The sequence below is a fragment of the Watersipora subatra genome, chromosome 7, assembly GCF_963576615.1.
Source record: "Watersipora subatra chromosome 7, tzWatSuba1.1, whole genome shotgun sequence".
NCBI classification, from domain to species: domain Eukaryota; kingdom Metazoa; phylum Bryozoa; class Gymnolaemata; order Cheilostomatida; family Watersiporidae; genus Watersipora; species Watersipora subatra.
Window position 1 is genome coordinate 13,603,443 of NC_088714.1, and position 144,179 is coordinate 13,747,621.

Sequence of the window (144,179 nt, forward strand, 5' to 3'; positions counted from 1 at the left end):
TATCTTTTGCCATATTATTTATGGTATGCACATTTATTATAATCTAGCTCCAAGATATGTCACAAATAATTTTATTTTCTTTGCAAAAACTAGCATTTTAACCAATTGCAAAGCTACATCATAATTCAACATATCTTACTCTAATGAATGATCTTTCCAAATCTTCGCATATTCTTACTTTACTTATGCTAAATGTTATAATACTTCGATTGAAATTTTCAAAACTTTTTATGGTTTGTTTCCCCATTTTTTACAAATCACTTACAGGTTTTCAACTCATTTCAACTTACGCAATGTGAACAAGTTGCTTACATTGTCTAACAAAAGGATCAAAAATACAATTGGTGACTGCTTTAACAGTTTTCCACCTACATGTATAATTAATTTTCTTAGCAAAAGTGTATTTTCAACACTATTTGACAAACCATTTGTTTGATTTTAGTGACTGCTGTCCTTCTATTTTTTATTTTTTTAACTATTTTTATGTATAGCGCAATTTGAAAAACATTTCTATTTTAAATGAAGTTATAGCCAATAAATTAATCCCATGACCAAATGAGCGGGTGCGAAGTTTGAGAGTTTTTATGATAAATGCATGTGCACACAACTTACGAAAATTATTCATTAACAAAGTCGCAACCCTTGTACCGAAATCTCATCAACAAATTTAACCATCGTTTTGTAAAGTTGTTAAAGTATAACAACGATACAAAACACATTTAAGCATATTTAAATATGTTACCAAGTATTTGTAAATTGTCGAAATTTTTTTAAAATTTACCCATCTGAACGGATTATACACAAATAGACAGATTTATTTGGCCAAAAATTGCCACAAAACGCTTGAAAAGCTCGGTTTAATAAAAGTTAAGACCGGCCTATGATACGCCAATAAAGCCGCGCGACAGATAGTAGAACTATTTAGCAGTGCGCATTTCACGAGAAAACCGTGCTAATTTTACCAGTCTATGGCCTTGTTTACTTGTAATCGAATTTATTCGAAGGTTTCTGTAATAAACGTAGACCGTTTGAGGCGTAGACCGATTTACAGGTACGAAATTGTGGTACACAGTTTATCAGCCTATGCTTTTTTCGTCCAATCACCAAAGGTTTCATTGAATTATTTAAAACGTTAGCCGAAATTCTTTACAACTTATGTACAAGCTAGGGCCAATCTACAATGCCCCTTTATGACGAGGCATTCCTCTCAATTTAGCATGGGGTTGACAATGCACAAGAGTCAAGGTCCTTCTATGGCTAATGCTGTCATTGATATAGGCCACCACAAAATGATCACTGAAATATCGTTTGTTGCTCTCTCTTGAGTTTGAAACATCAATGACTTACTTGTTAACAACTTCGCTAGGGAGCGCATCACACGATTAACTATCAATGACCAAATCTTACAACGCAAAAGAGAGGAGACTAGACTGCGCGACATTTAACAGATACTGTATACTTATAACAGATGATGTAATATCAACAAATAACCAATTACTCGTATACCTGGTTTCAACCCAACATTACCTCCAAAATAAATTGTTAGTTGCACCTTTTTAGAGTCGTACTCCCTCAAATTTATTTTATATCATCTCAAACAAGTCTCATTTACACTATACTCTGTCAATTCCTGCGGAGAACTACTTTTTCAACAATCAGCAGTACCCTTTCTTTTTTCCATTATCACTTTAGTCGTGGGCTGTACGACAGTGAAATTTCTAGTACATACATCTATATATATAATTATTTTCTTACAGAAAGTATATGAATTGAATCTCTTTAAAGAATCTCTTTACACAATTGTTACCTTATAACGTTGAATAATCTCTCCTGTGTATGCAGGTACTTCCCAAGCAATGTTAACACACCCTTGAACTGTTCCAATTACTGTGACTTGACCAGGTTTGAATTGAGACGCTGTAGAGAATAATATACAGAACAATACTATAATAATATCTTCTTGAGATTTATATATATATCTATAAATCTCAAAGTTTGTCTATCTACTTGGATGCTCGGATGTCTGCCTGTTCAACTAGAGCTGGTAAAACCTGGAAATTAAATTGTTAAGGTCAAGCGCCTTCCCTTAACTGGCTACTGCAATCCACCCCTGTTTCATGCAGAGAAAGAGTGTATAAGTTCAAAGTGAATAAGTTTGTATTTGACTGTGAGCGCCACAATCAATGTACAACAGAGGCATTAACATCTCCACTGGGAGCCTGGCCCATCTTGCCAAGTGACCCAATTTACTACCATATAAAAAGAGTGTGGATATGTACAAAAAAAATAAAAACATAGCACACGGTCAAAACTATATATAATAACGTAAAAAGAAGTATAAGTAGGATTAAATAATTATTGGCATTGCCAATTAAAAATGTACAGGGTAATAAGACATAAGCATATACAACAGACAGGGGAGACGAATCACGATATTTAAAAGGACAAGACAGTATAAGGCATATAGCAGTAAATAAAGTAAATGCAACGTCCGCCACAAAATACTCACAGCAAGCTGGATTTAAACTCATGGTGATTGCAAACACAGGTTGGCAATCCAATTGTCTAACCACAAGTCTACGAAGGCTCTTATGATTGATACCTCTTACTGTACACTCCTATACTGTATACACACTTTTCCCGATTTCAAACGCTAAATGTCATAATAATTGAAAATCTATAAACTCTATTATCTTTATGAAAATAATTTGTTTTCCGCAAAACGATATCAACAATAATTTCTCTCGAAATTAAAATGGCAATTGTATCTCATTTCAGCGTCATTCGTTATAGCAAAAATGAGTCCATCAACAGATAGGTGGTGAAATTTTGAATAAAAGTTTACTAAAAGGTATACTAAAACTTCCTTCAAGTATGTTTTAGTAAGCTAAATTCATTTAAGTTAGATTCAGTGTTTACGTTACACGTCTGTCTCAAAGGTAAGAATTCTGCATGAAATACATTGTATAATACACGTTTTTTTGCAGACCATATATAACCACAAAATGCACTAGAGTTATTGTAAGTAACTATAGTTACTAGGGTTAGCATGTTGTATTGTTACTACTATTCAATGATGATGATTTTTACCAGGCAGTGAATGCTTTAGATAATCACTATGAGTTTCTATACTACTCTATATGTCTATACAATATTTTTTCCTTATGATGCCAACACTAAAACGAACTAAAATCAAATAATTGTATACCAGAAAATTTTTCATGGTAATTTTTAGCAAAACAGACTATATTTAGCCATTACTTATTAATGATTTCACCTTTGCATTTAAACATGTTCACAGGTTTATTTTTTCCTACTTTATTTCAACAAAACATTTCTTTCATGATACGAAACTTAGAAGTTACAGCTATTCGAAAAAAATTGAAAAAAATTACAATTATTTTCTTTTTTTGCCTAATTTATTTGAACTACACAAAAAAAACTTTTACCATTATATGAAGTTCAAAAGTTAGAATGCTAAGTGTTGTATATGCTAAGTAAAAGTAAATCTTTGGTTCAAAGACTTTTTTATTGCCTGGGCAATGCTAGGCAGTTAGCTAGTATATCCATTAATCTCAGTAGATGTCATTATTCTGCCTCTTGCGTGTCTGGTTATAACAATAAAGTGTTAGGAAGGAAGCACCAGGCATGCACATTTAATCTTCAGGTCTGCAGACAGGCATTTATTTGATGCACTATGCAGTCTAGCCTGTCTTGACAAACTGTTGTTTTTTGCGGAGTTGTCCTCCGTCGAGCGGGCGAGCAACAACAGCTTGCCACAAGATGTACTGCACCTGATGCATCAGCTGCACTTATAGGGAGTTGTTCTCTTCCGTCTATGTGGCTTGGTTGCGATGTTATGTCGGTCGCTCCATTGGTAACCATAACGGATTTCGTACAAAAATTTATGTAGAAAATTTAAGATAAGAACGTTTAACTAGCGACCCGTCTCTGCAGTAAACTTTAGTAAAATTTGAGAACTTAGGCAACAACAGCGACTAAACATGTCGTTATTTGTGCGCTCAGTCAGTTTTATTTCTATTTTTGTATCACATTATCAGTCAGTTTTATTTGTTCTTATTGATTTTATTTTCAGTTTATTTTATTTTTAAGTTTTACTAAAGTTTATCACAGAGACTGGTATTTGGTTAAACGTTGTAATTTTGTTTTTTTCTACATAAGTTTTTGCGTGAAATCCGTTGATTACCAATGGAGCGACCGACATAACATCGCAGCCAAGCCGCGTAGGCGGAAGAGAACAACTTCCTATAAGTGCAGCTGATGCATCAGGTGCAGTACATCTTGTGACAAGCTGTTGTTGCTCGCCCGCTCGACGGAGGACAACTCCGCAAAAAACAACAGTTTGTCAAGACAGGCTATACGCAGTCCAACTGGCTAAACAATGAAATAATTGTCAACATACATGTACTTATTACACCTGCTAATCTTTTATGGCTTCATGCCTAACACTTTAGCTAGTGTTATGCGTAAAGCCAAACTAGAAGAAAAATATGTGCCCATGTATGAAGGAGAATGACTAAATCCACATAGCTAACCAAACTATTGCAATTAGTATAGAATTGTAGCAGGCTGGTGGAAAAGCCGGTGGAGTATGAGTTACATAGAAATACACACAGTACACATAAATAAACCGACACTTTCTTTTAAAGTTGCTGAAAAGTAAATATTTCTGTAAAAACTTTTTATTACCCATGCAACATCTCGCATTCACCTAGTAACTATAGATATACTAGAGTTCCTAAAGTTTTGGAACAAAAAATGCATTTCGAAATGGATTTGAATTTGGCACTACCAGCTCTGGAGGAGACAAGGATTTATTAAACTATGTGTCTAACAAAGCACAGCAATTATTAATAGTGAAGGTATTCATTACACTGGTTAAAATACAAATAAAGACACTGCGTCGAACATAGCGATTACCGGCCTGCCTCACAAGTGAATGCCCGGTGCTGCATTGGTAATAAAAAATTTAGCTACATTGCCTTAGCTACTACATTATCCCTACATTAAACTAACTGCAATCGTTAGTAAGCAGTTTTTATTACTTCTGTAATGCTAGGCAGGCAACCTTAAACTTGCTGGTAAGTATTACGTGTGACATACCACTGTTATGCATATTTTAACTAATGAAATGAATGTTTTCACTACTATTACTGGCTATATGTGGTAAAAGATCACTGAGCCTAGGGCTGGCTGTCGAGCTGAGCTCAAGACCAATGTCACAATCAAGCCGAGTCCCAGTTTGGTAGGATACATGGCTGCTGCAAAGACTTTCGGTTGGCCGAAAGACTGACGCACTACCAATCGCCCAGTCAGGTGGAGCTCAAGTATGACAAAAAGAAATACAAGGAGCATTTGAAGCATAATGAACAGAGATAGCTGGCAGTCTCTTGTACGCTGTTCATTGTTGTGCACACATTGAATTGCTTGTATGCTTATAATTATTTATAAAATATTTGTTTCTCCTAATGCCTTGCACTCAGCGGTTTTGATTTTTGTAAAGCAGCAAGGGAACGTGGCAGTCTTTTGACACTGGAGGTAGCAGTAGGATTGCGAATACTGACTTCACAAAAAGTGGTAGACCTCTGAACTAAACTGAGGCCATCCTAATGATAGTAAGGGAAAGCACCAGAGAAAAGAGTGCTCCGATGTGAGACCACCTTCTGATCAGGGAGAGCTGTAATTGCCAAAAGAGCGGCCCCCGTTTTAAGATGTGCAAAGTACTCTTATAAGAATTGACAGCAGGATCAACGCCAGACGTGCTCGAAGCGTGAATCAAGGTACCGACAATCTTGCCAAAGTACGAAAGATGATGATTTTGGTATCCCAAAACCCAGTTCTGGCTCACCATTTTAAATCATCTTAGCATTCTGGATTGGGAGCTGTCAAGTATTTCATCAGTTGATTCCGGAAAGCGGCAGAGTCAAATGACTGGGTGAAAGGTGACAGCTTACTCTCCCTCTGAAAAACTCTGCGAAATGAGGTGGAAAAATGTGGACAAGCTGATTAGATAGAGGCCATCTTTGACACACTGCAAGCTTGGTTGACATCTTTTCCAGACCGGCTCAGTGCAATCTGAGCACTATGAAGACAGCCACAACCACTAATCTCTAGAACCACGATTGCCAAGTAAAGCGCCTGATCCTACTAGCCTATTGAAACTTGCCAGCGGTTTACAGGACACAAATGGCCAAGGGGCTGTTTTGCAGCACCAAGAACCACTCGGGACTACCGTGACATTTGTTGGCAGTGCAAACTCCCACGTTGACCAGTGCTATTTATCTTGAACAGAATTCTTTCAGATTAGGCCAGAGGGTTGCCAACCGATAACTGTCAAGTCTGTAAAAGAGATACAAAAAGAAAGGAATGCTGTAGTTCAGGATCAACTCATCAGATAGGTGGTACCACTATTGTAGCAACTGACAAAGCAGGTCCAGCAGCTATAGCAAAAAAGATCAGTCTCAAGAGGCCTTCAAGAAGAAACCCATGCAATGCTAGAGGTGCGGAGGACAAGGACACATTTGCAAGAACTGTTTTTGTAAAAGGCCTCTGAACCAAGAAAATGACAAAAATCCACAACACTAGTGCTGACTCCAGCTGGTTGCATTAAAGCCTCAAACCAATCTAACTCCAACAAAATGCATGCCAACCCGCTGGTCGGAGGCGTCCTTCCAAAAGAGACTCCAGCTTAGAAGAGTCTGAAAAGTAATGGAAAGACGATGTAAAAGAGGTCTGCCTCTACCACACTGGCCAAGATGGTGGTGAAGGAGAATCTGGTCATTGTTTGCCAAAAAAGCTACAGGCACTAAAAAAATTGGAACTGAACTGTGTAAATGACAGCACGGATATAGAAACATGCTTTGAGCCAGATCGAGCAACACCGTGTTGTGTTGCTAGAAGTGAGCTTAGAAATTAGCCAGAAAGACCTCCACTGGTGCAATTTTAACAGTTCATCATAAAAAAAGATTAGCCCGACACGCTTTCCAACACTCCAGAGGTCTGCTCAGGAAGTGTTTCTCCTCAGGCTGCCCTCAAAATTGAGTCTAAATAACCCCCGCCCATGTGTAGTCAGAAATTTGCCTAAAAGGCAGCAGAGCCAACTCACTTTATGCCTCCCTTCCAAATTTGGATGACACTTCAGAACGCTGCCTCAGCAGATATAAGATTGTTTGGTTTCAAGGATCTTGCCTTGTCTTGAGGCATGGGTGCTATAGAGCCGATCAGGGCACAGGCTTTAGACCACTCAACGAGCTACTTCCTATGCACGAAATTAGAAAAGCAGCTTATCCAGTTTTTAATCAATAACATATGTACCACAAACTTTCTGAAAAAAGTAAGTATGTGACAAGCTCTCTCAGAGCGCAAAAGACTTTCTCAAAGAGAGTGACATTGATTGTCTATTGGTCAATAGAACCAAACTGCTATTCTTTGAAGTTGTATGCCTGCACATACTGTTTTGTGATGTAAAGATCGAGGAAATTTTTGTAGTTAGTTGCATTAGTGAGGACGATGTCCTAAGGATACTCTTTGTGCTAACACACCAGTGCGCTGTAGAGTTTCAGCAGCCTGTGGTTTCCATAGACAGTTGACCCCTGACCTGTACAAATGAACATGGGCAGCTGACGCTCAGCAAACTGCAGGTAGTGACGGATATGGTGAAACAGGCCAAAACTGAGATGAATGTTCCATACTTAGCCGCTACCAAAAACTACTACTCATTAGGGTTAATAGAGAGTTGTCCAAAAGGCCTACAGCTGGCTACAAGTTTGAACTGGCCTGAACCAAAAATAAGCCTAATCACACGGTGCCTAAACCTCATCAACCAACCTCTATCTCTCCAGGTTTTATTTGCGGTCAGCACCTATATATGAGTGGAGGACTACCAGGTGGATGACGAATCATCCATCTCCAACTTGAGCATCACATCTCGGAGTGCAAAAGCTCTGAAGACAAGAGTGTGTTGCCACCTGAATGACCTATTCGTAGCAGCTCAAAAAAATTTAGTACATAACAGTCTAATTTTAGTTGCATACAATAATGTATCATATATTATTAATAATAAATAAAACTGCAATATGCAAGGTGTTATGAGCTATCATAAAGTAAGGTATTGCCACCACCTACTTCCTATCACGAGGGAAGGTATTGTCACCACCTACTTGCTATCATGAGGGAAGGTATTGTCACCACCTACTTGCTATCATGAAGGAAGGTATTGTCACCACCTTACTTGCTATCATAAAGTAAGGCATTGCCACCATCTACATACTTGCTATAATAAGGTAATGTATTGCCACCACCTACTTGCTATCATAAGGTAAGGTATTGCCACCACCTACTCGCTATAATAAGGTAAAGTATTGTCACAACCTTACTTGCTATCATTAGGTAAAGTATTATTACCAACTTACTCGCTGTTATCCTTTATACTGAGTTAAAACTTGTTATTGAATACAAAAATGCTATATAGTCATCATATTTCAATATGCGATATATAAATCTCACTTATTGCTAAAGAGTCACAATTTCTTGTAAATCACAGCCAAAACAAGCGTATCACATTCTACCTTCTAATGCAGCCAGTGAGGTGATAATCTATATCTTTAATCACTATGATGAAGTATTAGCACGAGTGACAACTCCCAACTTTGGAAAGGAATATACAAGTAGTTGATCATACCCAATATGGTAAGCCAGCAGTAGTGGAATTGCATCGGGTTAGTTGCGATAATGCACCGGTACTCTCCCTCGTCTGAGGAACTCACATTTATAATGTTTAAGTTCCAGCTTCGGTCAAACACTGAGACTGTGAACCTTGTGTCGTCAATTATTCTGTCTTCATTAAAGTACAATACGTTGCTCATTTTGTCCATCCAGACTAGCTGAATAACAGAAATAAGTTTGACAAATTATACATATACACAACAAATAATGTAAAGAAATATTTATAACTAACCTAAGTCATACAGTCACATAAATCACTAACCCAAGTCTTACATGGTTTAAATATGGAGCAATGTGTTGCTTTTAGATGGTTTATTGTAGACATGGTCACGATATGTTGAGTACATAGGAACCTATTTAAAGTAGGTTGAACTAAAATTGATTTCACATTATTTTTATGTTTTGGCTTTTGCTTTCTCTATTTATGATATAGAAAGTTGATATAATCATCATAGTATTTTCGGAAAAGCAAATAGATTGCTAGTTCAAAAGCAAATAGAGTGCTAGCTTAAAAGCAAGGAGAATGCAAGCTAAAAGGAAAATAGAGTGCTAGCTAAAAGCAAATGGAGTACCAGCTAAAAAGCAGACAGAGTACTAATTGAAAAGCAAACAATGCTAGCAGAACCTAGTGTTTTACTATCACAGTAATCTTTATAACAAATCAGTCAGACTTAAGTGATTGCTGCGTGTAATGAACACAAAAAACTTGATTTGATCATTTTTATACAATTCACATGCATTGGTCAATAAATAAAATTCAAACAAGTGCATAGAAGCTAAACCAGCAACCACAGTCTTATAAACTGATGATGCTAAATATGCATTCACCAGCAGATGATTTGTAGAATCAAACAAACCCGGTAATTTAGATTAGGATTTTTTAATTGTTTTATAAACATTTCTTCATTTGGAAGACTGTGTATGAGATATTCAAAAGGGGAGTCTCAATGATAAGAATTTTGGGTTTATCATGAATCATTCTTGTTCATTATATCAAATACTAGATGAATTCCTGGCGTTCTTAGTTGTATTTTTCCTGATGGTCCAGAATTGTCTAACCGAAGTCATACAGTCTTATAGATTACTAACTTAAGCCATACAGTCACATAAATCCCTAACTTGAGCAATACAGTCATATAAATCACTAACTTAAGTCATAAAATCACATAAATCACTAAGTTGTCATAAAGTCACATAAATCACTAACTTGTCATACAGTCACATAAATCACCAACTTAAGTCATACAGTCACATAAAGCACTAACCTAAATCACGCCGTCCCATAAATTACTAACCTAAATCATAGTCACATAAATCATTGCTTTAAGTCATACAGTCACATAAAGCACTACATTTCGTTTACGATTACCCATTTTAGCGCAACCGGTTTGGTTTTTTACTCAGTCTGCCCTCGTTAAAATAGACCCCATCAGTCTAGATATCAGATGAGACAGACAACTTTAGGCATAATAGCTGCAATCAAGGTCCAGTCACGTCCAAACAGTTTATAATCGGCTTATAATAAATTTTTCATAAAACACTCGTTCATTGGAGTTGTTAATATAAATCACTCCCATAAGTGAAATACACTTTTCAATCATATTATTTGTGTGGTATTCGATTTTCATGATAGTGAAATATAATTTCAAACATTTTACCAACATGTTAAAAAGCCACAACATAAGTTTGAAAAAGTAACTTATTTGATATTTACTATAGTAAGAGCCGTGTTCATTCGACCGTCCAAAGCCAAGGTGCTAATTTTAATGAACAAAGTTTGTCACACACAGGAATTGAACTCGGAGCCCCCGCTTTACAGACCAGCCCACTAACCACTACACCACTCAGCCGCCCCACTACTTCAGGGATAGTTATTAGAGATTATTCAGATACCGATTCGATATACCGATTCTTATTGAAAAATGATCCGATTCAGATACCGATTCAGATATTTTGTGTTGCATAGATAATTGTTAATTTTATTATGTAAATATAATGCAAAAAAATATAAATGTTAATGTAATTTATTGTTTGTATTTATGGAAAAATATATATATATTCACATATTGACATACTGTGCATGTAGTAACCAAACAGTCCATGTTTCTTGTATTTGTAATTAATAAAGGTAATTACTGTTAGTGGTACAGCTCTTTCTGTGATAACGAAATCTCTCTTCTATTGCTGAACAAACTGATGCACCTGTACAAGTTTAGAGCAAATCAACGTTTCTTTCAGTTACCGTTAGTGATTTAATTCTCTCAGTAAGAAGGCCTTTCATCTATCACTATCAATGTAGCCATTCGTACTAAAGAGGTACTCATTTGCCACAGATGATGGAGGACAGACTAGATACCAATAAGCCATTGGGGTTACCGTATTTTGTACGATACAAACGATACATTGTATCGTCAGGATCAAGAGAGTGATAGATAACTTTATGCATCGACTGCTTAAATTGCTTTTGTAATGCTAGTAGATAGAAATATTACACTGCATTCTTGTTTCCTATCTTTGTTATCTTGTTCGTGATTAGCTGCAATAAATCCTATTGCTGTAATTGCGGAAATACCGCACTTTGTCATTACGTCTTGACTAAAGCAAAAATTTTCCTCTGCTGTGTTGATGTTGATTAGGCTACAGACATGAAATAAATTGTGTGGCAGGCCGGAATTCATTAGGTAAAAGTAAGGAACTTGCAGCTGATGATTTTTATTAGCGTAGCAGGCAAAAATACTGTTTTCTGCTAAATGGTTGATCTGGAAAAAGTATCTGAAGTTTCAGATTTTTTAAGAAAAGATCGGTCGATACCAATTCAGATACTTGACACCCATTGCGGCACCGATACTGATTCCGATACCAAAATTGGGGCAACTCTAGTAGTTACGCACATACTGATTACTCATTACGTGAACAGGACTGCCAAGCATACTCGTCGGCAAAAACAAAACAAAACAAATAAAACAAAACCACTGTAACACTTTGCGTGGACAAATATTTCTGCAAATCATTTGCAGTGACAGGAGTTGTCTAACCTTCATTACCATTGTAAAAATGGTCACAGCTTAGAATTTTTTTTCATCAGCTAAATATTTTTAATGTAAGTACAGTATGGTGTTGTATACTGCACAGCATATAGCACAATGTATATAAGCCTTATTAATATGATTTATCCTGTAGAAATAGATATATCTATAGACACATCCGATTAAACTAGAGAATAGATTAAACAGGGCCACCCACCATCCCTATTAGTCAGTTTCAGTGAAGATCGACTGTATTTTGATTTATCTTGTAAGCACAAAGTATTTTTGTATGTGACTATTTTTACCAATAATTTGTAAAGTATTTTCCTTGAGCAAAAACATAATAATACAAATTGCTACACAAACGTTGTAGCCTTGACAAATTGTTGACAATTCATATTAAATAACAAATATGCAAATGCTACTTTAATAGCAGCATTAAACAATTCATCAAAAATTTCATAGCCTCTCCAGAATTTTCTAGAAGACAATGCATTGTATAGTAGCGCTGGTTTGTGTATCCACAGCTACTGTAATATTTACACCAAACGTCGGTGTTTATAATAATATGGATGTAGAAGTGATATGCAAACACAACTAAAGTTCACATGAATGGTAGCATTTCATGATCTTGTGTACATAGCAAGGTGTGAGAAAGTTGTGTACAAGTGCTATCACACTTTTATTAGAGTAGCCGGGTTCTATTAGGGTAGTCGAGTTCTATTACAGTAGTCGAGAGCAGCACCCTGATCAAACTCAAGAACTCAAGCAACTTGTTCCTTGTTTAGTTATGTAGGCTATTAACTCTTAGTTCATCTTTACATGCCTGACTAATACTTCTTAAACAGTGAAAAATAGTTATTGCTCTGTTGAAGATGGCATCTGAAAGCCTGTTTTGACCAGAAAAGATTGTAGCAGTTGACGATTAGTACAAAGAAAGCTACAATTGAGATGAGCAAACAGCTAGGTTGGCAACTCTAATCATAAGATAGCAGAGGTTGACAAAGTTTCTTTTTTTGAACGTCTGGGGAGAATTTGTGAGCTTTTGTTTTATAATCTGAGACTGATATTAAGTTTGTTACACAGAACAGTCAATAGACACTCTCAAAGTACTATAGGAAAATAACTTACATTGAAGTTAGATTCTTGTGAGTCAATCGAACACGGAAGTTGAGCAGTTTGTCCTTTCAAAGCTGTTACCTTGAGCTCTGATCCTCCTTCAGAAACTAAAATAATAATAATAACAAGGAATTTTATTAGTTATAAAACAAAACTGATATGGTCGGACTGAGCACAAACTGGCTATAAAACTAAAAAATCCTTTTTTAATAACTGATGCCTTAAATGCAAAGTCATAGGGTGTTAGGGTGTTGGTTCAAAGTGTCTTTTACTTTGAACTGATTAGCTAAGGCTATGGACATTCCATATTTTTTGGTGAATTGCATGTTTTGCTCACAGCTGATCACTATGTTTCTATGACCCGGTTAATTCACAAGTTTGCGGTCATCTCCAAGATGGAAATGGAAAAAATCCGCAGGTCGAAAAAGTTTTGCTACGCACAATTTTTTTCAAATGTTTTAGGCTTGTAAAGGATGGAAATAGCGCTTGCGGATGATGCACAAAAAATGCAGCGAAAGCTAGTCGATTTTATACATTTTCCATAGTTGAGTCATTATTCCAATTTGAGCAGTTCTAAATGCACCGCTATGACCTTTGACATATAAAAACCTTATATTTTTTAACAAAGCGTCCGCCTTAATCAGCATCATGTGAATGTCCATTGAAATTCGCATATGTTGACAAAGGTAATTCAATGTGCACACAGCTCCAAATCAGCACCATCCCCATCATGGAAATACCATCTAACAAACTGTGTCAATAAAGAAGCTTGATCATAAATAAAAGCAACGCACTACATGTGCTTCCATATAATTTAGGCCGCATGGCCCTTTATTGGCTCTCAAATGGCCCTGATTGGCCCTTACAATTAATTCGGTCACTCCCACTTTTCGCTCTTGGTGTTTTTGCTAACACCTAGAGTTGTCAAACCTATTAGTATTTACCATGACCTTTTCATCATTCTAAAAGGTAGGCTTGCACAGCTAAAAATACAAACTATAAGATAACTAGCTTTGTCGAGTATTTCTGCCAACACTTGGGAATCACAACCAGTTCAGCCCAGTTTGATGCCCGAATGTTGGCAGACATAGGATTTTGTGGCAAGATTATCTTGCACAAAATACGACTGACATTTTCCATGGCCGATCCATCGCAGCATGGAATTTTTGAACAATAACGAACCTCTTTTTAAGTTCGGCCGTTGCTTGGCAGATCTGCTCAATAGCTTTGACATTGGCTGGCAGACATCCTCTGACATGACTAGCTGTGAAGTTATGAAGTCAATCACCTGCCTTTTGCTGTTTATTCTAATGATGAAACTTTTTATTTGAGTTTTAAATTCCTTTTTTTCCTACTCACTTATGTTAACTGTTAATTGTTAATTGTTAGCTGTTAACAGTGAGCAGTTATCATAAAACATCTACTGCTACCTTTATTTAAAGGCTACCTCAATTTGACTACAACTTTGACATTTTTTGATCTATTTGAACCAATAATAGCAAGTGACCAGTGGAAAAGTTTCCACAAAATCGTGCTGATAATGACTAGGTTACATCAATAACAATCAATTATTTCATTGTTTTTGTTCATATTGAAGTCTGTTTTCCAACTTCATAGCTTTTCATTCTTTCATTAAAACTTTCAAAGCAACACCATAGAAATAATGAACAGCGGTGTCAGGCTAATAATAGTTCCTTGTTTAACATAATCTTAATAAGACGGCGTATGTGAAAAATGGTTTAAATTTATCTGAGCAACTAGTTTTAGGCTAAAAGTTGTGCTTTGCGCCTATCCGGCTAAAAGTTCATCATCTGGATGAAATGTAACGCGTATAAGTTTTGCTCTGCTGAAAAAAATTGGTTGGACACTATTATCGACTAGTCCAACAGTGCAGAAGAATAGTTGAGGTCAGAAGACATTGTAGAAGGTATTGAACAGCCAGAAGATGTTTGTTCCATCGAAAGCAGCAATCAGAATGCAACTGGCCAAGCAAACCATGCAAACATTTTTTCCTTCAAAAATGTTAATTTTTGTTTCTGCATGTATTATAAGTATGGTTTGTTTATGTCACTTGTTCTTGAATACATATATTTGGAGCAATTGGTAGTCTATTATTATATCACTTATAAATTTGCAAATTTATAGCATATTATTTGATAGCATCCTTGCGGTTATCTTAATACAGGTTACAATGGATTAAAGCTCATAACTCCTCTATTGCACATAAAAAGCCAGTTTTGGCTGCCAACTGTAGTAAACATAACAATGAGCTTAATGAGCTTTTATGCAAAAAATAAAATAAAATTGCCTTCAAATTTAGAATGATATAAAAAAGCCAAACGAAGCAAGACATTAGCTATAATACTCTTGCAGGTTAATAGCAAGCAATAGATATCAACTGGTAGAGATATTTCTCGGCTTCTCGATGCATATTTATTAAGAGATCTTTGACAAGTTGGAGGTAAGTTAGCAGATTTATTGCATTCAAAATGGTTAATGTCGCTCCACCCCAAAGAGAGTGCACAATATAGGCGACATTCGCTTCGCCCATAAAAGGGTTAAATTTATCTTCCCAAATTTATGATGAGCTATTTAAAAAATGCAATGTCAGCCATTATTTGAACGCCACCTTTATTTGACCACCACAATAGAGGAAGGGTTGAAAAATAGAGTGTCATGGCGGTAAAATAGAGGTTTTACGATAACCTCAAGTAAACAAAGAAAAGTTTAGGTGTTTATGCATTATACCTTACGAAAACCAGCTTTCAAAGACGTGTGTTCTGTTTGTCAAAACAAGCAACATGATAGTCTAATGTTACTTGTAGTGTGTTAGTCATAGTTTTATTGTCTATGATGATGAACAAGCTAACTCAATACAATGTTTGACATGTCCTTATGAATAGTTCCCAGGCCATAAGGAGAAGTCTCCGATTCTCAGCTCACAAATAAGTGTTTTTGCATTGCATAGATGTTTCACAACACTCAAACGGGTTAGTTTTTGGATGTCATTGAAACCATTCAGGTTTTTAATTGATTTTTTACAACCTGAATATAAATTACAATACATTTATCTTCTTCTGATATAAAAACTTGCAGAATAACCTTTATACTTGTTTTGCAAAAACTGGAATTTGGTTACTGGTAACAAAAAAATCACAGTTTTTAGGTGACCTTTAGGAAGTGATGGCCCAAAAGTTGATTGCGAAAGAGCATGCTTCATTATGCCTCTGATGCTAATGTATCATTTAGTAATTTAGTAATTCATCTTCTAACAGAGGATGAAAAACTAATACATAAAAATGACAGACGTGTTTACAAGATTTCAGCTGATGAATTCCATTGCTAAAAGGAATAGGGTCGGAGGTGTTACAATAAGGCATATTTTGCAGCCAATATTCATTACATTCACGATGTTTCCATGATGCATTTAATTCGGAAGTTTGCATAATTTCCAAGATAGAAACAGCAAAAACCCACCAGTCAAGCGAGTTTTGGTTATTGGTAAATTTTTATTAAATGTTTTATGCTTACAAAAGATGGAAATGGCACTTGCGAATGATAGACAAAGGAAAATGCCGCGCAAGCTATTTCATTTTAAACATTTTCCACACTCCAGTCGTTTATATTTTGGAAGTGTGCTGCTAAGTGAGACAGAAGTATGCTGCTATGACCTCTAGATAAAAATTTCTTATCGTTTTAATAAAGCATCAGCATTAATTTGCACAACACGAGAATGTCTATTGAAACACTGATCGCGCAATAACTCAACGAGCAGGTAACTTCCAAATTAGTATCGTCCACACAATAGAAACAGTGAATATAGCCATCTATTGGATATTTTTTGCTAATTTACCAAGTCTGATAATTTTCAAATTTGACTTGCTTTTTTTGTCTACGCTTTACTAATGGCAGCAGGAAAATTTAATCGTCAATCAATGTGATTGCACTGCCTTATCCGACTCATCAGTGGAGAGCTGCCGGTGCTGCTGAGCGCTTTTGAGCATATTCCACTTGTTATAATGAACAGGTTCCTAATGCCTGCAGGAGCGAGGGTAGGTTAGGATTACGTGAAATCTTTTGCATCATGACAAAAAGGGTTGAAAATGTCTATTCACAACACATGCATATTTCACGTCATCTGCAAAGATGATAAATTTATGTTTTAATGGAAAGCAACTCTAGAAATGCGTAATGACATTTTAGGTAGTTTTTGTTTGTTTGCACAACTCAGTAGCATTGTTTAGTACACTTAGGGTACTAGCTCAGGTTGGTAGCAAAAACAAAGAAATGCCTTTATCAGCTTTTTTACAGCAGTAAAACGTTGATAGGCCATCATCTTTTGCTCCTGCTCACTGTTAGGCAGAACTGAGCAATCAGCTATCTTGAGGTCATACTCAATATGTATAAGGTGAAGGTCAGACTCAGGAATGATGGTCAAGGTATCTAGAATGATAGTGATAGTTGAATATTCTAACTTGACTCTACCATAAACTCACCAAATACTAAATAGTTGCTAGCTAATGCGGCGCAAGCTGTTCCATTTTAAACATTTTCCTCACCTCAGTCATTCTTTTTCCGATTTGACGAAACCGTAGTGAACATTATATTATAAATCTTTCTATGATACTTGAAAAATATCTATTGACTATTCCTTATGACAATAGTGATATTAGCTTTAAATGATAATGCAAAAGCTCATAAATTTGGGGTAGTTATATGTGCCCGGATGTTCAAGAAAAAAACTTTGTCAACCTCTACTATCCTATGATTGGAATTGTCAGACTAGCCGCTTTCTATGACATCTGGCATAGAAATCCTTATAATTTTTAAAAAAGTGCCCGCGTTAAGACGCACCATGCGATGTCGATTGAAACATTTAACCCACGGTAACTCAACGAGTGCACAAATCCAAATCCGTATAATCCGTGCCATGAAAACATAATGATAGCATTTGGCATTGACTTATAGCGACTGATATGAGAATATTGGATAGATCATTGTAGTAGATGACAGACTATAAAGTCTATGCTGAAAATCCAGTTTAATTTATAATAGTCAATCAATAAACTTGTGGGTGGTGAGAGGACTTGTTAACTATTTAACCCTGTTTATTCAGTTTCAAAATTCAGGAAATCTTTAGGAACTCAATTTAAGATTTGCAAGCCAATGGGAATTTTTTGACACTTGGAGTTATTTGTTTATTTGAAATTGTCGGTATTATCTCGGACCGGTCTGACATGTTCAGTGAAATGCAACACTACTCAAAGATACTCTATGAATAAATAAGTTTTATTGTTAGAGCTCACAATCTCTATGTATTGGTACTAGATATAGCAACAGTGGCCGAGGTGTCTAGAGGCTGGGAAAGTGTTTAGAAATGACTAAAATTTACACTGACATCAATAACTACTCCGAGCAGCAAAAATGTTGAGTTCTGACCAAAAAGACCCAATATTGAGGTCTCAATCACATAAACACGATACAAGATTTGATTAGCGCAGCCATTTGTTTGTAGTGCAAATGTTCCACAAGCAGCTGAGTGTATATTCTTACATGTCTACCAGAGGGTTAACTGCTTTATTAAAAATATGTTTGCTCATTATATGAATGTATGTACGTACGTACATACGTACATATGTACACATGTATTGTACATACATATGTATATATGTATGTGTGTACATGAGTATGTACATATGTATGTGCATGCATATGTACGTATATATGTATGTACACATGTATGTACATATGTATGTATGTACATACATATGTTGATACGTATGTAGGCCCTATGTAAGTGTGTTGATATGTATGCATACATATGTACATATGCACATACACATGTATGTACATATGTACATATGTTTGTACATATGTATGTATGTACATATGCATGTATGTATGTACAGATGTATGTACTTATGTATGCATGTACATATGTAGGGCCTATGTACCTATAAAGTTTTATTGGAATTGCTAATCATCAAAAAAATAATGTTTTTAGTTATATGACAAAAGAAAAGACTGAAAAGACAGAAATCTGGAAATATTGCGTGAGTTGAACAAAAGTGTTTTAAAAGTTGGTAATCTAATAGTATTGTGGAGGAGTCAGAATAGTGATTTGTAGGTTGTAATACCAAAAGGTTCATAAACTAGTAGTTTGTTGAAAGAATTTAATTAGATATTAATGAGGCACCACAAAGTCAGCAAGCCGTTTAGTTTTATTTTAGCATTCAGTAAACTTCTGGCCTAAATTGATTACATATTAAATGTCTTTGTCTGCAAATTTAGCTTCTATGAATCTGTGAATTCTATTTTATTAGTTCACTACAGATGATAATCTTTTAATTGCTCAGAGTTGGTTGCCAAATCTATTTATATTCAAAACTAACCAACTGCTTGATAGTATATTTGAATTGGTACAAATTTTCAATTTAATAAGATTACACTTATTTTAGAGCAAAATCAGTCAGCTTAGACACAATTCCATCAACCTATGACTACGCAAAAGATAATTTTCGTTATTGTCACTATGGTTGACATCAACTCAAAAAAGGTGATATTTTATGTATATGCTTTCCAAATATTGTTATTAAATTTTGGCTCTTTATCTGTAATAAACTGATCAGCAATAGTAAAAAAAACAGAGAGTTCCTCTTTTCATAAGCTGCTCTCACATTAACAAAAATCGATTGAAATCTTACATTCTTAGATAGCGAGAGCCTCAGTAACTTCTATAGCATTGAACATTATTATATAACTAGTTCTTTGACTTGAATTCTTTAGCAGTTTTATTAAACGGATATGAACTTTTTCATTACCAATGCCTTTCAAACACAATTAGGTTATGAGTCTGAGAGTCTCATGCACCGCAAGAAATCGTAATGAGTGATCACTATATATGCATAATTAATTCGAGAAGTGGTTAGAGCGCCAGACTTTAACACAGAGGGTCCGAGTTCAATTCCTGTGTGAAGCTAGTTTTTTCTAATGTTTTTAGCATGGCTTCAGACAGACGGACAAAAGTACTCTTATTATAGTAAAGATTGGAAGAAAAAAAACTTTTTACATAACGTTGTTTTATAATGTGGATTGGCCAATTGTTGGTGTCTGGTATAAAGTATTTTTCTGGGAATGTAAAAATGTAATGGAGGTTAGGTAGCGTAACCCTAAATTAGCTAATTTTATTATTCCTGGTGTTTGCTTAAATTTTCCCAATTCATGTTTAAAATGCTTACAAAGAAGGTACTCGCTATCCTCCGCAGCTCGCACTATCCCGAGCTACCCGTGAACAGCCCATGATCTAGCTCATAGCTACACACCGCCTAAGCTTCAGCGTTTTATGTAACATGAACATCGACAAAACTTGATCGCCTTTAAAACACTCCGATTCAATCGAAAGTACGATTATGATGTACATAGTTGCACTTCAGCGAAGAGACCGACAGAAGAGACATGTAACGCTGCAACTTTAATAGCCAATATCAATAACGAGACAAGCAACCCCGCAACTAGTGACATCATTTTGGCATGTATTTATTTTCAGAGAGTTTTAATCGCGATCAAGTTTTGTCGATTTCAATCTTGAAATATCTTGGTAGTCAGATCTCCTTAAAGAATATAGAAAAAATAATATTATATACTTTATTAGTTATCTTGAGGTGTTGACTGATGTTCTAAAAAAAGAATCAAGGAGATTGACCTACTAGAAGCTGAGATATAGCCAGCCAAACACAGGTCTACCTAATAAAGAATCAGAGGAAAACCCTTTGAAAATCCCAAGAACTGTGACATATGAAATCGACTTAATGGTCAGGTGCCGGAGTTGCGCACCCTCACCACCATTACGTATAATGATTGTTTTGGCTACGAGATGTGAAACGCTTCTCGCGATAGTAAATAATTTACTGTCTAACTCTGGTTTCTCAGGAAAATCAAGCAAACATTGTGTGGTAAAGGCATTTGCCCACAGCCGCTCGCCATGATTTTTCCAAACAGAAGAGCAGAGTTGGACTATTGTGCTTAAAATTTTAACTCGATCTCCACGGATATGCTCCAAAGATCCTCTGTTCAACGAACGGCTCGTGTATAGTCTATATGCGACATCCGCGATTTGCAGTTTGTTTAGAATAAGAAATGGGAATGGGAATTTTTGTTCATTCATCATTTTTCTACTGTGTATCTACTGCAGCATTCAGTTGATTTTCATGATTATCGTCACTATTAACAGACTGCAAGTTCACTACAGCCACAAGCTTAAAAATAATAACTTCACCGTGCTGCTCTTGCTGTAAGAAAAGAAAACGATAACATTTGATTGAATTTTTTTATTGATCTATTATCTTATCTATGATTATTTTTTATGATTAATATAATAATCATAATGCATATTATACAAAATAATAATATAACTGCGTATAGAATAAATGATGTAACTAATATAATTTGTAGAAAATTCCAAATGATAACCGAGATTGATGATTGATTTAATTGATTCCAATTGTTAGCTTCAGTTAAAAAATATCTGAACAACGCTAAAGATGAGTCTGAATAGGGAAGTTAAGTAGGAAAACAACAAAACTGAGCTGAACTAGCAAGATAGCGAAATGTTGCGAAATAATACATGCGTGTAATTATTTTATGCTAAAACTAATCTACACGTCAGAGGGACTGGTTCGGAATTCTCAGAGCAATGATTGTTAGGCCCAATTTGATTGTTCTATACTTCCAGGGATTAAACCAATTAAAATGCTGTGATTGTTAAAGGAGAGCGCAATAGTTGGCTTAATTGACCAATGGCACACAAGTTGATTTCATACGTCATATATTGATGATTACCAAAACACTTATGTTTTTTTGGTAGACCTGTGTTTGGCTAGCTATATCTCAGCTTCTGGTTGGTCAATCACCTTGATTATTTTTCTAGAACATCAGTCAACACCTCAAGATAAATAATAAAGCATAATAATATTATGCTTTCTCTATTCTTTAAACATCAAAAACAATCGAAAATAGTAGAAAAACTTTGATACTTTCTGATAAAATCTATTAAAAGTCTGTACAAGTTCATCTTTTACTCCTTCAGCCCTCTTGTTACTGTTCAGAACATACATGTACAATGACAAAGTAGTTGGTGTGCGTAGAGCAGCTACCAGACCAAAAGAGGTTAAATTTGGAGACACCATGAACAAACAATGGATAGGACTGGTTTATGAAAATGCATTTGAATATGCACGAACTTCCCTTATCTGTGCGTACAATCAACCACACACACTGGCAGGCATATAGAGGCAAGTGATAGCATGGCAGTAGCTGCAGGAGCTCTACCAGTCGCCCGCACACACACACGCGCGCACACACACGCCACTTATCTACAGCAAGCTTTGACCCACCATTAGATATTAATCATGTGGTTTAAAAGTATTTCTAGAGTCATAACGCTCGTTGCCTGTGTCAGTGCAATGACTAACAAAATGTAGAAAAAAAACTAATGACTTGTCCATTAGCATATCATATTTGCTACGGCAGCGAGGGAAAATGAGAAGATGCAGTATCTGCAGGAACCTGCTGCCGAACACACGCTAGTTTTAGTCCAATTGAATGTTCCCAAGTCTTGCAAGGTTTAAATCCAGCATCTCAGTTTCAAGCACAGATTTAGTGGCTTCACTATATTTCATAGACCTTCTTATATTCACAATAGTTTTTTTGCTAAAATAAAATTATTGGAGTTGGTTAGAAACTGGTAAATTTTGACTCATTCAATGATTGTTTTTATTAGAAAAGAACGAAATTTTTATCATTGTTTTCTGTTTGGGACTTAACGCATTAAAACCTGGACTAAAGACAATTCGGGGAGTTGTTTTCTTAACAGATCTCACTTAAGTAAACTCGACTGCAAATTTTTGCTTTGTTTTCCTTCACTTGCAATTTAACTCTAATTAAGAAAATTTTGCGGCTTTGTGCGTGATAGCCTGTAATTGTAATTTCTAAGTCGTCAGTTGGTTGGACTACTAATTCTTGAGATATCATCAAAATACTGAAAGCACATAAAACCAGCCAAGAAATGAAAAATGGCTGCTGACAAGACATTAGTTTCTAATGATAGGTTTTGATAATGAAGGCTTTGAACTAGACAAAGCTAAAGAGCTTGTCACCAACAACAAGAGCTTACCATTAAAACTAGTTGTTGTTCTATTCATGAAAACATACAGTGCCTATCAGATTCAGGGTATTGTAATAATTATGTTTCCTCAGTTTTGCCTGGTTCCCATTTACGCCGCAAGCACTGGTGGCAAGATCGCGGGGCTATCAGCGGTGAAATGGGAACCTACATACCACTGGTTGATGCTAGCGGTCAACACAAGAGTTCAGCGCTGTTCAACTTTTGCAAGGAGCCGCAGGCTAATCTTTTCCAAACTGCGCTGTGCAAGTGAAGGTCAGCACTTTCGAACAGCATGGTGAGCGGCAATTTTTATGCGATAATCAGTGACACAGTTTTATGTGAACATAACCGCCAAGTCTAGTGTCGCAAGTGTTTTGATGCACGAGATAGAGAGAGTGAAAAAAAACTATTTACTCAATTTGATTTCTGTTTTTTTATTGTTTATTGCAAGCTTGGAGCACCAAAATGATATTTAGTTGATAAAGAGTTTAAACAGATTCTAAGTGTTTTTTAGATCGATGAAAAGTTGCTAATACGGTCTAGTATGAGTGGACCTGCTTGTGTGTACAAGACGAGGCTTTGAAGTGTTTTGTTTTAGCAAAACCAAGACTTTAAGCTTCCTGACAAGTTTTCTAGTTGCTCATCTAGTAAAGCCGCAAGAGATCTGCATCATGGAAATGGAAAAAAATGCGCAAGATAAGTTTTGCTATTCGCAAATCTTTACTGAAGGTTTCTTGCTTGCGAATGATGGAAACGGCACTTGCAAATGATGGCATTAAAATATTGCGCAAGCTAAACCCATTCTAAACATTTTCACACCTCAGTAATTTTTATTTTGATTTTAGCAGTTTTGAATGTTGCTAATGTTCCGAATGTTGCTAAGCATGACTAGACTGTGTCACTATTTATTGACCCGCAAGATCCAGAATTAGCCATGCAGTCTAATCTTCTACCAAAGATCTGGCATTAAATGTGCATTGAGGGAATGCTCATTAAAACACTTAATTGTATGATAACCCAGCTTGCACACAACTCTAAATGCATCATTGGTGTCATGGAAACAGTGAATATGGACTAATTAGCTTTGGTGATAGCGCTGTCTTGCACTTGTGCGAAAGTCAAACGCTAATCTAGGTTGACAAGTTATAGTAGCCAAAGGCTACAAATTATTTTTGCCATTAAAAGCAGCTGTCCAGTTACTACTTTTAATTTTTAAAGTGTCTTACATGCAGAAAAGAAAAGAAGGGATAGCGCAGTCATTTTCTATTGTTACGCAGCCATTTAGCGGCTATCGAGATTGCCTCATAATGAGGAAATTTTCCTAGAATGGGTGTACCATTAGAGGTTCCCTTTATATCAAAAAAGAAACATGGAGCTCACATGGTTCTTTAGTGTATAAGACAGTTTTGTAGACACTTTCACGCTTTTGTTGCTCATTATCACGACTGAAGACCGATTTACCACTAGGCATTCAAATAGTAAAACTAGCATCAGGAAACGAGCTAAGGTGTGTCGATCCACAACAATTAATCTTTACCATAGTAATGATAGAAAAAGCTTAGAGCCTATAGTAAAATCCGTGTCTGTCTATCTGTTTGTCCGCCAGAATATCCGTTTATCTGTTTGCCCGAAACCATGTTTGTAGGTTAGAAAAAAGATTGCTTTCAACAGGATTTAAACTCCTAACCTCTGGCTTGGTAGACTAACACTCCACCACCACTCTTTGAATTGATTGTGCAGTTAGGTGTAACACATGATGATCTCTCATGGTGCACCAAGCCACCGGAGTACTGGTAATTCTCATAAGGAGAGTTCCCATAGCTCGCTTTAAATTTATCAGATTTCCGTAATTTGCGGCTCGATCAAATGTCTTCTAGCTAACGAACGATGCTTGTAGCGGCGATACCTTTCTGTCAAATGGTGTTGAGAACAAGTGGTTAATGGCTTGAAGTGGTTAAAAAACTCATAGAAGTGAGAACATGTAGAACGCTTTCAGACTTTCTATGCGCACCTCTATTTCTATGGAATCTGAATTCACTCATGCTAGATTAGAAACATACGTTTTTTATAGAATAGCAAACAAGGTACTATTTCAAACTACTTGAATCCTATATTCAATTTAACATATTGGATGTGATTTAAAAACATATTTCATGTTTGCGAGTAAATCTTAAAAATAGCTGCAACACAAAAGCGTCTTTTAACTTTAACTTAATCTATATATATCCAAGTGTCTGTTTGTATGTTTGTCATTCCTATAAAGTTATAGGAATGAAAAGAGCCACTGCACACTGGAAGTGAACTAGGACACTAGTTTTGTTAACCACTACGCCAGTAACAACTTTACCATACCATGAATTAATTGTTTATTCTAGTACGCTTGAAGATCATGATTGGTTTGGAATCATAACATGTAACATAACGCTTATAAGTACAAATTGTTCTACATTGTGGCAAGATTGGCTGCGTGACTTGGTGGAAGTGCTGCACTTGGCTAAGTATCTGTGCATCTGCAGAATGTCCTAGTTTCGATTTCTGTGAGGAGCAACGTACTGTTCGATTCTATAAAGTGCAATATTTTTCCTTAATGCCTAGATAAAAGGGCGGACACTGCTCTTATTATAGTAAAAATTTAAACTAGCTCAAGTTACTCAAGTTCATATTTTCATATTCATGAATTCATACCAACTTATAGGTTTCTCAAAAACTTTCTATCCATCTAAAATGCAATTGTAATAAGTTTTCCGAGTTTAATCACAACTGTATTGTGATTGCAGCCATTATAACTAACTTCCTTGTTCAAAAAAGCTAGCTGCTTTGACAATATAACAAATTTGAATGACTTCTGGTGAATGACAACTTCAGAGCTATAAATATAATGTTACCAGCAAAGGCTGCCTGTTAGAGTTTGCAACTTTATTCTCAACCAATGACTGGCCTACCACATTGTCTGGCCTACCACATTACCTGGCCTACCGCAATGGCTAGTCTACCACATTGTCTGGCCTATCACATTACCTGGCCTACCGCAATGGCTGGCCTACCACAATACCAAGACCACTTTCATGCCTAGATCTCTTCATTGTTTGGAATACCTAACAGAAATGTTCAATGCTATTCTAGCACCTCTACAACCACATAGTTGCAAACAGTTTGCTTCCTGTTTTTGTATTACAATCGTTATTATACCTGTTCCCCCCTAAAGTGAAGGAAATAGATTAGATGGAACAGTTCCGGAAAGAGCTGAGAGAGGTTGAGAAAGAAAGGATTAGACAGGTGTAGCCTCATGTCATGTCGCTCAACATGTGTATATATCTATGTATATATAGATATATATACATGTATACATCTATATATATAGATATATACATGTATATACATACAATGTATATTTATTTTTGTGTGTTGTTATTGCCATTGAAAAACTTTATTTCGGCCAAATGAGGATTTTTTTATTTCTATTTTACAGACTTTGCATTCTGTGTTTGTAATATTATTGTTTTGTTAATATATTTGGCGATATTCATTTGAGGGCAACCTTGCTCGATTTTATCAGGTATGATGTAAAAACTAGTGAAATACAGTGCGCCCCCGGATCACAATGTCCCTGTTATACGATTTTTTTGCCTTACATTGTGAAACACAATGTTTTTTCATTCCTGCCATATGACAGCTTTTTCGCCATACGATATCAGCAAAACTTTTTCTAGAAATTCAAATTTGGCAGTCAGTATGCTGAATCTGTCAGAATAACAGATATGCCGATATTCTATTCGCTGAAATTCCTCCCATGCAAAGCATCGTATCTCTTTCAGACACTGTCTAAAAGAGATACGATGCTCGCTCTTTCAGTTCAACATTGTTTGTTATAAGTTATAGTGAAAACGAAACTGGATACAGCTAGGTGATACAATTTTAGACAATGACAACATTAAAGTTTGGTTTAGCAAAATACATACTAAGCCTTGGCTTCAAGTATGTGTTTAAGAAGATAAATTCATATTTGTTAAATTCAAAGTGTATGCTATATTTCTGTCTTGAAGGTAAGAACTCCCGACAGTACGTACTGTACATTGTAATGTTAAATTGCAGATCATAACCACTAAATATACCAAATACACTAAAGTTACTGTAGGTAACGTTACTATAGTTACTAAGGTTAACATACTATTTTGTTGCTAATTTTTAATATGCACTGTACATGTATATACATAAAATTTTAATGTTTTTTTACCAAAGGGTGTTTGCATTAAATAATTACTATGGTTTTCTATACCCCTCTATACAAAATTTTCGCTTTACGATGTGCCTTACGATGCCAACACCGGAACAAATTAAAATCGTATGGTGAGGGCGCACTGTAGTTCCATAAACTCACCAGACAAACATGATTCTCTATTATAGCAAACTATGTAACAAAAGAATGTGGAAAAAAGTTACTTATGTATGATAAGACAACTCTAAGTTTCTACAAGATTTAAGCCTGATCTGACACTTATATAAACTAAACTGTTTTAGTAAGGAAACAGGCTTATTATGTTAGCAGACAGTGAAATGAAAAGCACTTTTAAATAAGTACAGAGGTGTGCGAAATAAACCGGACCCTTTTGTTGGAAAATTAAAATAGCCATTTACAACGTTGTTTCTCATGGTGAATTTAATAAATAGTCATAAATTATATAATAAAGTAATCCTCATTTTGTCCTGATTGCAAGTATTTAAACCAAACAGCTGTAAAATTATGTTTTTGAGTGATTAGGTAGACTAAAATTTGAAAATTTATTTTTAAGGGGTAAACATTACCATCTGCACAGGTACAATTCTACCACATACATTTTAAATGCTTATTTCAAGTAATATACATGTATATGACTTAAAATAAGCATATAACCAGCCCACATACAGTTTATTATTCAAACTCACCTCTGATTGATACAGACAGTAGAACTATGGAAAAGATAACCATCTTTAACATGGTGGTTGCCCCTTCAGATAACACAGTGTTGTATGCAAGTTTGTCTTCCCTATGCTCATGCTTCCACAAATGAAAATTAGCTGAGAGCTACCTACTGTAAATAAGTATTGCTTGCTGCCTCAACACCCGCTGTCGCATTCCCATCAGCCAATTAAAAGGGTCTTCATAATACTGCTGTTGACAGTAATAATACCTGAGCCGTGCATAGCCTTATGAACCAGCATAACCAGTCATAACCATACTTAGTTATACCAGTCATACTTAGTCGTATCAATCATACCATACAGTCATAACCAACTTAGGCATAACTAGTCGAGCATCTAAGGGAGTGGAATGGAATAAAGCTGTTAAAAGTGCATTAGCTTTTATCGGATTACTGGTTAAAGCTGAGTAGAGCCAATGCCAATCTCTTTTACCAATAACTATAATGTGCTATGAGATACCGGGTTGGCTAGTTGCGAGATTGCAATCTATATGTGATTCATATGTTTTGATGCTCATATAATATGTAATTGATTACCTGTCATGAGCAGTGACCTTATGTTTTGGAGAGTCAATATTTTGCCACTATTATTATAGCTTGTTGAATTGCTACAATAACTGTGGCCCAAGTGACTATCACTCTTACAGATTAGCAATTATTGATCATTAGCGGCCATGCTGTTAGTTCACTTGTACAGACATACAACTCTATCATGCATTGTTCAGTCTTTCAACTCTTACCAGATACTCATGGCTTAGCGGTTCCAAAGAAGAGATTTGTTGAAAATTATTTTATCCTAGTATTCTGGCAATCCTGTGAGCCGTAAGAGAGCGTTTTGTGTAATAACTATGTGTACAATTATTCTTAGATGTGGAAAATTCGTCTAGTTGTGCAGATGGTAGCTTGCTCAGCTGGGAATCTAAATATCCGAATTTGATTTCTGGTCAGTATAATCATTTTTCTTAACATTCTTAGCGTGGCTTCGGACAGACGGACAAATGGACAGGGCTCTTACAATATTAAAGACTAGATGAATGCCCGGCATTGCACGGGTGTTAAAAAACAGCTTATAAACATTTGCAGGTAATGTAGTTGCCTGCCACTTGCCATTAGCTTGGCACATTGCTAATGGCTAGTTTGAGTAAGCTAGTATTGCAAAACTTACTAGTTAGAGCTGTGAGAGCAAGCATAAAATGACGTTGTGTCGTAACGCATAGCGGTATGCGGATTTTTACTTACATAGCAGCATATATTGTCTGGGAAGCATGAGGTTCAAAGATCAAACTTTCTGGGATACTGGTTCTTCATTCCAAGATTTTAATAGGTATAGCTAGACAGGCACACATCCGAACAGATGACAAACTTGAGATTTATAAATATAGACTAGTAGTTCAGTGTGCCGTTAGAAATTGTCAGGTGTGACTATACAACAGAATAACTATCCACTCAATAATTCAGCCATACCTAAGGCAGTCTATTGGTGCAGGTGTTGGGGTGTCTGCCTACCAAACATAATATTATGAGTTTGAACTCTGTATGAAGCAACCTTTGCTCTGACCTCTAACCATGACTTCAGACTGACGGATGGACACGGCTCTTAGTATAGTAAAGATTGCTATCTGAATCGAGTTGATCAGATATTATAGTTTTACCAACTAGAAATTTAGCACACGTAGATCAAGACTTGTAATGAACCGTAGATGGGGTTAATACAGTTATGGGTTGTTGGAAGATAAACAGTGTCAGGGGATGTTTTTTTTTATAGATAGCACTGGAGTTGATTCAACAAACCACAAAAAAAAATCTGTGTTAAAATGCAGGTAATCTACATGTACACTACAACAACAAAAATAAAGCTGTGTAATGTATCAATATAAAGTATTATCAGTCTGTAAGACATGATCTAATATAAAGTATTATCAGTCTGTAAGACATGATCTAATATAAAGTATTATCAGTCTGTAAGACATGATCTAAGCCAAAGTTAAATAAAGATTGATGAGAATTTAACTCAGAAATTATTAAAAAAACATTTTACATCTGAAAAGCTAATGAAATTGTGTTTCAAAAAATATGCTGGGAAAAACTGTGTCTGCCAATTCTTTTTGAATGAAAGTATCACTTTACAACACAAGCCAGCATGTCTGAATAACATAGACAGAATAGACAACAGACTTAACAGGGCAGCAGCAAATACCATAACAGGTTGGCGGTATAGACCTCAGCACAGGTACTTTGAAATTACTATTGTGCAAATGCTTTGCCAAAAATGGAATATATTTTAGACTGATTTATAGCACTGGTTCTGGTACCGTATCTGGTCATGAAGACTGACAACAGTTACAGGTTAAATTTATTGTTTTTGAAGACTTTTTGGAGATGATAAGACGTCTTTGTTAATATTCTAAGATTTGGGTACATCTGATACGATAAAGCAATAAAGTGGTTGGTCCCCATTTTACACCATTGTGGCATCCACCTCATTGTTAATGTAGCATCAAGTGACACCTTGGAGGGTTTCTCTACCACCATGATGCGTCTTTCTGTGTCCTCTTCGAGCTTTCTTACAAATATTTTGGTGAATCCGAACACTTTTAGTTTGTTGGTAAACCTCGAGACTATTAGCTTAGTGTGACAGATTTAGATCTGATCTATCATCAGCACGCTGGAGCCCTTCCAGCGTCACAGAAACACTAGGTCATTTTAATGATATGGCCTTGAAATTGTATAAATAAACACTATATCAAGTGCTACCACAAACAGACTTTTAAATGTAAATAGGTGTACATTTCAACAATACCCTGTTTCATGTACTAGAAGTTACTTTAGTTTGGTAGGTTTTTAGTAGTTGAACAATAGCTATTGTGGTTGCTGCATGATTAATCGGAGGTGAGGAAATGTAAATAAAAATGTAGCGAACAATAAACAAACCATAAAACGCAAGCCATTTAGCAAAAATAATGCAGTTTGCTTAAAATTGCAACACAAATATCAAGTGTAACTTTTAAAAGATCTATTACTATGCAAATGGTGGTACAACTTGGGTTCATCTTCACTAGCTAAACATTACACTGCTTAAAGGTTGACTTGCAACAAAATTCACATTACAGTTATTTGGTATCAAAAGATTCGCCATGTCTTACTCTGTTGTGTTGTAGGTGCCAAATATGTGGAAATGTGATTACAAGCTTATAAAAGCTCAAAAACGAAAAGCCGCCGTAGATTGGAATCTCATGATTTCGATGACGTATTCACGGATTTTTGTTATTGTCTTGTCACGTGATGTTCTCGCATGAATTGAAAGGCCAGTAAAAAGCTCAATATAAAACTTATCGTAGCATTAGTTTATGGCAAACACTTTGGGTTTTACCTATGACCCCGTATCAAATATAGATGCTCACTCCTTTACAGTTTCAGCTTGGCCATTCCGTCCGACAATTCAACGTACGTGTACATGTCTGAGTTGCGATCATAAAAAATGTCAAATTCTGAAGAGTTAAGACGCTGGCGTTTCGAGCATGATGCTCTATCTGAAGAAGATCCTCAACAGAATCAAACCTCCCAGCAAGTAAGCACTGCCACTAGCCAGCTCTTATGTGCCAAGCTAGCTAGTAGTAATAGTTTTAGCTAGAGAGTGATAGAACGAATATTATTATATATATATTATTTTAACAATGATAATTATTGCTTCATATTGCGAAAAAATAATTACAGATTTTTCTCGAATGACAACATTAACAATTTTAATATTTAAATCTAGTGCTGCACTGATATACTGTTGGATAACATCGACCTGATGTATTAGCTATGGTTGCATAGACATATCTGTTCATTTCTTTAGGAGCTAATACCACCAGCTACAGAGTGGTGTGTCTGCAAGCCCTGTCAAGACATGCCATCTTTTCCTGAATGTTTGTGCTGCCATGATGCTGAGTTTGCGCATCATCTCCATGACGGCGGGGAGCATGAATGCCTGTGTATGCATCCTGGTGTGGACAAACTTGTGGCGCCTACACCCCTTGAGTTGGGGTGGAATAATTACCTGCGATATCATAGTGAGTTGGATTTTCATTTAATGCCAACAACGCCAAAGCTATGCTAATGTGTCAAGCATTATCTACAATTCTTGTGTTACACATTTAATGCATCGGTTAAACACACATATTCTGAACTCGTGGAACACAAGGAGAACTGTTATATCTGGCTTGTAAACTTACCACAGTAGAGAGTGTATTAGTTTTATGATTTTATTATATAAAAATCGAGATTATTTTGATGATCAGTGATTATTGTTTTTCAATAATTGTTTTGGTAGATAATCTATTCCCATTTGGAGAGCCATCGCCAAATGTTCGGAAAAGGTTGTGTGCATACCGCAATCTTGTGTTTTGGCTTATGCCCCAAATCTTGTTTGCAAGTCTGCAAACTCTTCTTTATCATCCGTTGGTGAGAAAAAAGCCCGAATCTTAGATACCAAGCAGGCAGGTAGAGGCCGTCGCTCACCGCGATGAATTTGCGGCATAAGCCAAAACACAAGCTTGCGGTATGCACACAACCTTTGTAACAACATCCGTTGAATGGGCCTCACTCTCAGACCGTGGAAAATCAGATCAGACTGACATCGCTTGAAGCCTTCCAGCTCCATGGCGTTAGAGCTGGTGGTCTCCGTTGATTGCAAAGTAAAGAAAGTTACGACCAACAATCACTTTCACATTATTTGAATGAATTATTTAGCTAGATCAGCAACTTCATTGTTATGTATTGATAACTATTAAAAATTTTGGGTTTTTGTCAGGCTGTGAAGTAAAAACTGTCAAAGTTTTACCTTGACAAGATGGCTGCTGACTATTAAACCGCAGCTCTGATCATGTTCAGGAGCGACAGAAAAAGGAGGTTCTGTGTAAGACATCAGCCAGAAAAGAGTGATGCAGCTGCCAGCAGGGGGTTGATGACGTGAGCTCTGTTCACCCTGGCAATTGTTTCCCAAGTGTACGATTGGTGACAAGAGGCACATGTAACCTTGAACTCTACCCATCCACCTTCTCGCACCATTGTGAATGAGCAGGGGAGGGCGCAGGCGTGACAGTGAAATAGTCGCTGGAGTGCTGTCACACTTACTATTATTTTCTCCTCTTTGAAGGAGGATTCAGGTCTGAAATCACAACACAATAGTTGACTTGCAATAAGATTTGTATAACATCATTTCCTGTTATTATATCATAGTTGCTTGATCAGAAAAAGAACAAATATATAGCCATGCAATCATGACACAGAGTTTACAAAACCTTATCAGAGTCCTTGATATTGTAAAAATAAAAATGTGAGTAATAACTATGGATATTCTTTATAATTTGTCAAGTTTGGTTAAGTTCAGCTCTATCTTACATGTAATTGGAGAGCGTTTGACGCTGGCCAACATAGCGCTGAAACTCTTCCCAGTCTTCAGTGGTTGGCACAAACTCTTCATCATCTAATACTAATAATAATCATCTAATAATATTAATATGCTATTAACGATGATACCAGAAAATGACAAAAACTATTTTATATAACATATCTATATTAGTGAGTGGGGTTAAGAAATTTGGTGAAATTAATCGTGAAACTTATAACATTATTTTATCAATCATAGATTAATATATTACGTTTTACAAATAGATATGCAGTATGAATTAGTTTTGTTATTATAATAAGAATAATACACATAATTAAAAAGATAAAATACTAATAATATCATATTACAATTAAATGACATTAATATTGTAATATTAAATATACAGTAGCATCAGGAGAATACTAGAAAATAACCCGAGGTACTACTACCATACCCGCCAACTCTCATGGATTGGGCGTGAGACTCACGCAATCACCCCAAAGAAAAAAATGAAAATGCGTGAGATTTTTGCCCCAATTTCCACAATTTTATATATACTATCATTGATACATCAATTGCCCCAAAACCGAATCTCACGCATTGCCCTACTCTTGGGTTGACAGGCCTGACTACTACTAATACAAGTAGTTCATAAAATAAATTACTCATGTGTTTTGGTGACATGCAGAGTATGCAAACAGGTTAGAAAACATGTCGTCTTTGAAATGGCAAAAACAAAGGTACGAGTAAGCAGGCGAATAAATAAAGTTTGTCACATCCAGCTTCACCCAATTGCTCCACGCCCGGTGAAGGTCTGGTCTTTTCTCTGCTCTTGGCCAAGAAAAATGGTGCTTTTCAGCTTGGCAGCTGCACAAACACGGTGTGGCGCGTTAGACATCATGACGAATTGAAATTAACAAGTTTAATACGAGAAAGCGTGTCTGCTATTTGCAATAGATCAAACTTGAACTGAAACTAACATTATCTGATCATGTGACTTACTATTCCCGCCATATGGCCTGAACAATTTCTACAGCATTTTTCGACCATCACAGTGGACCAAAAGGCACATCATGTTATCTATGTTATCATGTTATCATGTTATATATATATATATATATATATATATAAATATATATACATATATATATATGTGTTTATATATATATATATATATATATATATATATATATATATATATATGTATAGCTAGTTTATTACCCATTATATACTATAATGAGTAAGCATTCAGTTAGTATGCAACCCATATATTATATATTATATTATTATATACCCATTATTGTAGTACACTACCCGCTGTTGTACTGTAACAACAAAACCAGCTTACTAACAGTGACAGGTGATGCAGTTGCCATTGTCTTACTTGATTAATTAGCCGATAGCAAAATTAGCAAATTGACTAATTTGAGTAACTTAAGCTAGTAAAATAAGCTTGCTTATATTGCAAAACTTACTGTAATAAGAGCTGCGAAGCCGTGAGCCACGAAGCCGTGAACTGCGAAGCCATGAGCCACAAAGTCGTTATGCATATTTTACCTGATGTCCTAAGTATGTGTACAGTTAATTTATTGTATCCTTAGTAGGCTGTGTGGCTTAAAAGGTTAATTCTCCTGTCTTCAAAACCGGAAGTGCCGAGTTCAACTCTACTGCGAAGCAGATTTTTCCTTCCTAAAACTTTATTGCTATAACTGGACACGCGAATGACAGAAAACAAACAGGCCAACATACAAATGACAAGCACTGAGATATAGGTATATATATATATATATATATATATATATATATATATATATATATATATATATATATATATATATATATATATATATATATATAATACCAATATAAGACAATGTCATCTCTGAGATGTTTTCTATGATGTGCCAGAAAACCAAAACCATTAAAAGACCAATCAGAAAGGCCGAAAAAATAATAGTCGTATAATTATCTTTCAACATAAATATTAAAACACTTATCTTCTGAAAGTTAACTTTAATCTGAAAGCAAAACAAAACATTGCTGCCATAACTAAAACTGGATCAAACTAAAAATAGCAGCACTAATCGCTTTTACCTGTTGGTGAAATCAGTAAGCAGCAGCAATTGAGGTTGCCTGTATGTTGTACAGGAGTTATCTGCTCTTACATGTATGTCGAGTTTAGCTGTGATGATCAGGTGCATAATCTGTACTTGTTAGTTATCTATATTCTCAAGACTTTACCATAAAATACTACTTGGCTAGAAGATATCTCCTCAAAGCCAAGTTGACTAAAACATCATCACCAGCTTTATTCTTAGGAGTGTCCTTCATGGCAGTGAGAAATCTACCACATTATTTTAGATAGATGGATATAAACTTCATCTACACAGGTCAATGCTGTTTAGAGCAAATTAGACCACAAAACAAAACAGCAAAAAACAAAAAATAGTCACATGAAGCAAATTAGGTGTATTGAAAAAAACTTTTCTAGCAAAACTGTATTACAACCAAGTTTCCTGTTTTTGGCAACAGTCTCATTTGATTAATGAAGATGTAACCTTAAAATTAATAGTAGGACTGTGGCTTGCTGTCTGTCAGGAATCAACAATGACTTGCATTTTAGCGACACATGCTTGGGTCGAGCAGTATAGTAGAGAAGAGGTGACCCTGTTCTCAGTGTCTACCACCTCTGGAGCTGTCAGATTAACCTGAAGGGATGCATTTTGCAACAGGTCCAGTCTGACAGAGCCAGGTAGTCATTTCACTTGCCCAATGTGTGAAGGGCAGAGATAGATCTTTAATGTGCCTATGATATCAGTGTGGTACACGGGCATCCAAGTTATGGTCTAGATTCGAAAGACCCTGACACTGACAACGCGGGCATGTTAAAGATCCACCTCTGTCCTTCACGCATTGGGCAAGTGAAATGACTACCTGGCTCTGTCAGACTGGACGTGTTGCACAGGCATTCCTTCAAGTTAATATGACAGTACTGGAAGTGGTAGATACTGACAACAGGGTCACCTCTTCTCTACCATACTGCTCGACCCAAGCATGCATAGCTAAGATGCAAGTCATTGTTGATTTTTACAGACAGCAAGCCACTAACCTTAAAATAAGCAAATAAACAAACAAACATGACATAAATGACAAAACTGTAAATGCTAAATTTATCAGAAAAACAATTACACCACAAATTACCAATTATAAGTTGAAGGATGATCATTACTGGAAACAAAACTGGATTATATATAGAATAATAATAAATAATAAGATAGCAATATAATTCTGTAATTCATCTATAAGTTTACTGAGGTGAGCATCGATTTTTGCAAAGTCTGTTTTGTTCCTGAGGTACACATATAAGGTGTGTATCAATCAGCTGTTGTTTTTGTTGTAAGCTACTAGATATTGCAATCAGTAACATGTCAAAAGTTACAAGCTTCAAAGCAAATAATTGGTTAATAACTTTAAAACAAAGGAGCGAAAAGCTAACGCAGCAAAATTGTAAAAAATATCACCTGCTCCCAACCTCGTTTTTAAGTCTAGTCTTTTTTGCTCGAGCTCTGACTAGAGCACGGGCTGGTATCCTGATTCCCGCCGACACCACATTATGGTCAAAATAAGTCATCACAACTATTCGCTAGTAACTATCCCTTTTATTATCTGATTGTAATGAATTTATATATATTATCTGCGATATGTTGGCCATTTTTGTTTGGCTGAGAGTTTTGCCTTCTTCATGACAAACAACCGGTAGACTTGAATTACGAAATTATGAATCATGTTGTTTGCTAAGACGGTGGTCAGCTTGGTATTTCTGCTGACATAGAAACTACAGAGTAAATAGTCTACAGGTGAAAAGATAATGATTGGACCAAGTAAATAAAGACTTTAAGTTTATTGGTCTACCATTTATGTTTAGAAGGTATAAAATACTGTGTTACCTTATTTTTACTCAGTCTTTTTCCTGCTCTTATCTGAATATATTCTAAGCCTTAATCTATATTCAAGGTATGTCTTAGTCTGAATTAGTAAATAAAAGGAATTATAACCTGTGAAATTAAGCTTGTTGTTATATCTATCAATCTAGATTGTGGATAAGAAATTTTAGCCGCATGCTATGCTATTTCTAGGCTGTAACGGCTTATCACCGAACAGCGTTGGTCTATCAATATCTGATTATCTCAGATATTGTTTGAGTTTGTACAACTTTCCATAGTCATCATATCACTATGTCAAGTTGATTATCCTATGTCAATTGATTGTCTCAATTACATAGGACTACTTTATTGAAGTGGCAATTATAGCACGAAAGTCATCCTTTCGGGGTTATGGGGTTACACTAGTACTGTTCATCACAGTTTAGTGTCGCTGTGGGCAATATCAATAACCCGAAAGTCATCCTTTCAGGGTTATATGGCTATGCTAACACTGTTCATCACAGTTTAGTGTAGCTATCTAGGCCTATTTAAATATTAGGGTAAATATTAATCTGACAGCATTTAAACTATAGCCCGCGAGTTCTTTAAGGTGTAGTAATACGTAGGTATTAGGGAAAATCCTTCACACGATGCAATGATGCTGTTCTGAAAATTTTAATTGGCAAAATGTTATATGACAAATTTGTTCTTTTAACAAAAAAATTAACAAATCAATATTGATAAAATTAATTAATAAGAATTCCTCATAAAAAGTGCTGAACGTCTGATGCAGTATTTTGTTAAGTAGGTTAGACAACTGCAGTATGATAGTTAATTCATAATTTACTGACTTGTGCTGAATGGCTGATGTAGTATTTTTTCAAAGTAGGTTCAAGTCAGTAAATTATAAACTAATTATCATACTGCAGTTTAATAACCAGTAAAGGAGTAGACATTATGATTGGATCTATCTAGTCTTGCATACAAGCGAGCCCGAAACTTGCTACACGCTTGCGTTCATTTGGCTTTGCTATCCATAGCAAGCCTATTAGCGCCTACAGCATAGCTGGTAAAATAGAGAAGTAATTGACATTTGATTGTTATGCAGTTTATGTCAGCAATTGATGATCCAATGAACATAGTCAGCGCACTCTCAATAACAACATCTCCATAAACAACATGATTTTTTTATTACTTCAGCAAAAATTTGTGAGTAACAAGACTCACTCCACTTGCAAATTTTTGTTATTTACATCTTGCCGATGATGCAAACTCGCGGAATAACCCTGTCATGGAAACACAGTAAATGTGAATACAGCAACCGGAGCCCTTTGGTTCATCCATACTCAGCACACACGCGCACACACATAACTTGATGGATGATTTGCATTTTATGAGCACTAATTCACCTTTGTGGTCAGCAGCAACCAAGTTCCTGCTGTTGTCATCCTGAGATTTTCCAGCATATCAACATATTTTGGCAAACTATAAATATAAGTGATTTACGTACGTTGGTCACAGGGCCTTTGTTTGTAATCGGATAATCAATGTGCTCCTGAATGTGCAGATAACTAGGATACTGAGGGAAGTAGTTTGTGTACTCATACTCGTGTATGACTGATGTGGATTTTAGATGATATGAGTCATGGTACTTTCGATATTACGGCTCACCATGCTCTTCTCAATTACTCCAAGTGCATAAATTCTATGCTCACAGTTTTGGCTAACAGATTTAAAAGTAAAAATAAAAAATGGTAGTTCATTAGTTATTGATACGCTGCTGTCGAGATGTGCATGCTGACTGTTATCTCACATGCCTACATAACATCAAGTATAGGTTTGCTTATGCAACTGGCTTATGCAATGAGCTGATGAGCTGGTGAGCTCAAGCTGGTGCGTTATACATACTCTACTAGCTTCACCGTAAATATTTACTATTTACTAAAGCATTGTTCTGCCGAGGTCTGCATAGAGGTAATGATGAGGTCACCAGTCACTGGGTACAACCCTTTGTTTAGATACTACAAGTTGGCTCCTGCAGAACCTTACAGGCATCATAAGACCATAGACAAGTTTTTCCATAGACATTTATACACTGCAGTAAATAAACCTTTCAATACGACTCCGGCTTGACGTGGTTCTTTCAAGTAAAGAAGTGCGTGTGAAACTGACTAAATGCTATTCAAGTGCATGACTGACTAATGTACAGCTGCCACTAGATTTTACTATTATTTGAGCGCAGGTGATAGAGTGTTGGCCCATTAAGCGGAATATAAGGAGTTCAAGCCCACCACGTAGCAATCTTTTAACTAACACTCTGATTACTACATGTATATCATTTTTTCTGTGAGAGGATATCATGCAGGATTACAAGACCAGCAGAGTTTAAAAGTATATAGATGGTTGAAAAGCCGGCTGAAAACAAGAATTTATCAAAAATAAAAAAGTTAACATTAATTGTATGTATTCTATCTAGGCAACAAATTTGGAAAAAAAACAAAAGTTGTCCACAACATAAGAGCTTATACAGTAAATATTACACTGAGCAGTAACAGTAGCTGAATTTGAAAACTTGTGATGAGATGGCGTATTTGTTACATGAAGGTCATCAGCGGTCACTCCTTATTCTATCAGCAATTCAACTGATCTCCATGTATCCCATCATGTATGCATCAATAACAACATAGAGACATACATCTCTAATCTCGGATTACTTTGACATCTCTCTGAAAAAGTCAACTCAACTATCGTGAACTTGATATAATTTCACCTTCTCTGCTACCAATATAGAACAATATCAGCTAGGGTGTTGATAAAGCTTGTATTAGTAGTTCAGATTATAGAAGGCTGCCTTAACCTCTGCATTCTGTTTTTATCTATTGGCTTGGCTTACAGTTGTCCCCCTTTCATCCTTCAGCCTATGATGTGTTTATAGTCTTGTTATCTCAGTGAAGCAGCTTGTGTGGGCTGACATTGAAAAGTTCAGCTAGTCAAACAACACTCTCTCAGATGGCAAAGCCTATTATATTTACATACAAAGTAATATTGTAACAGATATTACAATACTTCTTCGCTTAGTGTTCTCTGTTAAAGATGAATTTGAACAAAACTTTTTAGAATTTATGAAAAAGTCTCAGTATTTTTTATCCTTTGTGGTTGTTTTTGATGTTTGAGTTAATCTGATTGCCAGCATCTGACAAATTTAAAGTCAACAAAACTTGATCACAGTTCCAACGCTCAAAAGAAAAATATGTGGGAAATGACATCACTAGTTGTTATCACTGCTATAGTTGATATCGGCTATTGTGTTCATGTTGCAGCGTTACTTGTCTCTGTTCTGTCAGTCTCTTTGCAACTATAATAGACATCATAATCGCACTTTCGCTTGATCTGAGTATTTTAACTGTGATCAAGTTTTATTGACAATAATCTTGAAATATCTTGGCAATCAGATCACCTCAAACATCCAAAACAATCGCAAATGATAGAAAAATACCGATACTTTCTGATAAAATTTACTAAACATTTTGTACAAGTTCATCTTTAATAGTTTTTATGAAAAGTACAAAGGGTTCAGAAAAGTTCACATGAATTACTAGCTTGCATAAAATACAGTACAATAGACGCTCCTACAACGTAAACATTCCTGGAACGGATTATTCACATTGTAGGATGGTCTACTGTATATGATGCGAAATGATGTGAAAACGTTTCTATTCATTTTAGCCTGCATACGAATTATAATTATCTAAGTTAATTGTATTGAGAAAAACAGTTTCAGAATTCAAGCAAGGGGCCTTTTGAAGAGCCACTTGAAACGACCCGACCGGACCATGATCCAAAACGGAGGTCGGACGGTGAAATGGTTTACGACTTCCAAACACTCCCCAAATCCCTCACATTCTTTTGGATCGGCCAACCAAAGAGCTATTTATTTTATTTCTGTGGACAGTTTGGCAGCGTTTTGGTGTACATGTAATTAGGTGCCTGAGCACCTAGTTGACCATCCAGGTTCACGTGCCCTTGATAGCAGAACAAAGCCAGTCCAGCTTAAGCAGTGTATCAATACGGTCAATCTTTTGCTTCTTTCTGATTGGTTGAATGGACTGCTATTGTGAAGACACGTGGTGTATGTAAACAATAACAACCTAGAGGTGTTGTAATGAATAGCTTATTGGAAAGCAGGGAATCTGATGAATATTGGTGAATGCATTGTATTTGAGTTCACATAAAGGGCAGAGTTATGATTTCAGTGCAGAAGTACATACAGTATATATATCTTAGAAACATTCGTGAGGCATTTCATATCAAATCAAACAAACAGCTAAGATAGGAGTATACTCAGAGCTACAGGATAGAATGTGTAAACTAAAGTCTGAGAAGGTAATGGAAAAGCAATGGAGAGCTATACATGTAACTCAACACCAACTGATCGTGCTTGTGCAAGAAGATACGCCGGGGCAGCAGGCACTGATACAGTTTAGACTGGCGTTCAGGTTAAGAGAGATTGCTGACTATATCGATAGCGGAAGGCGTAGAAACAGTCTGCAGTGCAAGCATCTACTGGAGCCTCACTATAATTTCCGCTAACCTCTTTAAACATGCGGTTAAGGTAGGCTTATTTCCGTTTCTAGCCACAAATTTACACTGAGAAGGAGAGCCATTGCTTGTGTGAAGACAAGTTTCACTAAAGGTTTTTGAAGCTTAACAGAAAATCACACATGTCAAACTTATCCTATAGTTTTGTTATTTTGCGCATTAAAATATATATTACTTTAAGTAATATATAGTATATTTTAGGTTAAACTGCGGTTAACAAAGAGACAATCACTAATTACAGTTAGGGCAAGTCTGGACATGTCACATTTTGAAGACCCATCCAGGTAGATTAAAAAGAGCAAGCTGATCAAATAAAACATGTTTGTGATTTTTACTTTATATTCTTAGTATTTTAGTCGAAATATATCTGTTTTCATATTCTCTATAGCTTCAAATGCAAGGCTCCAACAGCTGGATATATGATGCCCTCTCTAACGAAATAACTGTTACATGGCTTTAGCTGGAGATTCAATCTTTAACAAAAGTTCCTAAGGCTATTTATCCATTCCCAGCTAGTTGTTGCTAATAGTGGTTCTTTGATCTTTAATCTAATCATGACACCAAAGCATAAAGTAAAATTTTAAATTCATAGCTACAATTCATTTCATAGTTTCTCTGAAGGAATATCTAATATAAAACATTAGCACTTCAGAACAAAAAACATTTATTCAAAAATTGAGCTGCGAGTAACTAAACCAGCTTTCAATCTGTTTCAATTAGCTTTTTCCTTTTTTAGCAAGAGGTCTAATCTTTTACAAGAGATTTACAAGCTTGGCAAGATCAAGAGTAAACAACTCCCAAGATGCACTGCCAAAGAGAGTAGGAGAGAAATTGTAATGAATGACATGGAGTTATTGTTGCGCCATACTGACAAGCCAAATTATCGTACTTGTGCATTTAGCACACATTATTTTGATAAAGAAGTCATCGGTCATATATTTAGAATCCTGACCTTCAGTAAGGTCGAATGCAGGAAGTAGTGACCTTGTTACTCTACGTGAAGCTCAAGCTCAGACTTGGACAAACTCCACATGACTTTTTACAAGTTTCCTTCATCTATTATTTCATTCAGCATATTCTACTAGTTATATTTCTGTGGTTTATTTTCTACCAAGTGTGCTATTAAGTTTTTTCTCGATATTCTACCACAGATCATTTTTCGAGATATTTTCTAAAATTATAATTTTATGCCCAGAAGACATTTAATGACTTGCATGTCCGAAGCCATCTAAACCTCTTTCTGTATTATCTCTTCTTTGTATTATTGTTATAACTTTTTTTTGTTTTATTAATAAAATCGTAAATTGCCAGCAAACAATATCAGGATCATCTCAATTATGATTACCAATTTTTGGATTTTGATACAAACTTATAATGTATGAAGAGTTGCTCTAAAAACTGACTAGCTCGCCGAGTTGATTTTTGTTGTTTATTTTAAGTTCAAAAACACTTTCTACCTTTATTCTTCTCTCCAGTCTACACAATGATACCAAATGGTTATTAGTGTCTAATTCATCAGCAAAAATAATGCAGATATTACTAGGAGTTGTGTGCCCAGCAATATTGATTAACTATTGTGTTCGTAAAGGATAATAACTTCTCAGACAATGGCTCGTTATTGATTACAGTACTGTATTAGTAAAGGGCTTTCAGGCTGTAATAAAAGGAGAACTTTATAAACAATCTATTTCAGCAGCCAATCACAGGGCGTTATCAAGTTCACAGCCACTTTCAGATTACCCCAACTTAATCAAGTCAACGTCATTTGTCATCCTAACAACAAATGACCCGATCTCATGGGCTGTGGGGCCAAAAGTCTGACATCACTGTTACAACTGAGGATTAATAATATGGTAACATAATATATAACAATATGTGGATTAATCAGTAAACATGAGCAAACATTTAATTTAAGATATTGCATTTTAGTATCACTTGATACAAAAATCAACACCGTTTTTCATTATTTTAATTGCATTATCCTTTCTGTAACTTTTTTATTTCACAACACCAAAGGAATGGAAAGCAATTAAATCAGAAAATCATATTGGGACCCTTACCATCAGTAAAAAGCTCAAAACATGACTGTTTTCGGTTTAACAATAGGCTGTCCAAGCGTCATTTATGCCGAAATAGATTGTTTATAGATTTCATCGTAGTAAAGCTTTATAAAGGCTTTCAGCCTGTGGTTCACTAATCTTTTTGTATGCGGGCATGTTTATTCACCTGTCTGAAGAGATTGATATGTGAAACCTATGTTGGACGCTCATAGTGAGAGGCTGATGCACTAGTGTAGGGATTGAAAGGTGTGGCAGCTGGTGACTCAACAAAACCGACTAGCTATGAACAGGCTTGGTTTCGGTAAGTCTTGTCTGTCGCCAAACATTATCACCGTCTGTACTTACATTAAACCAGAGAGATTGCTCTTAAAAAGTTTTCATGTTTTTTTAAGTCTGCTATCTGTATAAGAAGTGATTACCAATTTGCTGATTTAGAATGGTTGATGTTGATTGATTGATCAATTGACTGGTATATTGGTTGATTGATTTGTTGGTTGATTGATATTAAAAAGTGGGCCGACAGCTGAAACACAATGTGTGCATTGCAGATGATGTAATAATTATTAAAAGCTAAGCTTTTTTGTGAAATGTTTGGAGAAACTCCTTTGCAGCCATGTTTTGTGAAAATGTGTTTGACCATGATAGAATTGTGTTCACTTGTGCATCATCTATACAAACAAGCAGCAAATCTAAGAAGTCTAATAGAAAACGTATCAGCTGCACAAAGATTTTCTGTGTCATAAAATAATGAGAGTATGTCATCAATGAACATACAAATGCCTGCGAGGCTTCATTTAACCTGAAATGAAAGTTGTAGAACTGATGGATTAACCGAAAAAAAGCAAATTCAGCCTATCAGAATCCTAGCCATCAACTGACATGTGTTGGCTGGTCAAATCGATTTGCCTTTTATAACATTACTGCAACTTTATGTAACAGATATCTAGCCATAGACAGATTCTCTTAGCAAATAACCGCAAGTTTATCAAGGAGGTACCTTCTAGTCGAAAGGTATCAGAGAAAGAGGTGAGTCACCCTTGAAAAGCCCTCAGCCACGGATTTGAAGGACCAGCTTTTTAAAGCAAATCTTAAATACCGACCAGCTTTTTTATGCTAACCACTTCAACAAGATTTACACTCTACAATAATAAATATCAGTTGTGTAATGACTCGCTGACTGCCAAAAGCTTCTCAAATAAGAATCGTATATACCATGTAATACCATGTATACCATGTATATCAAGCTAATTTTTATTGGGCAATATCACGGAAGAAGGATGTGGTACTACAGGTCCACCTCCATTTGCTGTGAAGTATGCTGGAAAATATCCTTTACCACCAACACCGCCCAAACAAATGTACGATGGTAGGAGAGAGGCGCCATTCTACGTAGCAGCAGCACACCCTCCCAACCAGTGTCTGAAGTGGAGAGAGATTCTTGGGGGTACTCTCTGTCATGCCAGGAGGGTAGTGTCCAGGGCCAACGGCCCTGCTCGCCGCTCACAGGGTGAGTCTGAAAAGGGCACTGCACCCTCTCAGTAGAGGGGGGTCCGGGGGAGTATCCCCCGAAAATCTTTTTAGCATGAATGCCCCTAAATTATGCTGTTTTCCATAACTTAAAACCCTGTGTTGTGTTCAGTAAAAAATTAAAAATGGGCTTAGCTGCGCAACCTGTGTGCTCTATGACTATGGAGACTCCAGGTTGTGATGTGAGTGAGTCAAAAAGCCCTATGGACAGTCCACATAGACCCCAGACACAAGACAGTCCCATCTCCAAGCCACCATGAATATTATTATATGATAAGCTCAGTCACTCACTATTTTTCTTAAATACAGACTCTAAATTCATGACAGTCACTAAATCTTACTCATCTTTAAAAAAGTTATCTATTGGCCTATGCTGTTTCATTCTGAATTGAAAGAAACGAAGAAACTAGTATAATAAGCAAGAATTTATTCAAAACTACCATCCAAAACACAAGAGAAGAATCTAAGCAATGATTAATCTTAAGCTATTTGAGGGTTCCACAGGGCGGCCGACACAGGGTCCCGTCGATTGTGTCGGTTGATAGAAAACTGATCGGTTCTCAGGTTTTTAACAAAACAATCTAGTTGATCCACTATAATAAGCAAAAAATTGACTGAAGAAATTAAAGATTAGTAACGTGATTCTTTCGTCCCAAAAACGCGCACTGTTTTCGGTGTAATGAACTCGAGCTAATATAAGTTCGGAAAGAAAAGGAAAAAACGTTGTGTGAAGATTTCACTTCATTCCGGTTTTACCGCATTTAATAAGATATGAGTACCCTTTCTTTTTTCCAATAATACTTTGGTCGTGGGCTGTATCACAAGGGAATTTCTAGTGAGTAGTACATTTGTATAGCTGTGTAGGCACCTTTGTGTAGGCTGCAGAACTCATTATGGTGCTTTTGAACATGGCAGCAACTTTGCTGCTTAAAATAAAACAGTGCCGTTAGGCACTGTAAAGAGGCGTGCTAACCGGATATTTCGGTTAATGCGTCCTAGCGGTGAAAGAAAAACCATAGATTCGCCGCACCCTTATATAAGCCGCTTGGATCAAATCATCAGAAAAAAGTAGTGGCTAGTAGTCCGAAAGTACAGTGTTTACTACTCAGTTGGCTTCACACGACCGAATGAAAAAAGAAAAACCGCTCTATATTTTATTTACTGTTACTAGTCATATTAATTCAGTTCGCTTCGTATGACCGAAATTTGTACGACAAAAAAAGGAAAGACACTCTATAAGGTGGAAACACAGACAGACAATGATTGCCGTTCATATAGTAGATATAGGCCTATATATATCCATATATATATAGAAAATGTATATACATGTGTATATTATAGTCATGCTACATATATAGGTATATATATTTATCTATATATACACTAAAAACCTAAAAGATAATTAGTGGAGTATGAAATATTTGAAAAATATTAAGAAGAAAGTAAACGTCTAGTAATTGCGCTACAAATTTATTTGTCAAACGCGAAAGAGATTTGTAGCGCAAATACTAAAAGTTTACATTCTTCTTAATATTTTTCAAATATAAATATATACTCATGCTATATATATAATATATATATATATATATATATATCTATACATTTTTGGTGTTGTTAGTGTATTCTTGGTTCTGTGTTTGTGTCATGCAATTTTTTATCTGACAACTGGTGTAAACTTAACATCCTTTTGCATCATGAAACTTTAAGTAATAAACTACTGCTAAACAATTTTTCCATCTTTGTATTTATACAGGCTCGGTGGACAACTTTGGGCACTATATCAGTGAAGTCTCAACTATTATCTGTAAATACGCTCCTACCTTTGTTGAGCACTGTTAGAGAGTGAACTGACTATGGAAAAAGTTAGATTCGAATACTCTATCAAGAATATACCGATCGCATCTAGGAGAAATTACATTACCAAACTAATATACATGACTGAAAAACTACTGAAGAGAATGCGGTAGAAGGCATTTTTATTCTTACATCCGGAGAGCAAAAGTAATGCTACAGAAACTTATGGATTCAAGTCAACAAAAAATCCTCTAAGTATACCCGAGCTGGCAGCTTTTGAAAAAAAAACTGAAGCAAATAATATCTAATATAACATTCCGTGACAGCAGGAGTCAATTCCAACGAAGACTGGTGAATGACATCAAGAACAGAATAGAATCCTGTGACAAGCTCTTAATACCAACTGATAAGACAAACAATTATTACCAAATGAATGTTGCTGATTACAATGAACTTTTGAGCAAAGCTGTTAAGAAGGACTATAAAAAGGCAGACCGAAAGTTAGTAAACGCTATAACAGAGAAGCTAAAGCTATTGCAAAGGAACTAAATATAGACGATCGAGTCACTAAGCTAGCTGAAAGGAGAGCATTTGCAACGTTGAAACACCACAAGCAAAACTTCTAGAACAACCCATCCTGCCTTCTAATTAATCTAACAAAAACGGAAATATTCAAAATAAGCAAAGAAATCCTCGACAATATTAATTCAGAAATACTGAAGAAAACTAGCGCCAATCTATGGAAGAATACTGCATCTGTGTTGAATTGGTTTTAAAGCATCAGAAACAAACGATCACACAGCTTTATTGTATTTGATATAGTAGAATATTACCCTTCCATCACCAAAGATCTAATGACCAAAGCTCTCGATTATGCAGCCAATTTCACCAATATCACTAACCAACACCGCAACATTATATTTCATGCCAAAAAATCCATCCTGATACACGATAATGGACCGTGGAAAAAAGACAGATGAGCCATTTGAAAACAATGGGAAGCTTCGATGGAGCTGAAAGTTGTGAGTTAATTGGCCTATATTTACTAAGCAAAGTTAAAGAAAAAATAAAATGCGGTAGGTTCGGATTGTACAGGGATGACAGGTTGGCAGCAATTAAGGCCAGCCCTAGAAAAATCGAGAACATCAACAAAGATATATGCTCTATATTCACGAGTCACGATCTTAGAGTAACAATAGAGGCCAACTTGAAAACAGTAAACTACTTAGATACCACACTGAATCTGAACAACGGAGAACACGCGCCTTATAGAAAGCCAAGCAATGCTGTGCAATATGTGCATAGGAAATCCAACCACCCTCCTGCCATTATACCAAACATCCCAAAATCGATTAACAAAAGACTGTGTACAATATCGTCCACCGAGAGCACTTTTAATAGAGAAATTGAACCTTTCCAGGAATCACTGACAAGAAGTGGCTATGATCACCAGCTGAGATACGAGCAGGACAATTATACTTATACTACTGGCAGAAAGAATAGTCGGAAATGTGACGTATTATGGTATAACCCTCGCTATAGCGAAAATGTTGCCACTAACATCGGAAGACAATTCCTACTGCTAATCAAAAGATTATTTCCTAAGAACAATAAGAAAATAAAATCTTTAACCGAAATACTGTGAAAGTTAGTTATAGCTGTATGCCTAATTTAAAACAATTATAGACAAGCACAACAACAAATTGTTAGCGAACTTTACGACAGACGAAAGCAGCAGAAAATGCAGTTGCCGAAATCCTAATGAATGCCCTTTAAATGGTCAGTGTCTCACGAGTTCTGTTATATACCAGGCAACAGTTGACACTGATGGCAGAAGCAGTCAAACATACATCGAATTAACAGAGAAGCAATTTAATGACAGATTCTACAACCACAAAACATTCTTTGGTATTAGTGACAAAAGAAAGACCACCGAACTAAGTAGAGTAAATGGCAATTAAAAGACGAGGGAAAAGATTTTAGTATCGATTGGAAAGTAATAACAAGAGCTAAGGCCTGTCAGAATGGTGTTTCTAGGTGCAATCTATGCTTAACTGAGAAGTATTTTATAATTTTGCCACCTCACATGGCTACCCTGAGTCAGAGAAGTGATATAGTAGCATCCTGTATACACGTCACCAAAATTTACTTATCTAAGGCTAAGCTCACCACATAACCATTTTAATCGTTAGGCTTTTATACTTGACTAGCTGCATTACCCGTCAACGGGATCATATTCTTGTACAACAAGATTTTTATTGAGAGTTGTCTTTCATACTGTAAAACAACTCCAACTATGCAGTCTACTGAAATTGTTGGGTCGATCAGACAGCATACGCAGTCATACATGTCAATCATTTTGGGGAGAACACTGGAAATCTGCAATGTGTTTTACAGCTAGTCTACAATGCATCAGTCTCAAACCACTAAAATGGGAGTTGTCCTATTTTTGTACAGAGAACTGATAATTAAATTGACATTGCTAGGCGAACTGAAATTGTTCAAACTGGCAGTATTGAAAAATTGTGCGCGTTATAAGAAATTCTACAAAATATTTTGCTATTGCACTGCTGAGCTATCGCCAGCATTTATTGAATGGAGACATCTACATGCACTATACATGACTTTTACAGTTCTACATCGAATGGAGACTTCTAACACTAATCATGGCTCACCAGTTCTTCTTCTATTATAGCCTGTGTATTGACATCGTATATACAAACAGTGCTGCAGTAATGTGGTTGTGTTAATAAAATTTATCAGTAAAATCTACATGTATAACAGGACAGACAGTACGATGTCAAGGCAGATACAGCATTAGCAACTTACAATAATAAAACATAACGCCAACATGATAGCCTTTTTATGAGACACAATAAGGAAAACAAATGCATGAAAATATATATATACTGAAAAACATGCTAGAAAATGCTGCATGTGGATAATAAGTAGGTATAGCAGTACATGAAGAACATAGCATGACACAATAATAATATAATGTTAATTTAATGCAAGCATGACATAACAATAAGACAATGTTAATCAACGCAACACTTGTGGATAGACAACATTTTTTGTTTTTTTGTCGGGTGTATGAATATACAGTTTTCGGCTTGTGCCTACTCTTGAGCAGGCAACGTACAGCTGGCCATGGCTAAAGCAGGGGGACAGTAAGTCGATACCAGCTACTTTGAGGGACTGACCTTGCGACTTGTTGATGGTCATAGCGAGGCAGACTCTGATGGGGAACTGAATCCTTTTAAATTCAAATGGTAGATCGGTTGGAATAATTGGGATCCTTGGAATAAAAACGTATTTTCCTCTACCAGATGCTGAAATGATTTTGGCCTGAATTACGTGCGAAAACATTTGTGCAACAATTAGCCGAGTGCCATTACATAACTTTGGAGGATTGAGGTTGCGAAGAAGCATGATCGGTGTTCCTATCTTTAGCTGCAATTTATGAGCAGGAAGTCCGAGCAAGTCCAGTGAGTTTAAGAATTCCACAGGATATTCTACAGCAGCGTCATCAGTCAACGACGTATCAACAGAAGTAAAGGTTTTTGAATTGCCAGGTAGTTGGGCTAAAAGCTGTGAGTTTATGACAGCAGCTGCATCATTCCGGGGGCAAAGAATAGCTTGCTCAGATAACCAATCAACATCTTGGAACCTCTGTCGCAGATTAGGGTAAACGTTCTCCTGAAGTTCTTTGGTTGAATCCACAAAAGTGCCGTAGCCATCAAGTGACACCAAACCATCCTCAGCACTGACTGGCAAACGCCCTTCACCAATACGCAGCAGTCCAGCAGCAAAATGTGCACTTGTTTCGTCACCAAGAATAGCGGCACGCATGTTTCTTGTCAAATGCAGCTGCACAACAGACAACCACAAAAATGATGCTTTGATACATGCATTTATCTCATCAGCGGGTGTGCCTCTTTGTATGACAGGCAACGTTTGGCAAAAATCTCCAGAAAGTAAAAGAGTTACCCCACCGAAAAGTCTATTATTTTCACGCAAGTCCTTTAGTGTAAGATTTAGAGCTTCAAATGCGAGCTTGTGCGACATTGTGCGCTCATCCCACACAATAAGAACGCATCGTTGCAGAAGTTGGGCAGTTCCGCTGTTCTTTTTGATATTGCACACAGGATTCTCAGTTCTGGCCAAATTAAGAGGCAGTTTCAGTGCTGAATGCGCAGTGCGACCACCAGGGAGTAAGGTAGCTGCAATACCAGATGAAGCTACAGCCAAAGCAATTTTTCCAGACTCTCGTACTTTCGCCAATATAAGATTAGTGACGAAGGTTTTGCCGGTCCCACCTGGTGCGTGAAGAAACACCATACCGCCACTGCTTTGTTCAATTTTCTCCAAAACTGTGTTATATGCAGCTCTTTGCTCTTCCAGCAGTAGCGGTTCATTGGTTTCAACATGGCGACGAAGCTCTTCACGGTCATATGCTGTTTCGCGTAATATTTCCCTGCAAACAACAGGTTGCTCCACTCTAACTGGCCTGGGAAGTCCATAAACCGAGAGGTTGTTGTTTGTGACCTCGAGCACTTGGTCCTCGATAAATATAAGAGCAATATTGAACATTCTATCTGTGAACTGCAGTTGTTGATCCTGAAGCAGTTGTCGCTCATAAAACAGGATGTCTTCAGCCAAATGTTCCTTAAACTCTTGCCACAGCTAAAGAGGATGAGAAAGCTGACAGGTGTTCAACATAATAGCAAACAACTTGCGCAGTTGGGCAGGTGACCGTACAGTTGCAGCTTCTTCCAAGGCCTCCTTCCACTGTGCATCATCTTCCAATAGCCCCAAACGCCTGCATGCTTCATGGAAAGTAGCACAGACATGACCTTCAACAGTTCTTAAATGCTGAAAAGACATGGGGCCAACCACGTGATGCAGCATGATTCAAAGAAAGAAACATTCACGATTGTTGGGGTGAACAGTGTATACTCGTGCTAGGGCATCAGTTTGATATATGCCAGGATGATCAGGCACTGCAGCTCCATGAACTCGTCTCTTCCAGCATTTTGTAGATGCGTCAAAGGTGTAATAGGCTGGCAATTGGCAGTAGAGAAGCGTCCTGGCAAAATCATCAAGTGTACAAAGCTTAAAAAAGGCTGTAAGGGTAGTGTCACATGGTTCTTGAAGTTGTTGCTGAAGATTTGCTTCAGTGAAATACACTCTTTGGCCATTCTCAAGATGGACACTCAGATGCTAAACAGTCGGGTGTCGTGCATGAATGGGGAGACTGAAGATGCGCCACATTGTTTTATTTGCACTGATGTACCTTCCACTCTCATAGCGAGCTACTTCATCAACTTGTGCTTCATCTCTTTCCAAGCCGAAGACTGCTTGATCACTACCCTTGTTGACATATTTGCAAATGTATTTGATGGACTTCACTGAGTTGCAAAATTCGACATTGATGTGCGCATTGAATACTTTGGACAGCAAAGGGCAGTAAGGCACTATCCATCTATTGTCCAAAGTGATGTCGTAGGCCTCTCCAACAGCTCGCAATGTGTGTTGTTTGGTGAAACCTCCATCATCAGCGGAATGACGACGATACAATGGGTACCCATCTATGCCAGTAACTGTGTCTTTAATGAGAGTCTTAGGGTACTTCTTGGTACATGTGCCGCCTTTCATGCAGGGTGAACCGGGGTTTAGCTGGCCACATGGACCATGTACCATGTGCTTGGTGACAATTTCGAATAGCTCAGGGTCTTCCACTTGATTTGGTATTTCTGCAGAAATGACACAATCAACCTGTTCTGGCCTGATGCGATCACATAACCAAATTAGAATGTGTGCATGAGGGAGTCCACGTTTTTGCCATTCAATGGTGTACATATGGCATCGCACAGCGCCAAATATTGCACCGGTGGTGATGTAATCCATTAGTTGCTTTAGTTTTAGGTGAAACACTCTTGCAACCACATCGTGTCTGTCATAGCTTTGCTGACCAGGCAGCAATTCATTGGAAATCTCATCCCATTTGCTGTTGCAGGTAAATGTGATGAAGAGGTCTAGTCTGCCGTAATGTCGCACATATGTCATGGCATCCTGTGTACGCTCATGCATGTAGCGCGGGCCACCAGTAAAAGACGAAGGTAAAATCACCATGTTACCTAGTTGGTTTGCATTGCGATCATCAGCCACTGCATCACGCAGGTGGATGTAGTCATCAGCTCTTAGTCGTGTCTGATGGTGGCGGATAAAGCTAAGTCTTTCAGTTTCAATTTTAGCGTACATATCAACTGCAAACTGCAAAAACAGCTTTCGGCACCTGGGAATGTAGTTGAAGCTAGCATCACGAACCATCAGTCTGCTAGCATAAAAATCCATAGCAGAAACCTTTCGTGTACCTGGCTCTCCTGTGCGAATGTCAGTCTGTCGCAGCTGAAAGTTGTAGCCATCGTCACCTCGCCAGAAAATGAGTGGATACTGCAGGGCGTCACATGCTCTGTGCGTCTCAGATATCCTCTGCAGTTCATTGCTGCGTAACTGCAGAACAATATCCCGCCTTTCAAACTGCTGTCCAACTATTTGAATGGCAACTTCATCTATGACAGGAGCATTGAATCTCCTTTCATGCTCTCCAACAGGGTGTTTGTCAGCATGAATGACAATTCGCAAGTCATCTGTGTTTTCAGGCAGCCTCTCCCGAGCAGTTTTGAAATCACGCACATATTTATTTTGCTCGTGTAGAACATCCTGCAGCTCACGGATTACGTTTTTTGCACTCCTTCAACAATACCACGCCGACGTTCTGCCTCTGCCTGCTGGTCACCCATAAAATAGATTTGCAGGAACTGTGGTTGCTCACCCAGTATCGGAAGCAAGGATCCAATCAAATGGTAGACTTGACCCTGAACCTTGAAATTTGGGTTAAATCCAGGCTCATCAATGGTTTTAGCTCTAAATGATGTTATTTGAAAACAGCTGTTATATTTTCATATATTCCCCAAAAAATGTTCAGAATCAGGATTTGCGCCTTGGAATAGGTGAGTCAATACAGGTGGAATATCCTCAGAGAGTGGTTGTAGGCGAACTTTCCCATTGTTGCAACAAATGCCTGGCCTCTCATCTTTCCAACGTAAGGCATTACATCTGGAACATTTTTTAGACATTCGTCCCATAAAAAATTTCCGATGGGCTCTATACTGTGTTGCAGGATTGTAGTCAAGTGCGAAGTTTTCTGCCCATGCACGGAGCCTGGTAGGTTGTGGCGGCCAAGCAGCTGCTGTAGTCAGTGTATCTTGTCATAGGAGTCGCTGCTGGGTCGGCTTAGCAGTCTCTGCACTTCTAGCAGCTGCAGCATCTATTCTGGCCTGCTCTCGATGTACCTGTGTTTGTTCAGCGGTTTCTGCTCTTCTAGCGGCTGCTATTCTGTTTTGTCGTAGGCGTAGCTGTGTTTGCTCTGCAGTTTCTGCACTTCTAGCAGCAACAGTGGCAGTTCTGTTTCCTTGTAGGCGTATCTGTGTTTGCTCTGCAGTTTCCGCACTTCTAGCAGCTGCAGTGGCAGTTCTGTTTCCTTGTAGGCGTAGCTGTGTTTGCTCTGCAGTTTTCGCACTTCTAGCAGCTGCAATAGCGGTTCTGTTTCGTTGTAGGCGTAGCTGTGTTTGCTTTGCAGTTTCCGCACTTCTAGCAGCTGCAATAGCAGTTCTGTTTCGTTGTAGGCGTAGCTGTGTTTGCTCTGCAGTTTCTGCTCGTCTAGCTGCTGCTTTGCGAATTTGGTCTCTTTCTCTACGGGAATCAATCTGTTCTTGCGTTTGGGCAGTAGGCTTTTTGGAAGGCATTGTACTGCTTCAAGCGTTTCTAAAAATGAATGAGATGGTGTGCTTTTTTGTAATATACGCTGCTCGCTTTCTTCTCACCGTCGCCTATCGCAATGCTCGGAGCGCCTGTGCAAATTCTGTAATAGCTGTAGTTCTGTAGTACTCGTAGCTGGAAAAAAAGTAAAAGTAAGTCAGCTGCAGAAGGTAATGAACATGTTTGCTATCATGAACAATGGCAAATACAACGTTTTTAAGTAGTGGATGTGTGGCAATTCATAGACAATACAACAATGAATGAGAAATGTTTACCTTTTTGAAGTAGAAATTTAGTAGGTAAAATGCAGTAGCAGTACCCGTGCAAGTTCTGTAGTTCTCGTAGCTAAAAAAAAATGTAACTCAGCTGCAGAAGGAAATGAACATGTTTACTATCACAAACAGTGGCAAGTCTAACGTTTTTAACCCTTTCACTGAAGTAGACTCATTTATGCGTTTTCTATGGTCGACCGCCGTAGACGCATATTTGCGATTTTCCCAGCAATTGCTAGTAACTGAATTTTATTATTCGCTGATAACATAACCAACGATCTTTAAGACGTTTATGGTAGTGCCGGTGTCATCCTAAGATGTCTCTATAAAATTAGCCTAAAATTTAATTGTAAATCTTTGTTTGAGAATTTCCAACTTGAAAACGAAGATTTTTTGTGCGAGTTCATTAAATGCGTCCGAGTTAGAAAACCAATAACTATTTATGTTGATGACATAGTAGCCCATTCAGATTTTTGTGATTACACAGATAATTAAAATGCACAAAGTATAGATACAACGAATTTTTTGCATAGCAGTGCTTGTTAACATGTTGGCAAAATCTATGATATTGTTATAGTTTCTTTTACTGCTTTTATAACTGAGTCAATGCTATAACAACACTATATCCAACCTAGCGTAGCTATCTCAATCAATCACGATCACTAATAAACGTAATAGTTCAAAGTACCTTGAGTTCAAATTTCCTATAATTCAAATAGCGTTCTTGAGTTGATCTTGATCCCAGTGCGTCCACCACGTTGGAAATCTGGACTCAAAAAGAATACCTTTTTGTCCTCCGAATCTCCCACCTCAGGCTAGTTAAAAACGCTCTGCCAGCGTGTAACAATCTTATTGGATCTTTCCTTAAACCTGGAAGTTCTAGCCTCAGACGCAAAGGTGGAAAAGATGATGAGTTAGACTGATGATGTCGTTTGGTAAGATATCAAGATTCTAGACTACCTCCGCTTACTAACTTTAGCTAGATTATGCAGTTCATGACTTTCTGGGTACACGTTGGCACTAAATATTGTGGTGGAACACAAATTTCCATCCTCTCTTATGCAGTTTCTAACCAGAGTTGTGTTCTCTTTCTTTTTTTTGTTAGCCACGCCCCTAAGGGAGGCTGGCTTTATTGTCTAATTTGCATAATTTCATGTACATAAGGCAGGGTCTCGGCCCTTTGTATTCATTTAATACATGCAGTGCAATTGAATCATACTCTTTCTGCTACATTAAGCGATACCAGAACCACCCCGGCATATAGCTATCTCCAAAGACTTGGTCTATGGACTGTGCTGTAGGAATAGACTCATAAAAACACTGTCGACCTCTGTCGACCTCGTCGACCTCCGGTCGACCTTGTCGACCTAGTATAAAACCTCTTTGGTGCAATCCCTTGTGTGAAGTGGTTAATGTTGACCGGTGGAGTAAGCCGACCTAGTCGCCTCTGCGTGTTGGTCACGGGAAACCAGCACACAGCCCCTGTGAAGGGTGAATGTTGACCGGTAGAGTAAGCCAACCTAGTCGCCTCTACGTGTTGGTCGCAGGAACCAACACAATATTAATTAGATGTAATTTACTACTCATTAACTTATTTAATGAGTAGTAAATTTTATTTAATTTACTGATAATATTTACTACTGATTTAATTTTACTACTTATTCATATTAATTAAGTTTGGTTCGTACGACCGAATCAAAAAAGGAAAAACCGCTCTATAGTCTATTGCATCACCAATATTCGAGAGTTATCGGTAACTCAACATTTCGAGAAGACAACTCCCAAAAATACAATGCTATCATATCAGTATTTATTGTTCATCCCTACGATGAATAGGTTATGTATAATAGAGGCGTGTACTAACCGGAGATTCCCGTCAACGCGCCCAAGATACCTAGTAGCGGGTAATAGTCCGAAAAGTACGGTACTCTATAAGGCGGACAATCAATCACACACACACAACGATTGCCGTTTATATAGTAGATTTGACCAAGTATTATACGCAAGCACTTCACAATAGCATCTGATGATTCCTGCATGCAGTATGAAACTTTTAGTCATAGACTATTACTAAAAAAATTTTCCATCTTTGTATTTATACAAGTAACTCTTCATTTTGGTGTTGTTAGTGTATTCTTGGTTCTGTGTTTGTGTCATGGGATTTTTTATCTGACGATTGGTGTGGACTTAACATCCTTTTGCATCATGAAGCTTTAAGTAATAAACTATTGCTAAAGAATTTTTCCATCTTTGTATTTAAACAGGCTCAGTGGACAACTTTGAGCACTATATCAGTGAAATCTCAAATATTATCTGTATACATATATATATATATATATAAATATATATATATATATATATGTATATATATATAAATGTATATATATATATATATAGAATATATATATACATAGAATATATATTTAGCATATATATATGGAGCATTTTTGGACATTCGTCCCATAGAAAAATTCGCCCTGATACTGTGTTGCAGGACTGTAGTCAAAAGCGAAGTTTTCTGTCCATACACGACGCCTGGTAGCAGCTGCTGTAGTTAGTCCATCTTGCTGTTGTCGCCGTTTCAACTGCTCTGAAATTTCAGCTTGTCAAGCAGCTGTTGTAGCTAGTGCATCATGTTCTTGTCGCTGCTGCATCTGTTTGGAGGTTTCTGCTTGGCTGGCCAATGTAGCGGCTGCTCTGGGCCGTTTGAGTTGCTGCTGGATCGGCTCAGCAGTCTCTGCACTTCTAGCAGCTGCAGCATCTATTCTTGCCTGCTCTTGATGTGCCTGTGTTTGTTCAGCAGTTTCTGCACTTTTAGCAGATGCAGTAGCTATTCTGTTTCGTTGTAGGCATAGCTGTGTTTGCTCTGCAGTTTCTGCACTTCTAGCAGCTGCAGTGGCAGTTCTGTTTTGTTGTGGGCGTAGCTGTGTTTGCTCTGCAGTTTCTGCTCATCTAGCTGCTGCTTTGCGAATTCGGTCTCTTTCTCTACGGGAATCAATCTGTTCTTGCGTTTGGGCAGTAGGCTTTTTGGGAGGTATTGTACTGTTTCAAGCATTTCTAAAAATAAATGAGATGGTGTGCTTTTTTGTAATATACGCTGCTCGCTTTCTTCTCACCGTCGCCTATTGCAACGCTCGGAGTGCCCGTGCGAGTTCAGTGGTAGCTGTAGTTCTGAAGTACTCGTAGCTGGAAAAAGATTAAAAGTAAAAGTAACTCAGCTGCAGAAGGAAATGAACATGTTTACTATCACAAACATTGGCAAATCCAACGTTTTCAACCCTTTCACTGAAGTAGACTCATTCATGCGTTTTCTATAGTCGACCGCCGTAGACACATTTTTGTGACCTGCCCAGCAATTGCTAGTAACTAAATTTTATTATTCGTTGATAACATAACCAACGGTCTTTAAGACTTTTATGCTAGTGACAATTTTGTCTAAAGAGTTCTTTATAATATTAGCCTAAAAGATTTATTTTTAAATCTTGGAGAATTTCCAACTTAATTAACCACTTCGGGTGCATGCGCCGCTATAGCGGCTTGAGTATATTCCTTTTAAGTTCATCAGCCGGTTTTTAGGCTTTGCGTAGTTGCATTACTCATCCATTTATATTTAGAGCCTGCTTACAGTTACACTACATCTACAAAGCTAAGCATGACCTTCAGACATGTTTGCAGACATTGGAGTGGCCAAACAGCTTTGGTCAAATGAAAAAAAATTGAGTATTTTGCGTTCAAAGTTCAACATCGCTATCAGTTAGTAACAACCCATAATAGCTAGTAGTGGATGCGTATATACTTCAATTCAGCGATAGAAATGGCAGACTTCTAGTGAAGTGGTGACAAAGATAAGTTAACAGCTATGGGAGAGACTGTAGATTGCATTGTATACACAGTATAGTGTTTTAATTGATTGTTATCATATATACTTTAATACATTTATATGCTACCCTTACTAGTCAAATATGTTCGTAGAACACGAATTTTAATAAAACCGCTATTTCATGCTACTTTCAATATTTATTATTTTTAATTTTTGCAATAAAGATAATATGATCAAATACAGTATCTTCTCAGTTTTCCAAAAAGTATAGGTGTTCTATGTGAAAATGTGAGTGCTTCTATGGTTAAAATGAAATTTTGTTGACTCATGTCATAATCTGTGGAGCATCATGATTTAATTGTACCTGAACGCAAAATTGGATTATGCAATTGTACCCAAAGCGGTTAAAAACAACCAATTTTGGTGCAAGTTTTGAAAACGCCACCGAGTTAGAAAACAATTACTTATGTTGTTGACATTATAACCGCTTCAGATTCATGTGATTACACAGATAATTAAAATAGCAATAGCAGTAATAGCAATAGCATAGTAAATAGCAATAACATTCAACAATACTAACCTTTTCGATGTAGAAATTTAGTAGGTAAAACGCAGTAGCAGTACCCGTGCAAGTTTTGTAGTAGCTGTAGTTCTGTAGTACTCGTAGCTGGAAAAAAATAAAAGTAACTCAGAAGGAAATGAACATGTTTACTATCACAAACAGTGGCAAATCCAACGTTTTCAACCCTTTCACTGAAGTAGACTCATTCATGCGTTTTCTATGGTCGACCGCCGTAGACACATTTTGCGACTTTACCAGCAATTGCTAGTAACTGAATTTTATTATTCGTTGATAACATAACCAACGGTCTTTAGGACTTTTATGGTAGTGACAGTGATGTTTTAAGATTTCTCTATAAAATTAGCCTAAAGTTAAATATTTTAATCTTTGTTTGGGGATTTCCAACTTGAAAACAAACATTTTTGTGTAAGTTGATCAAAGGCGTCCGAGTTAGAAAACAAATAACTACTTATGTTGATGACATTATAGCCGATTCAGATTTTTTTTATTACACAGATAATTAAAATAGCAATAGCAGCACTGACTCTGATGGTAGTGAAAGTATTGGTTTTGTAAGAATAAGGAAAATTGTAGAGGATCGTTTTGCTTTGTAGCTCCACATCGCTTTATCAATGCATAAAGTAAAGATACAATGAATTTTTTGCATAGCAGTGCTTGTTAACATGTTGGCAAAATAAAACATATAACCAAAACAAACGTTCTAGATGGAGTTTCAAATTGAAAAAAATATCATTAAGCAATATCGGCAAAATGGCTGGCAGTAGGCCGATAGCTAAATTTGTACATGGACACAAGTGGAAGGGTTATGTATTGAAAGTGTGGCAATTCATTGACAATACAACATTGAATAGGAAGCACTTACCTTTTTAATGTAGAAATTTAGTAGGTGAGAATTGCATTTTTCCAGTGGCCGCAAGAAACAAACATTTACGTGACCTTGTCAGTACACGTTGGCAGTAAATATTAATTGCATGTAAATTAATAAGCTCAACCAGAGATGACGTGATTTTTGTGTAAAAACGATGAATAAGTCATGTATAGAAGCGTGTACTAACCGGAGATTCCCGACAATGCGCCCTAGATACATAGTAGCGGCTAATAGTCCAAAAAGTACAGTACTCTATAAGGCGAACAGACAGATAGACAGACAACGATTGCCGTTTATATAGTAGATATATATGCAAGAGACAGTGTGTAGCAAACAATGAAAGAGGAATAACAAAGCATTAAAGCCTATGCAGCCTCCATGACCACCACGAATAAGTTTCTAGCTGACTTTCAATCTGCTGCTCTGATGATGGAGCTTTGCAGTGATGAAAAACTTGGCTGGCACATGAAGCTCCCTCATAGTGCTTACCACTGACAAATATGAAATGTTGGCAATCTCCATCAGACATTTATGTGGCTGAACAAAGGGAACCTAATGGCCAATACCGAGGCGCTACCCATGGCAACCCAAAAGCAAGTGCTCCCAACAAGACAACTCCAAACAAAGATCTATCACACCAGAAATGATCCTAGATGCAAACTGAGCAAAGATGCACCTAAAACCACCCAACTCATCATCAGTGGATGCAAGCTGCTAGCTGGAAATGCATCACTGAGCGGCATAATAATGTTGCAGGTGTTGTGTACAGAAGTCTATATGTTTGTGAATCTTTTTTATTCTAATGGAGAACACTGAAATGAGAACTGAGCTGCAAAATAGCTTATCAACAGTGTTGTTATTTTGTCGTAGTCGGTACAAAAATTGTCAAATTTCAACTTTGAGAGAAATCATTGTTGATACCGTATGGTGGAAAATGAAGCCGCTCTAGTATGGCGAGGACAAAGAAGCATCGTGTTCCATAGAGTTAAGAGAACAATATCTTTCAGTAAGGGCATCACATTGTCTGTGTGCGCATGTACGTGTGCAATGTATCAATTAATACGTCATTTAGCATGTGCATTCGGAGAAAAGAGTATGAAGTATGTGATAAGAGCGATATAATTCTAAGGACTGTGTAGCTCAGTGATTAAATGTATAGTTAGATATTTGTAGTTGCAATCTTTGTGAGTTCAAATTCAGCATGTAGTGAGTTTTTCACTTTAGTAGCTACAGCTGAAAGGATAATGACAAGCTTTGAGATGTATGTAGAAATACATATGTACAAATATATACATACATTTATGATGTATATATATGTGTAAACAGGTACCTTTATATATATTTATAGATGATATATCTATGTATATATTTATACCTATATATATTTTATTTATATATATTTTTATATATAAATCTTAAAGTTTGTCATTGTGTTTCTAGCAATATCTATATATACATATACGTGTATATATATATATTATATATATAAATATATATATAATATATATATATATATATATTACAGTTGTTCTTACATTCCAAAAATGCTGGAATGTAAGAACAACTGTAATCCCAGTAGTCATTGGGGCACTGGGCGCAATAACACCGGCGCATAAAATGTGGCTTGCCTAAATACCAACAACAATCAACTCAGGTGAGTTGCAGAAAAGTGCGCTATTGGGAACAGCTAAGATCTTGAGGCAAGTGCTCAAACTCCCAGGTCTCTGGTAGGAGACCCGAGTTAGAGCAGAATTTATCACCCATACGGGGTATCCGGGGTGAGGAAACAATTTTTTTTTATATATATACATATACACACATATATGTATGTATATATATATATATATATATATATATATATATATATATATATATATATATATACATGTATATCTTACAGGATGAATTTATTCGTGGAGTTGAGTTTCGCGAAAATTGCCTTTTTCATGCTATTCACGGATTAATTTATTTGCGGCTGAACATGGTCACTCTTTATGAAGAGTTAACTCTATTGCGGCTAGCAATATAATTAATCCTACGCATGCGCAGACCGCGTGTTTCGGTTTCTATTTAGCTTACAACTACGAGTCGATCGTGCCAAGCTATAAATTTTTTGCTGCATTCAAAGGTTTTTACGAATGTTCATTGATTTGGAGGCCTTTGATGAACCAACGACTTGTGGTAAGTAATGCGTTTTTTCAAAACCATTTACTAAATTAGTTGAATTTTACTCTGGTTCTTCGGCAAAACACAATATCGATTTTTTTCATCCCTACCGCTTCGTTATTTGTTTTAGTGTGAGAGAGAGATTTTCATCATACATGAAGGCACAATGACTGCAAGGATGGAAGATGTCATTTTTAGAAGATCACCAATCATCCAGGGAGTTCTTGAAATTGAGGTAGAAGTGACCGCAGCTGCTAACGATGAGAATATATCTGTTTTAAAAATAGAACAAAAACGCCTTTACGAGCTCAAATTTCTGGCCAACTGGCAGAACTTTGCAATAGTATGCCACGAGGAGAGTTCTGATGATAACTTCCTTACCAGTCTTGTAGTAGCGAGAGAATCGCCTTTAGCATCTACCCAAGACAGTGACAGCGATATAGAGTTGCTATTACCAAAATAACTAGTCAGAGAGCACCATTACACGCTAGTATTCACTTATCAAGAGTATCAGTTTAATTTTATTGCTCTAGACAACCGCCATATGGACTAAACTGTTTATATTTACTCCATTCATCGTTTGTAAAATTTTATTTGTATTTGAAATATTTTATTTGTACACTCAAGGTTTTAATAAATTATAATATATCTATACATGAAATGAAATATATAATATAATCATGTTTGCTGCAGCAATATCAAGGAGTTGTTGTTGATGAAGGGGTCTAGGTTGACTGGTTGCTTCTTTGCAAATATTCTTGCCTTGATGAATATTACTACTTGTCTTTAGTTTTCGTAATCGGAATAGGTTATATTTCATTCTCAATCTGCAGTAAACACAAAAAAGACAAAATATTAATAAGCGTTAAGAAAGTACAAAAACAATAGCTGAAGTATTTAATGAAAGCGATCAATTTTTTAAACAAAATATTTAACTAACGCAGTTAATTATGGAAAAAAGTATTTGCACTGCAAATCAAATACATACCATAATGTCCAGATTAGAATCATTATCGTTCTCAACTATGGTATTATAGATTGATGGAGAGATTTTTGCGATGACGAAGCCATGCCAAATAACTTGTGAAAACCTTGAATAATTTTGTAAAAATGTTTGATCCAATGGCAATAAATTTAGAAGCCCTGGCGAGGATTTTAAAGAAGTTCTAGAACTTGGCTATGTTTAGTACTTCTGCCTTGCGGCTATTTTTGCGATGACGCCATTCTGCATATCTTGTGACAACCTTGAATAATTTTGTAAAGAAATGTGATGCAATGGCAATGGGAGTTAACTCAAAGCCCCAGCAATAATTTTAAAAAGGTTTTGGAACTCAACTACATTTAGTATTTATGCCTAGCGGCTAGTTTTTAATTTGAGGCGTAGTTATTCTTCCTTGGGATTAAAAATAGAACTAATTTAATAATTCGCAGAATTGACTGTTCGTGAAATCGCAAATTTTTATAACCAATGAATATTTTTATCTTGTAGGGTATATGTATATATAAATTTATACCTGTATATATATATTTATACCTGTACATATATATATATAAATATATATATATTTATATATATTTATAATTGTATATAGCTATAATTATAAAATATTTGCAGATAAAATTCTTTTCTATATTACTAGTTTTAGATTGTTTATGATTGATGAAAATAAAACAAAGTAGAACAAAAATAAAACCTTAATTTTTTTTTATTTTTGGCAGCCAATTGTGACCACAGGTTTTACTGTTGTTCTAGCAGAGGTTTAAGCAATTGCTTTGGCAAGGCTCATTTGATGCCAGCTAATGTGCATATATAAAACTTATACTTACACTATCCTGCCCTGAGCAAGCAAAACGCCCTATCTTGATTGTTGTAAATTATTCAGTACAAACACAAACGCGTTTTAGTTAAGCCCGGCCATAGTATTGACAATATTTCAATTATTTTCTTTACTTTATTATGATTAGATATCCAAAAATCTTTAACAGATAATATATTTTGGTGAAAGTTCAAAAACAAAGAAGTTATTGCACCCTCGGCGTTTTTATTGCCTAAATTTACACTTTAATGTGCTGGCACTAGGCAACAATCAAAATGCCCTATCACACAGTTAGAGCATTTTGATTGCTTAATTGGACTGGTTTCTCATTTTTAGTTTGCCACAAGTCAATTTGCTATGACTGGCTTATCAAGAGGCTCTGAGTTGTCAAGAGTTGTGATCTTGATTATTAATACAAAAGGATAAAGGTTGCAATTCTTATTACTAATCTAGTCAATACAAGGATTAGAGCCATTCAATAACCATTTTTCAACTCAAAAATTAAGAGATGATCAAAGATCTAAGTCTCACTTAAATTTCGTGTAACTAAATGAAAGGAGTAAGTAAAATAATGGTTTTAATATGATCGAACCATTTTATTGAAATAATTTAATACAAATAATCGACTGCAATGGTTTCAGTTTTTCAAGAAAGCAAATCATTTCCATGTACATGTAAGTAAAACAAACATCATCAAATATCAGAGTCAGAATCTAGGATGTAGAATTATGTCACTTAGATATCGTCTGATCATAATAAATATATTATGATAAAAAATATAACAATAGGATTGAGAACTTAGAAGTGCACTAGTGTATAAAAGCTGTGTTAGAAACAACAAAATGCATCTGCTTCAGTTTTGCTTCCCATTGTTTATATACTATGTGATTACATAATGCCGCTCATGAGGCTCAACTTTGTCTATGTTTAGGCCAATCAAAACACCTTATCTGCAGATAGGGTGTTTTGATTGCCACTTTATGTGTGGCATATGTGTACAGGGCGTTTTGCACGTAGTCAAAAGTGCTATTTCTGGTGGTTTCAGTAGTATGAAATTTTAAGACTTGTTAGATCTCAACCTAAAAAACGTATGAACACAAAAAAGTGAATTTTGATAAAGATTGTCCGATAGGGCGTTTTGCTTGCTTAGAGTAGCATTCCTTGGGCAACAATTTTTCCACCGTCTCCAATATCTCTGCAGTTCAATTATAGGCTCAATTTTAGTGCATTACTAATATCTGGCAATTTCTTCTTTTGATACTTATTGATAGTTACATGTAGTTGCTTCTTTGGGTAGATTGGTTAATGGAATTTTCTCATAGTATAATACCTAATACTATAATACCTTGAAAAAATGAGATCATGTTACATTCTACCATTATGTTATCATATACTGTATAGCGTATCCAAACACTAAACACATGTTACATTCTACCATTATGTTATCATATACTGTATACCGTATCCAAACACTAAACCATTATGTTATCATACACTGTATAGCGTATGCACACACTAAATGACGTATTATTCGAAACTCTATGATTTCTATTAACTCTATGAAGCACGATGCTTTTCGTGTTTTTTTAAAACTTCTATGTACGGTGTTTTGTAAGGTTTATTATATATCCGCGGTCAAGGCCAATTCTTTTTCCCTGGACAATTGTATTATCTCCGTAGGAACAGCCTCGACGTTCTCTCTCTATTCGGTCAGACAAGGACAGTACGATATCTCATTTTTACATTTGTACCAATATCGAAAGGTACCAGTTTGGTTGTGATCAAAGTTGTGATGGATATCTTCTAGTGAAACTGTAACATTTGTATACACACACGCAAACACTCACACACTCACTCTCACATGCACACGCTCACAGACACACATACACGCGCACACACACGCGCGCACACACGTGCGCACACACACGCGCGTACACACTCACAAAACAGGTTTTGTGTTATGAAATCAACAAAGCCAAGGTCATTTGGACAGTGACTGATGTTATTTCACGAAAGTACTGTCAGACCTTAAAACAATGAAGTTATCATTCCAGGTAGATATAAACACAGATTTAATCAAAATAAAAATGATCAAATGTAGATCAGATCTGCGTCAGGTCGTATGTGCTCATTGTAGCACTTGGCCTGTTCAGTTCAATTTCAATATCTTATGCATCTCTTTAAACTTATAATAAGAATACCTATTTCAAACAGTCTCCTTCTACCAAACATGCTTTGACATCCCAGAGTGAGATAACTCACAAAAAACTAGCCACAATACATTTATAATTATAATTTATTTGCCTTCTTACTTTGCTTGTAGGACTTTTTTGCAACATAATTGTAAAGATGGTCTTTTTTTCGAATGCACATGCTGGTATGACCAAAATCTTTTCCTTGCTCTCGTCAATTGACACTCTGTAGGAACTATTTTGTCCTTTGTTGGTTTTCAGCTTTTTCATAATTAGTTCAACAAAGTTCATTTTGCCTAAACCATTATTTTATATGGTCAGACCTGCATTCAAAATTACCAATAGATAAATAACATTCTATCAGTCTGAATTTATGTGTTGATGGGATAATTATTAATAATTTGAATCTCTTGACTGCTACTGATCACATGATTTTGTTGTCAATGTTTCTTTAGATCTTTGCAAATCTATATATATATATATATATATATATATCTGTCGGCGTAATTTTGTCGGCGTCTGTCGTTGTCATTTCTAAGGATGTTTGTCCAGTTATAGCTTTTACAATCTTGAAATGTAAAGCTTACTGCGTGCTGAGTTTGAAGTCACAGAGATTGCAACTGCAAGTTTCACACCATGCGCTTATCCACTGAGATATACGGTCTTTAACACTCTTTCGCCCTTATTATAATACCGTATACCATATTCATATGTTAAATTATGTATTAATTGAGTGTTAATTAATGCGTTATGATGCCCCTGTTATAAACTATTTTTTTGCATAACTCTATGAAACATGATGTTTTTTTTTGTTATTTCTTTGTTAAAGCAAATTTTTTCTGCCTGATGATATCAACAATAATATATCTCGACTTCAAAATTTGGCCATTTTTGTACTGATTATATACATTATTAAAAGATATAAAGATATGGTAAAAATAAATTCACAAACAAATAACTAATAAATTTTAGTTAAATTTTAAAGTTTACTAAAATACATACTAAAACTTCTTTCAAGTGTGTGTTTAGTAAGCTATATTCACTTAAGTTAGATTCAGTGTCTATGTTACGCCTCTGTCTCGAAGGTAAGAACTCGATCTCTACTTAGTACATTGTAATGTTACATTTTCTTGCAGATCACTACCACGAAATTTAATAATGTTATTGTAGGTACCTATAGTTACTAAGGTAAATATATTGTTTTGTTACTACTTTTCAGCGATGATGATTTTGATGATTTTTACCATGAGGTGATTGTATTAGATAATTACTTTGGGTTTCTATACTACTCTATACAATATTTTTGCCTTGCAATGCCAACACTAAAGCAAATTAAAAGTGTATAACTGTATACCAAATCATTTTGCATTGTAATCTTAACAAAACAGACTTTATTTAGCAATAACTTGCTAATTTTGTCACATTTACAGACTTTTACCGTTGTGTTATTTTTTTCTTGTAATTTATTTTAACAAAACACCCTTTTTATGATATGAAATTCAAAAGTTACAGTAGTTTAAAAAAGTTTAAAAATCTTTGCAGCCGTTTCACTTTTCTCTTAATCTATTTGAATTGCGCAAAATACTTTTCTCATGTTATGAAGTTTAAAAGTTAAAATGGTAACTCTTGTTATACATGTATGCCAAATAAAATTAAATTTTCTGTGCAAAGACTTTTTTATTACTCGGGCAATGCCGTGCATTCAGCTAACTCATAATAAAAAATACATCATATATCAAACAAAGTGTGTTCAGAAATTATACAAAAAATAACAATATATTTTATACCAAAATAAATAAACAAAAAACTACTAAAATGCAACATGTTAGAAGGCTAAAAGTAGCTTGTTATATTATTTATATTAGAAAAGCATGCTAGCATTTACATGTGTTAGAAGCAGTGATAAATTATATAAAATAGTCATTTTGTTTTTTTATATTTTGATTAACATAAGGAATCATTCTTAAAATACAGTTTCGTTGGCATCATCATTGTTTGGGTTTTCTTCAAATATTTCAGAATCATCTCTTTGACAAGGACTATTGCCAGGAAGCTCAAGTGACAAATCGTCAGTTGGTTTTGCTTTTACAGACACTGCGTAATCACCAGAACTTCCACTTGCCGCAGGAGATGAGCCCCTTTCAGATGAGGGTTGCTTTTTCCATTTTAGGTATACAACCAATATACCAACTGCCAGCACAACTGCCAAAGCTGCCACTCCTGATCCAATTGCAATACCTTGGGCTTTAAAAAAACAGATAGTTTGTTAACAGATAAGCCTGACCAGTAAACTTTTGTAAAATCTACTACACAAATTTAAATATTAGGTAAAAAATTTGATCTAACACCTCTTTGTTAAAGAGTTGTTAAATAAAAAAATTGATCAGTTTTCAGCACTTTACAGAACTTGTGTAATTTATAAAATTTCATAACTTAATTAGCACATAATCTCATTACCTTCTGAATAAGCCCTCAAATTGTATTTCTGTTTGTCATAACATTGTTAAGATATGAATTTTGGGCACACTAAGTACCCAGTGTATTAGTCAGTCATATGTAGTATAGTTATAGTCAGTCAGTAATATGTTACATTAAATTACAGACAGTTTTGATGCTGCACATTCCTTCTTTGACAGTTGACTTGAAATTTATTTAAAACAATTGTTTTTGTCTCGGCTAGCCAAGGTAGGTTGAAATATTTACTCAACTTATTAACTATTAACTTATTAACTTGGGTTATTTACTAAAAACTAGGCAAGTTGAGCCATACCTCAACATACGAGTTAAATGAGTTTTGCGGGCAAACTAGTATGTAAATTTAATCAGAGGTAGGTGAGATTTTTTTGGATAAATTTTATGTAAAGTTTGGTGAAATTTTCGGTTTTTTAATTTTTAAGATGTCATGATATAACATCTAAGCTATCAAAAACTTAAAGTTTTTTTTAAATCAGTCTATTGCCCATGATATTTTTTTGATTTTGTGATGTCTTGTCAAGATGAAAATGCATGCGACAAAAGGACAACATGATAGCCATAAGACGCTAATAAACGCAGTAGAACAGTATGTAACATTCTGCGCTAACTGATTTGCAGAATTAGCGTACTATGTTTTGCTGCTTTGTATACTTCATTGTAATCCCTATAACTTATGTAAAGGAGAGAAAAGTCTTCAACAATTTATTGTTCAATCGATGAATAGAAATTAAAAGCATATTCCAACTTGAATTAAACATACTTAATTCAAATAAAATTGCATCAACTAACAGATGATGCAGTCAATAAATTCATATAGTAATATTGAATGATATTTAAGTTTATTCTCTCATTTAGTCCAGTAACAACAAAAATTAGTAACTTTGTTTGTGACTGGTTGAGTTGTTGATAACTAACATTTGAAACATTAATATAAATATTAAAGAGAATTTGAACAATAACTATATGGTAGTAAAAGTTGTAATTTAAGCTTAAGAGCTGATATTTCAATGTAGTGCTGTATAATTTATATTAATCAATAATACAACTATTATTAGTCTTATTATATCATTATCATATGTTATCATCTTATTGGACTATGGGACACCTTTACTAGTTTGGTGACTAGTAAGAACAACACAGTATGTTTCAGATCATTATATATCTTTTGCTTCACTTGAGATGTAGTAAGAAACATGTACAGTCAAGCAGGTACAAAACAAATTGTTTTCCTTTTTGTCCCATTCCTTGTTTTTTATAGCTGGTTAAAGGCTTTGGCTCAGCCTCCTCTCGAGCCGGCTTTGATTGGTCACAGAGCTGAGCCGACCCGGATGGTGTTGGCTGTTGAGGTTTGATCTAGCCTTCCTTTCCTCACACACTCCCCTCATTAGGATCGTTAGCTTCCAAATTGAAGAAAGATGAAAGGGCTAGTTGAACCAAAGCTCCAATCTGTCGAGCTCCAAATTCCAGTTATTGTCATTTTTCACCCATAGCCAGCTCTCCTGTGTGTCAATGGGGCCTTTTTGCCATGATTTTCTGAATTCTAGCAATTGTTGCTTTCTAATCATCAGTGTCCTGGTTCAGCTGCTGTCCACCACATTCTTCATTCGCTTAGAGACTGTCACACAGGGTTCCTCCTGTTAACTCTGCTAATGTTCTGGAAATTTTCTGCACTGAAGGGTGTCCGTGGTAGGTGAGCCTCTATGGGGGTGATTACTGCCAGTAAGATTGTTGAGAATCTGGTGCCTGGTCAGCCTATTCGATAAGATGGTGGGTTCTGGCTTCTTTGGCTTAGCCTTGCCAATTCTTGGTAGCGAGCATTAGACTGCATGAAATCGTACTCGTTTGATGATTCTACCATCTTTTGGTCGGAAATCTTTTCCACTCAGGTTTATTCACTAGATAGGCCACTCAGGGGTAGTTTTGCTTAGTATAGTGGCTCTCCTGATGGCGTAGTACCTGGTTTTGTGGTGCGTTCGGTCAAAAGCATTGGCATACAAAAGTCGCAAAATGTTGTATAATTGCTTGATGGCGCCATCTCATCATGAAAATCCCACAACATCCTTTGCGTTCCTGCAGGGCGTCGGTTACCCCGTTTATTGTAGCGAGCAGCAGGTATTGGATCATTTGGATTTTTGTTTTTTCTAGTTTGGTAGATAGCTGGATACTGCTATTTTCCTTTTTTTGTAGGCAGAGTATGTGGCGGGCAGGGTAGCTCAACTATTTTTAGTATGGTTCGTTTGCATAACACTATTCCTACATACCTTTTCTGCAAAGTCCGCCACTTTAGGGCATGATTTTCTGCCTGCGCTTCTTTTCACCAGTCAGTATCTTCATTTTGGACTTCAAATGATGTATTCATAATTTCCTTGAATCTTACCATGCTGTTGTATTTTCGTCTAACATCATGAGATTTTCAGTCAGCAATAACGATATATGTCCCAACAATTCAACTAGCTGATTTAGTACTTCTTGCAGAGATATTTCCAAATTGCGATCTATCTTATTTATCTATATCGGCATGTACGTCCTTCGCTTTCAATTTTTACAGATGAGTTGGGGTACTATTCGTTTGTGAGCCATGTTCACTCTTTTCTGCTTTTTCGTTTGATTGTTGGTACGTATAATTCCGTCGTGACTCTTTGTTATTGATCACAGAAAATGCCTAATCACCGTATCGACCTGGTTTCTAACTGGCTCTGGTTGATTTCGAACTGTGTCGGACTGGCTCAGGCTGAAGTAAACTGGGTCAGTCTTTGTCAGGCTCAGTCAGCTTCAAAGTTTTGTTTGCCTTGGTGCTATATGTCATCCTTGAGTTGCTTCCTTTTTTGGTTCGGTGCCGGGGGTCTCGATGGAAGATGATGTACTGGCCAAGTGGCTATGTTCCTTTGCTATTTTCAGACTGCAATGGTTTTGCTCTTTTTATATTTCACCATCTTCTAGGTTTCAAGCTGGCTGGAGCATGGTCCAGCTCCCTGGGCAGGCTCGACACAGTTTGAGCTGGTTTTTTCTTCCTACAGAAGACTGCCCTTACCGCTCTGCCGAGTATGTGTGTTGGGCCATAGTTTTAAAACTTAGCATGATCCACAAACTTGGCTTGCAGCTTTGAATTGTCTTTTCTCTTTCTTCTCATGTTCGTCAGCCATGCTCAGTTTTTGAGGGCGTACAGAGTGGCTTCCTTTAGTTTTTCTGCTATATCTCCATGTGGCTCTGCAAAAAAATTATCATGTGCTATTTCAAGCCTAATCTGAAGTTTTGCCACATGTTTGCTAGCCACAAAGAACTCAGCGAGTAGGGGATAGCTCTTCACTTCGTCCAAAAACTTTAGCTTTTGGCCCAGCATCAGCATATTTGCTATTTCTTTGGTGGAAGAGCGAGGAATGCCTCATTAAGCCTTTCTCAACTGTAGGAGGAGCAAATACCATTTGTTGTGACCTTGTGTGAGTGGTAGAGCTCGGAGCAAGTCTCTCAAGCCTTGATTATTGCTTTCCACTATACCATTCCTCCGTAAGTGGTATAAAGTGGTGTGGGTTTGGTCAATGTGTCAGAGCAAGCCGAGTTCGGCCATTAATTGGCTCGCAATTCAAGACTCTAGGTTGATGTGATTCTGCTCCCACAGTCACAGCTAATAGAACACTTGCTCATCCAAGGTCATCTTGCTACCTGGTGAGATGGCCTGTGAGCATTAGTACCGACTTGTTGCCATTTTGAGTGATCGGGAGTAGACCAACTAAATTGACGGTTACTTTCTACAAGAGCCGACTGGCACACAGCCTTTTTTCCCTAACAGTCCTGGTTGCTCCGCGCTTAGTGGCATGGCATCTTGCAATTTCTCACTAGCTTCAATTACCAATTTAGTTTGAGGTAGCTCATTGTCATTTTTCCCCAGAGTGGGCAAGGGCATGTGTAAGCCATATGGTTAATTTCCTCAGAGCTGGTGGGCAAAGGGCGCACAACCTAAAGTGGTGTTGGGAGGCCATCCGAATTTCCAACGCTAGATCTGGTTAGATTCTTAGTGAATCCTGTATGTGGTGCAAAACCTCCAATTCTCTTCTTCCCACCTCCAACTGTTCTGGGGTTACTTTTCTTTTGAAAGCAATGGCTCAATACATCGTGACCTCAAGTTCATGGCCGATGGCCTGCAGGTTGGCTAGCTCACCCCTTTGGTCAGTTTCCTTGGCTATCGTCTGGGTTACTGTTTTGAGCTGATGGTGATCTGACACAACATATGTATAGATATATTCTGGATATGCAATGTTGCCAAGGTTCAATCCCGCTGCTTGAGTCTCCAATCCGGTTGTTTAAAATGCTCTGTGAAGTTTGTCTTTTTCATTCTATTTTGACTACTTCTCTCAGATCTTCCGTCTCTCAGCCCAATGTTCTTGCATTAGCAAAATATTTTGCATGTTTGTTTTGCTCAGACCATGCGCAATAACTTACCTGTGCTCGGCTCGATGTTTTAGTGCATGCTGAAAATTATCTAGTATATCTTGCAAACTGGTCACCTGGTTTGAGGGTTCCCTTCTACAACACGGCCAGTAGAGGGAAACATGGTCAGCTCATAACAGGACTTCTTGAGCGTAAAGGCAGGATCAACATTTTTAACGACAAAAATGATTGCCAGCAGTTCTCTTTGTGCGACACAGTAGTTGGGCTCTGATGGTGGCAAAGCTTTGCTATAATAAGCTATCACCCACTCTTGGCTGTATCTGAAACATTACAGCTCCTACGACCATGACAGTTTGCATTGGTATCCAGGATGTACTGTTGATGTGAGTTTGGGTACTCAAAACAAAGGCAGTAGTAATGCTCTGCTTAAAGTGGACAGAGGTAGCCTGTTCTTTGTCCATTTCTAAAACTCTCCCTTGACTGACAGTCGATGTAAGGGGTAGGCCACAAAGGCGAACTTGGTAATATACTGCCGCTACTACCAACCATGCCCATAAACCTTGGTTGTTCTTTCACTCTGTGAGGGGTTGGCTACTCTTGCACCGCTCTACTTTAGCTAGATCACTTGATACTTTGTCCTTTAGTGACAATCTGCCCCAGGTAGCATAATTTAAACTGAATGAGCTCACACTCAAAGAATTTTAGTTTCAGTTCCACTCTCTAGTGTCTTTGGAAGACCTCCTCGAGATGAAGGAGGTGAGTTCCAAAATCTGAAGCGACGACGATAATATCATTGAAGTAAAACAGTAGAGTGCGTCAATGGAGGTTGTGCAAGACACACTCCATAAACCTCTGAAATGTGGCCAGGGTGGCAATCAACCCAACAGCGACACCTTTCATTTCCAGAAGCCTGATCGGAAAAAAGAAGAATGACTTTTTTGGTTGTCTGCGTCTAAGGGCACCTACCAGTAGCCGATGACTAAGTTCTGCTTTCCGAAAAATTGGCTGCGAAGCAGAGCATCCAGGCTGACAACAATTTCAAAAAAAGGGTATGCTTTTTGCTTAGTAACGGTGTTTAAATGCTGGTAATTGAGGCAAAAGCGTCACTTCCGGTCTATCTTTAAAAAATATAATGGGTGAACTACATGCTCCTCCGGCATGCTTAATGAGGTTCTTCTTGTTCAGTTATTGTACCTGCCTTTCTGCCTCTGCCTCTTTTTTAGCCCGACACAGGGAGGTGGTTGCTTGGTAGGTCAGGTTTTTTTGTGTGAGCAAGATGAATTGATCGACCCTCAAGGTCTTCCCCACATCTACGTCACCGCTACTGAATATGGCAGCATAGCAGTTCAGTAGTTGGGCCAGCCTTGCTGCCTAGTCTGGTTTGGTCCAGTTAAGACCAGCTGCCTAGAACCAGTCATTCAGGTTGGCTGCCATTTCATCTGGTAGCCTCCGGCTAAGTTCTCACAAAAAAGGTCCTCGCCAGCAATCTGGGTGGTTTCAATCCTCGAATACGCGCCGATAGCGGTATCGGTTTTGAAGGACAGAGAGTGGCCTATTGAATTAAGGCACCAAACTATGAATTTTCCCTAGGACCATAATTGATTCAGACAACTGGCCACAAAACAACCGCCGGGGTCTCATTTTACCAGGTTCACTGGGCAATAGTTCTTAGTCATGATGCGGCAATAGAAAGCCATCTCCGTTCGAGCTGCTACCACCGCATCTTTTAGGATTTGCACTTTGCTTTGCAGCAACCTTTTGTGGTGGTCTGTATAGATCAGTGACTTGCTATCTAATCAGACCACAGGCTGCTCAAACTAAAAATTGTAAGCCACCAGGAATGGCAGCGTTAGTACAGTGTCTTGATTTAGATGGCTGACTTCAAAGACCTCATTGGTCTTTCCGTCCCGCAGCTGGATGGGGAGTCTAATTACTGCATAAAAAGGCTGCCCTGTCTCATCCTCTAACAGCCTGTGGCTGTTGCTTTCTTAAAGCCGGTTTCACACAGTTTATTGTGATGAACCAAATACCTGCTTACTTAACAGTTAATTGTGCGGCTCGTGTTCAGTAAGAGCTGAACAGGCAGGCCCTTCACTTTTGCTGCAAAGGTTGCCATCAATAAAGTAAGATTGGCTCACTGTACCTGGGCCATGGCTGGGTCTTTCTCAACCTCTCTCAAAATTCAGAGCGTTTTCTCATATATTAGAGGAGAGACATCCTTTTGCCAAGTTTCTTTTGGTCTAGATTAAACCTGAGGATCTGGTTGACTCGTTTTCCCAAACGGTTGGTAGGACAGCCCTGCCAATTTTAAGACTGGCTCCTGACTGTTTCATCCGCATAGATGGGTTTGAATTTTTTAGATGTTCAGAGGATGGTTGCAAGGAGTTCAACCTCTTTGTCATTTTGCTTTTGGCTGCATCTTTCTCACTTGCCTTTCAGAACAAGGACTTCAGCCAGTTCATGTTCCAGGGTAGGGGCGACACTGGTTTTATCTAAATAATGGTGCTAATTCCGTGTCTTTACAGGGCCATCCTGCATGAACTATTGCTTCTGTTTAGGCTTTAAGAGATTGTACTATCCTTCAACATCCCAGGAGCCCCAGACGACCTTCCAGAACATAAGAATATTTGGCAATATTAATACCATAGATTTTGAGCAGGGATGTTACATGCAGTAAACTATAACTATAGTTCGCATCAACTAACTAACATCATAACTATAGTTACATCATCTATTCCAAACTTGGTCCACATATGTGTAATATGATTTTTGCCTAAGTTTCTCAAAATTAATTGCATAATAAGCTGTGAGCTACATAACCTACTCACCTATGCATAAGCTAAAACAGTCAATAAGAGTACGCGACTGTAAAAATTGTGTAGCAAAAATTGGACTTTTTAAGTTTACTAGTTGCTATAATTTTTGCACTAAAATCAATCAAAATTTGTGTCACACTTTGTTAAAGATGTTATTAACTAGCAAGCGCACATAAATAAAGAGAGAAAGTTTTTTAAATAAGATTATAATATCACCTTACTCAATAACCAAAGATATGGAGCTTATCATAATAAGAACTGTTGGAGTAGTAAAGGATGAGGCGAGAGGTATTGTCCCCAGTTATTTGTAATCTTGATGTGCTCCTATATGTGTTTAAAAAAGGCTGTTTTTAACTACCGAATTGGGTTTATAGAGGTTCTATAAAAGCCAATGGTTTATCACTCAGAAATAGCGATGGCCACTAAAATGAATGGCAAATTGAGGTCGATTGTAGGATTGTAGCTATGTCTCAAATGAATAAGAATGCCTTCAGATAATCTTTTCCGCTTCCTTGTTTAAAGGATACCCTTGCATCATTTGAGTATATTACTGTCTTCAGCAAAATGGGTGTCACTTAGGGGCGCCTTGGCATGTGAAGTTGACTGAGGAGTTTAAAACTTTTACTGTGTTTATCATGCTACCCAGTATATACTAGTATTGTAAGAAGCTATCTAGTACTTTGGCTGGTTTAGTGTTTCTTTTTCAACTAAATATAGCAAAAACATTGAGTGATAAAAAAAACTGTTGTCTGTATAAAAGAAGATGTTCCGACTTTGGGATGTACCAAAGGAAATAAAATGAGTGGCTTAGAATGATGCTGGATAAATTGGCCAATACAAGTATAAAATTATATAGGAACAAGTGTGAGTTTGAAAATATGTGTGACAAATTTTCTGGTTATTCTTTGAGTATAGAAAATATCAAAGTGGACTAAAAAAGAGATCAATAAAGAAAATGCTAGCATCACCCAGCAATACAAAACATTTGGTCCATCATTTGAGTAAATATAACATCACACTTTCGTAACTTGAGATTCTTCTAAAGGAATTGAAAAAGAAAAAATAATTGGTTTTGGATACACAAGCAGAAGTATGACAGCGGGTCGATTATTCCTAAAAAAACTAACAAAAAATAGAACAGAGAAATGAATAGATAGGAAACAGAGCAATTAGATTTAATGGGTGTCTGTGACAAATTGATTTCTAAATGATGTAATGGTCTTTTGAGATTGAAACGTTTCATAAGTTGTTGACCCGGCTTTTAAGTAGAAAGGATTTGTATGAGGGCTAAGATGAAAGTTTTTATAATGAGGCAAGGGTCAGCATTGAAAGACATTTGAAACCAGAGCTGGCGAAGATTGAAGTGATGTATCAGCAAGAGTTGGATTCAATCAGACATGGTAGAGAGCGTAAGAAGGATAGATCGAGGAGGAAGATATAACAGAGATTTGAGAGAGCTAGAATATAAGAAGCTGAAACATTGAGTAGCTTATTAAAGCTACCTGAAATCTTTTTAGATTTGCAGTTAGCAAAATATAAATCATTCCTTAGGTTTTTTAGTGTATTGTTCCTCTGTTAAAATCAATAATTATTCTCAAATAAATATTTGATGTATTGATTAAGTTACAGATAAAATATAATTAGTAAATGAAACATTGCACAGTTATTAATAGTTACTTTCTCAAATAAAGATCTTTGAATGTTACTTGATGAATTAAGACTGTTTCCTTGCTCAAATCTTTTTGTAACAAACATTCTATGAATAGTATGGCATTATCAAAAGGAGCAAGTATGTGATAATACCATAACCATAAAGCTTTGTATTTGGAAGAATTTATTTTAGGTGCCAAAAACATAAAGATGCAAGATCAAAAAATGACTGTGAGGTTTTCATTTGCTAAAATGAAGATAGTTCTTTCAAATAATTAGATGAAAGGAAATGAGAGTTGTAAAAAATTAAGAATTGGGAAAAATTTTAATCGAATTTTAGAATTTTGTTTGTTTTATTTTTAGGGCAGAGCCTAACAAAAAACTTCATCTTTTGAAAGCTCATGGAAAAGCAAACAAATGATCTTGACTTGACCAAAAGATGTCCTAAATGGAGCCCATAAACAATTTGCATATAACAACAAGCTAATATCAGCATCTACCTGTGCATAGTATGGTTGTGGAGACTGTAGTGGAGGGTCCAAATCCTTGGGAGGTATTTGCCTGTATTTCACAAGTCAGGAACTGCCCAGTTTTGTATTCACAATATTCCAATGATGGAGAAGCAGTCCCTTTCCAAGCAGCTCCATTAGTGCACCGATACTACAATATTGTTTATCCGCCAGCAGATCGCAGGTTGTTTTAGTAAAATAACACACTATTAGACAAACTGACAAAATGTAACAAAACAATGTCTTTCAAATAATTGCAAATGATTGAAACTAATAACAGTAAGATATAAAAAAGCAACATAATTCGATTGAGATATCAAAAGCTCTATAGCGTGGCATACGGCCATTTGTTATGCTACAAAGCCACATTTACGATCATTCATTTTGCATGTGTGTATAGAGAGTCAATTTGACCGCTCATAGTGCATTTTGCAAAAAAATGCACAACCATTGATATGATAATATTTACCACACCAGCTGCAAAAATAACCTTTCATCATTTCATCTATTTTGCTAGAGCTGTAAGATCGATTCCGATAGCTAATAAAATTAACAATTATGAATATTTTCAATTAATTTTTATTGCGATGAACATTTTTTACTTATTAGGCTTTTCCTTTTGGTTACTTATGTTTACTGTTATATTTATTAAAGGTAAATTTTATGGGACAGTGTAATACTTCTAGGTAAATGGACTGTCCATACATATTATGTTACAACATGCATGTTTATATACATACATGTATGTCATATATGTTGTTTTTTTCAACTAAAGTGCCTTATATTTTGGGTATTTTATTATGTGACACAAAAAAACTATGTATTTTTAATCTTGTATAACACACTTTAAAATTCAAGATTCTATGTTGTAAGTATTGTATCTTGAGGGTATACTGAACTGAACAATGGGCAAAACTCGATTTATTTAAAAACTTATAATTGATAGCCTGCAGATTATACTAAAAACCGATCATTATCAGAGAATACCTCTGATAAAAACAAAACTGCTGGTTGTTGCGTAAAGAGAGGTACTCACAGCTCTGACACCTCATGTTCTAGTAAATTTTCTGCCACATCGCCTACGCGCCTGTTAAAGCATGAGGTGTAGGTGCTGCAAGGTGGTGGAGTAGGAGAAGTAGAGGTGAAGACTTTAAATCTATTACTCATGAGGATGTGGGAGAATATAAGAATTAAAAGTAGAAGAAAGAAAATGAGACGTAAAGTAAATTGCATCAGAAGTGTAGAATAGATTGTGTTATGACGATGCAAGTTGTAGAGTTTAATTAACCGAAGCTGGTTTTTAATGAAGAACTTAACTACGTACAGCTAGCAAAAACTTTAGAGTTATATAGAATAAAATTTTGTCTAGTCTTGCTGTATGAGTAAAAATGATAGCATTGATAGTCTATCCTACAAACATCTGACAAACCTCAATCTTTGATAATTTATCATAGATTATCAAGCTGCCTTACCCGGTAACCAATTATCTCTCCGTTCGCATCTTGGCTACTTGGTGGCTTCCAAGAGATGTACACACATTTGCCATTAATAGTTGGCTCTTCCATCTTCGGTCCACTGGCAGGCTCTGAATTTTAAAGAAAACTAAATATTTAGAAGTAATAAATAAAGTAACAAGAGAAATAAAATTGCTGTCAATAAAAAAGTAGAAAAAAGCTTTAAAAATAGACCATATATAATAAATGTTGTGAATGTCATACTACTTGTTCAAATAAAAATGTCTATTGACTTTTTTACTTTAAAAGTAATCGAAACATGTTAAGGAATTTATTTGTTTTTAAGATAGTCAGGACAACAACAAAGATATTGATAGGCAGCACAAAGCTGCTACAATGGCACACCAACATGCCATTTTTGCCACCAGCCCTCACCACCACAGTGATGCACGCCCACAGCAGAACACTGTCACAAATGTCACGCATTCTTTACTGCCAACCTGTAGGCAAGCTAAATAATCAGCCTCGCTGCTATACGATGGATTCTCAAGCCTGACCACCATCTGCAGATACCTGCCAGCCAAAGCATGGTGATTCACTAAATCAGCTCACTTGCTCTATCCAATGAGGCTTCTCTCAAGCTTCTGATTCATGCTGTTTATATAGCAAAACCTGTTAGATAGTTCCTCGGCTTTTCTATACAAAGATGGGTTTTCAAAGCCCTGAATTTCTATGAAAGCCAACTTCTGTATTACTAGCTAATCACTGAAAACCTAAAATATTTCCATAATATGCCGCATCTCCTCCAGTTTCTTACAAAGCTCACAAGAAAGATGCATTGGTCTCGAGTGACTAGCATTTATGGTCATCCAAATACGCAGATTGCCGTCACACACGCTGCTACCGTCTAGGCGGTTCAGGTTGCTTAAAGCACATAAATTACATAATTTTCTTATTATATATTTCAATACATCAGAGTCTTCGCATTCGAATGAGCCTATATTCAATACACAAAGAATAATAGAACTATGAAAAACAGGAGGTCAAAATTACGTCCTGCAAAAAATAACACTTGGTTCAGGTTCTCAAAATGTGATGTCACAATTATTATTTAGCTTTAGGTAGTTGATCCCTTTTGCTGTTATTGAGGTTGCACTTTACTGTGACAATCGGTGCTGCTAAAACAATAGAGCGCTAATAATAAACTAGGATTCTAGATAATCAACAATGCCTGAGATCATGCTAACGCCTGACCAATACAAACACATGTTCTGGGTTAATTAATTATGCTTCAACAAATGTACTGTTCTTGATAAAGGTAATGAAATCACATTGATTAAATTGTGACCTGCGCTTGCATGGCCCTAGGACTACATGTCAATCACACTTTTACGAGATCACGCAATGCTTGAAACTTATTAGTCTCAGTCGCGGCACACAACATCACAATAAAATGAGAGGGCTAGTGCATAATATCATCGGAAAAACGTAGTATGGTGCTTGGAATCTGAGTTATTTATCATAATAATAATATGTACATGAAGAACTAATGACACTGAATCCTTTGTCATCTTCATTGGTTCTCTGGAGTTGTCCTGTCTTTGCCTCACACTAGCATCATTATCGTAGTTGATAAATTTAAGCAGTAAGCAATAAAATAAGCGGTAAAAGCACACAAAACCGCATAAGAAAATTGTGACGTCACAATTTCCGAGCCTATGCTGGTAAACATTTTTGCGGTAGAGCTTTGGAGAAATTCTATAAACACCAACCAATGTCTGTCTCACCATAGCAAACAATAGCTCATTCGAAAGCCAAGACTCTGATGTATTGAAATATACAATAAAACAATTATGTAATTTATGTGCTTTAAGCAGTCTGTCCATTTCGATGCAGCCTGCATGCATCAGCTCAGATTTGACTTCTTCAGCTGGCAGCTGAGCTTGATTGCTTTCCTGATTCTCTGCTGCCTCGCCATCAGCTTTTCCTAGAAGCCCAACAGGCAGTATATGGTCTGTAGCCATCTCCACAAACTGTATATCAACGGTATTCGCTTACAAGAAGTGATTGCCACCTAAACCTAATGGTCTAAGTCAAATGTCACTGACAAGTCCATGGCTGACGTTGCCAATACTTCTGTCATTGCTATATCACTATCGCTTGACATCTCTCACATGCCTAGACATGCTACCCACGCACTGTGTGCTTAGACACGGCGCTGGTAACCTGACCAAGTGTCCACTCTTTTGTGCAATATGAGGGTAAGGTTTTACTTACATGTAAACCTCATCATCCACACTAAACCATCTCTCGACATCTTTTTCATAGGTCTTACTGTTGATATCAAAGAGCACTTGCCATTGGTATGAAGCAGCACATTCAAAATGACAAAGGTCTCCTTCCTCTTCTTTTGAGGCATCACAATATAACAAAAGTTCGCATATTTCGGGGTAATCCCACTTTTTTCAGAAGTTCCCTTTATTGTACAATGATTTCTCTCAACTATTCCGTTACAGCTAGGGGCATAGGCAGCTTGAAAATGGAGAGAATTTGGCCAACTGTCAACAAATAAACTGACCAACCGCAGCTGACACCTCAGTTGCACACAATCAGTTGCTCAGTACTTTAGCCAACACTTTGATGCCCTGTTCATTTGATCAGCTTTGTTCTTTACAGAAGGAACAAAGGAAACAGACATCAAGTCGATAATTAGCTATCGTGTCACGGATCACCCCCAAAAGGACACTTCACAAGCATCTCTGCCACACCATTCATTCAGACTTGGTTTTGCCAAATAAGGGCGTTGGCCAACCAGTTAACATCTGTAAGCAAATCAACAGCAAACGTGAAAGTTTTGAACCCCTACGCAAATGTCAAATTTAACCCTAACCAACTGCCTCCAACTCGGCAACATTGATGTGGGGTGGTCAAACTCCTTTCGGAGCCATGAAGCATCCTCCACAATTTTACCAATGACCTCCAAGGCCACACTTATGCTAAGGAAACTTGCATCAGCCCACATTGTAACAGAATCAAAAGAGTTCAGTCTCCAAACTCCTTTGACTGGGTTCTCACGGTGGGCTCTTGCCAAGAGCGTACTAGCGAGATTGCTAGCTGTCTTCCCAACAGAAGAGTCCCAAGGTCCACCGCAGCCTAGCTGCAGTAGAAACTGCAGTGTAGTTGCAGCCACCCTCCAACAGGGTAGTGGCCAGCCAGTTGGCCACATATCAAAAACAGCTCCCTGTTGATAAACGTTGATGGCTCAAAATTGTGCTTCGGAAAAGCTATTCTTCTCAAAATCTGTAGATGCCCACTAAAATCTTTCTGCAAAGCAACATCCAACAAATGGCCTCCATTTATGGTCTCAGACTTTTTTGTTTTAAGCCCATACCTAGCCAAGGGGTCTTTCTAATCTTGAGCACTCAATGCGGACTCCTGGACCCCTATGTCATCAATAAAATGATCAGCCCCACAATGAACACGTTCGTTTAATGAGATAGCCTTTTTTAAGAATTGAGGTCATGATTCATCGTATACACGACAGGCTAAATCCCAGTCGAGTTAAGACATAGTGCACATTCTTGTATCTAACAACCTGATGCTTCCACAAGTATTTGGAAATGCAGATCTGCAGGTATACAAACTTCAGGTCTACCACTCTCAGCTCGCCCAACAGTTGCCATCATTTCCTAACTTTATCGGCGCATACTGCCGCCACATCATCATCAGGATGACACTTGACAAACTCATTCAACTCTCAGTAATTCATGACTAAACACGCTTGGTTTTTTGTCAGCAGAACTACTGACAGCAGTGAAATTATGCTTTTTACAAGCCCATGCCACCGCTTCAGACGGTCATTCGAGATCCAGCTCTTTAGTTTGGAGCAGTAGTGCTCTCACACCTGAAGTTGCCGAGCACATTTATGCTCAGAGATCCTGGTCTAGAACCTGTTAGGTAGCTCTCAGATCACCACCAACTAACGGTTCAGCGACCTTTAGCAAACTCGGCAATTGAATCTGAGTCCTCACCCGCAGAAAGCCCATACTGCCGCAGTTGGATGGCCCAGAGTCATCCACAGCCTTTCTGGCTGCAATAACGCTGGGCTCTCCTCAAGAAGCCTAGTAGCATCAATTTCAATTAGGTTTTTCCCATCAGACACTGTAATTTGAATCTGAACCTTTCTCAACAGTGAAATCATCTATATGGTCAATGACATCACTGTCATGAAAGCAGTCGACCTTGAGATTCCTCAACTCACTCCTTACTGGGGCAGAGACACAAAAGCAGTGTGCTGCAAACCAACAATGACTTGAAATCCGCTTCTTATGCAAGAAACTTTGCCATTGGCTGTTAACAAAGGCTGGCCTAACAGGAAGCCTTCACTACTATCTGCAGACTCACCAATGTCTGCTCGCTGCCTGTGCTTACAAGACACATAAAACAATGACCATTAAGAACAGCTTAAACAACTAGCATGCAACTACTTTACATAGCCCTACCTGCTGCCCGGACAGTATAAAACGGTCTGATCGCATGCAAGTACTGATTCATGCTACTCTGTTTCTATTAAAAAAGGATTTCATCTGCGCCCTCCTTGTAAAAATTTGCTTCACCACTGGTAGATCTGGCAGCTATGTCATCATGTTATCACTGTTCAGAAAAGCTACCAAAAAGTGCTCAGTGTTGCTACATATAGTGGAAGAGACTTCTGTTGACATCTTTCCTGCTTCGCTCGTGCGCTCAAGGTTGTTCTGCAGACAGGTTTAAATACAATTATTACCACCACACCAAAAGCACTCAGTTCTGCTTCCTTGCTGCTTTGTAGGACCAGCTTAACTCCTTGTCGAGTTTTTACTTGAGTGAGCTTCTGCAGCTTTAAACAAAACCAAGCGGTCCTCCTGCAAACAGGCCAGCACTGACCCATCATTGGCCGTGCACGCATGTTCATGTGCAATGGCCCACTCATAAACTGAAGCTGAGAGCCTCTTATAAAACTTGACTCAAAAGCCAAGATCATTCAAAGACATTCCTAGTGTCTTCCCAAATCATTCAAAACCAGTGCCAATGCCAAACTGCCAAAAAACTGCCACTCGAAAAAATTGACATCATGCTTTTTGTCAAGACATAGCATACTTGACTACCAGTGTAGCCTTCACAATCTCCCAGCTGAAGGCCTCACTCACCAACATATGGATACATAGCCAGGCAGGCCCCTTGTAGCATATATGAGAAGAGTTCCACAGGTCTGACTCTTTGAACACAGAATCACTCAAAGTCGGCAATCCACGCAGGCATCTCCACTGGCCCATTGCCGGTAAACTGGAGCAACTGCTGGCTTGGCCAATCCAAACTTTGCTCATGAGCCCGGTTGTGGGTACTGGTCAAAACACCAACATTTAACTACATTGAAGCAACGGCCTGTGCACCTGCTCTTGAAAGACCAGCATCAAAATGTGCTGATTTTGTGCATGCTGGCTCTCAGAGGGAGGACCAGTAGCTTTGCTGCCTGACATCATAATCTCAAATACAGCCACCTACTAATTTGGCTAATCGGCTTCGAGAACCCGGACAAAGGCCGGAATAGCTTGTCAGAAAAATAACAAAGATGTTCATATGAAGCACAGAACTGCTACTATAGCTCACCAACTTTCTTTTTGCCACCAGTCTCCAACACCACAACGACGAACCCCTACAGCAAAATGCCATCACGAATCTTACAGTAGTCCCTACTTCCAACCTGTAGGCAAGCCAAATAAGCAGCCTCTCTGCTATACAATAAACTCCTAAGCCCGACCACTACACACTGATGATCTGTCAGCAAAAGCACGGTGATTCACTAAATCAGCTCACTTGCTCTCCTCACTGAGGCTTCTCTCAAGCATTGGATTCACCCATGTTTATATAACGAGACCTGTTAGATAGTCCCTAAGCTTTATTGTAAGAAGCTAGCTTTTAAAGCCCTGGCTTTCCATGAAAGCCAGCCTCTGAATGGCTGGCTAATCACTGGAAAGCCTCAAAAAAATTCTGTAATATCCCACAGGTTTTCAAAAGTGACATTATACAATTTAATCACTGTAAAAGTAGCAGGCTGACCAACGAGCTGGCAAAATTGTATAAAACTACATTAAAATGCTGTAGCTTGAATATCTAAGCTACAGCATTTTAATGTAGTTTTTTACAACTCTTGATCATTACAAAAAATTACTAATAATTTTAGCTATTATAATTTTATTAACTTCGGCTCTTTTTAGTTTCTCATAATGTTGTAACAAAAAAACAATAATAAAATAACAATTTGAAAGCTATTTCATAACAACTCCAAAATATGATATGAAACTATGTCATACTTGATTCTCCAGTGACCACAGTTATAATAGTGTGAGAGGAATTTCCAGCCTTGTTTGTGGCATTCACCATGAATGTGTATGGTGTCACAGCCTTGAGTCGGCTAAACGTAGCATTACTTTGATAGCTACTGTCATTCACTTTATACTTTAGTGGTAACAGAGACTCACAGTTTGGATTCACATTCTACAATGAGAAATTTTCCATAAAAAGACCAATTAGAAAATAAGAAAAATAAGAGCTGACCTTATTTTTAAATATTATGTTTGTATTCTGTCATGTACTTGTAAAGTTTTATACACATCTGTTTGTCACATAAGAGTATGTTCATATTATTAGTTTTCCCACAAATGTATAGTAAATCAAATCTGAAACTGTCCAATTAATCTTTGTCCAAATTTTATTAAATAAATATGAACAAAAAATTACTATTAATTTGAACTGTTTTAGTTTTATTAACTTTAGCTCTTTTTATTTTCTCATCATATTGTAACAAATACTAAAGATAAAACGAGAAATTACAAGTATCTGTATCAGAATATAGAAACTGTATATAACATAAGCATACCTCTATATCCAACTGAATTGTTCTTGTATTACTTCCATTGTCAAATGTGTCTTCATACATAGAATCAATCTTTTCAGGAAAAGTTGGATCTAAAATATTATTTTGCATATATGAGATGTTCTCTAAAACAAAGAACACTAAATCACAATATTAGAGACTAACATGTATATTTTATACATTTGTATTAATCTATCAACTTTCCTGTCCAGATGAATGATGCACGATAACAACAATAACTAAAACGTGCAATGATAGATAACAGATAACAGCAATGGTGGGTGCATGATAAAAACAATAAGCAGAACATAGTTGAACACTTGAACAAATAAGTATATGCAATTAGAAAAACATTTTTAACAGAATTATAGATAAACAAGAGAAATGGATAGCACCTCTAACATAATTAGCTGCTTGCTATGTCTTACCTGCACATAAAGATCTTCCTGTCACATTCAGCCATTCACCCCACTCTGTATTGAATGCTGAGACTGCACAAGTTATGTTTATGTATGGTGCATATTCACAGTGTTGGAAAGTTTGAGTGTTGGGATCTACTTGTAACTCTGGCTTTCTATCACATACAATCTAGACAATAGACATCACCAAATAATAATGTATACCACACTGTCTCTCACTAAACTCTTTCAATTACATGATTCACAGAGCGTATAGATTTATTATGTTGTAATCTGCAAGAGACATGAGTACTTAACAGTGATGTTGCTACTCCTTTTGTTGCACTCATATTTCTTGTTAACTATGCAAACCTAATTTACTGCACCAAAGGTCTAGTAAAAAGTCTAAACTCATCTATTATATAAGTCTCTAAGTTTGTTGGAGTTGTCTGTTCAGATGTATGCCTGTTCTATACCTGTGTATAGCTATGAAAGTCTTGGAACGAAAAGCTTGCTGTGAGCAGGATGTGAACTCATGGAGATCACAACCACAAATTGAAACCACGCATTTAATCACTGAGCTATAATACACACAGTTCTTAATGTTTTATTGCATTTATCATGCACTGTATACACTTTACTCAATTGCATACACTATATGAAGTATTAATTGAAACTTTATAAACCCTATTAACTCTATGAAATATGTTTCTTTGTGTTTTTGTGAACTTCTATTTCCAGTTTTTTGTAAGGTTCAATTGCTAAAACGGTAAAGGCTAATATTTTTCACACAGTCAATTGTATTATCTCAAGTAAGAAATACCTCTACATTCTTTCTCCGTTTGGTCAAACAGAGACAGTCCGATATTCCATTTTTAAATTTGTACCAGTATTGAGAGGTGCCCATATCAAGAGGTACCAGTATTGCCATATTCAAAGTTTTGATGGATAGCTTCTGCTAGAACAGTAACCTTCTTTATATACACACACGCACGCGCGCGCACGCAAGCGCACGCAAGCGCACGCAAGCACGCATGCACACACACCCCTATGCGTGATTTATTATTATTAATTCAACATAGACAGGATCTATATTTTGTTTTTTAATTCATATTAATTGTATTATTACCAAATCATCTTTTATTATATTTGTAGCAAAAGAGACTTAATTTAGCTATTACTTGCTAATTAATTCACACTTACATCTAAATGCTTTCATAGTTGTTTTGTTTACATGTTTAAACAAAATTAACATATTTACATTTAAACACGTTTATTTTGTTTCTTAATTTATTATTTATTATTATTTGACCTGCACAAAACATTTTCCACATAATATGAACTTTTAATGTTACAATTGTTTGACAAAGTTTAAAAACCTTTTCAGTTGTTTTATTTTTTCTGCTAATTTATTTAAACTGCACAACACAGTTTTTTATGATATGAAGTTTGAAAGTTGGAACGGTAACTGCTGTTATATGTTAAATACAAATACGTTTTTTGTGAAAAAATTTCATTACCCGAGCAACGCTGGGCATTAAACTAGTAATAAAATATTTGCAAGTTCTCTATATAATCAAATGTCGCAGACATAAACAAGCGAATCAACCTACTAGTTTCTATAATAGTGCTGATCAAACATGGTGTTTATTAAAATACTATTGGAAATTTTTAAAATAAACTTTCAGTAGCATTGCTATTAGGACTATAAATGTCTTTGCAACTGTAAGCTTATCTAGATATTGTATAACATTGTTCTTGCCTGAGTTTCTGCTAGGTGTTTTCTCACCAGACAAGAATCATTTTGACTAAAGGAATTGCTCAGTTTTCATAACATGATTAAAATTTAATGATACATTTTTGAAGTTTGTGTTTTTGATAGTTTGCCAACCAAACTGGTGAATAGACCATTTTAATGTGAGCATTAAAAATCAACTTTTCTGAAATCATTTTCAAACCATCTTTTGTTGATTTAAAAACATTTGAAGAGTAAAGCAAAGCATCTCTGTACCTTAAAAATACTAATACTTGAAGCTTTAAAAAGTTTGCATGTACTTTTTTACATTTACTTTACTTTGATCAAAGTGATTCAAAGAAAGCATTTTTGTCTTGAGTGATGACCTAATTTCTTCATTAACTTGTTTATATCCTCTCGTAAAAGTCCATATGTTAAATGGCAGGTTTATCTTTGTGATGATGTGGGGTACTAAAAAGTTGTTACCTATTCTATTGCTATATTACTAGTATAAAAATACCTGCCCTAAAGAAAAAATAATCACTTGATTTGTTCATCATTATGCATCCTCAGTTTATTTTAAATTTGTTTTACTGTCTAGCGATAAGCAACATTAACAGGAATTTTATTCATTAGATCCATGGTACACTTGATAAATATAGAACTCTTTGATTGAATGAACCAATCTTTAAAGGGAGTCACATTGGCAAGTTTATTACTATCACTTATAATCATGTGAATTAAGCTTACAGCTGCTCTTTGTGCAGTAGAAAGCTATTATTATACCGAAAAGGTAAGGTTTGCATGAGTGAATTACGTTTCAATACCCTTAAGTACAGTATGACAAATTATCCAATTGACTTTGGACACAGAATCTCTCTACCAATTTACTTCTCTAATTTTTTTACTTTTGAAAATTTGCCTTAACAAGAAACTGATGAATGAAATAATCATCAACCCAACAAATTGTTAAAATATAAGTTAAGTATATAACATTTGTTTATACTGAGCAGCAAGTTATTTGTAAATTTTAGTTAGAGGTCTGACAGCTAACGAGAAAAATGCATTTACACACTTAATCGGGTTTAGATGTATGTTACTTTTCTGTAATAAACAGGCTTTTCGTAGTTACCACAATTTAGTAGATGCAATGATGTACACTTAGAAAGTAGAACCGAGGAATTATAATGAAGCATAAACAATTCGAACAAAGTGTAACAACAAACTTTTAAAAACTAGGTCATCCAGTCTAAAACCACACTTTTAGTTGCTTGGCACGTATTTCAAATTTTGAACCAACAAGTTGAAAACGATTTACAGATGACCACCAAATTTTGAAAAATAAGTACTAACACTGGCAGTAGCACTACTACAATCATTTAAAATTTCGCTTCATCTTTTATTTTAAGTTTCTTGGAACTCTGACCATAGAGTTTCAAGAACCAAGTTCAAAGATAAATGCCAATAACTTTGCTCAGCTTGTTAAATATAAATAAATATTTACTACTAGCTGATTAACACAGAGATACCTTCTTTAGTACAAAAAAATGCTAATCTATTTATGGAAAGAGAAAATTCAGCCACTTTCTTATAAAAGGAAACTCATTTGAGTATTTTTGAAGATTCTGTTTATAAGATTGTTACCTTATAACTCTGAATAGTCCCTCCTGGATATGTAGGTGTTTCCCAAGCAATGTTAATACACCCTGGTACCATTCCAATTACTGTGAGTTGGTCAGGTTTGAATTGAGGAGCTGTAAAAAATTATACACAGAACAATGCTTTGTATATATATATTTATATAAATCTTACTGTCTGCTTGTTCGTATTTTTTTCATCTATGTGTCAGGTTATAGCAATTAGAACATGGCAAGGCAAAAACCACATCACAGAAGTTTTGATCTTGAAACCTCCATTTCACAAAATGACAAACAAACCAGTTAAGCTACATGGGATACATTGTATTATTTGGGCCGGCAGTCATTATCTGGGTTATATATATATATATATATATATATATATATATATATAACCCAGATCTTATATAATCCAATCTTATATATATATATATATATATATATATATATATATATATATATATATATATATATATATATATATATATATATATATATATATATATAGGTATATATATATATTGTATGTTACAATTGTATTGTATGTTATTTTCCTCAAAGTGTGTTGACACATTTATTTTTTTATAGTGTTTCGTATATCTACGACTGATGCATTTCAAATACATAAAGGTGTTTTATAGGTATCTTTTTTACACAAGTTGAAATTTTGTTGGATAGATATACATAAAATGTTCATTGAAAGTATAAAGTTATTCAATTTTAGCATACTGAAGCAAAATTTAAAGCAAACACAATTTCCAGACTCGAACAAAACTTTAACAGGCTGAACGATGCTAATTAAAACTGATGCACTTCTTATAGAATGGTCTAATGCATTAATTATAAGCAATAATGCTTCATTTTAAAAAAAGGCAATACAATTTCCCACTTACACACTAAAGTGCATTATTTGCTTACTAAAATGCACTATTTACAAACAAAACCATGCTACTTACTTTCTAGAATGCACTACTTACAGTACTTACTTTATATATGTACACTATATATCATATGTACACCATATATTATATGCACACTATATATTACATATGTGCACTATATATTATATGTACACTATATATTATTGTGCACTATATGTACACTATATGTACACTATATGTACACTATGTACATATAGTGTACATATATGTACACTATATATTATATGACAGAAAATAAACTAGTTTAAAAACTGGTTGCTGTTTTTTTATTAAAATATTCTACTAAATCAAAAAGGTTACCAGCTGTAATAAAAAATTTATGATTTGCTCTATTTAATTGCCTCAAGCAAGCAGAAATTTCTTTGAGTACCATTATCCTGAGTACCAGCCATTGACCACTATACGTTTGCCACCATCTACTGACTACACCATCTCTCGACGACCATCTGTTGACTACCATCTATTAGTTATCATCTATTGACTACCATCTATTGACTACTTGGGTTGATCAATATCAATTATCAGTAACATAATTGCTTCGACCAGACAACTCAATATTTTGTGATCCGCTTTACATATCTATTGGTTATCATCTATTGACTACCATCTATTGACTACTATCTATTGATTATCATCTATTGTCTACTATTCATTTGCTATCATCCACTTGGTCAGCTCTGGAAGTCTCATGAGGTGTGAACGCTAAATGAAACTTCACTAAAGCTACTGTTTACGAAATATGTTTAGCCACACTAATTGACACTTTGTATGGTTTATAAGAAATTATTTACAAGCTGGAGATAATTTGTAGATGAGTTCCAATAAGTATCCCATTGTGTCTTTTGCTGTTGAAAAACCACAGCGGAATCTAAATATACACTTCTTAAATAAAGGCAATGATTTAAGAGAACAATTAATGTCAATAAAAAACAGCATAATCATACCTTGTAGTATTCCAATGTTAATCAATGACAACATAGAGTTGTTATTAGTATCAATGTCTTATCTTCCAGTTTTGGAATAATGACCTGGAAGCATTTTAATTGATATCAATCTTTTGAAGTTTATTTGACAAGAACCTCATGTTCAGCGTAGTTACTTTACTACAAACAAGGAACATGACAGCAATTGGTATGTTTCTCTATTTAGCATTTTAACACTATAAAAACATTATTAATGCAACAAAAACCTTAACCTAAGTTAATAATGTCATATTTTGAATATAAACACTAACAAGTTGTGAAATATTTCAGTACGTCTAAAGCCCAACAACCGACTCTATTAAAATTTGCTGAAACTAGAAACATAGTATTTCTAACTGCAGTAGTTTGTAATTACCCATTTGACTCACCAAGTACTCCCGATTGTTGACTTTTGTTTACAGGTGCAGAACTTATATTGTCAGAATTGATGCCTTCAACAATGAAGTTGTACAGCTGGTGCCCACTGAGCGAGAAGGTAACGCTATTATTTTCAGTTTCATTTGTGTAAGTACCGTTTAAGCCATAGTGATAGCGAACATTGCCTGGGCAGTTTGCGTTTGCTCTCTACAAAATAGCGTGGGAATAACAAGTTAAAGCATTAGTAAAACAGAATTATCCAGGATTAGAAGGTAAAAAATATCAATATGCAAAATGAAGATAGCAACTAACGGAGAAACTCTAACTTTTGGCTAGTGTTGCAAAACTTTATTTACATGTAGTAAAGCAAATTATAAACCGACTTAGAAAATGTCTCAGACAGAACTATTGCAATAGTGTTAGATAAAATTTTTACTCTGAAACAAAACAGCAACACTTTTAGCTGCACTCATTAGTAACACCATCAAGTAATTTTTTTCAATTTACCTAAAGATTAGTAAAAAATTATGTGAACAGATGAAGCACTGAATGAACTATAAATATTCAAGCTTGAACTTTCATTTCTGACACCTTCAAATATTGATGTATACTACTGTCAGAAAATAACAGATATACAGCTACATGTATGACAGTTAAAAGAAACTAATTCAGAAAATATTGTCCAGTGAAAGTTAAATAAGTCCAACTGACCAGAGTAGTCTTAACAGTAGTGAAATTTGGTTAACTCAGTGTAAGATGTGGAAGTAGAGCTCTATCTTAATCTATTTTTAAAACAGTTTTGTCAACTCCTATATGATACATTTGGCCTGCAATATTAGCAGAAAGGATCATGGCCATTAAAAATACAAGCTTAGATGACCTGTCTGCCAATGAAAGCATTTGTTTTAATTATTGCTCTGTCCTTGGTATGACTGACTCAAAACTGAAGAAATGCTTGGATGTGATTGTGAATGTTTAATCACAAACTGTTGCACCTGTCAGCAGAAGATACTGATGTAAACTACAGTCAGAAAATGACAACCACAAAACTAGGGAATTTTGGTGGTTGTCAGCGCCAAAGAGATAAAGCAACTAAGTCCAATTGACTCAAACTGTTACCATTGTGGTGAAATTTGGTTTACTCAATGCAAGATAAGAGAGTGGAGTTCTTTTTCAATATGTTTTAAAAGCAGTTTTGTCAATTTTCATATGCCACATTTTGCTTGCAATATTAGCAAACAAGTTCATGGTTATCAAAGGAAATAAAAAAATACAGTTTGGCTATAGCCTGCAATAGTAACAATAAAAGCAAGCTTACGTGTCCTGTCTATCGATGATAAGCATTTGTACTAAGAATATCTTTAGTTTTTGTATAGGTTATAGTAAATTATAAAATGGCTCGGATAGTTTAAGATATTCATTTACCTTTGACTGCAAGTACAGACTTGCAGGCTGTCATACTATGATCGTACAGTGAAAGCGATACAAGATTATCAGAGTTAAAACTTGATAATACAACGATGGTATCCCAACAACACACAGGTTCACATGTGTTGCTAGCAATGTATGTCACCAGATTCTTTCAATATACTTCCATATGTTTGTATAGAGTGTCTCACCAAAAATACTAAACGTATACTTTCAAATAAGCTATTATACACAGTTCCTGAACAAGCATGAAAGATCAGTGGTAAATTAGAAAGTTTTAAGATAAAGTAGAACAGTAGTAGTAGTAGTAGTAGTAGTAGTAGTAGCAGTGGTAGTAGTAGTAGTAGTAGTAGTAGTAGTAGTAGTAGTAGTAGTAGTAATAGTAGCAGCAGCAGTAGTAGTAGTAGTAGTAGTAGTAGTAGCAGTAGTATTAGTGGTAGTAATGGTATTAGCAGTCGGGTAATTACAACAGTACTTAGGAGTAATAACAAAGGTTATTGGTAGTAGTAGTAATAGTGCTACTGTTAGTAGTTCTAATAACAAAGGAAACAGTACTAGTAGCAGTAATGATATTAGTAATAGTAATTGAAATGAGAATGGACAATGGCAATAGTAACAATAATGGTAACAGTGATGATAATAGTAATAGTGATAGTAATACTAAGGGCAATCATATTGATAATTGTAAGAATAACAGTTTTAGAAATGATAAGGATAATGACAAAAGTAATCAAAATGGTAATGGTAGACGTAATAGTAATGGCAACATTAATAGCAATAGTTGTAGTACTAATAAGAATAATGATAACAGTAATAACAATGGTAAGAGTATTGCAGTAATCCATCCTTACTTGGCGGTTCAGCTTCTGAGACTTCAGTACTACTTAATCATGGAAATAATAAAAATTAAACAAAATTGATAAAAATTAAAATCAAAAGCTAAAAACTATTAAACACATGATTCTCTCCCAAACCCTGGCCTAGTGAGATCCCTCCACAAGCATCATTGTAATAGCAGTCACTGCAGTTCACTACTTTATTGTTCTGCTTTGTTGTGTGTAAAAGTGTAAAACTCTTATGGTACTGTACATCCCCTTGAGGTTTTGATCCAAAATTTTGTCTAATGAAGCAAAGAAGAAGAAAAAAATGCTTATTGTAACAAAAACGTGACATTATTTGATATGACTGTTAGTTTTTATTTCACAGATATTCGCTTTCGTGAATCTGTTTATTTTGATTAATATTGACAAGTGAGGAATTACTGTAGTAGTAATATCAGCATATTATAAAATATAGCTATGACCAGTCTGTGTGTAAGCATATTTTAAAATAAGGAACATTCTTTGGGTACTGCATGTTCTCAGCAGTCTGCCATCCATGCTGTATGGCAGACCAAATTGTTTGATGCACATGGAATTTGCAAGATCAACTCCTCAGCCTTATTCAGTAAAACTTACTGTCCAATTTGCAGTGCAGTTCCAATAAATAGGAAAACCATCAGTAGATTGTTGACAGTCAATGTTCAAGGGATCTATAGAGTCAGGTGCTACAACGGATATCTTAGGTATAAACATCTCTCTAGTTCCATAAATCTTTAGCCATTTATGAAACAACAGCGTCTACCAAGTTATGATTGGTTTTTGATCATCAGATTGTTGAAATTACTTAACTATCTTGTATATTTGCAGTTCATGACACCTTAAATTTGCCTAAACACACAATTGCTTAGTATTTGGAGCAATGGCAAGATGACAAATAAATGAATTGAATATCAACTGCAATACCTACCTACACGTATATGGGCAGGCAGCTACCTACAGTAAGTTGAGAGCGGTTCAGTCATGTGATCACCTATGATTTAATAGCACACGTATGCAAAACATTGTGAAACTTTAATACCTACTGGTTTATATCAAACATTGTCTATATTGGCTAAAAGTTCTCTAAACTGACTCAATCCAAAAAAGAAGGTTAGATCCCTTAGTGTCAATTCAAGATAAAGTCAACTTTTTCTCCACTTCTGTTACATAACTGTCTCTGTTTTGAAAATTTACAACTGTTTTTTATGTATCAATATTGATATTTTGATTCAAGCTTTTACATTCATGAATGTTGGAATACAATTAAAGAGTAATCTTTTTTATGTACTTATTAAGTCCCCATAAACCAAAAAATATCAAAAAACGTTTCGAGTTATAAATTTACATCATGACTAGAGTGTAGTCTATCTATATTTAACTAGTAAGATCAAGTATATTTTTCTCCACTTTTGATACATGACTTTTGATAACACAAATGCTTTTCCTGTTTTGCAAGTGTACAACAGCATTTTTCAAATATCAATATATATATGTTGATATATATATATACATATATATATCAATAATATCATATACATCGTATACATATATATATCATGTACATATATATACGTATATATATATATACACTGTATATATATATATAAAATTTATTCATGTAAAACCTTAGATAAAAAACAACTTCATTACTATTAGTTTCATGTCTGTTACGCAGACAATCATCAGATAAAATTGTTTTGGTCCAACTGAGTTATATATAAGAGAGGTGTAATTATTACACCTCTCTTATATATAACTCAGTTGGACCAAAACAATTTTATCTGATGATTGTCTGCGTAACAGACATGAAACTAATAGTAATGAAGTTGTTTTTTATCTAAGGTTTTACATGAATAAATTTTATATTTAAGCTCTGATCACTCATTGAGCACTATTTGGCAGCTTTAACACAGTACATTGGAATATATATATATATATATATATATATATATATATATATATATATATATATATATATATATATATATATATATATATATATATATCAATCAATATATCAATTTTGATTTTTTTGATTCAAGCTTTCGCTTTCATGAGTGTAGGAATACAATCAAAGGGTCATCTTTTTAACACTTAACAAGTCCTCATAAACAACAGAGTACTATATAACCATTTTGCATTATACAATTGCGTCATGACTTGAGTGTATTTATTTTTAACTGGGGTAATCTTTCTCTTTAATAAATATAAAAATGAAAAGCAGTTGTGAATAATGTTAAATTTATAACTATTAAGTCTCTCACAGTTCTAATATACGATTATCTTGTCTAAGTTTGATGGACGATTTTTAAACCTTTTATTTGTGCCACTTTGCAATGTTTGATGGCAAATTTGCAAGTACATATACTATTATTTACGTTTATTGTAGCATCTTAGTCATTCTCTTTTAGGAGGTTGAAATAGGTGTCTGAAAATCTCAACAGGAATCGTATTTTTCCTCGCTTAATTCATTATGTCATATGAAGCTATTCTCCCAAAATGTAACTTTTTTAATCTAACATCATCCTTTTTACTAGCCATTTTTGTGTTAGGATGCGACCTTGACACCGGCAGAAAAGGCATTACGGGAGGTGCAGAAAGGAAAGGTTTAAAAAGCAAATGAGAGATTGTGATAACTGCAACAGAGAAAACAGCGGTCAAAGAAGAGGTTGCTATAACTCTAAAAAAACATTTAGCCAATAATTGCTGACAAAGTAATTGGCATTGCTATAAACTGTTGAAGGCAAGCTCTTTTTGTGTAGAGGACAGCACTTTCAGAGGCAATATCAAAATAACGGACAAAAAAGAGGATTTAGAGAGAGAATTAAGGTGGTTAGTAACAAAGTATTGGACATAGAACAGTTTTTGAAACCATCAGAGAGGAAATCTTTCTTTAGATATGATTTTGCAGTAACATGAAGTGTGCAAAAAGTTAAGTGGGTTTTAGAGTAAATACTGGCAGACATGTGTTTTTGGTGGCTGAGAAGACTGCAATAACATTAGGAAAGCTTTAAAGATTTTACTTGGGCAAATCAACATAGATTGGATGTTGTGGATATATGAAGCTGCTCTTGGTTTTAAAAAGAGGAGCCAAGTTGAAACTGTGCTTTATGTCTTTAGAAGGAACCAGAAATATTGGTTAGGTAAACCGGAGGTACTGAGTTTATTATATTAAGTACTGTTGGACTAGTGAATGATAAGGTAAGAGATAAAGGTCTCAAACTATTTGGTGAACTTGAGGTGCTCCCATATATGTTTATGATCAATTTGCAGAAAAGGCAGCTTCCTAATGGCTGAATGGGTTTATAGAGGCTTTATAAAAGCCAACAGATTGTTACTCAGAAGTAGTGGTGGCCACTAAAACGAATGGCAAATTGAGGTCATGTGTAGATATGACTCAATTGAATAAGAGTGTTTTTAGAAAATCTTCTCTATTGCCTCATTTAAAGGATATCCTTGCATCATTTGAGTATAGTACTGTTTTCAGCAAAATGAGTGCCACTTACAGGAGGGCCTAGACATGTGAAGTTTACTTAGAATTCAAAAGCTCTTACGGTGTTACCCTATTTAGTAGATATTAGCACTTGTAAGATACTGTTTAGAATTTCGGCTGACCCAAAGTTTTTTCCAAAGGGAAAAGGCATAAACGATGAATGATGAAAAAAGTGTCATATGTATGATGGAGGATGTGGAATGCACCAAGGAAAGTATAATGAGTGGTTTAGAATGATGTTGCAGAAATTGTCAAATAAAGGTTTGACATTGTATAGGAACAAGTGTGAGTTTGAAAAGATGTGTGTCAATCTTCCTGGTAATTCTTTGAGTGTAGAAAGTATCAGACTGGACCAGAAAAAGAGAGATCAATAAAGAAAATGCTGGCTTCCAGCAATACAGATTGTTTGAAAAAATTGTTTGGCAATAGTCCATCATTTGAGTAAATATAACATTATACTTTTTAAAACTTCAGGTTCTTCTGACGGAGTTGAAAAAGAAAAAAATGATTGGTTTTGGATACACAAGCAGAAATATGACAGCGGGTAGCTTAAGCCTAATAAAGTTAACGAAAATTAAGAAAATATAAAGAAACATAAAAATGATAAAAGGGGAGATAGAGCTTAAAATTTGGGTAGCTTATTAAAGCCACCAAACCTTTGGGTAGCTTTAACAAGCTAATAACAATCTGAAAACAATAAGCTTTAATAATCTGAAAAGATTTGGGTAGCTTATTAAAGCTACCCAAAATCTTTCCAAATTTGCAGTTAGCAAAATGTAAAATGTTTTCTATGCTTTTTAGTTTGTTATACCTTTGTTGAATTCAGTAATTATTCTGAAGAAAAAAAATTGGATAGATGAATGAAACTACTGATAAAATTAAATAGTAAATGAAATATTACACAATAACATTTTTTTCATATAAAGGTCTTTGATTGTTACTTGATGAATTATTGCTGTTTCTTCTCTTAAAGCTTTTCATAGCGGATACCATTTACTTTGAATAGTTTAACGTAATCAGAATCGGCGAGTATATGATAGTATGATAATCATAAAGCCTTCAATTTGGAAGTTTTTTTAGGCACCAAGAAATAAAGATGCAATAGCCCATGTTGAATGTGAGATTTTTATTTGCAGAAATGTAGATATTGCTCTCAAATAAAAAAATGAAAGACGATGGGAATAAGAATTTTGAAAATTTTCAAGTCATTTTTAGAACTTTATGAATGTTATATTTTTTAAGCATAGCCACTTAAAAAGCTCATCTTTCAAAGGCTCATGGAAAAGCAAGCAAGTTATTTTGACTTGATACACAGTGTTCTAAGTAAAAATGGAGCATGCTGCAATTTTTTTGACACAATTGACAAATATAAAACGCCAGCTATTATTAACACCTACATCGGCATCGTATGATTGTGAAGACTGTGATAGAGGGTCCAAATCCTTTGGAGGTGTTTGCCTGTATTTCACAAGTCACGGATTGCACAGGTTCATATCCACAATATTCTAATGACGTAGATACCGTTCCACTCCATGTAGTACTGTTAGTGCACCGATGCTAAAAAAAATGGTTACCCATCTGCAGATCACAGCTTGTTTCAGTAAAATAACACACTAACAGACCAACTGATAATATTTGATAATAAAATGTTTTTCAAATCACAAATAATAGTAGAAGCTACTAAAATTTAGGTATAAAAATAGCAAGACATTTCAACAGATTGAAATATCATAAGCTCAATAGCATGGCATATGGCCATTTGTTATGCAACAATACCACACGTACGATCATTCATTTTACATGGATGTATAAAGAGTTAATTTGACCACTTTTAGTGTACAACACAAAGAAATGCCTAACCATTAGTATGATAATATTCACCACAATAATTGCAAAAGCTTTTCACTTATTGCTAATGAAGTAAGATCGATTCAGTTTGCTGATAAAACTAATAATTAGGAATAATTTCAATTCATTTATATTCTGTTGATCACTTATTAACTATTAGCATTTTCCTTTTGGTTATTCTCTTTCAATGTTATTTACTAAAATTTAACTTTATATCACAGTATAATATTTCTAGGTAAATAAACTAGCCATATATCTTATGTTACGATATACATGTTTATGTACATACATGTATATATATATAATTTAATGAAGTGTATATTGAGTTTACATTTAATACTTGGGCTGAGGTTTCAACGGTAACTTAAAGAGCAGCCAATGAGTTGGAGTCAAGGAAGCCATCAAATCTTTGTGAATTGTGAATGGTAGCGAGTTGAATGGGGTTTGAATAGTTGTAGTCTAACCAGAAAGTAAACACAGGACTATGGAGGCTGAGGTTTATGTGGTGAAAAGATTGAGAACAAACTTTTTAGGCAGAACTTAGTTGAAGCGACTAAAGTTATTGGCTGTTGTAAATTGTTTGCTGCCATTATGCAAAAACAAGTTTAAGCCTGTTAAAGAGTTCACTGATATTTAGCCAGTTAGATTATTCTTGCCGAGACCCATTACTGCTGAGTTAAGTCGTTATGTTTCAGATGATGTAAAGTTGTACAATGACTACAAAGCTCTACTTCCAGCCAAAAACCACTCGAAACTGACCTAAGTACACTACCCAAAGACTACAACCCTTTACATCAAGTGAATAATTTGACATACAGAACATATTGCAGTTTTTTGAGACTCTTACATAATGCAATTCAAAGAATAAAAATAAAATATGAAACACTTATAGTTTAAAATGCTCTACTTAGTTACTTTTTTCTTTAGCCTTAGTTACTTTTACCTTAGCTATTTCAAGTTCATGCGCACTAGCTCTAAACTAAAACAAACTACTTACATATGAACATTTTCCGGAACAGACTAAATGCATTAACTAAAGACTACACTACACTACACTACTTACAAGTTACAAAAAACTATGGAGCACAACACGCTAGCATTTTGTCAAAACCTTTTGTATGAGTATAAAAACAATAGCCTTGATTGTCCATCATACTAACATCCAACAAGCTCAATATCTGATAACCTATCATAGTTTATCAAGCTGCCTTACCCGGTAACCAATGATCTCTCCATTCGCATCTTGGCTGTTTGGTGGATTCCATGAAACATACAAACATGTACCATTATCGGTTAGCTCTTCCACCCTTGGCCCACTGGTAGGCTCTGTATTATAAAGGAAACTAACAATAGACAAGTAATACATTATGTAACAAAAGAAATGAAATTACTGTAAACAAAAAAGGAGAAAACTTTAAAAATAGACTATATCTAATATCTGTCTTGAATGTTGTACTACTTGTTCAGATAAAAAGTCTAGCTATTGTTCTATGTGAGACTCGATCAAAGCATGTTAAAAATATAATTGTTTTTAAGTGCGCCATTAAACTATTAAATTATTAAAAAAGCAGCAGGCTGCCAAAACAGTTTCATTATCTAAGCTTCATTTTAATGCAGTTTCATACAATTGTCAATCTTTACAAAAATTATTATTTGTTTGAGCTGTTATAATTTTATTACTGTTGCTCTCTTTATTCTCCCAAAATGTTGTAACAGATAATACAAATAAAATTAGTCCTTATAAGATTTTCATAAAAAATTATATGAAATTATGTCATACTTGCTTCTCCTGTGACCACAGTTATAATAGTGTGAGAGGAATTTCCAGCCCTGTTAGTTGCATTCACCATGAAACTGTATGTTGTCACAGCCTTGAGTCCGCTGAAGATAGCACTACTTTGGTAGCTACTGTCATTCACTTTATACTTTAGCATTAAAGGTGACTCACAGTTTGGATTCACATTCTACAATAACATGTTTTACATAAAAATATCAATTGATGATGCAGGAGGTGAAAACCTGTCATTTTAAATATCAAGGTAATATCTTGTCATATACTTGTATAGTTTTATACTCACATCTATTGCTAATATACATGTAATAGAAAGTTAATAATACTAGTTTTCTTATAAAAGTATAAAAAAATATAAAAATGTAAAAACTGTCATGATAAATATTGTGTTAAAAATCTGTCCTATACCCCTAAAGTTTTATGCACATCTGTTTGTAGTATAACAAAACTAGCTGGACCCTCCGGCATTGCGCGGGTGTTAAAAGTCAGCTTATAAATCATGAGAAGTGATGAGATTTGTCTACCACTTACTGGCAGGCAACTCTCCAGCAAATAGCCAACCATTGCCAAGTGACCTGGCACATTGCCAATGGAAAATTCGTGTAAGCTAGGCGAATGACAGTAAGCCATGACATTGCGTCTGCATTGTCCAGCAACAGCTATTCTAATAATAGCTATAGCCGGAATGCAGACAGACTACAGAAGACATACTTTGAGAAATATATATATATATATATATATAAATTGGAAAGTCAAATAGTTTACTTATCTTTCAGCTACTGTCAGTTTCCTGCTGGCGCATTCTTCAGGCTGTAAGCTTCAACTGGGCAAGATGGTGACTTTTCAAACATCCCTTTCTTTTACGTGATTGGTGGGTTTTGTCGCGCTCTGATTAGCTTATTACTAAAATTGCAGAGAAGATAACTCTTAGAATGAGGACAAGATGAGGCAATTTCTGTTCTTTTATTAAGTGTTGACATGTCAGGTTTTTTAATAATGTAATATTTTTCAGAAATACATAAATTGCACCTTTTCCTTAAGTTGCTGTAGGATTTGGCGTGTTTTAGTATAGCCCACTCAAGTTTGAAATTAATGTCTCGGTCTTTTAGTGCCCATATGTGTTTGCTCAATTCTGTAGCATTTCTTTTTGCGCTATTATTTATACTGCTTTTATGGTTTCGGTACCTAGTCTCAAAGTCCGTTTCACAAAGTCCGACGTAGGTCTCAGCAGTGTTGCTGTTTAGTCTTGTCACTTGTGCTTGGTAGACTATGCTCTTCTGAAGGCAGTTTTGGTTAAGCGTACAGTCTGATTTTGTTCTACAGTTGCATTTTTTGGTTTCGGTAGTTGGCGGATTAGAAAGGAGCCTGTTGTTATGGTTTTCTATTTTGTTTTTGATGTTAGGCATAGTTGAGTAGCTCAATTTCAAGGTATTTTTGTTAAATATTGAAAATATTTAACAAAAATACCAATTTTATTTAATTTTATTTAACAATTGAAAATAAAATAAATGAAATTGAGCTACTCTACTATGCCTAACATAAAAAACAAAATAGAAAACCATAACAACAGGCTCCTTTCTAATCCGCCAACTACCGAAACCAAAAAATGCAACTGTAGAACAAAATCAGACTGTCCGCTTAACCAAAACTGCCTTCAGAAGAGCATAGTCTACCAAGCACAAGTGACAAGACTAGACAGCACCACTGCTGAGACCTACGTCGGACTTTGTGAAACGGACTTTAAGACTAGGTACCGAAACCATAAAAGCAGTATAAATAATAGCGCAAAAAGAAATGCTACAGAATTGAGCAAACACATATGGGCACTAAAAGACCGAGACATTGTTTTCAAACTTGAGTGGACTATACTAAAACACGCCAAATCCTACAGCAACTTAAGGAAAAGGTGCAATTTATGTATTTCTGAAAAGTATTACATTATTAAAAAACCTGACATGTCAACACTTAATAAAAGAACAGAAATTGCCTCATCTTGTCCTCATTCTAAGAGTTATCTTCTCTGCAATTTTAGTAATAAGCTAATCAGAGCGCGACAAAACCCACCAATCACGTAAAAGAAAGGGATGTTTTAAAAAGTCACCATCTTGCCCAGTTGAAGCTTACAGCCTGAAGAATGCGCCAGCAGGAAACTGACAGTAGCTGAAAGATAAGTAAACTATTTGACTTTCCAATTTATACTGCTCCATCCTATGTTGAGCACTCTGATTTTAGTTTCAAGTAGGATACATTTCAATATATATATATATATATATATATTCCAATGTAGTGTGTTAAAGCTGCCAAATAGTGCTCAATGAGTGATCAGAGCTTAAATATAAAATTTATTCATGTAAAACCTTAGATAAAAAACAACTTCATTACTATTAGTTTCATGTCTGTTACGCAGACAATCATCAGATAAAATTGTTTTGGTCCAACTGAGCTATATATGTAAGAGAGGTGTAATTACTATAACCACTGATAGCTATGTAATTGCATTTCGTATGCCGACATTTCGTATTTCACATGCCGACATTCTACTAAATACACACTACGAAATGCAATTACATAGCTATCAGTGGTTATAGTAATTACACCTCTCTTACATATATAGCTCAGTTGGACCAAAACAATTTTATCTGATGATTGTCTGCATAACAGACATGAAACTAATAGTAATGAAGTTGTTTTTTATCTAAGGTTTTACATGAATAAATTATATATATATATATATATATATATATATATATGTGTATGTATATATTACTAATATTTCATGAATTTAGAATAAATCATGTCTGACACGGTTCAATGAATCTTCACCTAAAAACTATAAGAGAAATATGAACAATGCTGTATCAAGTTTTAGCCACTGTACATAACATTAAAACTACCTTTATATCCAGCTGAATTGTTCTTGTATTACTTGCTTCATCAAATGCGTCTTCATACATAGTATAAATGTTTTCAGGAAAAGTTGGATCTAAAATATTATTTTTTATATATGAGACATTTCCTAACTCTAAAATTCACTAGATCACAATGATAGCAGCCAACATGTGAATCTTATCTACCTGTATTAACCTATCATACTTACTGTTAAAACAAATGGTGCACGGCTACACTGATAATTAGAATGAGGACTACATGGTAACAACAATAGCAAGATTGGAGGGTGCACAATAAAAACAACAAACAAATAGAGGGTGCATGATAACAGCAATAATCAGATTAGATGATGCATGATAACAGCAATAACTAGAACGTACATACTTGAGCTTGAATGCTTGAACAAGTGGCTATATGCTATCTGAAAAGAAATTGTTAACGAAACTATAAATAACAAAAAGCTGTAGATAGCATATCTGACATAACTAACTGCTTGCTGTGTTTTACCTGCACACAAAGTTCTTCCTGTCACATTCAGCCATTCACTCCACTCTGTATTGAATGCTGCGACTGCACAAGTTACGTTTATGAATGGTGCATATTCACATTGTTGGAAAGTTTGAGTGTTGGCATCTACTTGCACCTCTGGCTTTCCATTACATACAAACTAGACAATAGACATCACCAGATAATAAAGTATACCACACTGTCTTTCACTAAGCTCCGTCAATTGCATGATTCACAGAGCTTATATATTTATTATGTTGTAATCTGCAAGAAACATGAGTAATCAACAGTGCCGTTGCTACTCCTTTTGTTGCACTCCTATTTTCTGTAAAATATGTAAACATAATTGACTGCACCAAAGTTTTAGTAGAAATTCTAAACTCATAGTAAAACATATGCAAGTTTACTATACATGTATAATTAATTGTTACAGATGTAAACAAGTGAATCAACCTATTGTTGTTATAATAATGTTCATCAAATATGGTACATGTAGTTATCAGGGTGTTTAAGAATGTTTAAAAAATCATTCAGTTTTGTTAATATTGAGTTTATAAATGCCTTTGCAACTGTAAGCCTATCTAGACGTCATATCACACTGTTCTTGCCTGAGTTTCCACAAAATATTGTTTTGACTGGACAATAATTAAATTGATCAGAGACATTGCTCAGTTTTATAGCAGAATTACCACTAACTGTCACATTTTTAAAGTTTTCTATTTTGATAGTTTGGCCATAACTTGGTAAATAAAATATTTCGCAGTAAGCATTGAAAACAATTTTAGTAAAGCCTGCCTCAAATCGTCTGCTGTGGGTTTTAAAACGTTTGAAGAGTAAAACAAAGAATCTCTGCAATTTAATAAAACTGATTCTTAAAGCCTTAAATGTCTGCATGTACTTTGCTCCAAGTGATTCAGAACAAACACTAGTGCTTCAAGTGATGCAGTGATTTTTGCAATAATTTGTGGTCTCATATTGTGGAAGTCTAGATGGGAAATGACAGGGTCATTTCTGTGATGATGTAAGGTACTAAAAAATTGTTAACTATTCTATTGCATTATTATTAGTATAAAAATACCAGTTCTGAAGAGAAAATACTCACTTAATTTCCTCATCATTATGCAAACTCTGTTTATGTTAAATATTGTAATTATTAATTTATTTGCTTTAATTAAACAGAGAAATGGAAAGTTTAATTAGTTAAATTACAGTTCAATACCACAAAGTCTAACAAATTATTTAATTGTCTTTGGGCACAGAGTTGCTCTATCATCTCATCAAGTGCAACCTTTGGAGTTATTTACAGAAAAAAGCTTTTTGAAGATTTGACTTTTTTTTAAAACTGATAGATGAATGGTATCAATGAATGGTATTTGTAAATTTCAGCTCTAGGTATGTTAGCTAGCTAAAAATAAGCGAATAATTAGATTTAGACGTATGTCACTTTTCTACTGCCTATAAATAGGCTTTTCCTAGTTAACTAGTAGATGTAATGATATATAATTTGGAAATAGAACCAAGAAAACATAATGAAGCCCAAAATTATATAAAATTGTTTGTGATTAAGCTCATACCGCAGGCATAAAACTTTGGAAAAAGCCAAAACACCTGCCTCAGTTTTTACATCTATGCTTTATTGAGGCTGCCATATTGAAAGTTTTTTTTCTTGGTTCCAGGTAAAAGTTTTCTTTTTCCTTGCATTGATAGACTGCTTTATAAGCCAATGCTACATCTTTTTAAGAACCAAGGTCTCGGCGTATGTCGATAATTTAATATTAACTCTATTTATTCCAGCAACCTATGCATCCAAAATGTTATTCAGCCTAAATGCACAATTGTAGAATAAAGATTTCTCAAAAAAGTGCAAAAACAAGCTTTTTAAAACAAGGACAGATGACTACCAAAGTTTTAGAAATAAGCAATAACAATAGCAGTAGTGCTACTACAATCCTTTAAAAATTTACTTCAATTTTTATTTTAATTTTGTTGGAACTCTGCTTTAAAATAGCAATAAATTTCAAGAGCTTTTGTCAGCTTGTTAGATATAAATAAATATTTAGAGCAAGCTCATCAATACAGATATACCTTACTTAGGGCATAAAATAGCTATTCTATTTTTAGAAAGAAAAAATTCTATTGTTTTCTTATAATTTCTTATACGTAATGATTCTGTTTACCAAACTGTTACCTTATAACTCCTAATGGTCCCTCCTGAATATGCAGGTGTTTCCCAAGCAATGTTAACGCACCCTGGTACTGTTCCAGTTACTGTGAGCTGGTCAGGTTTGAATTGAGGCGCTGTAAAAATAATACACAGATCAATTCTATACATACACAGACACACGCATACATGCATATACGCATACATATGCACACACGCACGCACACACGCACACACACACATACATGCACACACATACAAGCGCACGCACATACACGCACATACACACGCACGCACATACACATGCACACGCGCACGCATACTCGTGCACGCATACACGTGCACGCATACATGCGTACGCATACACGCGTACGCATACACGTGCACGCATACACGCGCGCACGCATACACACATACGCACACATACACACACATACGCACACACATGCACACACACGCACACGCACACGCACACACGCACACACACACACACACACACATACACGCGCACGCACACACATACACGCACACACATACACGCACACACATACACGCACACACATCACACCATCTATATATATTTTTCAAAGTTTGTATGTATGTGTATTCGCTGTTCTGATTGTCCATGTGTAGCTATTAAAATCTTGGAATTTAAATTTCCGCCTTATAATGGATTAGAACTTACGGAGTCTACCACCGCAAGATTTCAATTCATGCGCTCTAACACTGAGCTAGATAAGGCGTAATGATCAAAGATGCTATCATATACTGCATAGCGTATGCCCACGCTAGATGGCGTATTGTTTTAGCATTGCGCCCACGCAGTACGAAGCCGCTGTGATGAAATATTCTTTGCCTAAATATAGGAAACATGATGCTTTTTTGTTATTTTTTCGTTGGGGCAATTTTTCCTGCTGAACAATATCAACAACAATTTCTCTTGAAATTAAAATTTTGTAATTTGATTATTGATTATATATCGCGGTTATTTATATGTATCAATACAAAAATGTCGCGGTTTTTCTTAAAGCACTTTCTAAAATCTTAACATCTTCTTACTCAAACGTGTCAAACTGGTTTTATTTGTATCATGTCCAAAATTATAACTGTCACAATGTTACTTTGCAAAATTTATGTTTCCAGCAGTTAAAGCGACCTTCATTTATGCTTATCATCGTATGTTATTTCCCTCATTGTTTAATTACAAATATTTCTTACAGCGCATCATATATTCATGACTTCACTTTTCCTTTGATTCATTTGAAGTACATAAAAATAATTTACATCTATCTTTCTATACCAGTTAAAAGCACTTTTTGATGGACATACATAAAACTTTCAATGAAAATATAATTCCATTTAATGCACCACTACCAAACTAAAAAAAATTTTTGGCAAGCTGAACAGTGCTAATTAAAACTGTAATGCACTACTTATAGAATGGAGGACACTAATTATAAGTAAGAATGCCTCATTTCAAAAGAAAAAGCTCTAAGCTGTACCACTTCCATACTAAAGAGCATTATTTGCTTACTAGGCAGTACTATTTACACACTACAATATACGACTTACATACTAAAAAGTGCAAATTAGGTTGGTTATTTTATATATGTACAATAGCTATAATATTGCATCAAATAAACTAGTAAAAAAACTGTTGTTGTATTTTATTTACAAAGTTCAGTTAAATCACAAAACGTTGCTAGTTGTAATGCACAATTTTAGGAATTGCTTTATTTGATTGTCTCATTAATTCCGTTGGCTACCATCTATTGGCTACCATATATTAACTACCATTTATTGACTACCATGTATTGTCTACCATTTATTGCCTATCATCTATTGACTACCACCCATTGGCTATCATCTATTAACTACCATCTACTGACTACCATCTACTGACTACCATCTATTGGCTACCAACTAGTGACTGTCTTTACTGTACTATCGTTTACGTTGCCAGCTAAGGAAGTGTTAGGAGCTTGACTAAATTGCACTTCACTAAACACACTTTTTGCGAAACATATTTAGTTACATTAATTGATGCTTTGTATGGTTATAAAAATTATTTACAAGGTAGAGATAACTATTAGTTGAGTTCCAGTGACCCGTTTTGCTTTTTGGTGTTGTAAAACCAAAGAAGCTGAAAATACACATGTTTTAAGTGTAGATGATAATTTAGGAAAACAATTAACGCAAATAAAAAACAACGTAATTAAACCTTACGGTATACCAATTATAATAAATGACAAAGTATAGTTGTTATAAGTAGTAAGTTCCTATCTTTCGGTTTTAAAATAAAGACTCTAAAAACATTTTAATCAAAATCAATCATAGCAGTCTTTTTGAAAGAACCTTTTGTTCAGTGCAGGTACTTTACTACAAACCTGGAACATGATAGCAACTGACAAGCTTCTCTTTATAGCATTTCAACATTCTAAAAACATTATTAATGAAGCAGAAATATTAAGATGAGTTAACTATGTCATATTCTGAATATAAACACTAACAAGTTCTAAAATGCTTCAGTATGTCTCTGTCTAAGTTTGACAATGCCAAAACCTATCTATTAAATTTTGCTGGAACTAGAAACATAGTATTTCTAATTACAGGACTTTGTACTTAAATATCTGACTCACCAAGTACTCCTGATCGTTGACTTCTATTTAGAGGTGCAGAACTTATATTGTCAGAATTGATGGCTTCAACAATGAAGTTGTACAATTGGTGCCCACTGAGCAAAAAGGTAACGCTATTCTCATCAGTTTCACTTGTGTAAGTACCGTTTATGCCATAGAGATAGCGAACATTGCCTAGACAGTTTGCGTTTGATCTCTAAAAGTTGAAAGTGTATAAAAAGTTTGATCATTTGTAAAACAAAAATTATCAAAGAATAGAAAGTACATTAGAAGATACATGTAGAATAGCAACTGATAGAACAACTCTAACTTTCAACTATTGCGTTGCTAAACCTTATCTAGTAAATCAAATTGTAAAGGGACTTTGAAAACTTCTCAAATAGATAATTATTGTGATAGCGCTAAATAAGAGCTTCCTTTTAAAACAAAAAAGCTGCAGCACTTTTAGCTGCACTCACTGGTAACACCGTCTAGTAAGTTCATAAATTTCCTTATACAACAAAATCCACTTTTGTTCATTGTTTATGCTAGTCCAACTGACTAAAGTAGTCTCAAGAGTGATGCAATTTGGTTAACTCAAAGTAAGATATGAAATTGGAGCTCTTTCTCAACTTATTTTAAAAGCAGTTTTATCAATGTCATATGCCACATTTGGCTTGCAATACATTAGAAAAAAAGGTTTATGATCATCAGAAGGAAATTGTATAAACAGTTTGACTGTAGCATGCAATGGTAACAATAAAAGCAAGCTTACATGTCCTGCGCATCGATGATAAGCATTTGTACTATGAATAATCTTATCTTTTGTATGGGTTACTAAAAATTGTAAAATGGCTCGGATAGTTAAATATATTTATGTACCTTTGACCGCAAATAGAGACTTGCAGCCTGTCATTTGATTGGAAATAGAGATTAGCAGGCTGTCCTTTTATAATTGTATACAACAGTATAAGGAAAATGCCAGAGTAAAAATCTAATAATACAATGAAGCTATCATGTATGCATGCAATGTATGCATGCCACTGGGTTCTTTTAATATACATATACTTCAATATGTTTGTATAGAGTATCTCACTAAACACATACTTTTAAATAAGCTACTATACATAGTTCCTAAACAAGCGTGAAAGATCAGTGATAAATTAGAAAGTTCTAATATAAAGTAAAGTATTAGTAGCAGTAGTAATACTTTGTAGTGATAAAAATGGTGTTAGCAGTTGGGTAAAGACAGTACATAGGAGTAGTAATAAAGGTTATTGGTAGTAGTAATAATGCTAGTGATAGTAGTAGTAATAACAGTAGTAACAGTACTATTCACAGTAGCAATAATAGTAATATTGATGATAATAGCAATAGTAATTGTGATGGTAAAAGTAACATCAATAGTTATAGTAAGGCAGTAATCCATCACTACTTGGCAATTCAGCTTTCGAGACTTCAGTACTACTTACTCATGAAAATAATTAAAATTAAAGAAGATTAATTAAAATTAAAAGTTAAAAACCACAAAACCCATGCATCTCTCCCAAACTCTGGCCTAGTGAGTTCCCTCCACAAGCATTATTGTAATAGCAGTCACTGCAGCTCACTACTTTATTGTTATGCTTTGTGATGTGTAAAAGTGTAAAATATTTGTTGTACTGTACATCCCCTTAAATGCTTTCAATCCTTTATATTATCTAATTAAGCTAAGAAAAAGAGGAAGAGACTTAACAGAAATGTGACTATATCTAGTATGACTTTATTAGTTTTTATTTCATAGACTTTCGCTTTTCATGGAGCTGTTTATTTTGATTAATATTGAAAGGTGAGAAATTCATGTAGTAGTAATAGCAACATATTAGAAAATACAGTTATGACCAGTCTGTGTGTATGTACACTTTGAAATAGGGAACATTTTTATGGTACAGAGTTTTGTCACTTTACATCGATGCTGTATGACAGAGTGAGTAGTGTGAGGTACATGAAATCTGCAAGACCAACTCCTCAGCCTAATTTAGTAAAACATACCGTCCAATTCGAAGTGCAGCTCCAATAAACAGGGAAACCATCAGTAGATTGTTGACAGTTAATAGTCAAGGGTGATATAGAGTCCAGTGCTACAACAGATATCTTAGTGTAGGTATGAACATCTGTTCAGTCTCATAAATTCATAGTTATTTATAAAACGGCAGTGTCCACCAAGTTTGTATTGGTCTTGGATCATTATATTGTTAAAATTATTTAAATATCTAATGAACTTGCAGCTAATGAATTTTTAATAAATTTAAATTTATAACATTTTTCTTAATAGTTATTTCTTAACTAAATTTAAGAAATTTAAGAAATTTTCCTAAATGCACAGTTGCTTAGAAGTATTAGGAACAATAGCAAGATGATAGATGAATGATATGAATGAGTCATAGTGACTGCAATACCTACATGTACCTACTTGTATAATATGGGCAGACAGCTACCTACCGTAAGTTGAGAGTGGTTCAGTCATGCAATCATATATGATTTAATAGCAAACAAGTGTAAAAACATTGTGACACATTAACACTTGGTTTTTTTTATTAAAACTTGTTTATAATGGCTAAAAGTTCTTCAAACAATCAAAATTAATAAAAAGGTTAGATCTCTCAGTGCCAAATTGAGATACAGTCAATTTCTTTCTTCATTTCTGATACATAAATTTCCCTGTTTTGCAAGTTTACAACAGTTTTGCTCTTGCATTAATTTTGATTCAAGCTTTCACATCAGTGTTTTTAAATAAAAGAAATGTTTTTATTTCTCTATCAATCATTTACCTTAAAAGATTATATATAATTTGAGCAGTGATTGCTTATATCATGTTATACAGCGAGCTAAAATGTTTTGATCATCTATGGCCACACAAGGGTTTCTATCATTGTTAAGCTGTTTATTTAAATACATCTATTTCATTAACCAATAATATAATACTAGCATTGTACGCTACATATACATTGTATTTCATTGCCTCAAAACTAATTTAAAAAAAATAATAATTCAGTACTTTTAGGTGTTCATAGACTCTAAAACAGTGCAGTCAGGTGTTTATAAATGTTAAAAAGTACATTCAAGTGATTATGTATAAAATGTAGATGCTGAAATGGTACATTAAGGTATCTTCTGCTCAGAGTGAATAAGAATTCTTGTTATGATTGTTGAAAGTGACAAGATCTTAGTTAGCTAAAGCTCCAAAAGTTTTTGATTTTGATTCTACTATCTTGACCCAAAATGCTACTCACCTGTACAGTTTGTGTTTGCTTGAATATACTGAACCTCTCCAGGGCAGCCTATTCCTTGAATGGAGCATGCAATGCTGATGTTATAAACTTGTCCTGGGTTTAGCTGGCCAAAGGTTACATTCATTCTTCCATGGCTATTGTTTTTGTGATGTTGAAGAATCATTGAGGGTCTTTCAGATATAGTTATACGATAACTACAAACAGTGCTCGACTGCGTTATTAGACTTTTGGAAATATAGTGGTCAAGCAGAAGATTCAAGGTGTTGTTGTCTACACAAGTCATTAATATGATACATTAGAACCAAAACTGATCTAACTTACAAATAAATATATCCATAGTGTTTTGAGATGCTTTATTAAAAACCATTTTTAAAAAATAACTGGTCGTCTACCAGCCAATGAAGTTTGTAGTTGCTTTCACCTATTTTCATTGGTTGCAAAAAACTACTGTAATTTAAGGTTTAAATATTTTCTTAAAATTTTAAAATTCTGAACCATTCAGTTATTGCACTCAAAAGATTGATTGATTTCATCGTACCAAAGAGTTGATTTGCTTTCAACTTGCTATTACTTGTAGCAAATAACATTTTATGTTCAAATTACATCCACAGTTAAATAAACTTATTAGTATTAGTGACGGAGTAGAAGCAATAACAGCTTAAACAAATTTTTAAACAAATCTTTAAGTTTAGTTCTAATAAATTGAGGAATACAGAAACTTGACAAAAATTTAGCAAGCAACAAGCCAAACATATAATATGTTTCAGTTCTAATCAAACTTCTTTAAATATAAATAGCTCATGTAAAAGCTTCAGTTTTATCATGAAATATTTATCACTGATATATTCCTTTACAAATGGTTTTATCCAAAGAATTGCGTTGATAAGAGTTTGTTTCCTGTTTAAAATTGGCAAGTGTTTTGTAGGCTGAAAGTGCCTAAAAATATTGAGCCCTGTTACACCTAATTCTCTATAGATATGGGAATTTTGTGTCTGTTACAACTATTTTCCTAAGAGTTTGAGAATGCCTTATCTGAATGAAATGCAAACAGATATGCATACATACTCAGTAGGAGGGAATCCACCAATCATTTCTTGTTTCCACTGCAGAAATGATATGCTAATGGAGTTGCTAGTTATAGTCTCTGTTCTCACATTTATAGCAGCAGTAAGTTGGGGCAGCTCTTAAAAATAAACAAGAATCACGAGACGCAGCTTCTGAGATGATACTATAAGCATGACATACAGGGCACTACAGAATATAAAATATAATTATTTTGTGTAAGGATTCTGGCTAGGAAGGGCACTAGAAAAAGATCTATACTTACCAAACCCAAATATTTCTACTTCTCTCAGCTCCACGCTAATTCCCTTGTTATTTCTGATGCTGAATAGTCTGGTGACCGGGTTCTGTAGACCAAGGTCACACTGCTCAGTAAACTCTTCTTTTATTGATGTGTTTCTGAAGTAGCATGTGCTCCATCCATTTTCACCAGTTGTGCTTGGGGGTGTTGTTACAGGATTTGGGTTGGAAAGTAAATATACTTCTTGCAGACGAGAGGCTAAAATATTTTAACACATAGCATGTACTAAGTAGACCTTTGTCGAATAAGTCTTAAAACAGAATAAATGATGCTTGCTATAATTGTGTTTTATTTGTTTAATGCGAAGAAGCTACGCTGATTTTATATTTTGAGCATAAAATTATTTCTAGGTTTTTAGATAAATTTCTCCACATAAATGTACAGTGCATAAATTGACTTGATTTTACACTTCCTATTAAGTGATTTACATATAGTGTTGCTTTAATTAACAAATGGCAAGTTTGTTTTATTAAAATATTAAGGTAAGTTTAAACTGTTAAAAGATGGAATGTGTTCTAACTAGCTTATTTGGTTCAGCAAAAGTTTTATTAAACAAAAATAAATATGCCACTGAAAGTGCAGTGAAACTAACTAACCCTTCATGCTGTGAATCAAAAATCATTAAACAATTGTTCCAAGTTTTGCATAAGATGAAGAGACTTTTTGAAGTGTACTTCAAGTTGTTGTTTGCAAGTACTCTAATTCAATTAATTGCATTGTTAACAAAGCAATTTCTTTGAACTGAAACAATTTTATAGCAAAATGAGTAACTCTCAGTTGACGATTTATCCCTGTTTGAGAGTAGCGGCTTATTGTTTGCGTCAATAGTAACTAACATTAATACATCATTCAAGCTAAAAACTGGCTATACTTTTTATTGTTCTGCTCAAATCTGGTGAGCCACTAGGCCTTTGTACATTATACCTTTGCGTTTACCATAAAGTATTCGTATATTAACACCTAAAATTTACATTTAAAGGCCTTGTATTGAGCATGGTTGCCTGATGCATTTTCTACTACCAGATCAACCCCATAGCATAGACATTTCCATCAGTCACAACAAGGCAAGTTTCTGAATATGGATATAGGAACTACCAGTGTTTAAAACTCATATGGTCCTATCTGAAACATTCTATAGCACAAAGCCAATAAACTAGTCAGCTAACAAATTTGGGTCATGAGATACATGGATTCTGATAAGCAAAATAGAAATGTTTTGTTGATGCATCCATTGAACCATTTTAAAAAGAACAAAAGTCACTGAAATGTAGAAACTTTCAATCTTAAACTATGAATAGAAGACCAATAAAGAGAGCAAGTGTTTATACTTACAGCAGTTGACATTGCTCTCCTCACATAGCTCATTTTTAACATAGACTTTAATCTCTCTTAATACTATTCTTCTTTCTAGGTCAACCTCCCACCATTGGTTTGTTGTGTGATCTATAATGTCTGTGCTGGATGATGTGGACAGATCTTCATCATTTGCTTGGCCGGAATTGTCACTACCATTGTAAATAGATGGTTGAGAAGCTGGTTTGTGAGCTGCATAGTTGTGCTCTGAAATATAATTTGCCATAATAGTATTCTACCATGTTAAGTGATGGAACCTGCTTGCTAGTAATCATTATAAAGAAGATGTAGACCCAGAACCATATTGCTAATCCCTCTCAGTTAAATGATAATATCACTGGTAGAGAGTCTTTTTGCACTAAAGATTTCGTTGCACTAAAGGTACTTGTGAGGCTTTGAATATAAAAATATCTAAATATCTGTTGCACAGCAACTCAACACAGAGTACAGTATTACATGTGTTAAAACATATTTTCTAAAATGCAAAATAGATAGTATTTATGTTTTTGAAATGTTCTCTTTTACAACATGGATTATTAATGATGTTTTGTCATCTGTAGTAAAACACTGTTTCATATAAGCTATATGTCAAAAAGTACAATGAAGTTCTTAAGCTTTGCTTTGCCTTCGGTATTTATATATGAGCAACTCACAAACTTTTTCAGCTTTATTTTGAAGCACGTAATAGACAAACTTACTCTCTATCTTGTAAATCAGGTTGTTTGTAGTTAAAATTAGTAAACTACAATAATCAATTTTTAGAGCAAAGTAATAACACACTTATAATAATGATGAACTAAGCTGCTTATTTTATAGTTTTTACAGTTTTTAAATTACCATATTTTTTAAGTATTATCTCATTTTATGTTTGTGTACTGCTTTGGCGCACCTTGGCTAAATCATGGTCTTCCTTTGTGAAAAAAAATTTAAAAGCCTAAGAGATTATGGCACACAAAAATAATTTCTAAAACAAGGCTGGTTTAGTCACCATATAATTTAGGCATTCAAGTATTTGCTTACCATAGATTTGTACTTCCACCAAACCCAGCCCTTTTGAATGATTATTATAGACTGCCACATGCTGAGCCTCTACATAAGGAGTAAACTCTACTCTACCAACTGATGGATAAGGCCTTTCTCTATAGTTGAGCTGTATCCAGTCAGGAGATGAAAGGGAGGGAGAGGAAGGTTCACCGGAAGAGTTGGATATTAATATATGTACCCATCTGAGTCTGCCCTCTATATCAGCTAGAAAGAAGTAGATACATTAGACACTTTTATAACGTATACTTCCTACAACTTAAATTTCAGATAACGTAAAGAGCTTATGTGAAGTTTTTGCTTTGTAGTACGTAGAAAGTTCTATATAACCTTAAATGTCAGGTCAAGCAAGTTCTCAAATTTGATTTGAATAGTAATCTATCTCACCGCACATCCAAAAAACAATGTTTGTATATTGTTATATCTATTATATATACAACTTCTGAGACATTCTAGTTCATTGTGATAGATCATCAGATGTGCCGAAAAAAACAGAGAATAGGGTAGCTGCGCAATTGTTCATAAATACAAAGGTGAATTATAGTGCAGGCGTTAAAGTGCTGGTTTACCAACCTGAATGACAAAAGTTAAGTATCGTCAAAAGTTATATTTTATCCTAACCGTAACCCCTAGATACAAATAGACGAGGAACAGTTAGTACCGCTCTTTTCATCACAAAAATATTTTTGTTTGCTTTATTGTAGATGTATACATTATTTTATGTTAGTTTTACTTTGCAGATTAGACTTTTCTGTTTAGAAAAAATAGAAACACTGTTGTAAATGAATGTTGAAGACGTGCAATCTCCATCAACTCATTGTAAAATTATTGCAATCACGGTCTATAAAACCAGTGAAGTTGATCAGAAAAAGAAGAAAAGTTATCAATGCAAACTAATAGTACTGCAGTTAAAGTACAGCCCACAAATTAAAAGTTAAGTCTAGTTTTCCATTTTGTATGATCAAAGGGGTTAGTTTGGAAAGAACTTAGAATTAATCAAGCAATTTACATGTATTTTATGGTTTCTATAACGTAAAATAACTTTAATGTAAGCGATCCTGGAATGGATATTTACGTTGCAGCAGTGCATACTGTATAGAGAAATAGAGAGTTTAGTTTTTCAAAACACCTCATGGTAATTAACACATGATAACAATAGCAAAAATTTTTGCTGCACAGGTTAAATTAACATTTTGCACCCACATGAAATCTCGCTACAAACTTGACAGTATAAATGCTTTACTTGTGCTCTTTAATTGATTGGTTTTTAACTAACTTTTTTAGAAATTTACCTGTTACTTGAGTTATTAAATGCAAACTTATTTTACAGATTGCTAGATTCTGATAATAACAGTTCAAGTGAAAACCATATAATTCTACTAGTTTTGACCATAGACATTCAGTAGCTTTAATCATAGACATCTACTAGCTTTGATGATAGACATTTACTAGCTTTGGTCACTCACAATACTGCTGTTATAAAACGTTTGAATAGCATAATAAAGACTACATCGGTTTAGTTTGCATAAAGTCATTACCCTTAAAATCACCTTAAAATCTATTTGAAGTCACAGATTATAAAATCACTAAAGGTCGTGCAGGCGACACTCATACATGTATTACTATAATAACTCCTTACCTCTTTCAGTTCTGTCATACAGAATGATGCTTCCCAAGCTGTACTTTCTTCCTAAATCAACTTTCCACCAATTGAAAGTCTTGTTTTCTCCTGTCAGGGAAAAATCATCTAGCCGGCCATTCACTGCGTTACTAGAGGAAAAATTCCCGCCATTGAAATTATATTCACTGCTCTGTCTAGTTGGTTTGTTTGAAGCAAGGTTGATGGCTGCTGCGAAACAGATGACAAATATCCACTGTATTTACAATCTGCCTTACAGCCATAAGGTAAAAACAACAGTAAACTTACTAATTTGTGTACGCCAACCCCCAACCTCGTGTTGAGACAAAGCAAACATGATTTAATTTAATTTACAGTAACAGTCTGTCACATATACTTAAATTAAGAAAGTCTGACAGTTTTCCAGTCTAAAAGCAACCATCATCAGTAACTGGCTGGTTATGAATGTGTGAGACATGAGCCGATCTTCAGGCAGTTTATATCATATGCCATTCATTATCTTCACTTTTACATAGTTATACCTCCTACTCCTGGCTAAGCATGGCTGGCTATAACTTACATATTTAGCAGATTAAAAGAGTGAATCACAAGCAAACTTGACTCGCCTACTTTTAAAGAGAAGACCAGCACTACCAAAAGAATAGAGATCAACTTATCAAACATGTTGCTAGTAGATCACCAACAAAACTAACTGCCAGTGTTATTGAACACGCCCTTTGACAGTAATTAAAGACATTTGTTTTACCTCCTCCTTATCTGGTAGCAACTGCTCACTATTGGACCTCATTTACATGCCTGCTTTTTATGTAGCTCATTAGCTACATGGGAGTATCTCGAACTTCTTCCACAGTTTATAAATGTTGATACACTGCATTTGATACTGAAGCATTGCTAGGACATTCGATAACTATGTTCTCTAACAACTTTAGCAAAGTTTATTTGTGTATCATTCTACAGAATGTTACTATAATATTTTTGCATAAAATTCTGCAAAATATTTTTTGCAAAATTTCTAGAGCCTAATTCAGTAATGATCATCTGATAACATTTGTAGAACATTATAAAAACGCTTGCAAGGAAAATTACTTTACGCATAACTATACAGAAAATCTCAGGAAAGGTGTTATTGTTAGAGATTTCACAGACAGTCCTATCACGATGTTGCCTCAAAAGATAATAGCTAACATCCCAAAAATATCATGTGCAGAACATTAATGGGATGTAAATGTATGTACATTTTTAAGCATTCTGATAACGTTTCGAAAAATGTTCCTCTAACGTTGTTATAATATATTGAGCATAACATTTCTACAGCATTTTTTCATTAAGCAAAAATGTAATTTTAAGATATCAAGGTAAATGCACAAACGATAGCATATTCTACTGTGTGTGATACTATTTACGAGTAATTTTTCTAGCAATATTTTTGTTCTTGTTATTTTATTACTAGAAATTCCACTGTCATACAGTCCATGACCAAAGTGATATTGAAAAAAATAAAGGGAACTGATGGTTGAGAAATGCAATATTAGCAGTCAAATGACACTGCAGTGCAATAGGGTAACTGCAATGGTAGCTGTAATGTACTGGGTGTGGGTGTTATTATATACAACAAACAGCAATGATGAAAAAAAAAATATATGTTTATATCTCTCCCCATGCAATAGGAGAAATGCAATATTGGCCAATATTAGAAGTAGAATGCACTGATATTATTAGAATAACCAATATTATTAATATAGGAACAATATAAAACCAATGCACAATTTTGTTTACATTTCAAAACGTCATAGCTAACAATATCAAGAAGTGATATTTATTATAGATTTTTAGAAAATCTATTTAAAAAAGTGTTTGGTCATGACAAACAGCAATAATGAAAGGAAAAGATTATATGTTTATATCTCTCCCTCTGCAATAGGAGAAATGCAATATTAGAAATAAAATGCACTGATATTATTAGAATAACCAATATTATTAATATAGTAATACAGTAATAATAAAAAACCAATGCGCAATTTTGTTTACATTTCAAAATGTCTTAGCTAACAATATCAAGAAGAATATCCAAACTTATAATTAAATATTGTAATCTCATAAAAATCGCTAGAAAAAATATCATCGTCATTTCCTTTACTTACACTGCGTTGGACATCAGTTAGAATACCAAAGAACTCAAATGTGTCTGAAATGTCAGTTAATTGGAAATCGGCAAAAATGAAACGATTTCAGTACTCCTAAGCTAATCACCGAAACCTTCGTCAGTTCGACAATGCGATAGACTAGTAAAAAGTGCACGTTATTTTTTCGTGAAATGTGCACGAATTAATCGTTCTATTATTTGTCGCTCGGCGTTTCAATTTCCGGTCTTAAATTTTATAAAAGTGAGGCTTGATAAGTTTTAATAATGATTTTCGTCCAAATAAATCTGTCTATTTGTGTATAATCCGATCAGATGGGTAAGTTTTAAGATAATAACGACGGTTTACAAAGACTTGGTAACATATTTAAATAGGTTTGTATGTGTTTTGTATCGTTATTATACCTTAATCACTCTACAAAACTCTGATTAAACTTGTTGATGAAGTTTTGATTAGAGGGTTCGTCTCATTGTTGATGAATAATTTTCGGGAGTTGTGTGCACATGTGAATTTATCATAAATTTCCCAACTAATTGCTTCGCTCTGTTTGGTCGTGGGATTAATGTATGATACAAAACATAAAAATAAATAGATCAAAATATAAATATAATAATCATTTGTCAAGTATTTATTACAGCCCTACGCACTAGCTATTGCTCTTTAATGCCACACGTTCAAATAAAAGCCTTGTCAGCTTTTGTAATACAGTACGAAAATTTAAATTCGTAATAACCACTATTTTCTTGAAAAATTATTTAAAATTGACACAATTTGTCTACATTGTTTGACTTGTTTCCATATTTGTAATAAAAATCTTGAAAACTTTTAATTCGCTTCCTTTTAAATAATTTATTATAACCAAAAGACTTCAATTTCAAAAAACAGCTGATACATTTTTGTAAAAATCTAGCTAGAATGTTACAGGATTAAACATTGGTAACGTTGTCATAACGCTGTAAAATAAGATTTTTATTGAATGAACTAGCAATTTTCTAGAAATGTTACTTTGGAATGTTTGAGTGTAAGCATCCATATGAAATCGGCTTGCGATGTAACTGGAAAGCTATGGTGTGACATAAATTTTGCCTTCAAATGACTGTCCCAGCACTGTTTCAGGAAGGTTACTTTGGAATGTTTGGATATAAACATTTATATAATAATATTGACATGTGATGCAATTGGAACGTTAAGGTACGACGTGTTTTTTTATTTTTAACTGAATGCTCCAGTAATATTATAGGAAGGTTACTTTTTAATGTTTGAGAAAAGTCAACGTTATATGGATGTTTGCACTTGAACACTCTAAAGTAACATTTCTGTAACATTGCTGGGACATTCACTTGACAGTAAAAATGGTGTCACACCATAAGGTTCCAGTTACATTTCAAGGCAATATTATATGTATGCTTACATTAGTGCTGGGCATGGGTACAAAAACTTGTTGGACTCGCGGGTTTATTTTCTCTCGAGTATCAGGTAATAGAGATTTCGAGCATTTCTGTCTTGCGGGTTCGAGTTTTGACTTTGGAGTTTGGGTTTTGGTACACGGATCTGTCGAGTAGAGGGGAAAAAACTCGGTCTATTGCGTCTTGCTCTCTAAACACTGTTTAATAACCTGACTGTTAACCCTTTGTACACTGGCCTTATTTGTCATTGCGTGTCAGTAACTCTAGGCAATCTGTCAAATGATCCGAAGTTTCTAAACTTTTATTATACATATATATCTGAACGTGCTCGTGATACAATGCTATTTGGTAAAACACTAATAAAAAAGTCGGACAACTCACAGCAAATGTCATCAAACAAAAAAACAGTACTTTATCATTATTAGGGCTAAAACTATAAATGTTTGTACGATTTAAAAAAACTCGTAAGATATTTACGATAGCATCATGTTCACTGAGCACAAGTTCATAATTATTTGATGAATCAAAACATACTGGAAAATTGCAATTAGTATTATAAAATTCTTTATTTGCATCACAATCCTTCATGACATACCAACAAACGAGTCGTGTCAATTTTTGCACAATACCGTTCAAATAAAGTTAGTTATTAAAACGAAGGAAGTAGGTAAAGATATCTAAAAACTGTTACAGATGGAAATAAAATTTCTGGTCTAATATCATGTGCAAAAATTAATTTGATTGATTCACGCTGTTACTTAGAAACGGCTTTTGTAAACAAAGCCGTGTGAATGCTAAAATTCTGGCCAATAGCGATTCTGACACACCCTATGCCACGCATTAAAACTGACAGTTGGGGTTCAAACTCCCAAGGGTTAAGGCTGCGAGCACGAATATCGGCCGTTAGAAAATAATAAATAAACAATAAATAAACTGGAAATAGAATTATAGTTGCATTGCAAATTTTAAAATATGTTTGATGTTTGGAAATTTTAAACATAAACCCCGTATCAACAAACCCAATACACAAAAAAAAACCTTTGCTAAGAAGTACTCATGCCAAGCACTAGCTTACATCCAAAAATTTCAGATTAACCTTTCTGAAACATTGCTTGGACATCCGTTTGAAGGTAAATGATGTCAGATCACAGTGTTGCAGTTACATTGCAGGCCAATGTTATATGGATGTTTACGCTCAAACATTCTAAAGTAACATTCCTGTAACATTGCTGAGACATTCATTTGAAATTAAAAATGGTGTCACACCATGGTGTTCCAACTACATTACAAGTCAACGTTGAATGAATGTCTACACTGGAACATTCCAAAGTCACATTCCCGTAACATTGCTGGGACATTCACTTGAAAGTAAAAATGACATTGCACCATGATGTTCTAACTACATTACAAGTCAACGTTATACAAATGATAACCTTTGAAAATTCACAACTAACATTCCTGGAACATTGCTGAGACATTAATTTGAAGGTAAAGATTATTTCACACCCTAATATTCTAGTGAACTTGCAAGCCAATGTTACATATATGTTTAAACTGGAACATTCCAAAGTAACATTCTTGGAGCATTGCTGGGACATCCATTTGAAGGTAAAAATGATGTCACACCATGATGTTCCAACTACATTGCAAGCCAATGTTATATGGATGTCTATGCTGGAACATTCCAAATTCACATTCCCGTAACATTGCTGGGACATTCACTAGAAAGTAAAAATGATGTCACACCATAATATTCCAGGTAGATTGCAAGCCAATGTTATATGAACTTTTGCACTCAAACATTCTACAGTAAAATTCTTGGAACATTGATTGGACATTCAAAATTAATGTTCTCTAACAGCGTTATGATAATGTTAGAAAAGTTGATTCTTGTAGCATTCTACTGAACATTATGATAATATTTTGTACAACATTCTGCGCAATAATCCTGTCACACCATTAGAAGATAATACTACAATGATCATCAGGTAACGTTTGTAGAACATATTAAGATATTTGCTTGGTATGTTATTTTACGGTAACGTTACGGAACATCCAGGAATGTTGTTGTTAGTTGGGCAGTTACACCGCTTGTTAGCTTTGATAGATTAATGCAGTTACACCTCTTGTTAACTTTGATAGAAATGGTTGTTAAATGCGGAATTTGACGGAATTTAATACATGTATATGTAGGAAGAAATGTACAGGCAAGTAAGAACTAGTGAGTCATCAGCAGCTCAAATATCTAATACAATGTATAGTTGTCATATATAGATAGTTTTACAATTGATTGTTTACTGCCAATAAGGTGTAATAAGGTGTTCACACAAGCTACTGCATCAAAATACATTTATATAAATATTAATTTAAATTTGTGAAATAAGAAAACTCTTATCTATGCCCAAAGCATAAAAAATGAAGTTTGTTTTTGTACAACAAAGAGGAAAATATTGCAAGCAAAGTTTTAATTTCATTAAAAATTGCATGCAAGTTTAAAGCTGAGAGAAACAATTTGTCATAAGTATCCAGCCTATGTGAACCCTTTAACTTTTGACAACATTAAATTAAGGTGCCTGAAAGAGCTAACAGTATATACCTAAGGCTACTTCATTAAATCAACTACCCTCTGCAAATCATGCTTTAAGGAAGTCAGCTGAAGTAGCGGGTATATTCACACTGCAATGTTATTTTCTACAATCAAGCTCACTTCTAAGCTTTACCAAAATGCCCTTTTTTATCTAAAGAAGTGAATATAATTATTATTAACTGTCAAATAACTGCAGGATTTTTGCTAGCTGTTAAAACTGAAATGAAAAAAGCGTGTTTAAAAGTTTAAAGTGTACTACTTACCAAAGACCTCAACCTCTGCTAGAGCTAAACCTTTAGCATGTTCATTGTAGATAGCCAAGTGACGAGCATCTCTAGGAGGAAATAAGTCCAGAGTTTCAATAGATGAATAAGATGCTTTGTAACTTATTTGTATCCAATCACTAGATTCTAAAGATGGACTGCTAACATCTTCAGTACTGTTTGAGGTTAGAATTGATATATTGGTCATCCTATCCGCTATAATAAACAACACATTTAAAAAATAAAGTTATATGTCAAGTCATATATAGTTTATAGTATAACTAGCAATCATATCTAAAACATCTCATCAGATGATTACAAGAGAGATTACAATATACTGGTTTTCACAAACTTCTGCTATAGTTCTGTAGGATTGTTTGTACAGTAGAAGTGTAAAGCAATTTTAAAAAATTTCATTAAGGCAACTAGTATCGGAAAAGGAAATTGATTACTCACTATATCCGCTCCTAGAGTATATTAAAATTTTAGCAAGGCTGTACTTGGCAGCTAAATCTACCATCCACCAGTTATATGTGGCATCTTTGGATGTGTGGGTGAAATCAGTTAAAATTCCGTTGACAGCTAGATCTGCTAGATAATGTTCTGAGTACCTATGGCTCAATTTAGCTGTTTTATTGTAGGCGAGATTGATAGGACCTGTTGAAATGACAAGACCTGTTTAGCATACTGAAGGCAATATACATCTCTTATCAAAAACAGTTAAAGAGATCTGATAATATATACAGCTAGAGACAGCAGCATGAACGGTTGGCAGCATTGCCGTGAACTATCCCTTAATTGGGTGAGTTTTTACAACATGCCACCGAAAGGAAGTAAATCATCTACATCACCAGCGATTATCGAGGATGATGAGAAATTCAAGAAACTGGATTCAAAGCTAGATTTTATTATCTCTCAACTCAATGAACTCAATGTAAGAATTACATCGGTTGAACGCAAAACAGCAGAGTTTGAAAACACTTTTTTAATATCTCAGTAAATGAATTAGTGACCTAAGAGCTGAAGTTAAAGAACCAAAACAATCTAAATTCAATGTAGAGAAAAAGCTTGACTCTTTCGATAATTTAAGCGGGAAAGTAGATGCTAGCGAGCAAGCATCCCATGGCAAATGCATTGAATTGAATGGTATTCCACATTCTAAAGATGAGAATTTACTTGAAGGCTTCAAAAAGATTCTATAAAACCTCAAACTAGACTACAGTACATAAACTGTACATAAACTGTACATAAACCCAGTGTTAGACATTGGCGACATGTATTGCATACCCCAGACATCACGAGTGATCATTCGTTTTCTACACACCAGCAAAAAAGCTATACAATCAGACAAGTTTCAATAAAACTGGAATGTAAAAACTAGTTAAGGAAAGCTTCTAATTTGAAAGGAGCTGTTAGATTTTTATTTAACATATTTGTCGAAACTTACAAACTTTAATTGCCAATCTTTATTATACAAAGAGGACTTATCTCACAATAGTCTCTTATACCTTTGTACTTTATAGTTTTACCTGCATTAAGGGTTGTCTTACCATACATGGAATTAATGAAGCACTGAACAGTACTGAAGTATTACGTTTAGTTGCATCCACGTACCAAAGCTTGCATAGCTGTGCGTTCATTCGACAATATTATTGCATTTAATCAACAATAACCTAATAGCAAACAATATTTTTATACTTAATCCTAACCTGAAAAAGGAAAAAAATTCCCAAACTGAAAGGATGCAAAATTTCACTGCAACTTTTATAAAACAGTTTTTTGAGAGAGCCGGTGTCAAAGTTTACCTAAATAATCTTGCTATATTATTGTGGTAAGTGGATTAATAAACTAAAACAAGTTCTTTTGTACATAAGGCATATTTGCCTAGCATTTGCTCAATTGATTTTTTTCATATGGTAAGTTATAGTCAGATTGTATCGATATATAATATAGAAAACTACAATTCATAAAACATTGAATTAAATACAAAGGAATGCAATAACAATAAAATTTAGCTTTAAAAGCTTTTAACCTAGCCATCTCAATTTTTGTAACATCTAACAACTGCAGATCAATGCGAGAATTAAAATAAAGGCTTTTAAATTTGGCATAGCTACTAACAAAAAACTAAAACTGTATTTAAGCATTTTCGTTTGACCTAATTTTGCTGATGAAAATTTTGTAGTCACATGGCTCTATCATATTATCCTTGAATAAAAACTAGTCGATATGAAACACGGTAAAGAGAAGATTTTAACTAATTTAATGTGATTAAAAACATAGAATACCCAATGCTTTCCAAGAATATAAACTGAGTGATACTGAAATCCATAGAGTATATCAGCATAACTATATAAAGACTAGCGGCATGCCCGGCGTTGCACAGGTATTAAAATCAGCTTATAAACAATGAGAAGTAATGTATAGTTGCTTGTTACTTGCCATTAGCCTGGCACAATGTCAATGGCTACTTTGAATGAGCTTATTAATAAGAGCTAACTACTCGCTCTCACGGGAAAGCAAACCTAAAATTATGTTACGCCGTAATGGAGAGCGGTAGCATATTTCCACCCACATAGTGGCATATATTGCCCAATGAGTCCATCAATCTCGCATAGTTAAACTAGTAAGACATTTAGGCACTAGTAAGGCAAAACATTATTTTGTTGATGATTACCAATGCCAATGAAAAGCTATGCATACGTGTAAATAAAATTACACAATGGCTAGCTGGCTTGAGGAGTTGAAAGTCAAAGCAGCTGACGAGCATTGCTGACATATTTGGCAGCCTTAATGCTCATTGTAATCCCTGAACTATTTTTACAATGTTGGTTAGCATTCCGTGACAGAAACATCAAACTTAATATACCTTTTAAAACTTACCGATTTACTGTATTTATACCACTTTTAAAGGCTTTTTTTATAGTAGAAATACATTTTTACATAAGACACTCTACAATGAAATACTCAGCGTTGTCATTGTTTAAAAATGTGAAAAGCCAATGAGTAATCACTGAAATGGCAACCCAAAACAAGGTGATACAGTGTGAACCTTGTTTTAGCAAGCCAATTACAGAATTTGCATAAGTATTGTTGCAGCATTCTATCTACAATACACAAAACACCTTTAAGCTATTTGCAGACCTATGAGCTGGCAAGTGTAGTAGCATTTATAGTTATTTTTAAGTCTTATCTTTAGTTTTACAATAAACACTTTAGTGCTTCCAATTGGATAGTTAAAAGTCAAAGAGTGTTAAAATTTTTTATTTTGTCCTAAAATTGCGCATAATATTTTTTTAATGAGTTTTATGGTGATGAAAACAAGGTGTTAAACTTTCACGACATATAAAAATAAAAACAACCAAAAGTGGGCTTATAATGTCCATGCTTTTTAAAAATTTGGCAAATGCTCTTGTATATTTAAATAACTCAAAACAATAATTTTACTGTTTAAGCTGGAATGCTCTTACGCTCCATATCAACATTTTAAACAATGCAATTTAAATGGTGATCAACAGAATTTAATATAAATTTATGCTAACTGTTTTGGTTAAAAACTGTTTGTTATATCTAATCAAACAAGTAGCAAATTGTATGACCCTATTTATACATACTTTTTGATTTAGTATGGATTGAAGCATTGACTGGAGGTCCTTGCCCAACCATGTTAACAGCCTGAACAGTGCAATCAAAGCTTGTATCAGGGAAGACCTCACAAAAGGCTGCAGTAGCTGACAGGGCAAACATACTCGATTGCTGGATCTGATGTATGCCATTGTAGATGCAGGTAAACTAAATAAGACGCAACAACATACCAAATGAAAAGCACTATAAGCAGTTTTATTTAATTTATTTAAAAGCAATAGTCATCCAAAAATGCTTCTCAGTTATTACTACAACACACCTTCAAGGGTGCAGTCAATGATTTCCTAAAGAAAATTACCATATACTGTATCTGTAAATAACATTGTGACACTTTCCACTAATTTGTTATATTATTTATGGTTTTACTTCACAGAAATCATCTTTAGGCTGCAAATGATCCTTACGCAATGAGGGTGCATAATCATACCAGACAACTGATGTTAGCTCCATTGGGTTCAGTTGGCTCTTCAGCATGGATATAGATACACCGTGAATCAGCTCTGATGCTTCTAAGAATTGGCTCTCCGGGAACCACTAGATAACAGACAAAATGACAATTCGAACTTACTTTGTGGTTAATTAATACTGTTGAACTTTCTACTGAAGCCAATGTCTATTGTAAAGTTTTGAGTGACAGAGAAAAAGAGCAAAGAAGTGATTGATACAACAATTGGGTATAAAAATGTAAAGCTGAAGAAAACGGAACAGCAGAAAAGAAGATAAAAAAGGCAAAGCCAAAAGAAAGGCCAAGAGCAAGAAAGAGTGAGAAAGTGCCAGAGAGCGAGAGAGCAAGAAAGAGTGCGAGAGAGAGAGCGAGAGAGAGAGAGAAAGAGCGAGAGAAAGTGAGAGAGAGAGAGAGCGCCAGAGAGAGCGCCAGAGAGTCAGAAAGTCAAAGAGCGAGAAAGAGAGAGCGAGAGAGTGAAAGAACGAGAGAGGGAGAGAGAGAACAAGAGGCCGCGAGAGCGCGAGAGAGTGAGAGAGAGCGTGAGTGAAAAAAAGAGAGAGAGCGCGAGAGAAACAACTCGAGAGAGAGGGAGAGAGAGGAATAGATGTACAGATGAGTAACTAGATGAATAGTACATATTGGGAGGACAAGTAAAATCCTTGCTAATATCAAAAGGTTAGAAATGCCTAACTATGACAAATAACAATTTTTTAGTGTCAGTTGAACAAAATTTCTTGAAAAGCATATGAAAACAACATAAGAACATTTGGTGTAAGTTCTCAGTGTTAAACTTTCATATCTAAACTATCATATTTTTTCATGTCATAATCTAAACATTACAGAGGCCTTCCGTCATTTTAAAGCTTACTTGTTTCTGCTGTCAATATGTCTTCTGTACTTTCTGCTTGGAGCTGGATATTGTTTTCAACATTAACGGCAACTGTATAGTTTGTAAAGCCAGAGAGGTTAAATATTTTGAAGCTTTCCATAGCAGTTTTTGTTACAATCTTGATAATGGTGTTGTTCAGCTCTATTGTGATAGTATAGTTCATTGACTGACAGTTAGATCTCGTCTTCTGAAAGATAAAGTTGTTGCTCTTCTTAATGAGGTTTAACAGAAGCTTGAGTGCTAATTTAAAAACTTGCTCAGCAAAAATTGGTTTCAAATGGTAAACTTACAGTTTAATTTTATAGTATATAATACATATACTCTTTAAAAGTTTGAACTCTTTTTTTTGGAATATCAAAGAAACTCATTCTCTCCTTGAATCGTGCTAGCTGCGATCAACAATACAGAGTTTAAAGAAAATCCTCTTCCATAAATGATTAATTGTTTAATGTTGTCCAAATTTTAAAAGCAGTAATAATTTTTTTTCAATGTGTAGTGAAATGATACTTCCTAATTTCAATATCAAAATAGTTAGAACTTTTGAAAAAGGAAAGCTTATCTAAAATCGTGATGATCTCCACAATCTGCAAATGGTCACAGTAATTTTTAAGACTGTACCACCTTCTATCAACTGTATTTTTCTGTTGAATTCCCCTCATTGGCAGCTGTTTAATACGATGGCCTATATAAGTATTCGATAGCTTTGTTAAACCGGAAATACAGTAGAGTTTTAGCACGCAAGCAGCCATAACGGCCTAAAACACTCACTCTACTAAAATTGCTTTTATTTTTCTGCAACTTTTGCAATTTATTTCATCTATTGACATATCCTTCCTGTTTTTTTTCAATGCGTATAAGCAACATGCTATTTATACAGTAATTCATTTATATCAAGCTGTCAAGTCATGTAAATAAATTCTTTTGCAAAATGCTAACAGAATCAGAACTTGCAATGGTTGTTTTACTACATTATAATGCATCTGATTAAAACTATAAAATGTAATATTTGACACATATTTGTATACAAACAGGTAATTTATTACTAATATAACCAACTGTTCTTACCTCTAAACTGATGTTTAAAGTAGCTGTATTGTTTGCCTCTGCAAAGCTTGTCACATTAAACACCGGCTGATCAGGAGCTGAAATATAATGAGTAGATAAGTTCATCAGATTTAAATACAACTGCTTTTACATTTGTAGCCGGTAATTGATAACTTCTCTTCAACATAGTGAAAATTAATAAAATCTATACAACTAGCTTTAGTGTGCCTACAACTACTTTCAAGTTCAGTGTTCTTCATATAATACCCTTTGTCAATATTGTTCAAAAAAGCCACATATTTTACTAAGTTAAATGCTGCTTTACGGCATGCAGAAACCGCATGTATAGCACACCATTATCCATAAATACTAAATATCTCATTGACGGAATTTACAAAATATCATGCATACATATGAACTAAGTTAAGTACTGCTTTACCATCTGAGGTAATCAGGTCAATAGCACACCAATATTCATAAATACCAAATAACTCATTTGTGGAAATCACAAAATGTCAAGCATATGTTTGGATTTACCTAAACGAATAAAATGCGCGTAGCTATTTGAAGTAAAATACTGCAATTTCTGTACATTGAGCAGGAAAAAATTTAATGTTCGAATAATTGAATATGTAACAAGGAACTAACCGAAGCGTTCATTGTATACAAACATTATGATTGTGACCAATCAAAGATGATTTTTAAAAGTTTAGCAGCTCATTGGTCATAATTAGCTTACTTTTTTGTAGCTACAGTAGGATGGAACACAGGCTTTGGCGGTATAGATTATCATGACCTAGCTCGGAGTGCATTGTAAAAACATAAGTTGCATGAAGCCGAGTCGTAAATGGTTTTGTTATTAAAATTCATATAAGTAGGCAAAAAGCTCAAAAATGCATTTTAGATTGCTGTAAACAAATTGAGACAAAAACTAGCCAACAAATACCAATAAAATTAGATATCAGTTTGAATTACTGTACTGTTGAAAAATAGAAGCACTAATTTTTTCTGCCAAACTTCAGAAAGTTACTAGTCCGCAGTCATCGCCTCACCAGAGCTGTCTAAAATTTTTACAACAAATTTCTTTTTACTGTCAAAGACCAATAACTGATTGTAGCATTTTATTTACTATAGAAATGGTTCTAATGAATACACCAGAAAGAACTGGAAGCGCAATCTGTACCAAATAGGAAACTGTCAAAAGGGGCTATAAAGCCTATTAGCAAAAAATGTCTCTCACTTTTGATGTTTTAAACAGGCTAATAGGTTGAAGTGTTCATTATCTGGAACTTGGAGAGCCTTACGTTGTCAATTTAAACACAATACAGATGGGAAGTGTGTAATGCTTTTGTACTGGAGTACATAGTGTGCTGAACATACGATAATCACATTATGGCTTCACGTAACTTTGTGGTGTTTTTATTAGTTTAAATTATGTTAGTCAGACAAGCATTACTACTATTATAGTGTGTAATGTGTTATATCGTTTTAACAGCTTAGATATCGTTCTCATTTTTGAAATTTTAAAACAGTCCTGTTCAGTGTGAAGGATATTCCTGCCATTATTGTAATACTTGTTCAATGGCCTGAGTTCAATGGTCAATGATAGATTACAGACGGCTTCCCTGTCACTTGAACTAATCATACCTGTGCATGTCGCGTATGTAGTAAAAGTAGTAGATGGTCCAAAACCCTTCATTGTCCCTGCTCGAATTTTACAAGTAATCTCTTCACCAGGGTTAAACCCACAGGAAGTTAAAGATCTGTTAGTGGTTGCCTGCCAGCTAGAATTGTTGCAGCGGTACTACAACGTCGTAGGGTAAGATGTAAAACATTTTTGTTTAATCTTATCTAACCATTAAAGGAAATAGCTAATTGAAATAAAGACATGCTTGTTTTTATTTTCATCATGTAAGAAAGATGCAACAAAGGAACAAAATCTATGTTAAAATCTTACCTTATAATTTGTGATGTTACCATTGCTTTGAAGTGGTTCGGCGTAGCTCATATTAACACAGTGCTCAGTTGAAGAATTGCTCGCCACAACGGGCCCACTATCAGGCTCTACATGCAGCAACCATAGCAGTTAACTCAAAACCACATACACCAGCATAATAATTCATGACAGAGTAGCAGTATTCTGCTTCATTTAAAAAGGTTATTTGCCTGAAAAATGTATCAACATCCTTGAAATTTGTGTTTACATAATTTTTTATGCTGCAGCGCATAAATTGTCTAAATTAATATAAATTATAATATTGTAGACCAAACAATATGTTTGATGTATACAAAAGAAGCCCCATACTTGCTTCTCCAGTGAGTAGGGTGATATTAATGATTGACGCGTTTCCAACATTGTTGACTGCTTTTACCCGGAAGTTATACACAGTAAGAGCTTTGAGCATTCTGAAGATAGCATCGGTTTTGTAGTCGCCATCTTCTAATCTATATTCTAGAGGTTCTACAGATTCGCAGTTTGGCTTTACATTCTACAATAGCAAGAGTAATATGAAACAACCAACTTCTATACTGAGAAAATTGGTAGCAAGACGGAATAAATTAGTTTAGTTTTCAAAGTTTGCCAACTTGTTATATAAGGCTTTATGTTTGCTTCAACACGAGTACGCTTTCGTTCAAGATTTCCACACTTGTATTCAATATGTCAATGCTCTTATTCAAATTACAACATATATTGATTGTCAAAACTGACAACACAAAGTCACCAAATAAGATTAAACATCAAACTTTTATCCTACTTTGTAATAAAAGCAGTTTGAAAACAAATATTCATTTAGAATAATTCACAAAACTAAATGATGTAGTATGTGAAAGCGATTTAGAAAAATGCAACATTATTGTAATAAGTGATTAAGGTTAGAATAACCAATGAGAAAGAAAGGAGGAGAAATGAGTTCATCATTTTTAAAGTTCAGCTTGAAATTGAATAATAAATTTTATTAAGAAAAATAAATTTTTAATCACTATAGTTGTACAACAAAATTTGGTACAGGTGCATCTTAGGTCGGTACAACGCGCATACAACGCATGCGGGTTGTATACGCGTTGTAAATTATTAATATTATTGATAATATTAATTAAGAAATAATAATAATAATAGTAGTAATAATATTCTATTATTATTCAATATTTTGTTTATATTTATAGTTTGTTAATCAAACAGGTCTAAAACATTATGCAAAATATTATATTTATTTGACCGCTGTATGCGCGTTGTAAATTGTTAATATTAATAATAATATTAATGTGTAATAATAATTGGAGTAGTAAAAATATTATATTATAATTTAATATTCTATCTATAGTTCGTTAATAAAACAGGTCTAAAACATTCCACAAAGTATTTTATTTAGTTTCTATTGACCGTTGTATGTGCGTTGTGATGATAGTGTATGCGCGTTGTATCCACAATGTTTGTGCGTTGCAAATGCCTTGTATGTGCGTTGTACATGCGTTGTATGTGCGTTGTACCGACCTAAGATGCACCGTTGCCTAAAATTTCTTAAAAAAGATATTTATTGTTAGACAACGAAACTGATAAGGTGTCATAGTAACTTTATAATGGATAATAGCACCAAGTAACACAGCGGATCTGCTAGTGATCAAGGCCTAAAGTCAATCAGACCAACTAAAAAATGCCGGTGCTATCTAAATATAATTCGTAAATGTAAGGTTATTGGCTGAACTGCCTGAATTTGCTACTTCTAACCTCTAATATTTAGAAGCCATTTTTAGGAGTTAATCATTCACAACTTGAAAATTTGTTTGGTTGCTTCTAAAAATCTTATTATTCAAATAGTGATTTTACAAAAAATGTTGTTTCTTGCAAACAGCTTGTCATTTGCACATTTTAGTTCAATGTATAACCAGAACTTGTTTTTACCTGAATCATAAACTCAACAGTCCTAGTGTTATTTTCTTCATCATACCTCTCAGTAAAATTGATGCCACTAGAGAACTCGGGTTCTAAAATAACAAATGTCATTTATGAAATTTGGCCATAACAATGGTCATTTATCACACTCAAAGTTCCCTCACAAAAAAAATGGTTTAAGTCTGTATTTGAGTGCTTTTTGTACACTTTCACTATGTTCATGTTACGCCCATCATGCAGATTTGGAGTTGTACACAAGCTGCATTACCGTGCGAATCAAGTGTTTCTATAGACATTCGCATGGTGCGAATTGACTTCGGTGGTCTGTAGAAAAAATGTAAGGAATTGTACGCTATAAGTTAATAATTAGCGATGCAGTTAGTGATCTCCGTGTTAGCGACACAAACACGTGAAATGCGATCAAGAAAGGACGAACAAAAGTATTTAAAGAATGTTTAAATTGAATAGCTAGCGCGGCATTTTAATGCGCATCATTGGTGAGGGCTGTTTTCATTATTTGCAGGCATGATAGATATGACAAAGTTTTGGGAATCACAAAACTCGCTTAGCTTGTGGATTTATGACGTTTTCATGATTCAGTTAACTTGTGAATCAGCTCCAACTTGTGGATCATGCCCATCATGAAAACATGGTGTTTTACAGCTGCATGTAGACTCATGCATCAGTAGACAGAATGTCAAAAAGGCCTATGTTATAAAAAATTACACTAAACTGATTATGAAATGAAGCAGGAATTGGGTGCAGGAGCATTTATCGCAAGTAATTTGGCTGTTTAAAAATACCTAAATTCTATCAAATGTTTTTAAATCCTCAGTAACATCAATTAGCAACTCTTTTTACTGCTATTTGCCATTAACATGTTAAACACTAGAGCGCTGGAAATCTGGTGCTCTATAACAAATTATCAGGGGTAATAGCTATTTGTACAATTACTGTCCTGCTTGACAGGGAGCAGAAGTGGTGAAGCTGGTAGTATGCTAGGTCCAAAGTAAAGAGTTCACACCCCGTCGAAAGCAATATTTTTTCATAGTCTTCAAGCATTGCTTTAGACAGATAAACAGACAGATGAACACAACACTCCTTATATTAAATACGAGTGAACAACGCGTTTGTATCTTGGATCAAATGCATTTTGGACTGAAGATTGACAAGAACACACAGTTTGATTGCTGAACATTACCTCCACAGAGAGTTCTTCCGGTAGCATTCATCCAGCTGCTCCAATCAACAGTCTCAGCACGTACAGAACAACTTACATTACTGTATGAAGCATAGCTGCATAGGTGAGCTGTTGTGTTTGTAGTGTAGTCTTGGCCTTCTCCTTTGCATTGGTACTAAACACAAGTACTTTCAGTGAGCTAATCAGTGTTTCGCAGCATAAAACAACCTAGAGTACAGTTTGATAACAACATTTGTAATATGTTGGTGAGAAAATTTATTTTTTGGTAAACTGATAAAAAGATTAATTAGCACGAAAGGACTCACCAGCACCTATTGTTGTCATTTGTCGTGACCCAAGAAACAATAATAATAGCTTTTACTGCCTCTAGATTGCTTCCTAAAATTAATTTTCAACTGCACATAGCATAGCGTACAGCGGACAGGTGTTTGAGAGCTGTATTAATTACATATAGCATGTTAGTAATGCCTGTAGACTCATCTTATAGCTCATCCTCATTATTGGTCACATGTCTATCAATTACTTTGTGACATCACTTTGCTCACTTGGTGACATTAACAAATGTTGGCTACAAAGTAACTGATCCTTCTGCTTTTGTGATTGCTGTACTGGACTAAGTTCTTCTTGTAAGTTTTATATCTCTTTTTTTTATGCATGCACTTAAATACATATTATTTTGCTGCTTTTTTGTGCATTACAGTTACTTACTGATCAGCCATGTGTAAAGTGGTTCTACTTTTCCCAGTCATACTCTCAATTGTTCATAGCAGTTAGTTTGTTCATAGCAATCTTTCTCAACTAATGCTAGTCATAAATCCATTCATTCCCTTTGACACTTGTACAGAAACATATTAAGTGTGAGCAGCTTAAATCATACTTTTTGTGTGATAAACCTGCATATTGAATTACAATATAAATAATATGAGTACGCTTTCCATTTTTTAGTAACTGTTTTGTTTACAAATGTTACTATCTGAATACATATAAATGCAATACACTTTGGTGCGTCAATATCCGTTGTAGAGTGGTTCCAGTAAAAATTTAGTAACAGCTAGGTTTCGATATCTTCTGAGATGGATGAACTACGTGAAAATTCAGATCAACTTTTGTTATATTCTGAGACTGACAACCATAGTTTATTATACAGCTAGGACTATGAATGTAATTTCCACATAACATGAGAATTATTTAAACACTTGAACTTATATGATTTACCATGGAACCATCAGCAAGCTAAATCAGACCCAAAGCTATTAAATTACACATACCTACAATGATATATTAAAAGATCCTTAATAGTTTAATTTACTGCGGCCAATTCAAGTAAGACTCACCTGATATTGTCTAATAGCACCTCCAAGATACACAGGATCGTTCCACACTAGTTTGACACAGTTTGACTCTGTTCCAACTACTGTGAGCTGGTCATTGCCAAACTCAGGCACTGTTCAACATTTAAAAACATGTTATGACAAATCTTCGTGATTCTATCAAAAGCTAATTAAAACTAGAATGTTCATACATAAACTCTAAAGAACGAATTGTTAGACAAAAGCAGCTTTGCCAGCTTTTGTTTTCTCACAGTTAACTAGAGTGATTTTATGACCAGCCTTTCTAATCATTACACGCTTATCATGAGCATCGGTAAAAACAAACGTGATTACCAGTTTCTTTTGTTTGAATAGCTTTAGTTTCATTGTTGGTAAGATCTTCATTGTTGACAACTAGGATAGCAACTGTATAGTTAGTGTATCCCAGAAGATTGGTGACATTGAAGTCTCTGGTGGAGTTTGTTGTGCCATTCCAAATATAATCTTCAGCTTGTTTAACTGATACCAAGTAGTTCTTTGATAAACAGTTCGATTTAGAGTCCTACAACAACATAATTAACAGCGTATAAAATTTTTGAAATGAAATAAGGAAATTGTAGGTCCGGCAGCTGATAGACCAATGAAGGCTCTAGCGAGCTTTGATATTTGCCTAAGCTTTTATGTCAAGAGCTATAGAGCAGTTAGACATAAATTTAACTTATATATGAAAAATAACAAACTACTATTATCATGTTACAACTTAATCTGGTGCGTAGAAAGACAAATACAAAAAAACAACCTATTAACAACTTTCGCAGACTAGTTTTTTCAGCAAATATAGCAATTGGCAAAGAAACCGTTTTTGCTACACAATCAAAAAAGACTCGAACGTTTGATGAAAATTTGGTCGGTTTAACGCCAGCAAAGTTTTTGCTTTTACTGAGTGATTTCTATAGTAAGCTATTGTAACACTTAACAATAAAATAACTTCGGCCAATCAAAAAAGTTTAAATTTATTATTTTTACCTGAAAAGTTAATTAAAGTCAAAGCAATATTAACATTATCAGCAGGAAAATTCCAGTAAAAAGCCAAGATCTGTCATTGAATACTTATTCTGAGAACATGTACGTACACGTAAGTCTTACCTGCAGATCAATGTTCATGGTAACCCTGTTAGCAGAATCTCTTGCGCTTGTTAAAATAAAATTTGGTTTCTCTGGATCTGAAATATAAGATTGTATTTTGTTGAACAAAGCATTGATAATAGCAGAGATATTTGATGTTGGTCGTTATTTTGGCAGTATAAGACATGGCGACAGAGCGTCCGAAAAATTTAATTAAAATTCAATCAATCATCATACATGTCACAAGATGCAATCAGGTGTGTACTTTAGATTGCTGGTAGAAATAGTCTCACAACATATGTTTTTCTCTAATTACAGATAGCGGCGAATAAATGGAATTGAGAGCATATGCAGTAGATACAGCATAAGAGATCGTATGCGCTATCTGCTTCTGTTATATTGACTCAGTATTTAGCAATGCAAATACTGTAATCATGTCCTTAATCAAGGTAGTAATTTAAGTTTAGACTAGCTCTCAAACTCTGAAAAATATTATTAAAATTGTGATAACTATTTTTATCAAATGACTAAGAACGCAAAAGATTTAGATGATATGAAAGCCTTTGACAGCAAGAAGCACATCCTAGCACAAGACTTTTTAAATTTTCTTTGAATACATCAAATTTTTCACTTATTTTTAATCAAGCACATCAGACATAAACAGCTGCTTCATTCTATATCTAAATGTAAAAGAACATTATTTTATTATAAGTTATTTTTTATACTAGTGAATTTCTACACTTCCATTAGTGTTTTTCTTGACACAGTCTGATTTGCTTTTGTAGACATTAGCAAATAAAATTAGCATAATCAAATAAAAGTTGATGTTACTAAATGGGTGTATATGGTCAAGGCTTAATTGTATTCCTTAATGGTTTTTTAGCATAAAACTAAACTATTTTTGGTGAGCCGATGTCTGCATTGACTGGGCACTCACAGGTACACTCCGTCAGTATAGAGATACTTGCTGCAGGTCCAAACCCTACAGATGTCTCTGCCTTTATCCCACATGTTACTTCAGTGCCGGGATCATATTCACAGTAAGACAATGAGTTGTTCCTTGTTAGTGTCCTGCTACTTTTGGTGGTGTTATTGCTGCAGTTGTGCTACAATAAGTTTACATATTGACTAAAAAACTACAGCAGAGACAAAATTAAATTAAATAGAGACCATTATTACATTGTGTGCATCAATTAAAATACTGCAGAAATGCATTCAAATATTTGACTTTTCACTTCAAGTATTAGGCCGAGAAAGTACATTTACGTACATGTAACTTGGCTTTTAATTTAAAATAGTTTAAATTTGGCTAGCTTCAGATTAAAACTCACAGTCAAAACTATATAGCTCTTATCATACCTGATAATTGGCGATTACTCCGTTGCTACGAATTGGTTTTTCCCAAGCAATGTAAAGACAGTGTCCAGCTGAACCATTTCTAGTAATGACTGGAGCATCATCAGGCTCTATAAGTATAGAAAAATGAAAACTCCCACTCTGAAACATTAGGGCTAGAAGACAAAGACAAAACATTCGAGAGAAAACTTACTAGCTTCTCCTGTCAGTAGTGAAATGTTTAGAGTTGTCATATTGTTAGCATTGTTGATGGCCTTCACTGTAAAGTTATATGTAGTATAAGGAATTAGATGTCTGAAAGTTGGCGACATCTGGTAAGGCGAGCCAATTATCTTGTACTTCACGCCGGTCAATGAATTGCAATTTGGTTCAATACTCTGTAACAAGTGACCATGAAATTGCAAGTAAAGCTAGGCAAGATGATACGTGAGTAACTGCAAAGGAACAGCTTTTCTACTCTAGAACTGAACAAAGAACTTACCTTAGCTATTATTGTAACTTCTCTCTTATTGCTGGACGCAATATATGAGTCATTATATGTAATGTTTTCCATGAATAATGGATCTAAAATGAGCAATTTAAGTAGCAATTACGATAAATAGAAAGACATGTTGTTGCCCTGATGCCTAATGGTAGCAGTGAGCTAAATACCACTTCAGGTTGTGACAAACTTGAGCAGTAACACAAAGACTTCAGAGTGATGTAAGTTTACCAAGCGTGTCACTGGTTGAAATATAATCTTGTGATAAAAGAGTGTTATATGGACAACAGAAAAACTTCCTTAAAGATATTAAGTGTACGTGTACCTCCACAAAGCGTTGTCCCAGTAGCATTTATCCATGAACTCCAATCATCGTTTTTTGCTCTGATATAACATGTGATGTTGGTGAAAGGGGTAAAAGAGCATAGTTGGTGTGAAGTGTTCATAAGAACGTTCAGAGGAGGTTGATCAGCTCCACACTTCACCTGAATATTAGCATAATGATGAGTCAAAAAACGATTTTTATTTTGAAGCATGAATAACTGAATTATGGGCAATGGTGAAGATTGAAAAGCTTATCTTTGTAAGAGATTACAACTTACAGCTACCACACACCAGACTATTTATATATAAATATATATATATATATAAGTATACATATATATAGAATATATATAAATATATTTATATATTGGCGGCAACATTATGATTTACAAATCCTCTAAAAAATACTTTTTCACTTTTGCCTTTTTTATATGTGCCAAGTTATAACGCGCATTGACAAAACTAATCTGTTCTATCAATGCTCAGTTTGAGAGTTTCTGAAAATCTCATAGTTAGGGATATTTTACTTAGAAGTAGTTCTTTCACTACACAATAGGCTATGACAAATCTTGATTTAAAGAACAAACCTGTAATTTTAAAAAGTGGGTAGATATTTTACAACGAGGGCACTTCCTTGAATCATAAAATTAAAACTTTGCTTGTTCAAAAATTATTAATTACATCACAGATTTACAACATGACAATTCTAAAAACAAGTGATCATTCATTCTTAAGTACAACTTGTGTTTATTCGAATGATGAAACATAGCTGCTACATTTAAAATACAATTGAGCATTGTAGTTTTTGCTTTTTTTATAGACTATGAAGCTAACTAGAAATTTCCCTGTCATACAGCCCACGACCAAAGTAATATTGGAGAAAAAGAAAGGGTACTGATGGTTAAGAAATGCAATATTAGCAGTCAAATGGCACTGCAGTGCAATAGGATAACTGCAATGGTAGCTGTAATGTACTGGGTGTGGGTGTTATTATGTACAACAAACAGCAATAATGAAAGGAAAATATTATATGTTTATATCTCTCTCTCTACAATAGGATAAATGCAATATTAGAAGTAAAATGCACTGATATTATTAGAATAACCAATATTATTAACATAGTAATACAGTAATAATAGAACACGAATGCACAATTTTGTTTACATTTCAAAATGTCATAGCTAACAATATCAAGAAGATGTGATATTTCTATAGATTTTTAGAAAATCTATTTAACAAAATTATTTAGAGAAAATAACAACAGTAACAAATTGCCCAACATCGATCACTATATACTTTGATCTTGTAAATTCGAATGCTTATTCTTATAATTAAATCTTATAAAATCGAATAATTTTTCTTATAATTAAATATTGTAATAACCTCATAAGAATTGTTAAAAAGAATATCATCATCATTTCCTTTACTTTCACTGCTTTGGAAATCAGTTGAAATACCAAAGTACTCATAAATGTCCAAAATGTCAGTTACTTCGAAGTCAGAAAAAAAGAAACGAACTTTTTAGTACTTTTACGTTAATTACAGAAACCTTCGGCAATTGGGCAATGATATAGACTGGTGAAATGCGCACGTTTTCTTCGTGAAATGCCCATGACTTAATGGTTCCATTTTCTGTTGCTTGGCGTTTCGTTCGCCGGTCTTAATTTTGATAAAAATAAAGCTTGTCAAGTTTTAACAAAGAGTTTAGACCTAATTAATCTGTCTATTTATGTATAATCCGATCAGAAGGGTAAGGTTTAGGAAATTTTCTACAAATAATAAAGACTTGGTAACATTTTAAATAGGCCTATATGTGTTTTATATCGTTATTATACTTAAATGACTCTATTGAAAAATGGTAAAAATTGTTGATGAGATTTCGGTACAAGGGTTTGCGACGTCTGTTGATCAATAACTTTCATGAGTTGTGTGCACATATGCATTTATCATAAATCTCACAAACAATCACTTCGCTCATGTTTGGTCGTGAGATTATTGCAATGCAAATACAAAAAAGCCTGTTTTGACAAATGCAACATACAGAAGATAGCGGATACAGCTGATGAAATATGGCAGAAACAATCTGTTGGCAAATACTCAGAATATTTAAATACTTTGCTTGAAGTGACATAAATAAATTAGTAGCATTAATAATTCCTAGCCTAAAATGCAGCCGTTATTTGAATTTTAAAAAAACAGTAAAGAAATTTTCATAGCCTTAGACTTCTGACTGAAAGAGTGTTTCTAATATGCTCAGCATCTTTTCTCGATTATTTATCTTAATGTGCGTAGGATAGCATAGGAGTTGCCTACTCAATGTAAACATGTACAACTAAAATTGAATTTTTCAAATGTTAGGTAAGTGCGCTTTATTCTTTGAAGATAGATCAGTAGTTGTCTGCAGATCTAGCATGGCTGACCTGTAAACAACAGGGTTAGATTTGATTCCTAGAAAGGTCATTAGTATAGATGACAGAAAATGCAATAGACCTTGAAACTGCTCTGTCTGCTAAATCAGCAACACAGAATAGTCTGCACCCTGACAGGAAATCTGCTAATTAAAGTTGATTGATAAAAATAAATCCGACATTTATATAATTGATACATCATTCTAGCAGCTATCCTTAATTTTGTTAATATCCTTTTTTATAATTCTTTCCACAGTAGCTTGCTCATGCTGTCAAATAGTCCTAGCAGACCTATTAAATCTTTAAATAACAATA

The 144,179-nt window shown here is 35.1% G+C and overlaps 2 protein-coding genes across 2 annotated transcripts; both read right to left on the bottom strand.

Moving 5' to 3' along the window:
- Positions 1-45,251: 45,251 nt before the first annotated feature.
- On the bottom strand, positions 45,252-54,404 carry LOC137400443 (uncharacterized). Its single transcript, XM_068086770.1, has 6 exons — positions 54,316-54,404; positions 52,584-54,044; positions 52,247-52,376; positions 52,049-52,162; positions 50,430-51,973; positions 45,252-45,558 (listed from the first exon to the last, which is right to left on the bottom strand). Exons 1-6 carry the CDS (start codon positions 54,402-54,404, stop codon positions 45,252-45,254), a joined length of 3,645 nt encoding a protein of 1,214 aa, XP_067942871.1.
- Positions 54,405-68,496: 14,092 nt separating this feature from the next.
- On the bottom strand, positions 68,497-114,075 carry LOC137400444 (phosphatidylinositol phosphatase PTPRQ-like). Its single transcript, XM_068086771.1, has 10 exons — positions 113,952-114,075; positions 95,969-96,057; positions 93,095-93,290; positions 90,810-90,919; positions 87,461-87,620; positions 87,036-87,124; positions 86,470-86,653; positions 80,138-80,250; positions 78,657-78,816; positions 68,497-69,073 (listed from the first exon to the last, which is right to left on the bottom strand). The coding sequence occupies exons 1-10, from the start codon at positions 114,073-114,075 to the stop codon at positions 68,793-68,795; spliced, it is 1,506 nt and encodes a 501-aa protein (XP_067942872.1). The 3' UTR covers positions 68,497-68,792.
- Positions 114,076-144,179: the final 30,104 nt, after the last annotated feature.

Bases quoted from the DNA above. Each gene is read 5' to 3' on its own strand.
- LOC137400443 (XM_068086770.1), bottom strand. From the start codon at position 54,404: ATGCCTTACGTTGGAAAGATGAGAGGCCAGGCATTTGTTGCAACAATG. The intron at 52,163-52,246 runs GTATACACTGTT...ATGTCTTTTCAG, and splicing joins AAACTGATGCCCTAGCACGA to CATTTAAGAACTGTTGAAGG. The intron at 51,974-52,048 runs GTACGGTCACCT...CATCCTCTTTAG, and splicing joins CCTTGGAAGAAGCTGCAACT to CTGTGGCAAGAGTTTAAGGA.
- LOC137400444 (XM_068086771.1), bottom strand. From the start codon at position 114,075: ATGAATGTAACCTTTGGCCAGCTAAACCCAGGACAAGTTTATAACATC. The intron at 87,621-90,809 runs GTAACAATCTTA...TCTATTGTCTAG, and splicing joins GGACTATTCAGAGTTATAAG to ATTGTATGTGATAGAAAGCC. The intron at 87,125-87,460 runs GTAAGACATAGC...ATAATATTTTAG, and splicing joins AGGAAGATCTTTATGTGCAG to ATCCAACTTTTCCTGAAAAG.